At 38.6% G+C, this 144179-nt stretch overlaps 2 protein-coding genes across 9 annotated transcripts in view; both read left to right on the forward strand.

Annotated features, from left to right (window-relative positions):
* The window catches only part of pggt1b.S (protein geranylgeranyltransferase type I, beta subunit S homeolog), a 16000-nt gene extending 11916 nt beyond the window's left edge, over nt 1-4084 (forward strand). Inside the window, 4 exon segments of the mRNA NM_001096056.1 lie at nt 179-224; nt 1397-1581; nt 2792-2900; nt 3723-4084. Of these exon segments, the coding sequence (NP_001089525.1) occupies nt 179-224; nt 1397-1581; nt 2792-2900; nt 3723-3904 (522 nt within the window). The 3' untranslated portion in view covers nt 3905-4084.
* Nucleotides 4085-32173: 28089 nt separating this feature from the next.
* On the forward strand, nt 32174-83240 carry trim36.S (tripartite motif containing 36 S homeolog). 8 transcript variants are annotated; one of them, XM_041580434.1, is made up of 11 exons: nt 32177-32545; nt 61707-61941; nt 65285-65320; nt 70709-71034; nt 74222-74368; nt 75558-75653; nt 76678-76931; nt 78213-78334; nt 78433-78723; nt 80223-80520; nt 81918-83239. In XM_041580434.1, exons 1-11 carry the CDS (start codon nt 32276-32278, stop codon nt 82270-82272), a joined length of 2430 nt encoding a protein of 809 aa, XP_041436368.1. In that variant the 5' UTR covers nt 32177-32275; the 3' UTR covers nt 82273-83239. The 8 variants fall into 8 exon arrangements, with proteins under 8 accessions (XP_041436371.1, XP_041436368.1, XP_041436369.1 ...); XM_041580435.1 differs by having other exon boundaries at nt 65285-65314; XM_018244307.2 differs by lacking the exon at nt 32177-32545 and adding an exon at nt 54438-54739.
* Nucleotides 83241-144179: the final 60939 nt, after the last annotated feature.

The following is a 144179-nucleotide window of genomic DNA, read 5'->3' on the forward strand; positions in this document are numbered from 1 at the left end:
ACTTGCAATGCCAGTGGGGCATGAGGAGTATTTTCTTCTGCTTCTTCCCTTTTACCTACTATGCATTAAAGGGTTAAATGGAGACTGCTATTTTAAAACAAGAAATAAGTGTGGTAAAAACATGCCAAAACATTTTAATGAAATACAGGGCCTTGTTTTTTTTCTTTATTTCTTTCAGTCATATGAAAATGCTTTGGGACAGGGGGCTGGATTGGAAGCCCATGGTAAGCATGTGCCCCCCCTTCCCCCTTTATGCCTTGCTTCATTGCAGAAGAACAAAGTTCTAATAAAACGTAGTCTAAATTTTTAGCGATGGAGAGCTAAATATATAATTTTTAAATTACTGCAAGTGCACCCTTTCAATTGTACGTGCTGTGCTTTCCCCTTTAATTATACTTAATTATTATAATATCCACAAGTACTTTTGAAAAATGTATTTCTTCAATGCATCAGCAAAAGGAAGCCATGTAGAGATCACTGGTTATTTTGGTGGCTCTTTAGGGTTTTTTTCATTAATCCTATATGTCTCCTTTAATTTTGTAGGCAATTGAGTAATATATAGTGTTGCTTTTACATGGTACTAAAAATTAATATTGTCTTTAAAAATAGCCCCTTCATTAGAGCTCCCTATAGATGTTCACTGGTCCCTGTTTCAAATCAGGGGTGGGTGTGTCCTAACGGTCCCTGACAGAAGCACAGTAAGAGGGGGACAGCCAATCACAGCCCTGCAGTCAGACAAGCAAAGACAGACTTCAGTTCCCTTTCAGGTCCTGCTAACTGCTGATTGGTTAATATCCAACAGTGCAGTGAGCTGAGAGCCATCAGCTCCCCTGCACAGCCTGGTAGTTCAGGGAACAGGAAGGGAGGGATTATTAGGTTTTTTGCAGAAATATTCAAAAAATCAGCCTAAAACAATGCTTTTTAAAGCACAATTTATGTATATCTAAATGAGTAAAAATTCTTATTTTTTTACACAAAATGTCTCCTGTAAATCTCAGTTTGTTTTTTTTCTTCATCCCTTGCAGAACTTATTCAGTACTTTTTACTTCTTCTTATCCCTTCCTGACCTTTGGTTTGGTTGTTTTAGGCCATTTTATATTGCTAGGCAGTATCAGTGACTGTAACTACATATTCCCTTTTTACGCACACCCTGGATCCAGTTAACCTTTGGGTTGCTGACTCCCACTTGAGCCAAAAGCCTGGTATTAGCAGTCTAAAAATGGCAAAAAAATACGAAATTAATGTAGTTGTAAAAGTGCTCAGAGAACACCCTAATTAAGTTTACATCAAGTAATTTTTGGGGTTTCGATCTCCTTTGATGTATCGTAGAAATGTACAATGCACCTTATACAAGTGATGTTATGTAAATAATGATACACATATTCTTTCTTCACAGGCGGCTCTACCTTTTGTGGAATTGCTTCCCTTTGCTTGATGGGCAAACTGGAGGAGGTATTTTCAGAGAAGGAACTGAACAGAATGCGAAGGTGGTGCATATTGAGGCAACAAAATGGTTTTCACGGAAGGCCAAACAAACCTGTTGACACTTGTTACTCCTTTTGGGTCGGAGCAACTCTAATGGTAAAGCATATATGACAAAAAAAATTGTACTTATTGCTAATATAAATGAAAAATGGTTAAATACAGACAAACGATGCTATTGAAAATGGAAACCTCACGTAACAGAAAATATCTGCCTTCATTTATGCATACATACAAAAATTTGAGTAAACATTCCCAACTTCTTCACCATAAGTAGACTGAGGGAAAGAATAATGCGATATCGTAACTTTTACTTTAATTATTAAACAAGCAAGAGCTTGAAAAGTTATAGAAACAAAGTAATCGGGGCTCCGCACAACACAGTAAATTTTGTAAAAGTTTATAAGTTTGTGTAGTGTGGGGAGTAGAGCTGGCCATACACAATTCAGCCCCTTCCAACCTAGTAAATAACTTATCAGTCTGTGAATGGGCCCTGCCCAATTATCTATACTAGCGGGTATCTATTGGGACAGGTTTAAAAATCCATTTGAAATTAGGAGCGCATCAGTTAGTTAATGTGGCCCTCTCCCCATGGTTTGCACAGATGCCTGTTATGACTGATCTGATCAGCTCGTTTGGCAAGGTGTATAGCCCCCTTTACTGTAGGAAATATTAGGTCTGCAAATGGAACATAATCTAGTGCTGTGAAGATTCAGGTTCACAATATACTCTTCTATCTATCCCTACCTGTCTGTCAGTAAATACAGGGTGACATAACCACAATAAACTACCAATGAATGAATTCATAGAATATTAAATTAAACCTCAACCCACAACACAAAATTAGCTGAACCACCAATTCAGCCTTGAGAAAAAAAGAATATATTCTAGGAGCTTGTTCTATTATGATTAAAAATGCCTATTTTCAGGTGGAAAGAAATGACTGACCTGCATCAAACATTTCTGACATTATAGGTAAATTGCACAATACCTGTGTTAATTGCCATGTGGGATAATTATTTGTTTAAATTGGACTATGTGAAAAATTGCTTTGCCATATTGAGGAACTTTCTGGATAATAAATCCCATACCTGCACTGGAACATTTGGATAGAATCACTATTTACAATCGTATGTGTTTCTACAAAGTAGTGTTTACTTGCCGAGAATTATGTATTATTACTATAAGTGCTCAGGGAAATGCTTTTTTTGGCACCCCAGCTATTGCAGAACTTCACCTTGCACCCCAAAGAGGAGAATGCGGGAAGCTTCACTTCTAAAGCTCATGTGTGTGTTTGTTTCCTGTACAGCTCTTGGACATCTTCAAATATACAAATTTTGAAAAAAACAGAAATTTTATATTGTCCACCCAGGATCGCATTGTTGGAGGTTTTGCTAAATGGCCAGATAGCCACCCAGGTATGTTTGTGCCTATTTGTTTTTGCTTTATTTTTGCATACTGAGAGAGAGAGAGATATCACGATCAAGCATAACATAATTCTTCACAAAGTTGTATAGAGGCAGAAGTGATAGTGTTAAGGTGGCCATACACGAGCCAATAAAAGCTGCTGACTCCAGAAAGTTGGCAGCTTATTAGTCTGTATATTAAAGTTTGGTTCTGATGTACAGAGTAATATTCTGAGACCGTTTGCAATTGGTTTTAATTTTTTATTATTTGTGGTTTTTGAGTTATTTAGATTTTTATTCAGCAGCTCTCCAGTTTGCAGTTTCAGCAGTCTGGTTGCTAGGGTGCAAATTACCCCAGCAACCATACACACTTTCACAGATATCAATAAGAGACTGGACTATGAATAGGAAAGAGACTGATGAAAGACGAGTAATAAAAAGTTGGAATAACAATAAATTTGAAGCATTAAAGATCCTTTGTTTTTAGATGGGATCAGTGACTTCAATTCAAAAGCTGAAAAGAGTCAAAAGGAAAAAGGCAAATAATAAGAAAACTATAAATAATGAAGACCAATTGAAAAGTTGCTTAGAATTGGTCATTCTATAACATATTAAAAGTTAATTTAAAGGTGAAGCATCCCTTCAAGAAGTCTCTAGTCTATATAGTAGACAAGGCCACTTTGCTTTACATTACGTAATGGAAGCTCAATAAGTAAAACCCTTGGAGTCTATTTGACTTTGCTTGGATAGTAATGTAAACACCAGCGTAAACTACTGTAGGCATTTTATCTATCCAATCAGCACTTATTTCTGTCTTTTATTTGTAACTAACAGATGCATTGCATGCCTACTTTGGGATCTGTGGCCTGTCTCTTATAGGAGAGCCTGGCATCTGTGAAGTCCATCCAGCTCTGAATGTAAGTTTAACAACATATAAGCATCTCCAGCAGCTGCACGACTCTTGGAAATCAAAGGACTGTGAAAGGAACTCCGATAATATGCACATTGGAACTTGAACGACCACATCAGCGTTACATTTGGTGGCAACGCTCTAGGCCACTGTATAAAGCCATGTACTACCAAGTGTACTTTCATATTGGAGTCATTCGAACAAAGTGTTCTTGAGTAATCTCACAGCAATGTTCAGCAGCCAATTCACTTTTACCTGAATAAAAAGATTTTTTTTTTTAATTGTTCGAAAGTGAAGGGTTAATGAAAGAATCCTGAATCTAAAACTTTCAGTTATCCTACATATTTTTTATTAATTAGAGTGAAAAGATGCATAATATCAACAATGTATCCACTGAAAATGTGCTTGCTGCACAAATTCTAACTTCTAATATATTCAGTGACTTGTCGAAAAACAGTATTGAGATTCCTCAGAGTCTGAGTTTGTAGGTGCTGATACTGAGCCATACTGAACAGATGGTTTAAAGGAACCGCTCAGTGTAAAAGTATAAACTGGGTAAATAGATAGGCTGTGCAATATAAGAAAAATGTTTCTAATATAATTAGTTAGCTAAAAATGTAATGTATAAAGGCTGGAGTGACTGGATGTCTAACATAACACAACACTACTTCCTGCTTTTCAGCTATCTAACTTTCAGTTCTCTTTAAAGTCGTTGACTTTAAAGGAGAAAGAAAGTCAGTTTGCACTTGGGGGTGCCAAATGTTAGGATTGTTTTGACTTACCTGGAACCCCTGGTCGGTACTCCTATCGGTAGAAAGCTGCACCGGCCCAGGGTTATACCAGTGAGTACCACGGAGAGATCTTCTTCCTGTTTCTTCTTTCTTCACGCGGTTGTGCATGTGCAGTAGAATGAAAAGCCGAACTTTAACTAAAAAGTTGGCTATTTGAATAAAGAAGATACCGGAAGAAGATCTCTCTGTGGTGTTCGATAGAAAACCCGCGGACCGGTGCAGTTCTCTGCCGATAGGAGCACCGGCCGGGGGTTTCATGTAAGTCAATACAATCACTTGGGGTGCCTAACATTTGGCACCCCCAAGTGCAAACAGACTTTTCTTCTCATGGGGCCACATGGGACATAACTGTTCAGTGAGTTTGCAATTGATCCTTAGCATGCAGTTTAGATTCAAGCGCAAACCGTTATGATCCCTTCAAGTCACTGGTTACTGCCTGGTAACCAATCAGTGGAAACCAAGGGGCAGATTTCCTAAAGCGCGAAGTGGTCATCGCTAGCAACAATTTGCCGGAAATCTCATCCATATGGACATCACCAATTCACTAACAGGCATAGAGTACAGTTGGAATGAGACCTTCGCTAGCGTTCGTTTGCACCCTATCGCCAGCTGACTTTTCGCTCTGGCGAACAGACGTTACTCTGCAAAATCACTAAAGCAAATTTTACCGAACATTACCTCTTTCGCTAGAGATTCCTTCACCACCTCAGACCAGGCGAACTGATAAAACTGAGTTATATCTTCCCCAATCTTATGACATCATATCCTGTATGCCGGAAATGCATTAATGTTGTAAAAAACGCTGGCGACATTTACTTTTCCGAACTATTAAAGATTATTGAGTTGACTTTTTTTCACTGCCGAAGTAACGCTAGTGAAAACTTACCAGCATTTGGCTGCCGAGACACAACTTCGCATTTTAGTAAATTAGTGTAGTGGTAATGAATTTGCGCCTTTGCTAAGTGGCACGAAGTGTGGCGGAGCGGTTGCTGGCGAACATTCGCACTTTAGTGAATTTGCCCAAAAGAGAGCTGCAAAGCAGGAAGTAGTTTTCTGGCATTCAGTCACTCCAGCCTTTATACATTACGGACTATGGGGTCCGTTTACTAAAGCGTAAAAAATTTGATTATATGTTTCTGCCAAATTATTTGCAGCGACTACGTTTACTAAACAGCAATGCGCTCAGTGATCACTGGCTGTAAGTACGTTAACAAACCAGCTTACGTTAGCGGTAATTTCTGTGAGTTGCGAATTTTCTGGCGACAAATTAAGTTTGCATATATTTATGCTATAAAATAGTCTTGTTCTATGGCGTTTATTATGGCATGATTTATGGCCAGTTATATCTATTGAAAAATCGGGAGTCCATACAGCTATTCAGCATGGCCAAAAGGACCAGCCCCAGTTCCAAGGCAGTCAAATCCAAATAAGTTTATATCAAAAAAGATATATATCCCAAGGCCTTTTAGAGTAAAAATAAAAATAATTTATTGAATTTCACATTTAAAAAGTATTCAGTACATACCACCCCACATATCCCACCTTACGCGCTTCGCACCTTCCGGCGCTTAGTCATAGGCCTTGGGATATATATCTTTTTTGATATAAACTTATTATGATTTGTGGCCAGATATGTATCTTCAAAACTGCTAAACTTTATAGATATTATCAACAACACAGTAAACAGATTTCACCCAATCACACATGTATGCATCACATAAATCCCGATTTCAATACATCCAGTCACACGACTTACCCCCTGCCAATAGAATCATATAAATAAAATTTATAAACAAGTTGTACCAATCAATCTGTGTATATCGTATAAATGTAGTTTAATCTAGGCTGACAAAGCCATTGGTCCCTCCTAGCCATAATTCGCCTTTCATCTGAAAACCGTCAGCAAAGACAACCGTCAGCAAAGACAACAGTAATAATGATGGGTACAACAGTGTTATTTATGGGATATTTCCTGTCCCCTTGAGAATTTTCTGGCAAAAAATAATATACAGCCACTGTATAGATGGCAGTAAAATATTCTGGCATACATTTTGTCTTTTGCACATTTTGCTGTTTAGTAAACCGGGCATTGATGTGTATGTAGCGTTATATTCGGCGATAAATTTGTCTAAATTTGTGCACATATTTTTAACGCGCTTTAGTAAATGGACCCCTATATTAGAAACATATTTTATTTTGCACTGTCTATCTATTCACTCAGTTTTTATTTTTACACTGAACTGTTCCTTTAAAGGTGTGACCAAAGTTGGTCCATACAACTATAATATTGAGACATATCCACATATTTCACACTTTTCAAGCCCTTTCCCAGAGGAGGGGTTTTGCTGAACTGTATTGATCATGGAAACTGTATATCGGTGTCTACATATAGAGCTGCAGACTTATATTTCTAATGACATTGTGTGATATGGATGGCCAAGTTAGCTGCTAACAAGCACACAGAGCTACTAAGTGCACATCTGTACCCCATGTCTCATTATTATCTAATCTCACTATCCAACTCACACACCCCCTGAATAGAAGGGGGTTCATTGCACAGTTTCACCTTCTAGTCTTGTGCAGCAAAGTTACTCAGCCAAAAGTTTTAAAGACAATTTGCAATTGGTTTTCATTTGTGTGTTTTAATAGTTTTAGTTCTAGTGTGTGTACTATCAGCAATTATCTGGTTGATAGGGTAAAATGTAACCTAGCAACCACAGTGGTTTGAAAGAGATGGGACTATGAATACAGGAGGGCTACATAGAAAGAAGAGTAACCACAAAATTGTAGCCTCAGAGCAATAGTTTTTTTTTTGTTGTTTTGCTACTGGGGTTAGTGATCCATAATTGAAAGCTGGAAAGAGTCAGAAGAAATAGGCAAATAAAAACTATATTTAAAAAAATAATGACCTAATTGAAAATAGGGCCATTCTGTAACATACTAAAAGTTAACCTGAAGGTGGATCACCCTTTAATGGCGTAAGACCCTTATTGGGTGAACTATTGTACTGACCAACATATACATTTGCTCAGTAAAACATTAATGTAAGAGAGGGTCTTCATTCCAACATGACTGGTTAATAAATGTTAGCAATCATTCCAATCATGTGGGATTGTTTTCTCTAGTATTTTTGTTCGAGGTTTGCTTGCCACCGCAACAATGACTGATTCCACTTCTATGACTATTCAAATATATACGGTTTGCTGCCCAAAATACCTTCTGGCATTATGTTTAACTGTAAGTGCAGTAAATAGGAAGGTAAATGTGAAAAACCCCAGTTGTGCTGCTGCCGTGTGCTGATTTGGGAAGAGGATTGGGTTAGAACATGTACTTTGAGTGTGAATACATTATGTACACTATCACAAATAATGGCACAGCAAGACAAGCCCCTTCATTCCAAGACCCTAAGGTAGTTGCTGTCTAAACTAGGCCTTTCATTGATATGACACAATATTTGGCTACTCTGGCAACCATTCCATTGCAGCTCCCAGTAGCAATCCCGACCTGAATTAGCTGTGGGTAGTTATGAGCTCTAACAACAGGAATACAGTGGCAGCAATTAAGTATGTCAGGAATGCCCAGTGTGATGGATCCCTATGGCACATAAGGTGTTCTGATCATTAATCTCAGCGAGTAGAAATTCTGCTGTGCCAGGAATGCTCCTTGTGTTAGATATGCCAATAGCTGAATGATGCTTTACCAATTACTTGTGTTAAATTGCCAACTGACTACTGAATGTCTCCTAACAGCTGTAACTACAGAAATATTTAGCCAAATAATGTAAAATGGTTTATAATATTTTCTACAATAAAATGAAAAACGTGACATTGGCTCCTCTGTGTCTTTACAGTACAGTTATGTGATTTAACACACAGTTGGCATGGATCCCACTCTCCGATTGGTGTAAAGTTTGTTGGTTTCTAGAGGATGATTCAGGATGATACATGTATTCCTTTCATAAAAGAGGACATGCTAATAGCCCTCCAGTACCCACTGACAGCCAAAGGCAGATGCTGATCGATGGGGTTGCAGATTTTTTTTTCCCTCAAGCTGGGAATCCTGCAGTCCTGTGTGGCTTTAGTTCCCACTGTAACACTGGCCAGGTTACAATGTTAAAGCCCTGTTACAGTAGGAGGAACAGTGGGGCAGTGCAGTCCTACAGCTGTTGATCTGCTTTACTTTATCAACTGCAGCGCTTCAGAGTGGTCATCCCTGATGTATACTTGTGTCCAGAATAATAGCAGTGTATTTAAAAAAATAAAACAGTAAATAAAGCTCAAAATCCTTATAATAGATTTTATTACCATACATACAAATGCATTGGGAACACTGCACATTTTATTCCAAATCAAAACATGAAGAAAATTTATCAAATTTGTGTTATTCCTTTAAAGAAAGTGAAGAAAAGGGAAAATCAGGCTGTTAAAGAAATAATATCCGTATCTGCATTCTTCTTTACAAACTCAACATTCACTGTATAAACTGAATTTTTTTTTCACATTTCTTTAAATCACTGAATTAATATTTAGTTGTATAATCAGTGTTTCTGAGAACTGCTGCACATCTGTGTTACATGGAGTCCACCAACTTCTGGCACCTGTTACATTTCAAAATTCCTCTGCATTTCTTGGTTTTGCCTCAGAAACTGCATTTTTGATGTCACCCCAGTTTCTTATTGGATTAAGGTCCTGGGGTTGGGCTGGTCACTTCATAACATCAATCTTGTTGGTCTGGAACTAAGATGTTGCTCATTTACTGGTGTGTTTGTGGTCATTGTCTTGTTGAAACTCCCATTTCAAGGGCATTTCCTCTTCAGCATAAGCAACACGACTTCTTCATTATTTTGATGTATTGAAACTGATCCATGATCCCTGGTATGAGATAAATAGGCCCAACAACATAGTATGAGAAACATCCCCATATCATGATGCTTGTGCCACCATGTTTCACTGTCTTCACTCTGTACTGTGACTTGAATTCAGTGTTTGGGGGTCGTCTGGCAAACTGTCTGTGGCCCTTAAGCTGGCCATAGATGCAAAGATCCGATCGTACGAATCATTGTACGATCGGACTTTCCCATCTCCCGACCCGCCACTAACCATTCAGATCAAAGTCTTACCAGTCAGATTAGTTAAAGAACAGATCAGCAATGTTCTGCCCCTGACAGCAATCGTACGATAGTTATGTCCAACCAAAGCTAGTGACAGTCTCCCACTGAAAATCGGCAATACACGCAGAGATATTATCGGCAGCCGACAGAAATTTTCTAACCTGTCCGATCGACCAAACGACCGATCTCCGCCGGACGGAAAATGTCGGGACTCTCCACACACGGTCCAAAAATCGTGCGAATCCTCGATTCGTACGATGAGATCTTTGCGTCTATGGCCAGCTTTAGACCCAAAAAGAACAATCTTGCTTTCACAAAATGTTGCACCATTTCTGTTTAGGCCAGTCAATGTGTTCTTTGGCAAATTGTAATCTCTTCAGCACGTCTTTTTTTCAACAATGGGACTTTGTGGGAGCTTCTTGCTGATATCTTGGCTTCACACGTCTCCTTTACATTTCTCACAGGTAACTTTAGACCTTCTTTGATCTTCCTGGAGCTGATCATTGGCTGCCATTTTGGCTATTCTTCTATCCATTCGAATGGTACTTTTCCATTTACTTCCGTCTTTCAGGTTTTGGTTGTTATTTTAAAGCATTGAGATAATTTTAGCTGAGCAGCCTATCATTTTCTCCACTTCTTTATATGTCTTTCCTTTTTCAATCAACTTTTAATCAAACTACGCTGTTCTTCTGAACAATGTCTGGAACAACCCATTTTACTCCGAGTTTCAGAAAGAAATGCACTATAACCAGCATGCACAACATTTGCTCCTTCCTTCCTTAAATAAGGGCCGGAATTGACACCTGTTTTTCACAGAATGAATGACCAATTGAACTCCACAATGCTATTATATGGAACAAGCTATTATTATTTTGAATGCTACTATTATTTGTAACAAGCCTCAATTAATGATTCACAAAATCAGCAGCATGCATGTCATGACTGTTGGGTTTGTTAATTGCTCTACTACACCTACTAGTAAATTATTTCCCATGTTATAATATAATTTCTATCAAAAACAGTGATTGCTCAGGTTGGTGATATCAGACTGCTATTATTATGAATACAACTGTAAATGTCAAGACACAGGGCTGCCCATTCTCTATCATTTGGCTGTGGATGATAAGAAACTGGGGCTGCAGCTGAACAGCAGCAGAATATAAGATATATCATTTAACAAAAGTCATTATATGTGGGTATTTAATGCCTTCTGTGGCATGGACTGAGCAGACATTTAGTTCTGTCAGAGATATCCAAACCATTCTACTCCCAGTATCCTTTCACCAGTTTAAACAAGTCAGTCATTTTAAGGAGACAGTGGGCCATAAGACATGACTATTATTTAAAGCTATTCAATGAAAATAATGTCTTCTTTCCTTAACATTTCTGAGCATGGATGAACAGTCAGCTATGAGAGAACAGAAAGGTCCAGGATTGTACTGTACACTGTGTGGGTCTCCATGTTTTTACATATACAGTTAACCTGATAGCCAATGTAGTTGGGATGCATGTGAGTAGATAAGGGAAACTTCAGTATCAAGTCAAGCGGGGATGATGGTGCTATAAGCAAGTAAGCAGAATGACAGCTTGTACTAGAGCTAGACAAATAAGATACCTGTCTCAAGTACCCATACACCTCCTTTGTTTGGCTAAGAAAATGACTGGCTGCCTTGGTACAGTAAATATTCAATTGCTTCCATCACAACAGTTCATGTAACAAGTATCCATTGGCTCAGAGCAGATATGCCCTTAGCAATCCCAAGGACACCTCTTGCTTGTGTTTCCGCAGTATGTGAAAGTACTTTACAGACCATTATTGGTGATGTTTCATAAACAATTAGGCAAGCCATTATTCTTCCTCTTGGCTCTAAGTGGATAACTGTGAGCAGCAAGAGAAATGGATGAGTCATATGGCTGCACTTTCCTACACTCTGCTCTCTTTTCCAAGTCTTTCCCTTCATTAGATGCCATATTACATCACTTGCATTTGCCTTCAACGTTTTCTTGTCCAGCTGAAAATGATTTAGCTTATTTACTTTACTTTGGGAGGCTAAAATGTTAATGCATAATATTGATGTGGATCGGTGGAAGGGGTGCGTTGACATGGAATGGGACCGGAAATGAGGAATAATTGCTTTGTCACTGCTTTGCAAGAAGATACAGTAAGTGGCAGATTTATCAAGGGTCAAATTTCGAAGTAGAAAAAGCTTAGGTATTCGACCATCGAATTGGATTGGAATTGGAATACTTTGACTTCAAATATCGAAGTCGACGTTTTTTTAAATCGAATTTGGCCATTTGCGGTTGAACTAAAATCTTTCGATTGATTTATTAAATCCTTCGAATCAAACGTTTCAAAGTATTTCATCCATCGATCGAATGATTTTTCTTCTACTTCAAAAAACTTAGAAAAATGCTCTGGAAGGTCCCTATAGGCTAACATAACACTTCGGCAGGTTTAATTTGGCAAAGTATTGAAGTTTTTTTTAAAGAGACAGTACTTCGATTATCGAATGGTCAAATATTCAAGCAAAGTCGTAGTATCCTATTCGATGGTCGAAGTATCCAAAAAAATTACTTTGAATTTCGAATTTTTTTACTTGGAAAATTCCCTCGAATTCACTTCGACACCTGATAAATCTGCCCCTAAGTGTGGTGTTCTTTTGAGCCTATATGAATTTAATTTCGTTATACAGGGATGCAATATTTGCTAACATTTGATACCATCCAGTGTTTACTAGCTGTAGGGAAGTAAGTTTATATTTGCACTTGAATAGTTCATTGGTGCCTTTAATCTCAAATGACAGAGGGAAATGAAACTACTGGCACAGGCAGTGAACAAAACACTCTTCTCTCACTGCCTCCGTGTTCTGCTAATGTCATGTTGCTGTCTCCTCCAGCCTCACATTGTGCTGCCCCATCACAGCCTCAGCTGGCAGACTGGTTCCTCTTTCATTGTGATGGTGAGTGAGCAATCTGCCAGTGTCTCTAGGCTTACAGTCAGACATACAGGTAGATCTGTGAATTAAGCACAAGCTGCTTTGCCTTCAGCTCACTTAACCCTTTCTCTGACAGAGGATCTGGCAGCAAAAAGGGGAAAGGCCACTGTTGCTGAATATTTTCTTTCTTGTTTTACAGTGGGAGCAGAGTAATGGCTGATGGATTAGAATTGAAAACCAATGTTTTGTTAGTCTCCAGACAGGAGTAAAATTTATTTTCTGTTTTGCTTTTTTGGGCTTCAAAGGGCTGGTGAATTAATTGTCTGTTATGAGCCCAATAAAAGCCAAAGAGTAAAGATTGTTTAACTAGTCCTGCTGTCTGTTTCCTATACCAATCAGCAGTGTTGGACTGGGCTGGCAGGACACTGGGAAAAAATCTGGTGGGCCCCACTGTCCCAGACCTGTAACTGTTCCTTATCCCACCCCCCTGCCTGGTACTCACTGTGCAGTGCACACTAGGGGGGAGCTGAGGCTCGGTAAACATTTGAAGGGGGACCTCACAACTGGGGTGATGAAGGCCACTGACATGGCAACTCTGGTGAGCCCCAGACACCCCAGTCAGACACTGCCAATTAGAACTCTCAAGCCCTGAGCAATTTATGGTAAACATATCTTTTTTTATATACCCAGTACTTGCAAACTTAAAGGGATCCTGTCATCAGAAAACATGTTTTTTTTTTCAAAACACATCAGTTAATTGTGCTACTCCAGCAGAATTCTGCACTGAAATCCATTTCTCAAAAGAGCAAACAGATATTTTTATTTTCAATTTTGAAATCTAACATGGGGCTAGACATTTTGTCAATTTCCCAGCTGCCCCTGGTCATGTGACTTGTGCCTGCACTTTAGGAGAGAAATGCTTTCTGGCAGGCTGCTGTTTTTCCTTCTCAATGTAACTGAATGTGTCTCAGTGAGACATGGGTTTTTAGATCTACCAGGCAGCTGTTATCTTGTGTTAGGAACCTGTTATCTGGTTACCTTCCCATTGTTCTTTTGTTTGGCTGCTGGGGGGGGAAGGGAGGGGGTGATATCACTCCAACTTGCAGTACAGCAGTAAAGAGTGACTGAAGTTTATCAGAGCACATGACTTGGGGCAATATGTCTAGCCCCATGTCAGATTTCAAAATTGAATATAAAAAAATCTGTTTGCTCTTTTGAAAAATGGATTTCAGTGCAGAATTCTGCTGGAGCAGCACTATTAACTGATTTATTTTGAAAAAAAATGTTTTTCCCATGACAGTATCCCTTTCAGCCCATTTTAATTCCAGAAAGACAACAGTGCAGTATATAGACTTAGACTTCATTCATATGCACATTATTTCAAAATAGGTTTGTAATGGATCAATTGTTCTTCAATGATGTATTCACAGTAATCAGCAGTCTTGGTCAATGTGTATATAATATATAAGAATAGGTAACTGGCCATGATATTACATGTAGCGTATGGCCTGCTGCTGGCACCCTGACTTATCCCAGTGTCCAATATACAAAAGGAGAGGATAGATGAATAACACTTTCCCTGGCTCCATGTAATATTAGTCATTTACTCTGTGCAAGTGCATGCATTAGCAAAAGCAGAGGTAATACAGGCAGCAGCAATAAAGGAATAAGTCAGTTTTTAAAGTTACTAGGGACAGTTATGTGATTTAAGGGTCAACAAAAAGTCAGTGCATTACTAACCCTAACCAGCTCTCTCCCAACCCACACCTGACCCGACCAATCTCATTACTTACTGTGTATACATTTAATTAACAATGTCAACATGTGTTTAAATGCCCACAAAACTAGGAGGAGTCACAGTTCCCACCTCTATATTACCCATAATTCACAGTGAAACATTTTAGTGCATTAAAAGCTCCATGATAGAGCACTTTTTTAGCTTGTAATTGTGGTATGTGCTATATATAATACCGTATTCTGTGACTTCTGTTTATATAATGTTCCAAAACAGTGAAAACATCCATTTATACAATGTTACCTATCAATTCAATGTAACAAGCTATAAAAGTAACAAGTGATATATAAAATTCATTAAAAACATTGAAACAATGTCCTTAGCACATCTAAGCAACGGTACATATTGGACAGTAAGCCTTACTTTATTTTGTCTCTATATTAACCTCTTGAAAGTATTTATCTCTGGCTCCAATGTTGAATTCAGGGGACACGTACCCCAGAATTACTCTGGATCTGGAACTCCCATATCTTTAAATTTTACTGTCCTAGTTATGTGGGTATTTAAACACTTGTTGACATTGTTAATTAAAGGCTTGACAAAGGGCCTGAGTAGCCCAAAACGTTGCCTAAAGCACTTTGGGTAAAGTTTTTCACTTTTTCAATATTTCCGGAGTGCTGTTGTCATCTTCATTGATTTGTGGAATTCTACCCTGATGGGGGTACAGCTTGCACCTAGGGCTGCAAAGAGTTCCGCTTTGGAAGCACACATGAATTGAATTTATTACTGATATACATCTTCCCGACCCATTGTATCACTGGAGGGGAAGAAGCAGGCATGAGAATATAAATGAACAGCAGCATACAATGAGGCAACTTCGGTGACTATGGAAAACGCATCGCCGCATGTGCTTTAGCGCAGGCGACTTTTCATTATAGCCTATGGGAAAAAACACTGAGGCAGTTCAGGGAGATTGTCGCTCAGAAGACGAGGCGATTAGTCACCAGGCGACAAAATCTCCCCGAATCTCCTCGTGTGAACTAACCCTTAAAATAAATAAATGAATAAAAAGCTGGACCACAAAAAATAACACCACAATGTTAATCCAGCATAAAAATGAAACAGGATGGTTCATGAGGGGAGAATATAATGTGAATGCAATATCACTTCAATTTTCAGAGTCAGGTTTGATACGGAGAGCGCACACGCTGTAGTGACGTTGGGTGGGTGTCAGTTAATGTCTGTAACGCTGTTTCACAAAGAGAAAGAGAAGGATAGGATATATCTTTAGAAAGCACAGCGTGCATCAGAAAGTTGTGAGCGACGCTTACATCTGTTTGTGAACAACTTTAAATAACCATCTCAGCTGACATTAAGTTCAGATTTCTCATATACAAATGTATCTAACCGAATTGGACTGAGTTTCACCTGTTTCACCACTCATCCAAGGGACTTCTTCAGAACTGAACAACATGAACACAGTACTCTCTTTCTAACTCTGCACTAGAACAGAGCATGAAAGTGGAAAATGATACAGTACAATACAGGCTGCCAGATAGATTCAAATGAATATAACTGTTGGCCTGTCTGATATAGGCATTTGCTATGTAATCATGGATTTATGTGTGTTTGTCAGTTCTAACATAAATATCCCATTTACATTTGATTGCCCAATGGGTTCTACCTTGGCTATTATAAGTAAAGGTCAAAAGCAGGAGTCAGGAACTATAAACGCCAGCAACCCACCACTCCAATCTTGTCTGAAAGTAGTATGTGTGGCCAGTAAGCATTATCCAGGGGAGGGTGGGGGGGGTCACTTTTAGAGGAGCTGGAGCTAGAAACTAGAGAGGGGGGCCCCAGGTGGCAGCCCCATTGGGTTCTGAACACCCCAATCCAACACTGGCAGGCATCACACACACCTGAACAATGCAGTCAATAAATGTAATCTACCTTTCAGGCAAGGGCACACTAATATTCTTGGTGTTTTGCTGTTTTTCTAAAAATACAACCTGACACCATTGCTCAGTATGGGAATCTTGTTGTAACAGTAGCACATATGGTTTTCATACAGTTCTTTTCTAAACAAAGCATATGTGCTGACGTATTCACACATTCAGATTTTTAAAGTTATTTTTAATGTAAAAGAATACACACTGGACTCAAAATTGATCCATGTGCCACTGCACTTAAAGGCATCTTCTAGCTGAGCCTGGAGGTTTGGGCAGCTTTACTGTCACATAAAGCTCTACTGTGAGACAAAAGAGTGTTATCCTAAGGAAATCATATCCTGGAGTTGACATCTATATGATTCTATAAATCATGTTGGTAACACTTTAAACAGGAAATATACACTTTTTGATAGCAGGGATTTACCTAAAGTGGCCAATGAAGAATGAGAGAGTAGCTTTTTGTGGGAGTCTTCATGTTGTTTGGTACAGCTAAGCCATTTTACATCATCATCAGTGCTATCCAAATTGTGGTACCAAGGGCTGACATTTTTCTGGCCTACACGATGAATTAAGCCAGGGTTGACCACTCTACCTTTTTAAACAACACCAATTTTAAACTACACCTGTGTTATCACAAGAAATGTTAAGACCCTTAATTTTGGGTCTGGCCCTTAGGAGGGCTCAGGGTTCCTGTGTGCCTTATGAGGTTTGCCTATAGTGTCAATTCATTGTAGTTATTTAAAGGTGGATTGCAATGTGTTCCACTGTGGCTAATAGTTGTGATAGACCTGTTTACATTAATGTAGTGTTGGCACATACAATTTTATGTATATATAAAGAGCAGAAAACAAAATATATTGTAATGCTATTTTGGCCAACTCCAGCTTCATTCTTCAATGGGGTCGTCTCTGTATCTCAAGCTCTGAGAACCCACCCATCATTCTCCAAAAGAACAAACATGGCTACCCCTTCTCCTTCCAGGACATGTATCTCTTTGTGAGGCTGCACATCTCTCCCACTCATGCTTACACAGAACCAGCCATCTCAGGGCAAATAAAGGGAACTAACACTGTATGGTCTGCAATTAAAGAGGCAGTATACCCTCTTGTTCAACACGTGCAACCTTACTTACTATATAAAACCCTTGAATAATTACAGTTATGAAAGAGGTTTGAGTTGAAGCCTCTAATTCTACCGGAAATTAGCTTGTCACGGTTTTAATTGCTGACAAATGGAAAATTGGGATAATATATAATCCTATTAAATGAAAAAGTTAAATCCTTACAAAACCAACAAAGCCTGCATTTAATTAGCTGTAAAGCCCTACAACACATTTGTCTGTCATAATAACTTGTTTTTCCAATTAGAAAGTTAAGCTTTTGTGGTTTATTTATTTCATAAATGACCCTACATTCTTGTATCCACCCAGGGCTGGACCTGTGGAAATGGATTTCCTTGTCAGTCTACAAACATTAACTTCGAAGGCCTTGTAACTACAATCCTCAGTGGCGTAACTACAGAGAAAGCAGACCCTGTAGCTGCAGGGGGGCCCAGGAGATTTAGGGGCCCTATGAGTCCTAGATAATCAGCAATTTCAATATATATTGGTAAAACAGAACAGGATATGTTTAGGGTCCTAAAATTAATTTGCTATGGGGCCCAGATACACCACTGACAATCCTTATACAAATTGTACTTATTGATATTCCTCTGTAAGTACTACAGCACATATTGAACACTCAATAGCATTAATCTCCTGCCCCCCAAAGAACCTTCAATCTGTGCCGATGGGAAGACTTAAGGACCCAGGCTTACTGGGAATGGGAGGCTCCTTCCAAATAAAATTCCAGATCACAATGTTAGTTCACACAGGCATATTGACCCAATGGAAATTACAGTTAAGAAGAGGAGATTGCCATTACAAAATTAATTTACATTTTTTTTTTATTTAATTACACAGTGCTTTGTCTATCCATGCCCTCTGTGGGTAGCACTTTGCAGGTGGATCCAAGCAAAGTGTAGAGCTGTAGTAAGATGTAGCACTGGGCTGGTATAAGATTTGCTAGTTTTTATTGGCACATGGGGTGTTTTGTCTCCTGCAGGATATTGCGCTGCCCTTCAGGGAACACATCGCCCAAAAATACAGTTGCAACAGGATTATACAAATTGCTGCATGTAAAACAATTAACTCTCCTAACCACTTGAAAATGCCTCCCACCCCATTTTATTTTGCAATTATGAGTTTACCGTTTTACATGTGGTGATTTAAATTTATCCCAATGCAATAGTATTTTCAGGCACTTTCTCCCTCTCCCTCAGCTAGAGATTTTACCTCTGCTATTCTCATTGCTAGTTAGTCAAATACCACCCCAGTTTAATAAATGCAAATGAGAACCTCTTCCCAGCTCAGATCTATGACATATAGGGGCATATGTATTATGCTGTGCAAAACAAAATTCGCAGAAAAAACGGTGTAAAAAGCTGTGTAAAATAAATGGCGAATTTATCAAGGTGTGTGTAATTTTACGCCATGGGAATGCCAACTTTTTCACCGTTATTTTACATTGCATTCGGCAAAAGGAAAAACACGTAAAAATTTTATGCTGGTTTTAATATGGCAAAGCGTGGCGATGTGTGATGTATTATTATGCCCCTTAGTTTAAAAAACTGCACAAAATCTTATAAGGCAATTATATGGCAGTGTCACAAACTGTAACCTACAGCACATAATATCCCTCTGATTTGTGTCTGTATGTTACCCTCACATTTAGACTGTAAGCTCTATGGGTCAGGAAGTTCCATCCTTTTGTCTCCTTGACAATAACACTTAATAAGTATTGTAACTATACTTTATATTAATGTGTTTTATATTTGTATACTTATTTGTACTTATTTTTGGAATGGCCCTCTGTTCTGCTGTACAGTGCTCTGTCCTCAAGGAGTGCAAATAAAAATATACATAAATACATACATACATCTGTTCAAACAATGTAAGAAATGTCACAGATCACAGGCTTCAGATTTAACATTATTACGGTATGTGTTTCTAAAACAGACACTGCCTTCAAATAGCTCCGGAGACTTGTGCCTAGATATTATAATACAACCCTTTTTATTGCTTGGATAATGTTAATTTCTAATTGACACACAACACAGTGAGAACTTTTCAAGCTATTTCAGTAGAAAAGAACGTTTTGTGTGGGACACTAGACATAGGGGGTTATCCATCAAGATCCAAACAGTTCTCACTATTTTCTGAAAACTACTCCGACCAAATCCACACAGACTTTTCCCCCCTATTTATAAATATATTTTTACGAAATTTTCTTGTGCAGGAAAAAAAAGTAGTGAAAAAATCTGAATTGTACACATTTTTTGGAATTGTCTCAGAAAACTGGGACTTTTTCGGATTTCACATGCGAAAACCAAAAAAAAATCTGAATTGTATACATTTTTCGGAATTGTCGTGGAAAACTGGGACTTTTTCGGATTTCACATGCGAAAACCACAAAATGTTCAGATTATTAAACAAAACCTAGGGCAGATCAGGATATCAATCTGCCATTGACTTCTACATGAACTCGGCTGGTCTGAGTTGGAGTACTTTTTTTATTAATACCATCGGGGTAAATCAAATTAAAAAAAAAATTTCTATGAAAAAATTGTGTGTTTGCCGTTTAAACTTCCGACCAGAAAAAAATCGCACTTTAATAAACAACCCCATTAATGTTTAGAGAGTCTAAAAGATGGACAGCAGAGGGCCTGACTTGAAAGATAAGTACAGTAATACAAAGTAACAACAACAACCACATTTTATCCTTAAAGGGATACTGTAATGGGAAAAAAAAAATTTTCAAAAGGAATCAGTTAATAGTGCTTCTCCAGTAGAATTCTGCACTGAAATCCATTTCTCAAAAGAGCAAACAGTTTTTTTTATATTCAGTTTTGAAATCTGACATGGGGCTAGACATATTGTCCACTTCCCAGCTGCCCCAAGTCATGTGACTTGTGCTCTGATAAACTTCAATCACTCTTTACTGCTGTACTGCAAGTTAGAGTGATATAACCCCCCTCCCCCCCCCAGGAGCCAAACAAAAGAACAATGGGAAGGTAACCAGATAGCAGCTCCCTAACACAAGATAACAGATGCCTGGTAGATCTAAGAACAACACTCAATAGTAAAAACCCATGTCTCACTGAGACACATTCAGTTACATTGAGAAGGAAAAACATCAGCCTGCCAAAAAGCATTTCTCTCCTAAAGTGCAGGCACAAGTCACATGACCAGGGGCAGCTGGGAAATTGAAAAAATGTCTAGCCCCATGTCAGATTTCAAAATTGAATATTAAAAAATCTGTTTGCTCTTTTGAGAAATGGATTTCAGTGCAGAATTCTGCTGGAGTAGCACTATTAACTGATTCATTTTGAAAAAAACATGTTTTCCAATGACAGGATCCCTTTAAAGAGCAATAGTGTTTTGGCTACTGGGGTCAATGGCCCCTATCCTACAGCTGGAAATAGGCAGAAGAAGAAGACAAATATTTTACATTTTTTTAAAAAAAAAGTAGAAAAAAAAGACCAATTGAAAAGTTTCTAAGAAACTATAACTATATAGAATATTCTAGAATTTGACATTTGGTAGAATATTAAAAAATGTATTTTAGAATATGACATACTAAAAGTTAACTAAAAAGTTAATTAGCCCTTTAACAATGAGTTTAGAGAGTGTATTTAGGCTAATGGCACACAGGATTTAGCACCAAAATATGCTGTGAAAAAATATTTAGGGCCAATCATGTTCAAAATTTGAATCCGCAATATCACACATTTATTATATTAGCATATTTACACATTGATATCTAATGTGTTTGCTTAACATTGCATTGGGTTCAGTTTTATCTCTTGGGGAAGAAAAACATGAGAGGTATTTTTTATAAATAGAGTTGAGTGAAAATAAATGTAGCTCTTTGACCTTTGCTCATGGTGTGTGATATTAGTCCATTACTCAAAATAAAATCTTCCTTTATTAACAGTGAGCTCAGACTAAGCAGTAAACATGCAAATACATTAGGTCAGAAAATCTCAGGAAGTTTAAAATGGAAATGTGATGTATTCAGTAAACAATGTGGCACAGTGTTGGCACCATCTGCAAATGTGGCTGTACTGTACTGACTGTACACAGAGAAATATGTAACAGTTGAAGACATGTAGACACGTTTTCATTTTGCTTGTGTAACCCATATTTCAGCTGTAATCTAAATGCATCTAAATGCTCATGTCATTTAAATATATATAAAACATTTTTCAGAAGTTCCTGGCTGGGATTCCTATTGCTTTTCTCGGCCCTGCAGTGTAATTCAGTCCCTGACCGTGGCGGAATTCCAAGTATTTAATCTGATAAGAATGTGTGTAATAAATGTGCTCCCCATAGTAACATTGGTTGAAAAAAGATACACGTCCATCAAGTTCAACCTTTTATTTCTATTTTAACTGCTAGTTGATCCAGAGGAAGGCAAAAAAAAAAAACCCATTTGAAGCCTCTCCAATTTGCCTCAGAGGGACTCCAAAATGCACTAGTCCCTGGATCAACTTGTACTATAAGCTACAGAGTATCATTTTTAATTTTTGGCTTTCATCACAGGGGCCCTCAACACATACAGGTTGTTTAGTCTACCCTTACTAGACAGCATTTCCCTACTGGCACTTGCTTGTTTCTAGGAAAATATGAAACTGCCAAGTGCCAGATAAACAGATAGACTGCTCTGTGCTAGTCAGATGCTGCACATTGGGTTAGGTGGGCTACCAGATGAGGGTCCTAGGTCAGGGGCTCCCCTAGCTCACCCCACTTCTCTGGATGCAAATTTCTATCTGTTTGTAGATTTTCCAATTTTCGTGCACAACTCAGGCCAAATAACTGCATACAGACTGAACACAACATTTATTTTGGCACAGGGGCAAGTCTGGTCATGCTGATTTTGAGTTATATTTTGATTGTTCTCAATGATCCTTTGTAGCTCTATACCCAGGCCAACTGTCAGTTTGATCTAACATGTGCAAAGTTGTCAGCCCAGCCTGAGCTTTTCTGCCAAGGGTTGGTCAACCGTGTTCCCTGGCCATGGGAAATGAGGAACAGCAAGTGATATTCAGGGGAACTCCCTGAGTAGCTGAGCCCTTGGGGGATGAATATGCATATTTTTGATACACTATTCATGTTGACAAAGTGAAAGTAGGTCACAATCTAGTATCAGGGTTGATCATTTTTCTGATAGTAACATAGTTATGTTGCTAAGCCTTTTGGTGTAAGTCTACCTCTTTGTACCTGAGGCTGCCCTCCTCCAGAAAGTGCTTTTCTTACAGCAATAAACATGGCTGTTTAAATAAATGTGTAACAAAAGAGCTGGTCACTCGATCACAATGTACAGTATCTTGTAACCAACAGAAATAGGAGACCACATGGCATGTCCCACTTCCTGAACAAAAACAGATCCAGTTTCCCATTATGACTCTTATGAAGGATGCTCAGATGATGTTACCTCCATATAATACAGTAACATTATCGGCCAAGCACTGGAAAAAGAATCCTGTATGAAAAAGGACAATTCATGCTACTGACCTAGCTGTTGCTTTTTATTTTTGTTAAACCCTACAGTGCTTAGGACTGTAACCTACAATTACAGCCTCACTTGCTTCTCTGATCCTAAACACTAGGAAATAGTATGCTTAACTGCAGAAATAGCACATGCATTTGATTAGTAATGTTATACATTTAACAACATAGAGTTAAACTCTGCTCACAATTGTGCTGCAGTTCTTCTTATTTATGCATTTATGAGACAATGGAAATCTATGTGGAGTAACAACACTGACATTATTACAGGGATTAAACTACAGTATGGTTTGACCTACTGGAATAAAATATGCTCAATGGCAAAGTCAAAATGAGAAGATAGGGTGGCAGCACTTTGATGTAATCACCATAAAATCTCTTAAATGTTTTTTAAATAAAAGTAAAAAAATAAAAAGAGACGATTTGCACTGATTTGACAAGAAATTACATTATACTAAGGTCCTTGTTGTATTGTATAGTGATATATTGGTAAATGTTTATACAAACAACAGGGCTTAGTAAGGAGCGTAAAAAGCAACGTGTGTGCGATTCTGTGCATGCTAAAATGCTATAAATATTAGGTACTTGCACCTACAGATACCACCATAAACCATTGTGCATATAACTGCAGTATTTTGAGAACTTAACAGGATTAGTTAGCAGAGTAACTAAGATAAGAAAGCTATCAAGGGGTTGTTCACTTTCCAACAATTTTTTTCAGTTCTGTTGTTTTCCGAAATTAACTTTTATAAAAAATTACTCTCTGTTTACTATTTGTGATTATTTTTCTAATATTGAAGAGTACAGTTTCATTATTCACCTTCTCATGTCTTGCTAGAGGAGCTTGGGTGGGGAGGAGGGGTCACAGACCCTGTGAGCTGCTCTAAATAGATACATTAGTTGATATGTCTTATCTGTAGCCCTGCTGAGCAGAATCCCCGAGTTTCATTAAAGACATGCAGTAGTTGCTAATATTCCCACAGTTGCTGCTCAGATGTATCAATTAAAGGAAACTATACCCCCAAAACAATGTAGGTCTCTATAAAAATATATAAAATATATAAGACTGTTCATATGTAAAACTTCATGTAAATAAACCATTGTCATAACAACATACTTTTTAGTAGTAAGTGCCATTTGGTAATCCTAAATAGAAAATTGTCATTTTATTATTAACATGTACAGTATTTTTAGAGAGCCAACATATTGTGCAGCGCTGATTTTAAGAAATAAGGGCCGCCTCCTGGGATCCTAGGATTCAAGGTGCACACAAACAAACCAAACATGTTAGGTCACTTGAGCCAATTAACTGGCCAAGCTTTATCTTTTGCTTCAACACTTCTTCCAGTTAGAAGAGCAATACTTCTGGTCAGATGATCTCTGAGGCAGCACAGAGAATAAAATAAAATGGGGGCCCAATATAAAGATGTAAAAGGGCAATAATTACTTAAATATATATTCCAGTTTGGTAAGATTCTTTAATATACCACTTAATATGTTGTAAACTATATGTTGGTGGGTGAACAACCCCTTAAACAAACTGGTGCTAATTCAAGAAAGCTTTATATGAAAACTTTTGGGAACCCCTCTTAATTCTTTGTATTTTTATATTTGTCTGATCTTTCAAAGTAGAAACTTCCTTTTAATATATAACATGCCTTATGGAAACAGTAATATTTCGGCAGTGACATAAAGTTTATTGGATTAACAGAAAAAATGCAATATGCATCATAACAAAATTAGACAGGTGCATAAATTTGGGCACCTCAACGGAGATATTACATCAATACTTAGTTGAGCCTCCTTTTGCAAAAAGGCCTGTAGATGCCTCCTATAGCCTTTGTTGAGTGTCTGGATTCTGAGCTTTTGCATTCAGCAAGCGACTCTGTTTGTGGCGAAGAGTGCAGAAAGGGCTTCTTTATCATCACCCTGCCATACAGATGTTCTTTGTGCAAATTGAATTGTAGAACGATGTACAGATACACGATCCGCAGCAAGATGTTCTTGCAGGTCTTTGGAGGTGATCTTTGGGTTGTCTGTAACCATTCTCACAATCCTCTGCATATGCCGCTCCTGTATTTTGGCCTGCCAGACCTGGGTTTTACAGCAACTGTGCCTGCAGACCTCCTCCTCTAACCCAAAGTGAGTGATTCCACAAGTGTTTATAATCGCCTGTGGCAGGAGGCAAGAAACATTGAAGAATAAAAAATGGGCAGATACTGTAATAAGAGTGAAAAGCAGTAATAGTACTGTGTAGGCTGTCACCAAGCTTAGTTGCTTAGTTCCACGGAGAAATCGTCTTCTGGCCTCTTCCTTTTTCTTGCAGCTGCGTTTGCACAGTACAGCGAAAAAATGAACAAAAAAGTTGCCTATTTTGTTCTACTGCGCATGCATCTGACCCGGGAAATTTGAAGATAGAAAGAGCCAGAAGACAATCGTGGTGGCTCTGTGGTGCTTGCTGGAAGAATCCCAGGCCGGCGCAGTTTTCTTCTGATAAGAGCACCTGCACGGGGTTTCAGGTAAGTACATGCAATCACTAGCTTTTGGCACCCCAAGTTAAAAGACCTTTCCTTCTCCTTTAAAATTGCTTTCTAGAGGAAACACTTATCAAGATTTCCAATGCAGCAACAAACACTTGATCCACTTCCCATTCTGCTTGTCTCCTGTCCCCAACAGATTGTAAGCTCTTTGGGACAGAGACCTACTACACCCCTGTCTGTGCCTTGTAAAGCACTGTGTACATTTGTACTGATATAAATAAATAAATGCAATACATTACAACTACAGATGCCAACAGCAACCTGTCAGGTTTTTCCTTTTTGTTATTTGATCAAAACTAATTGCTGATTGGTTGGCATTGCACTGCACTTGTGCAATTTAGCACCAAAGTCATGAATCAGCCCATCTGCCTCTCTTGATTTTTCATGTTGGGACATACAGTATTTGATTTGTCAATCACTTCAACTCAAAATAACATCAGGCAACATCTGTTGGTCACTAGTCCACACCCCGTTATGGCTAGGCATTCTCATACTACAGGAGAGCTATGTAGCCACAGAACCAGAAAACAATGGGATATCTTTCAATACAGAACCCGCACAGTAAATAATTAAATAGACATTGTCGTAAAATTATTAAACTTGTTATAATGCCTATTTATCACATATATAGTGTATATATAGAATTTCTTATGCAAACATAAAAAGTAAACAGAAAACAGTTGCTTCAAAAACTTTATACAATATAATAAATCATACAAAAACAAAGACATTTTATTCTGATGACAGTGTACCATTAATGGCAATGGCCCTGCAGTTTCCACTGTAACGTACAGCGCTTTAATACCTCTCCGAATTGTGTCAGTGAGTTACCCTCCCATTTAGACTGCAAACCCCACAGGTTAGGGTCCTCCATCTCTTTGTCTCCTTGACACTGAGCACTTAATCTGTATTATAATTATATTTTATCTTTATATGAATTGTATTTCTAAAAATGCACTTATTGTTACTTATTATTATTTGTTACTACTAATTTATTGTTTTGCTGTACAGTGCTTTGCCCTCAAGGAGTGCTATACAAATAAAAATGTACATACATACAAGGATGATCACTGGCCCTACCCGTTTCAGGGACACTTCTTTTCCCACCCCCCAAATCTCACAACTTTATATATAATTACACATTCAGGTGCATTCTTACTTTCACCAATAAGATCTCCTCTATACTTGTATCAAAAAACTATTTCCTTGTGCTTGAACAAATAAGGTGCAAGTACCTTACATTGTATCTTTATCTGTTGCATCTCCCGACACTCAGGCAATAATATTTTGCTTTGGATGACTCCTCTGCTACTAATCACTGCTAATGGGAAGTAACAGAAAGCCCCATGTGGCTTAGCCTCTAATATTTTATATTTATATTCTTGTTAATGTGCATATGTTCACATGTAGTACTGTGTTGTTCAAAGAAAATTATATCACTGATTTGTTAATGGTGATGTTGTTATGCTAAAGCTAGTGTATTGCTGGGCATCTTAATACAGCTTTCCAATGAAAAAATACTTAAAATACTCCCATTAACTGTTACCTCCTACATATACTGAACTCCTTTTATCACATAGCTAATTTCCTTCCCCCTCCTACAAAGCACTCGCCCTGCAGGCACTGGCAATACCCCTTTTATCCAGGGCTTTAAAGAGAGTTGCGTTGCAAGGAATTACAGGTCGCTTGACCCTTGGTACATTAGCAAAGTTCTGCAGTTCTTAATCACAGTAGGCAAATGACAGCTTAGAGCCTATTAGCCTGGATCAGTAGGCAGACTCCCTGCCTGTTCCTCATATAGAAGGAAGAAAAGGTGCGGAAAACTTAAAAGCATTTTTTTTTTGCATTATCTTAAGCTAGTTACACAATTCCTGCAAACAAAGTCAGCTTCATTGGATTTCCCTGCCCAAAGACCTGACAGTCTATTGTCTATATAGTCTATTGATGGCAAATGATGTTGAATTGAACACACACTTACCTGCATCCACTCTCTTTAGGCCCGGTATATACATGCAGATTTGCATGGCAGGTGGGTAAGCCATAAATCCAGACAGTGAATGGATTAATTCTTAAAGAAGCAGTAACACCAAAAAAGGAAAGTATTTTAAAGGAATGACAATATAAATGCCCTGCACTAGTAAAACTGACGTGTTTGCTTTAGAATCACATCTATAGTTTATATAAACAAGCTGCTGTGTAGCCATGGGGCAGCCATTCAAGCACAGGATACACAGTAGATAACAGATAACGCTGTAGAATCCAATTGTATACTACAGAGCTTATCTGTTATCTGCTGTATATCCTGTGCCTTTTCTCATTTTTCAGCTTTGAATGATTGCCCCATGGCTACAGAGCAGTTTTTTTTATATATACCAGGGAGGGGTCCCCAAACTTTTTTACCCGTGAGCCAAAAGCAGTTGTAAAAAGAGTTTGGGAGCAACACAAGCATGAAATATGTTCCTTGGGGCAAACAAGGGCTGTTATTAGTTATTTGTTAGTCCCTATGTGACTGGCAGTCTCAATGAGGCTCTGCTTGGCAGTACATCTATTTTTTATTAAACCAAAACTTGCCTCTAACTCAAGAATTCAAAAATAAGCACCTGCTTTTAGGCCACAGGGAGCAACATGTTGCTCCCGAACCACTGGTTAGGGATCACTGATATAAACTATAGTAGAGCTTCTGAAGCAAACACTCCCATTTTACTAATGCAGCATAAAAGTACATTCTATTTTCATTCTATTTTAATTTTTTGGTGTTGCTGTTACTTCAACAGGTTGTCTGACCTTATCTGCCCAGCTTTACTTAGTAGGCTACTAATTCCCTCAGTAATCTCAATGGATTATGATGGTGCAGAAATATGTATGTGCACTGTCGGACTGGCCTACCGGATACTAGGGAAACTCCCGGTGGACCCAGGTGTCAGTGGGCTCTCTTGCTTCTAAACATTTTGCATATTTTATGCTATTTCTTTATGGGAACAAGTGTAATAATGGAATAATATAGTAAGTAGACATAAAAGACTAGGAGAATAAGGAGGTTGAGTGAGGAGAGGAGGAATAATGTTTCGGAAAGTGGGCCTACAGTCTAAGGTTTTCTGGAGGGCCCTTGGCATCCCAGTCCGACACTGTGTATGTAATGCTATTATTTTCTTTATATAAATACCCAGCATCATAGTAGCCACCACTAGTAGTTTAGAGAGAGTGGAAATGTTGGAATAAAATGCCTTTCTGTTGTCTGTGTATAAGCAGTTGTCATGACAGAAACTGAGGGCATCCCCATAGTGCAGAAATCAGTATTATGATATATTTTCTGATGAGCACAATTACATGTATTCTTTATGGTATGCAGACATCCTTACATTGTTTCATAGAATATGGAAATGCACTTTCATTATTCACATTAATAAAGGTTAAAGTCAGTGTAGGACTGGTCAGAGCAAGGAAGATGTACAGTATGTGCTGGAGGGGGGCTGTGCTATCCACGGGTGAAGTGGAGGCTTATGGATTTAAGGGTATATCTTAATATACATAAACATTTTTTTTACATATGAGTGATGGGTGATATCCCTGCAGTGAGCACCATCCATTTGTATTTCTGGTGTGTTATCACCATTAATGTGGGTATCGTCTTAACACTTCTTGTTATAACATGGGTGTGCTTTAGAGTGGATGTGTTTTTAAAGAGATAGTGGTCAACACTAACTTCCATTAGCGGCCCTCCACCATGTAGGCCAGAAAAATTCCAGCCCTCGGTACCACAGAAGTTGGACATCACTGCTATAGGGTAATGCACTGAATCAGATGATGATAGGTGTTAATGCTTGAGGAATAAATTACTAACTGCCAGGGTGCCGTATAATAGTCCAAGTCTGTGCTATGATATAGGGCCCATACTCAGGATAGGGCCAAACCAGCCGGCCGCTTCACCCCCTTGCCTGCACGACTTTGAGTGAGCATGCACGCGCGTCCGGAACTGCACATGCATGCTGGAGAGTGCTGGTGGGAGAGAAAGGGTCCGGATCAGGGGTAAGCTGAAAGAAGAGGTACGTGCTTGGCGCCCCCACTTTGTTGCTCCCTAGGCACATGCCTCTTCTGCCTACCCCTAGTTCTGGCCCTGCCCCTACTGGATTCTTCCAGATTGCCATGGGTGAAGTAGACAAGACAGCTGAAACAGACACATCAGGAGCATCTCAGTCTCCTCAGCCCACATAAAAACAACTCAGATGCAGAAGCACTATGTATACAGGTGCAAAGCTAATGTGTTCATTTTGCTTGACATGCCTTACATTGGTAAGATCAGAGGAGTTTTTTCTATGTGGCGGGTTTAAAACATTGCCTCAGGCAGCACTTCAACACAGGTGACAAACAGCGGCACCCAGTAACCCGTTTTTAAGAACCCTTATATCCTTTTTTGAAATTCTGCTCTTTTAGTGCAGGAGGGGCAATTGTGATCTCTGCACAAACAGCCTCAACCTCAGGGGTGAGCAGCACTGTAAAAAAAACACACACATCAAACTTCTTGCCTCCTAATACACAGATCTGTACACAATTTCCTGGCTTTATGCCTGAGAATACACACACATAGGCAACTTTGTCTATCTTATATGCATATCCAAGCTTGTCTACGTCTGATCTACAGGTAAGTGTATGCCAATATTTGTATATCACAGATGTGTTTAAGGGAACTGTAAAGTTTAGACACAAGCTTGCTTTATACAGAAATTTTTATTTACAATAGGAAGTAAAACAAGCACCATTTTCACAGTGAAAGTTGCCCAGAAGTTATCTTCTAACTTAGGCAACATGGTACACAATGATCTCTTAAAGGGATGGTTCACTTTTAAGTTAACTTTTAGTATGTTATAGAATGCTAATTCTTAGCAACTTTTCAATTGGTCTTCATTATTTATTTTTTATAGTTTATTGATTATTTGCCTTTTTCGCCTGACTCTTTGCAAGCTTTCAAATGGGGGTCACTGACCCCTTCTAAAAACAAATGCTCTGTAAAGCTACAACTTTTGTGTTATTGGTACTTTTTATTACTCCTCTTTCTAGTCAGGCCTCTCCTATTTATGCATCCGGTCTCTTATTCAAATCAGTGCATGGTTGCTAGAGTAATTTGGACCCCAGCAACCATATTGCTGAAATTTCAAGCTGGAGAGCTGCTGAATAAAAAGCTAAATAACACAAAAACTGCAAATAATAAAAACCAATTGCAAATTATCTCAGAATATCACTCTTTACATCATACTAAAGGTTAACTCAAAGGTAAACAACCCCTTTAACCTACAATAGAGACTGACACATATGTCAATGTGAATGGCTACTTTTACATTGGTATAGGATTTATTATCCAGAATGCTTATAAATGATCTGGTATCAGAATGCTTATAAATATTACTTAGTGATGTCATCAGTTATAATCAGTGCTTAATGATGTAATTCCTGTTACATGACTCATGTAAACTTGTGTATTTTAATAAATAATGTACCCCATGAGGATATCATAAATCACTACAGAGTTCTATCACCTTTATAAAAGCACTTGGCCTTTACCTTATGCTTTTTTATGGTCATGGAACTCCTCTGAGACTTATAATAATCTTATATTTTGCACTAGGGGTACTATATTCACTATATAATGGAGATGGCCTCCTTGTAATTCTGAGCTTTCTGGATAATAGTTTTCCAGCATTTGTGCCCACCATTATCATTTAAATGATGTTTTCTTTTGCTGACAGGGGTTGGCTCCTTCCTGGAACACATTTCTTGATTAAGACAATGCTGGGCTACTTTGGTTGCCCCAAAAATGCTTGTTAAGTTGTTAAGCAAATAAGAGAACAAATGCACCATTTAATTAAAACAGTATACATAAGAATTAATTCAGCACGCACAAAAAAAAGCTAAGGAGAGACTGTGAAATAACAGTGCTGTTATGGGATGATGATATTCCTTTAATTTATGGGAGTGCTTGTAATGTAAAGCAAACAGAAGCTTTCAGCCATAGACATACCGGTATTCTGCCATTGTTCCCCATGTGTACGGATGTTTGACAAACAACAAACGGCTTTGGAATGATTCAGTCCTTTTGAGAGATATTTATTTGCCTGTGAACTCACAGATACTTAATCTGAAAGCTGCTCGAGACAAAATACTACTCCTTACCTGCACATGACACGTACAACATGGATTCCCGCTATTACTGAATGATGTTGGGGACTCTTAATCCCTTTCAGACCTGCTGGGCCGGACTGGCAATCTGTGGGTTCTGGCAAATGCCAGGGGGGCTGCTATAAGGTCCCATAGAAAGTCAGTATTTAGTGGGCTGATTGGGCCTCTGTGTACCTGAAATGCCAGGGCCTATTTTAATTCTCAGTCCGGACCTGCCTGCAGCAAAAGAAAAAAGTTTCTGTTCCAATACTTCATAACTGCATTTCAAGTTGTCATTTTCAAATACTATTGTAGACAGAAATAAAACACCTCAGTCTCTCAGTACTAATCACTTATTTGTTAATAGGCATTCAGGAACCCTTCAGGGCATGTTCTAAACAAGATGGGGGCCTCTGCTTTCACTTATTGGCACCTGTGGAAATACATATTCATTTGTGGGTGCCAGAGCCCTGCTATGTGACATGGGATGTGGGCCTTGAAGTTTGTCCCTTTATGGTATAAGTCTCCAGCACTGGCTGTGTGAGGTGGCAGTGACAGCCCTGGAAAAAAACTGATGTGGGGAACGTTGTTGCTAACATGGAGGAGGGGAGAGCAATGGGCGGGGCTACAGTAAACTCTGCTGCTTGGGTTCTCTCATGAAATTTTCACATCATTGCAACCCACAAGGCTTACTTATTTCCATTTGCCTCTTCTCAGTTACCTCGTGCAGTGAAAAACAATCATCGGGGCCGTTCTGTCTCGCCTTACCGGCCTGTCAGTTCCTCTGTCAAACTTGGGAGAGTGGCTCCTTCTGCGTCCGGTCACTACTGGGAGACACTTCATGGTTGTTGTACGCCTTCAAAATGAACGGCTCGGATGAAATTCATCAGTTTGGCTTCATTGTGGACACGATCCAGAAGAGTCAGGTGAGAATGGGGAATAAAGGAGTGAATGAGACTGCGATTTGTTGTTGTGTGGCTGGGAAAAGTGATCTGGGGAGAGGATTGTGCAAGAAGAGTGTGTGCCAGTGCTCATTGCTATATGAAACAACAGTGGCAGGGCTAGTGTCAGTAAGAATAGGAGCTTTGTAACGTAACGGCGGGGATTTCTGTGCCAAGTGTCAGCTGTCTCGTGCGCTCTGTGGCATTTGTGCAAGTCACTCACTGCCCATATGGAGACTCCTCCGCGCATGCTCTGCTTTACTGGATCCTTATTAGAAGTTTCTTGTTTAACGGTGACAACTCTCAGCTGTTCGTCCCTGTTGCGCCTCCAGCTTTACTTAAAGGGATACTGTCATGGGAAAACATGTTATTTTCAAAACACATCAGTTAATAGTGCTGCTCCAGCAGAATTCTGCACTGAAATCCATTTCTCAAAAGAACAAACAGATTTTTTTTGTATTCAATTTTGAAATCTGACATGGGGCAAGACATATTGTCAGGTTCCCAGCTGCCCCAGTCATGTGACTTGTGCCAGCACTTTAGGATGGAACCACTTTCTGACAGGCTGTTATTTCTCCTACTTAATGTAACTGAATCAGTCTCAGTAGGACTTGGCTTTTACTATAAAGTGCTGTTCTTAGATCTACCAGGGAGCTGTTATCTTGTGCAGGGGTGATCCTGGGCTTTTTGCTGCCTGAGGCAGCTTTCCTTTTGCTGCCCCCCACCCCTCACCACAGCGCTCACCTTTGCAGCACCGGAGGGGGTCGGGGGCAGCCCACGTCCCTCCGGAGGGGGTTGGGGGTGGTCCACGTCGTTAGTACAATTGCGCTCTCTGCAGTAGAACAGCCAAATTTCCGGGTTGAAAAACTGAGATTTGGCTCTTGGTTACCAGGAGCGGCATTTTTGCGGTTATTCTCTTTATGTGAAAACAGATCTCCCTCTACTTATAATGTCCTCTAAAGAGTAATCATGTCTCTGAGACGATTGTCTCAACTCGACTCATTGGTGGAGCACCCCTGATCTTGTGTTAAGCTGGCCATAGACGCAAAGATCTGATCGTACGAATTGAGGATTTGTTCGATTTTTGGACCATGTGTGGAGAGTCCTGACATTTTTCGTCCGGCGGAGTTCGGTCTTTTGGTCGATCGGACAGGTTAAAAGATTTCTGTCGCCTGCCGATAATATCTCTGCGTGTATTGCCGATCGTACGATTTTCAGAGGGAGACTGTCACCAGCTTTGGTAGGACATAACTTTCATACGATTGCTGTCAGGGGCAGAACATCGGCTGATCTGTTCTTTTGTACTTTATTTGACCGGAAAGGTTAGTGGCAGGTTGGGAGATGGGGAAGTCCGATCGTACGTTGATTCATACGATCGGATCTGTTATCTTGTTACCTTCCCATTGTTCTGTTGTGAGACTGCTGGGGGAGGGAGGGGATGATATCACTCCAACTTGCAGTACAGCAGTAAAGAGTGCCTGAAGTTTATCAGAGCACAAGTGACTTGACTGGGGGCAGCTGGGAAACTGACAATATGTCTAGCCCCATGTCAGATTTCAAAATTAAAAACAAAATCTGTTTGCTCTTTTGAAAAATGGATTTCAGTGCAGAATTCTGCTGGAGCAGCGCTATTAACTGACGCGTGTTGAAAAAAAATGTTTTCCCATGACAGTATCCCTTTAAGTTGAGTGCGGACAGGAGGCCTTGTCTTTTATTCATACATAGTTAAGGTCATTCACATACATAAGTAGAACTACACCCAGACACACTGCCACAGACACACAGCCCAGATACATATAAAAAATTGAAGCCACAGAGTTATCATATATACACTGCCTTGCAAAAGTATTCACCCCCCTAGTTTTTTTTTTTTTTTTACCCATTCAGTTACATTCCAACTTGTAATTTAAATGTTTCTTAATCTTAATTTACTTGATGGATCTGCACAAAAATAATCTAAATTGGCATGTTGCATATGTATTCACCCCCATTGCCATAAAGCCCCTAAAAATCCTGGCGCAACCTGCAACATGAAAAAAGCTAGGCTGGTGGGGGGGGCGGATGCAGGCGGGTCTATGTAGGGTAGGGGGTATATTTTTTTTACTTTACAGTTGAATTCTCCTTTAAAGGCGTTAACAGAATCAGCCGTCACAACCTCACTGCGAAGAACCACCTACACTGCTTCAAATGAAAGTTCTTTTCATCTAGTCTGAAGGGGTGGCTCTGGTGCGGTGATTCTCTTTATGGGAAAACAGATCTCCCTCTATTTATAATGTCCTCTAAAGAGTAATCATGTCTCCTCACAAGCATCAGCCCCAACCTTGACAGTTTACCCTCATAATTTAAGTCTTCCATCCCTCTAACCAGTTTAGTTGCACATCTCTGCATTCTCTCCAGCTCATTTATATCCCTCTTAATAGTTGGTTCACCTTTAAGTTAACTCTTAGTATGTTATAGAATTCTAAGCAACTTTTCAATTGGTCTTCATTATTTATTTTTGTATAGTTTTTTAATTATTTGCGTTTTTGTTTCCAGCTTCCAAAAGGGGGGGTCACAGACCCCATCCAAAAACAAATGTTCTGTATGGCTACAAATGTATTGTTATTGCTACTTTTTATTACTTATCTTGCTATTCAGACCATCTCCTATTCATAGTTTAGCCTCTTATTAAGATCAATGCATGGTTGCTAGGGTAATTTGGATCCTAGCAACCAGATTAATTTGCAAACTGGAAAACTGCTGAATAAAAAGTGAAATAACTGAAAAACTCAAAATAATTAAAAAATAAAAACGAATGCAAAATTTTTCAGAAATATCACTCTCTGCATCATACTAAAAGTTAACAACCCCTTTAAGGACTGGAGTCCAAAACTGCACTGCATACTCCAAGTGAGGCCTTACCAGGGACCTATAAAGAGGAATAATTATGTTTTCATCCCTTGAGTTAATGCCCTTTTTATGCAAGATAAAACGTTATTTGCTTTAGTAGCCACAGAATGACACTGCCCAGAATTAGACAACTTGTTATCTACAAATATCCCAAAATACTTCTTAATTAAGAAAAATCCCAACACCCTGCCATTTAGAGTATAATTCTCATTTATATTATTTCTACGACAGTGTATAACCTTGCATTTATTAACATTGAACCTCATTTTCCAGTTTGCTGCCCAGTTTTCCAAATTAGTCAAATCTCTCAGCAAAGTGGCAGCATCTAACATGGATTCACAATTTTGTATCATCAGCAAAAATAAAAACTATACTTTCAACTGATACACATTGCACAGAACTGTACAATAGAAGGGTTTGTATATATTGAACATACAGATGACACAAAAATACAAAAGATCACCAATACAAGAGGTAAAATGGTCCCTGTTCAAAAGAGCGTACATTCTAAATGACATCACCAGAAATATGTATACCCAGATACATAGCCAGAAATATATATGCAGAAGCGGCTCATACTTTTATATCCACCAATATGGCTAGTAAACTTTTTGGACTGGAAGGAGGAGATGGCCATCCATGTGTTTGCCACAAATAATCATGAATGTTTTGCGTATTCAGGCAGATTGGGCAGTGGTTTTAGATTTTTTGGGTTTAAAGTCCCACTGTATTGCCAGAACAAAACAGTGTCATATCATTTATCCTGCTATAATTGAAAGAACTTCTAACCCAGATCTCACCCTGGCTGCCTTCTTAACTTGGCTTCTTTGAAGTATTCACCCCAAATATTACACTCCTGTCCCATACATGGCTTTGTGCCTCATTAGAAAAGGCAGTCCCACAGTTTTTGCACTGATAACGGGTAACATTTTAGGGCAGTAAGTGTTGAGGGGTGTCTGCTGTTAAAATACAGTTAAGAGGGTCCCATACAGGCTGACTTAGTTGTATATGTTTTTCATCATCTTACAGGTATTTTAATGTCATCATTAACATCTGGGCACCCAGATTGTTCACAAAAGTGATTGGAAAGTTGGAAACTTTTGATGGCCCAGGGTCAGACTGGTGTATTTATTAAGTTTTGTAAAAGGAGTAAATGGTTGTGTTTAAACAGTCATAGCTGTGCCAATGTGGCAATGCATAAGCAAATGATCAAATTATTTTTAAACAAAAAGCATGGCACATAACACATGGCAAAGAGCTGTTGAGCTGAGTCCTGATCTCTGCAGCTGAGTACTGATCTCTGAATATCAAACCCTCATGATCTCTGCACTTAGATACTATGTCCGAACTCCTTAAAACCCTTATGTAATCACACATACTTATCCCTTACAGCCAACTACTACACGTGTATATGTATGTTGTGAAAGAGGTCTCCTAAGGATAGGTGCTTGCAATCCCATTTATTCTAGTCCCTGACTGATGTGTGTGGTTATTATAATTTTTTGAAAAAGTGATTACATTCATTAAGACCGTATTCATTGTCTGGTAGGAAGGGTGTAATGTGCATCTCTCACTAGGTCACAGGAGCAATGACTCTCTACTTATTACCCCTCCAATGCAGCTCCTTTCATATGCAGTCCCAGGTGCTCAGCCTACAGTGTCCTATAACATCCATACAAGAATAGGCGGCACTCCGGATAAAATATGCTTTTAGCAAGCTTCTAGCCAAACACACCTAATGTGTTTTTCGGGAATAGCTACCTTAATTGTTTCGAACCTTTTAGGTCCACCCGTCAGCCAGGGGCTATTAAATACCATTACCACCAGTGACAGGGGGACAGGGACATTTTCATTGCCATGGTTTTTCTATTGGCAGTCAGAAAGACTGGTGTGCCAAAGGCCTAAAGCTGGCCATACATTTAAAGATACTCTGCTTGGCAAGGTCAACAAACAAGCTAAATTGTCCCTGATATGCCCACCTTGAGGTCTTTTGGCCCTGGGGAATACAGGCAGGTGGGGTGCAAATCACATCAATGTGTTCATCGATATAGGCAGGCCTGTCAGAGAGCCCATGTATATTCTCCTTAAAGGAGAACTAAACCCCCTAATAATAAAAACCCATACCCCCTACCCTACATAGCCCCCCCCCAGTCTAGGTGTTAACTCCTGTAATTGTCCCTAATTCTTTCCTCAACTCTCGTGGCAGCTTCAGCCCAGCGGAGCTCACGGGCGCCATCTTCAGCCCTTCAGTTTTCTTCGTGAAGTGAGCACCGTATTGGCGCATGCGCAGTTGGAGCAGTCTTCTGGTTTTGTGCATGCGCCAAAAGTGACGGAGATTGCCAAAGGGAAGAATACCCAAAAATCTGGAAGATGGCGCTTGTGAGCTCCGAAGCACTGAATCTGCAACGAGAGGTAAGTAAAGAATCAGGGGCAATTACAGGAGTTAACACCTAGGCTGGGGGGAGCAGGGACGATGTAGGGTAGGGTTTTTTATTAGTAGTGGGGTTTGGTCACCCTTTAAAGGAGACATATAGGATAAGTGAAAACTCCTGATATTGTAGGCAATAATGAATAATATATGGTGCTTGATTTACTTTGGTCAAAACATTTATATTATCTTCAAAAATGGCCCCTTTATTGGAGCTCAAATGGGGGATGGTATTGGCCCCTGCAAGAAGCACATATAGGTTTTCATATATTCAGTTTCTAAGTTCTGCTGTATGTGAGCTGATTGCAGGCCAATTTGGCTACTATACAGATCCATTTCATTTGTGTTAGTGGTGTGCAGTATCAGCAATATGAAAAGTGCTTATCTTTTATTCAGACTATCCCAATTACCTTCCAATCTATCATTCAGAGTGCTGCCAGTTAGAATCAAAGCTACAGCCAAATTGGAGTGTTACAGAACAAAACTGTGAAATATTCAGCAATTTGTCTCAGAACACCACTGTCTTTATCATACCATTTTAGTGTGGCATTTCATAACAAGAAGATGAAACAAGGAGGCATTATCCTTTCCACAGTATCATAAAACCATGAATAACACCTTTCAAATGCTGTCATGTTAAAGCGGCAGAATAACCTCTTGTTCAATAGGACTTGAGTTGAACATACTTTTGGTATGTTTTTGTAAGTAATGGTACAGTAGACGTAAGAGGAAAATAGAAAGTAATGGAAAGAAAGGGTAAACCTCAAAGATAAAGCAAAACTTTAATTATCAAAATATAAATTAAAACTGAACTTGCATTTTAATATTGCTTTATGTGCCTTCAAATTAGTTAAAACAAGAAACACGTCATTTTTAAAAAGGTTACCATCAATAGTGACTATAACATATATAGGGTTGCCACCTGTTCGGTTTTGAACCAGACAGGCCGTTTTTTTGAAGGGCTGTCCGGGTCAAAACTGCCTGCCTGGTTTTCCTTATTTGGGAAACCGGGCAGGATTCCCCTTCTCTCCCTACATCACAACCCGGAGTTAGTCGGGAGAAAAGGTGGCAACCCTATATAACATAAATATCCAAGCACATATCCCCAGCATATATTGTCTTTATAACATAGAGATATCCCTGCTGTAAATGGCTGAAGTTATTAATATTTCAGTGTGAATATCCACATGACAACTAAAATAAATAGAAATGCCAACCCACATTGGAAGTGGTCCAGGTACATATTGTTCTCTGCTTCATTGCGTCTGTTGGTTACCAGGTCATAGGGGTGATTAAGTCAGGGTCATTCCCAAAAAAATGCATTAAGTAGATGTGTGTGCAAATGTGCTACATACAGAAACTTAGGTGTAATATCTGATCAGTGTTAGCTGCTTGCTATGGTAAACTTATAAATGCAACATACCAGCTATATTTTTTTGCTTTGTTGATTCACACGCTATTCCAGTGATTCCCAACCAGTAGCTCATGAGCAACATGTTGCTCTCCAACCCCTTGCATTTTGCTCCCAGTGGCCTCAAAGCAGGAGCTTATTTTTGAATTCCAAACTTGGAGACAAGTTTTGTTTGTGTAAAAACCAGGTGTACTGCCAAACAGAGCCTCGGTGTAGATTGACAATCCTCATAGGGGCTACCAAATGGCCAATCACAGCACTTATTTGGCACACCAAGAATATTTTTCATGCTTGTGTTGCTCTCCAACTCCTTTTACTTCTGAATGTTGCTCACGGGTTCAAAAGGTTGGAGATCCCTGCTCTATTCTATGTATGTGGTAAATGGTATACAAAGGGGGAAATTTACTAAAGGGCGAATTTTCACCTCCGAAGGCTCTGTCACACTTCGTGCAACTTTGTCAGACGTTAATTCATGGAGCATATGCTTATTTATCAAAACGCTAAGTAATGTCTCGTCCACTGAACGCTGGTGAAGTTACGCCAGTGAAAATTTGCCAGCGCAAGTTTTTCAAAGCGAACTTTTGCTAGCATTACTTTCTTTTTAATGAGACTCCATTAACACACTTACACTTAGGTCAATTTGAAGAGGGTGGGTACATATAGGTCATATATATGTCTTTATTAGAGATGATGATAAAATTCATTGAAGGAAGCAAAATAAAGACAAAATAGTTCATCTAATGCCCTTGACATGGGCCCACCCTAAAACAAATGTGGCATGCCCCTCAAATGGTTAAAAACATTTTTTTTAAAAAATATATATTTAACAGTTACAATTTTTAAACATAATCCCACTTTAAAATATGAAAAAACGACAGCGTTTTGTTTTTTTATGACTTTTCGGCATACGGGATATGATGTCACTAACATAAGCTTGAGGAGGATGTAGCTACATCATATCAGTTCACCAGGTATAACCTGGCAAAGACTCTGGCGAAAGGTCTAACGTATTGTAAAGTTCCCACTTAAATTTGTCGCATCGTAATAGTAATTGCAACACCTGCTTTATGCTGCTTTTTCCAGCTGTCTGCTACTTGTACATGTACATTTTGTGCATAAAGAAATGGCCAAATGGTGCTACTTCTGAAAACAAAGTTCCTGCTGAAATGACAACTGCTGCTCTTGTCCTTGAAGTGGAATTTATAAAAACCAAATTGAGAAAGGTAAAGCCCTCATACAAAGGCATTTAGATGTGCATGTATTGAAATACAGGCTGATAGCAGTAAAATGCATATATTGTGTTTACATTCATTATTTCTATAGCATGTGTGTGTTTGTGAGTTCAGCAGCATTTGTTTATTAGATTTTATTTCAAACACTTGTCTTAAGTGTTACATAAGACAAAATGCAATGGGTAGGCTATTGGTTACAACCAAGCAAAGTACAATGTAACTATTAGCTCCTGCTCATAGGTGCTCTCAAACATGCATTTTTAAATTTCTTCTCTATTTACATGCATGTTTGTCTGTTACTGAATACAAAATACTTGTACACACGTAGGGGCAGATTTATTAAGGTTCAAATGATAAATTCGAATTTTCGAGTTTATTTTGTGTGAAAACTCACAAATTTGAATTTAAAAGCACCAACTAGGATGTAAATTCAAATTTGAGATTTAGCACACCTCGAACAAGGAATCAGTTCTAATTCGAATATTCGCCACCTAAAACCTGCCAAATAAATTTACAAGTCAATGGCAGAGGTCCGATTGAGCCATTTGAAGATGTTATAAGCTTTCCTGACATTCAAGTTTTTTTGGAGGAAATAAAATTCACATCAATTTGAAATTCAACCTTTGATAAATTTGCCCAGTAGAGATATTGGAGGCTATGACACTGTTTTTCAGTTAAATTGAACTACAGCTTCCAGCATCTACTAGCACCCAAAGTAGAGATACATGTTAGATTATAAGCAGTGGCATAACTAGATATTACTGGGCCCACATCAGATTCATTTTAGGACCCCCAACATATCCAGAGGTTGTCCTGTTTTACCAATATATTTTGAAATTGCTCAATATTTAGGGTTTTGTGGGGCCCCTATACCTCCTGGGCCCCCGAGCAGCCGCAGGGTCTGCTTTTCTCTGTAGTTACCCCCCTTTGGCTTTTGCCCTTGGCTGTTCCACCACTTGTGGCAGCCCTGGTAACTGATGGGCCAAATCAAGTTTGGAAAGAGTCACTAATGTACTAGTATTAGTGTACTTGTTCCTCACAAAATTACACAGTGATTTGGAGGTGGAAAGACTTTGTTGGGGTATAGTCCTAGGCACTTTTGTCATGGTCATTACTCTTGTAGGGAACTTATGTTATAAGTTGGAAGTGTTATTACATAGTAAAACAGGCAGATGGACAAGAGTTTGCCTCATTGCACTTTACATCGCAGCAGCCATACCTAGAGTGTATGAGGCTGCTTGGAATGTCAATGGTGGCATCCCTGTGTTCCCCTTTCCATGTATGCTCCTGCCCTTTAGGCCAAGGGTTCATGGAACGTTGGGTCCAGCACTGCATGTGCCCTTGGCCTTAGTTTCCGAGCCACTTCTTTTTCCAAAATAAACCCAATTATGTATTGGGCTAACTTGATCTTAAGATAACTTTTGTTTGCACCTTGTCTTATAAACTGTCTCAAACCCTATAAACTAAAACTTCCTAAACTTCATGAAATCTAATAATTATATGCCTATGAAGATATTGATATTTAAGATCAGCTGAACAGGTCCCTCTCTGACTCTTCAACCAATATTGCATGTAATCTACATGTTCATGTATTGTACTAATATCTGATATAAAATAACCGGGCAGTTGCACTCTGCACTAGAGATCACAGGTCGGCTTAGGGGCCCGAATAGACAGTTTTGTTATGTAATGCAGCACTCTGTCTGCTTTTCCTGCTCAAGGATCAGTATGTTCACCAGTCTGTTATTTTATTTAACTGGATGGCTCTTTTTTGATTGCATTAATTGGATGGCTTTTTAGCAAGTGAGGGAATACAGGATTATGGAAGATAGCTCAAAGTACAAGTTGATCCAGGGACAGGAATTTTTCCCCCTTTAAGGCAAATTGGGGAGGCTTCAGATGGGATTTTTTGCCTTCCTCTGGATCAACTGGCAGTAAGGCAAGTTAAAAAAGTTATAAGGTGGAACTCAATGGGCTTTTTTGTCTAACTTACTATGTTATTACAGACTTCTACTAGTGTTCTAGTGAGGTCTTTGCCAAAAGATGAAGCCGTGTGTTATTTGAAAAAATACAATTTAGAAGGCGCACACCCTATTTTAATTGTGGGGTGCTCATCCCATGGAGACTGCCCAAATGTTGCCTCCTTAAACATAGATCAAATATAGAATATAAGGATTGCACACCCAATTTTAAAAAGGCAAAAATGTATTTGATCAAAAAAAAACACACTTACATATTAGCTTTGGCCCAATAATGGCCCTACACGTTTCGACCACATACAGTAAGTGGTCTTCATCAGGGGAAAAGTCCATAAGTTACAGAAAAAGAATAAAAAATGCCTTTTTTATTCTTTTTCTGTAACTTATGGACTTTGCCCCCGATGAAGACCACTTATGTGGTCGAAACGCTTAGGGCCATTATTGGGCCAAAGCTAATAAGTGTGTTTTTTTGAGTGCACAGTCGGCTATCACTTAATAAATACTCCCTGCAGCTATCAATACTCTTGGCTACATGATGTTACTGGATATACACCTGCCACCATAGACAGAATAACAAAGACTGCGGCCTCAGCTGCTTCTTGGGGGCTAAAGAGTATTGAGGGACCAGCGGAGTTCTAAATGATCTATAGTCACAATATAAGTATGTGAAACAGTTCATCTTCCCTAAAGAATGCATTGCCAGCCCCATCCAATCACTTGCTTGAATGTAAATAACCCATGGGCTAGTTATAGAAGATACACTTGAAAGACAAGTTTGAATGTAAAGCAGGTTGAGATATAGGCAGAACATGTTTTTGGCCCAAGCTCGGGACAGTGACTGAATGCCTGATCCACCAGTATTTTCCCCTATATCTGTTCTAACCCTGTATTGCGAAAACAGAGCCCTTACCAAAGGTTAGACCTCCAAAGGAGACCTGAGTCAAAAAAATTGGACAGGTGCTGCGCTAGAGCAAGATTGCTTTCCTGAACCTTTAAAGGGGAACTATTGCGAAAATGAAAATGTAATATAAGCTTCAGCATACTGAAATATGAAGTTTTTTAAATAAAATCAATTAAAAACTATGTACTGTTTCAGAAATATTCAAGTGTATCTTCACTATCCCTCTCAGCATCCTTTTCTCTTCATTCTCTCTTCATGCAGTAGTTGGGATAGTTGTTCAGATATTCATTGACAGTTAGATCCAATATATCTTATAGAGGGCTCATTTTGCCTAGAAGATGTATTAGAGCTCACGCTATTAAAATCACCAGACATCATGTCTCTCTACATGCAGGGTTTGTGCAAAAGGCAGTTTCAGTATTTTGTTAGATTTTGTTTGTACTGGAATCAGTTATTTGAGTGAGCTTTAATTCATCTGCTAGGAAAGGAAGCTCCCCCTATAAGGTATATTGGATCTGTCAATGAAAATCTGATACCCAACTGCTGCGTGAAGAGACAATGAAGCGAAAACAGATGCTGAGAGAGGAATAGTGAAGATAAACTTGATTATTTCAGAAACTATGCTGAATATTTAATTGATTGTATTTAGAAAGTTTCTTATTTAAGTATGATGAAACTTATATAAAATTTTCATTTTCGCAATAATTCCCCTTTAATTAAATTCCAAATGTAATTGCTGTGCAGACACTACTGGAATGCTTAGCTTGAGGAACAGTGAGGCTGAAGGCAACAGGACTTCACAGTTAATTACTCAACTAATTGAAGCAGGTATCCCACTGTGCATAGGTTTTTTTTTTGTGCAACTTATTAAAAAGTGTTGTGCTTATTTAGCAATGTCGGGAATGTGTCTTTAATGATATAATATATATAATAAACATATCCTTTTGCAGATATTTATTTTCCAAGTATCCACTCATGCTGCTTGTTTTCATCAATATTTTAAAGCATTTGGTAACAAGGGAGCAGCATCATGTGCATGCATAACTTTTCAGCCCATATGGTCTGTCTGGATGACTGACTGACTGGCTTAGTATTGCTTGCACAGCTTTTCATGTGCTTGGGAAGTGCCCAATTATTTTAACTGGTTTGCCAAAGTAGAGAGGGCAAAAATCAATAAACAGAAGCATATGTTCTGTTCAGGGTCAGTTATTTTAACTGCTAATTCGGAAGCTTATTTTGTAAGCGGTTTTATCTGCTGCATCAGATATTGCCCTCTCTCTGTCAGCCTCTGCATACTACACACAGAAAAACAAGGCTACTAATCTGCAACACATTCTCCAACTGTGAAATATATTACCTCCCTGCCTAGTATCAGTTTATTGCTAATGAAGAAAACTGTAAAATATATTCCCTAAATTAGCCTTACAATGAATTAATGAACATTGTATGCTTGCAGGTAGGGGATCTGTTATCCAGACCAGAATGCTTGAGACCTGGGGCTTTCCGGAAAATGGATCATTCCATAATTTCGATCGTCATAACTTAAGTCTACTACAAAATCATGTAAACATTAAATAAACCCAATAGGCTGGTTCTGCTTCCAATAAGGATTAATCATATCTTAGTTTGAATCAAGTACAAGGTACTGCTTTATTATTACAGAGAAAAAGGATATCATTTAAAAAAAATGGGATTACTTGGATAAAATAGAGCCTATGGGAGACGGCCTTTCCATAATTCAAACTATTTGGATAACGGGTTTCCGGCTTATGGATCCCATACAGTTTTTCGATTGCAATTTTCACACTTGAATTAGATTAAACTATTAGATTACCCATGCAATTATTTTTTCCAAGTTACGAAAATTTCATTGGGGTCAAAATATATTTTATGGGTCTTTTTGTATGTACCTTATTGTGAGTGTGAAATTGCATTCAAGCATTTTTCTAAATTAAATAAATATTCTACACTATTTTACTAACTATACATGGTGTGACTCCAAATGCCCTGATCTGTATAGATGATATAAACAGTAATATATAAATGAAATTGCCATGGAATGTTTAGATCTTGATACAGGTACCTTATTTTGGTATGCTGTTTATGTAAGGTTTAATGCATACAAAGCTTGGAAATCTTGGCAAATAAACAGTAGGAACAATGCCGATCATTTCCCATTAACGAGGATGTAGCAGCAACTGTTGCAAGATAATGCAGACTTCTGGGGTTTGAATCAATATGTCACTGACTGCAATAGTTTACCCTTATTGGATCATTGCAATTTTCACTGGGAAAAGTTGTTGTGATCCACAGCCCAATGGGCGATTGGGCCTATATAATAACAGATCTGTGATGCTATTGATTTAATCGGTATTAAGCATTTTCGGTATAAGCATTTTCTGGTTGTTTTCTGCTAGTGTGTATACTGTGTCCTGCTAATAGTGGCAGAACATTATTAATATTTTTCTATTATTACATTAAGGGGCAGATTTATTAAGGGTCGAATAGTAAGTTAGAATTTTCGATTTTTTTCGCCACCTAAAAGCTGGCGAGTTAATGTACAAGTCAATGGCAGCGGTCCGTTGAACCATTTTAAGATGTTTATTGCTTTCCTGACATTCGAGTCTTTTTCGGAGGGAAAACTTGATTCGAATTCAATTAGAATATTTTGGGTCGGGACTATTCGATCGAATATTAGACATTCAAAATTTTTTTAAATAACCTCCAATTTGAGTTGTGAGAATATCCGAATTTATAGAAAAAAAAACACAAATTCGAAATTCGACCTTTGATAAGTGACAAATTATATTTAACCCTTCATACAACACTGCCTTGAACCTATGGCCTTTTTCGACCATCACCATTCAAGTGTTAGAACAGGGATCAATAACAGAGGTTTACTGCTCACATGGCTTCACAACACAATAGAGGGGCCTTTTTCAAGATAACCTGCAGCCTTGTACACTGATATGGTCACTGAACTCCTCTGACATTGTAATAACCTTGAGTCAAAATATCCCTTATATTTTTTATAACTTTTTTTGCATTTGTATCTTCCATTGTTTAACTTATTTATTGTGAATACCAATATACTTTTGATCCATAAATAACCTGGTCTCAAATCTCAATGAGCATATTCTCACATTGATCAGCAAGAAAGCTCTTCTGTAAATAGGTTTGTAAAATTATTTGCATTCCCTCCCATCCCTATCCTGCCAGTCACAATTGTCTATTTTGCAGAAAGCCATCGACCTTTGTGAAATTCCTTAACCCAAGCAAATAGAGACTTTGTTGAACAGTATCCTGCAAACGAGGAGATAACATAACCAGGTTACAAAAGATAAGGTGTGATATAGCACATATTGTTCAGTCTAAATACACAGCCTATTTACTTGTAAATCCCTCTGGGTGGAATCTCATAATGGACCTAAAAGTGTATGTTGTTGCATTGACTTTAGGGATCACATATACATATAAGATAAAACAATTTGACATTGAATATTGAATGTTGGATTCTGATAGACTATATATTATGGGGTAAATTTACTTACTTACCTACGAAAATCCACCAGTGCTGGCTTCGCGCACATCTCAACACTTCGCCTGGACAACGCTTATTAACGAAGATCCAAAGTTGTGGACAGGGTGCCGAACGCTTGCGAAGTTGCACTAGCGATAATACGATCAGCAGTTCGAAGTTACGCTACCGTTAGCTAATTTGCATACAGCGTGCAGTCAAAGTACAATGGACGTATATGTTGCAGCAAATACATTACACTACACAAGGCCAGGGAACCTTAATAAAATAAAATAGAGGTGTTATATTTCCCTACACATGTGCCCACTGTATAGTTTATGTGCCATATATAAGAAAATGTAGGGGGGAAGCCAGGTACCCTAAAAAAAAATGTACGCACCTTTGCCCTGAAAAAAGGAAAAATCACCAGCGTTTTTGGGACAAAATTTCAAAGTAAGTCCTATCTACTCCATTGCACTTCTCCTGGTCTGAGGTGGCGAAGGCAAGTCTGGCGATAGAGGTAACGGCCAGTAAAATCAAAAACTTCATGAATTTGCGTAGTAACGCTCTTTCGCCAGAGCAAAAATTCACCTGGCGTTAAGAGTCGCAAAGTTGCGCCAGAGTCTCTCATTCGCTAGCGAAATTATGCCAGCGACCGTTAGTAAATCGGCGAAGTGCTGAAATGACGTCACGGTGGCGAATTTTCGCCAGCATCAGCCACTTCGCCCTTTAGTAAATTTACCACTATGAGTGCAATCAGATGACCTACATGGGTGGCCAAAATCCACTAATTTGCTGGATCACTTGGCAGAAGTGCTGCGGTTGTTTCGGGTGACTCGATACATGCACTCATTCCTATTGAGCAATGTCAGCTTATATCAGCCTAGGTCATTTTTTGGTTATGCCTCCAGAGACATCAGCCTTCTCCTATATAAACCAGGGTGAATTGGGTGGATTTTTAATCATGCTCCCACTCTAAGCCAACCATGCATTATGTTGCCCTGGCCATGAGGTTCCATTCACATTATGATTGTACTGACCTTTGTTTTTAATTGTACGAAAAGAAAGTTTCAGAATATGTAATCTAGTTACAGAAAAGCTGAGAAAGTTATATCTTTACTTGAATGAATGATGCCCATCTCTCAGTTTTCAGAACTAAATTAGCGGAGGCTAATTTGGGCAATTCCAGGTCCAGCGTTTTGTAAACCTATAACTGATGGGAGAGCTGTCGTGCATTTACTGTTCCCCACTGTTTATATAGCTGAAAAAGCAGCAAATGTAAGGGCCCTCCATACACCGGGTGTTTAGCCCTGCGTTCCTTTTTAATGCTTTGAGCTGCAGGGGAGCACAGAACAAAACACAGCAGATAATTCCTTATGGGTTCATACCCACACAGGCGCATGCAAGTGCCAAACACGGGAGGCTCATTTATCAAGGGTCGAATTTCGAATTCATTTGAGTTTTTTTTAAATTCCCTTAAATTTGAATACATAACACGATATCTTAAACTCATACAAATTTTACCAACTCAATAACTAGATTAGAAAAAAACTTGAATGTCAGGAAGGCTACAAACAACAAATTGGTCACTGCACCTCTCCCATTGACTTATACAGTAATTCGACAAGTTTTAAGTAGCGAATAGACAAATTTGAATTCTTAGGGTTAGAGTATGCTAAATCCCGAAAATCGAATTAAATTTTTTTTTTAAAAACTGGAATCGAGTTTGGATAGTTCCCTACTCAAATTTGACAGGTTTGACCATTAAAAATAATAAATGTGCCCCAACATGTTGCATTCCACCACTCTTCGCCGCTTAAGGGTAAGGTCACACTGGGCGTTTCTGGGAGATTTGGTCGCCCTTGGCGACTAATCGCCTCATCTTTGCGTGACCAATCTCCCCGAACGCCTTCCCTCACTTTTGTGCTGGCTAAAATGAAAAATCGCCGGCGCTAAGCACTCGCGGCGATTCATTTTCCAAAGTCACCCGAAGTTTCATTGTGAGGCAACTTCGGAAAACGAATCGCCGCAATTTGTCATTTTAGCCAGCGCAAGAGTGAGGGAAGGCGTTCGGGAGATTGGTCGCCGCAGAGACGAGTCGATTAATCGCCAGGTGACTAAATCCCAGTGTGACCTTACCCTAAAAGTGTTCCTGTGAGTACAGCCCAGTTTCGAAGTTTCGAAAGAAAGTTTTATCCTGCGCTACCCTTTTGTTGAAGCATTAAAACTGAATGCAGGGTAGCGCAGGGCAAACTGTCTGTGTGTAAGAGCTTGTACAGGAGGTAAAAGGGGAGACTTTGGAGTCGGCTGTGGGTGGGTTGGGAAGAGGTTTTGTACTGTGTATGTTCTGTTTGGCACGTGTTGACATTTAGTAAATATCTGTATCTAAATAGGTATGTACCAAAGTCTTATTCATATACACTGTCAATATTTGTTCAAATCCAGTACAGGTATGGGACCTATAATCCAGAATGCTTAGAACCTGGGGTTTTCTGGATTCTTCATACCTTAAATCTAATAGAAAATCATTAGGCTGGTTCTGCTTCCAAAAATTATTAATTATATCTTAGTTGAGATAAGGTACAAGGTATTGTTTTATTATTACAGAGAAAAAGGAAATCATTTTTAAATATTTGGATTATTTGGATAAAATGGAGTCTAATGATGGCCTTTCTGTAATTCTGAGCTTTCTGGATAATGGGTTTTCCGGATAATAATCCCATACCTGTACTCGGTAAAATTTCTGCTTCCATTATTCTATTACTGATGGTAGCTATGAGCGAACAGTTGCAGGTCCCTAGTAACCTTTGCCTAATTCAGCATGGCCTCCTTAGTCTTGATCCAACTCTCTATCAAGATCAAATGAATAATTAAAATCATTATAAAGCAACTGAATAATGTTTGCTGTAGTTAGAGATAAATGTAATAAACATTGCGCTATATGTGTCCATTCTACATCACTGTATGGACACAAAGCTTGGTGGTACTGACTGGACAGCTCCCCTGGTTGGAAGCTTGAGCACCTGCTAACACTTAAAAGCACCAGCAAATGGGTTTTGTGCATAATTTCCAATAAAGCCACTCCCATCTGTTTTTAGTATTTCCCCACTCCCTGGGACAAGATCCAATTTCAAAGCACTTTCATTTCTTCTTCTGTGAAGGGAGATGGTGTAAATGAAAATCTAACAAAGGCTTGTTTTGTTTGCGTAAAGTCAAGCCCAGTGCTTATTGCAGCAATACAAACATAGACATGAGCTGCACAGAGCAAATAAATTTAGACTCTGTAAACCCTCGTGCCTTTTTCATTTGCGGTTCTCCTAGTAGCATTACATTTTATAGAACCAGCCACAAGTTTGACAAGGGAATACAACACGCAAGTAAAAAACAGAAGTTACTCCAGGGCACACTCATAAATCATATCATAAGAGAGAAACAGCACAAACCAATCCTTCCATAGCAAAAGGAGAAAAAGTCATTTCTACAAAGCATTATTTTTAACTATGGATGCATGTTAAAATATGTTATATATTAAATGACCTAAAATTTAAACACATATAGATGTATTGTATAATATACACACTTGAAATTAATGTTGCTTTTGTATTTATAGCTATATGTTTGTAACTGCACTTGAATTGGTTGCAAAGGCAGTTTTTACTGTTAATATTTTTTTTAATGAAAACTTTTGCTTTCATTTTCTATATGATCAGTAGTGCTTGTCTGATTTGCCCCTTTGCTTGGTTTTCTTTGTGTGGGTAGCAATTTTTTACATGGGCTTTGGTTCTGCCAGGCTCTTGGATTCTGCCGAATCAAAATCCTGCTAAAAAAGGCTTGGATTCAGCCAAATCTCAAACTGAATCAGAGATTCGGTGCATCTCTAATTCACCATGACTATTCATTGTAGTTGATTTCATACAATAAAAGGTGCAGAACTGAAATCAAAAGGGTGAATATGCACTAATCTACACTTGGATGTAAAGCACATGAAACAGAGATTTACGAAATCAGCCTTGTGTTGGCTCTGGCGTGAGCACTCTCTGTGAATTTTCAGAGAAGAAAGGTGAGACTTTGCATTTGAGCCGAAATCCACTACGTGTGTTTACGCCGGAGCAGTCACAAGGCTTTCAGAGGTGAACACAGAAGAGGATTCAGCTAGTGGTCAGGGCTGAATTCGGCCTGTGGATTTTAGCAGGCGGATTTCAGCCCCATCTGGCCTTAGCCTTAATAAGTTGGAGAATTCTGCTTTATTCTGCCCCCTGCTCTTACTGTACATGGGCCCTCTAGGGCCCAAAAGACAATACAGTATTTGTAGCCAATCCAATTGACACAACTGGTTTGTCTAAGGTGCTAAATTGCATAGATGTTACATGGCTTTCTTGAGGGCAATATAAATGTTTATGGGGATTATCCTGTAAAACAGTGCTGTCCAACCTCTGTGGTGGTGAGGGTCATAATTTTTCTGGCTTACGTGGTGGAGGACTGATAATGGAAACCAGTGTTGACCGCTTTTCATTTTTTTATCCACACCCAATTTAAAGCATGCCCATGTTATCAAAAGAACTTTTAAAGGAACAGAAAAGAAAAGGCTTTATAGGTATTAAAATATATCTACTCAAAAAAATAAACTTTCCTTTAGACGGGCAGTCCTTTTTATAAAAATGTGTGGGCGTTTTTGTTTATCCTTTAGGTACAGAACACCTTGAAAGACATCTTAAAGGAACAGTTCAGTGTAAAAATAAAAACTGGGTAAATAGACTGTGCAAAATAAAAAGTGTTTCTAATATAGTTAGCCAAAAATGTAATGTATAAAGTCTGGAGTGACTGGATGTCTAACATAACACTACTTCCTGCTTTGCAGCTCTTTAACTTTGTTAAAATGTGTCTAAATTTATATTATGCCTTACATTTATTTTATGCTTATCATGGAAGATACCACAATCTACCACATACTTAAAACTCTGCTAGGTGTTTTGCCTGACGAATGGGCCTTGGTGCTCCGAAAGCTTGCAATGTATTTTTATTGTTAGTCAATATAGGTATCACCTCTACAATACTTTTTGTATTTGTTTGTTTGTTTTACGTTTTTTTAACTCTGAGTTAGTCAGTTACTTTAAGGGGGGCCACATGGGACATAACTGTTTGCAATTGGTCCTCAGCATTCAGCTCAGATTCAAAAGCAACAGTTATGACCCATGTGCCCTCCCCTCAAGCCGTAACCAATCAGTGGAATTCAAGAGAGCTGCAAAGCAGGAAGTAATGTTCTGGCTATTATGTTAGACATCCAGTCACTTCAGCCTTTATACATTAAATTTTTGGCAAACTAACTATATTGAATTTTTTTATTTTGCACAGCCTATTTACCCAGTTTTGATTTTTATACTGAACAATTCCTTTAAGACCATATCCACATTGATGGTGGTAGTGTACCAAATACAAAATAGTTGCCGTTCACTGCAGGGGTATCAATCATGGTTAAAAAACCATTTGTCATATTACTACATACCCTTAAATCCATATGCCTCCTCTCTTCCCCTGTGCAGGCCCGGATTTGTGAAAAGGCCACCTAGGTCCGGGCCTAGGGCGGCAGGATTTTAGGGTGACGGCATGCTGCCCAACCACACCAACATTGGTTCAAAAACACTGGGGGTGTGCTGGAGATATAATAATTTTTTTAATTTCCTGTGCGTCAATCCCCTTAGCTCCAGTCCAGATAATAAAAATTTGCACAAATAAAGGAGAGGGGACAGGGGCGACGAATGGCAGTGGGCCTAGGGGTGCCCACAATATAAATCCGGCCCTGCCCCTGTGGATAGCTCAGCAATTCTCATTACATAAAATTAAACATATTTAAAAAAATATTTCCAATTGCTAACAAACCCCCAGAACAAATGCCCCCTAGGTTTACCTCCAACAGACAATGTAGGGCAGGCAGAGTGTATGGCGCGCACACACAGGCAGCATAGGGCAAAGGGAGTAAGGTATACACAGGTAGAGTAGGGCATGCACATATGGTGTAGGGCAGGCAGGGTATGGCACTTACAGGTGGCTTGGGATAGTGGTAAGCAGAAGAGGCATGTGCCTAGGGGTTGTGTGTGACATGGTCATTCGGGTTGCCACCTTTTATGGAAAAAAATACTGGCATTCCTATATATTTATCTTTTTTCCCCTATTAATAACATTAGGATCAACCATAATTTTTACAGGCCAGGCCGCAACCATAGTCTCACAGTCGGCTCTGGCAGGCAGTTTTGACCTGGGACCCCTTCCGAAAACCAGGCTGTCCAGGTCAAAACCAGACAGGTTGTAAGCCCAACCCTAGGCGTAGGGCAGGCAAAGTATGTTATGCACAGCCAGCATAGAGCAATGCAGGCAGAATAGGGCAGGCACATAAAAACCAATCTGGGCCATAAAAGTAACTGTCATGCCCAATAATCACATCCCAAGATCAGGAATACAGACAGTCTGAGTCAGGCCCAGACTGGCAATCTGTGGGTTCTGGCAAAGGCCAGAGGGGCTGCTATAAGGTGCCATAGACAGTCACTATATATCATACCTCCCAACATTTTGGAAGTAAAAAGAGGGACAAAAATTTTTTTTCAGCATGTAGCACAGCAATTTTTTGACCACACCCCCTAATTACCATGTTTGTTTTACGAAATTTGGCAGGTTATGAAAGTTTGAAAATATTTCTCCTTATCTAAACTGTGTTTTTGTGTCTCAAAATTGTTAAAAGTATTATTTGCACCTGTTAGCTGTTCTGGGCTCTCTGCTAAAAGCCAATTAAGTGAGAAACTTTGTTTCTTTTTCTGGCTGTTCAGTGCAGAGAAAAGAGGGACTTTCCAGTACAAATGAGGGACTGCGGGTTGAGCTGTCAAAAGAGGGACTGTCCCTCCGAAAAAGGGACAGTTGGGAGGTATGATATATTGGGCTGGTGGGAGGCTGTTTGGGCTGCTGTGTGGCCTGTTTAGGGCTCCGTGTACCTGAAATGCCAGGGCCTATTTTGAATCTCAGTCAAGGCCTGGTTTGAGTTAGAGAAAGGACCACATCGATAAACCAATGCAGTCGTCACTCCAAAGAGGTTTATACACATGTCCCACTAAGAGCTAACTGTTATTGGGCAGCTATAAGTGGAGGGCCCCATACAAGGGCCAATAAGCCACAAGCTCGGTCCGTGTATAGCCATCTTGCAGTTCTCTTGCCCCGCCCTGTGCAGAACCAGACACGCACCCAGCCACTGTTTCCGAGAGATGTGCCTGAAGCATTTTAACCAGCGTCTTGTAGGTCCAGCCAGGTCTCTTACCTCCCCCTTTTACCTCTGTCGCGAACAAACACGCCACAACTGCAGACCTGCCTGTCATTAATTCTCCACATGTAACAAACGTGTGTGTCTAGCGGGCACTGCGCTCCGCAATTCCCCAGCACAGCCGCTTACACGTAATCTTTTCTAATAAATTCGCAGAACCCCCCAACACGCGGTAATCGGCCACGCCCCCCGCTTCTATCAGAACTTCTAACCCCGCCCCCTACATGTTAGACGCTCCCCTCTAACCCCGCCCAGAAGCCGAGCGGCAGATGCTGAAGTTGGAGCGGAGGAGGTGGGCAGGCGGGTGTGTAGATGAGATGCAGTCTGAGAGTTGAGGTGGATAATCTCTGTACGACTAGGGACCGCAGAATAAGCGGCCGTTATCGTGTGATCTACTTGTGTGACCGTGCAGCCCGGGATAGGCGTGTGGCATTTCGTGGCTGACCCAGCGTCGGTTTCTCGTACAAACAAGCGCAGATGGAGCAGACGGGTCGCCGCGCCTCGGTGGGTGGACAACAGGTAGGTGGCACGTGGAGCTGATCGTCGCTAAGGGAGAGGGTGTAAGTAACCAGGAGAAACAGCTCGATGTGTTGGAGATCTGACCCATATCCTCATCCTGTAACCACAGACTGTGCTTTTGAATCGGGGACTTCCAGCCGACACCCTGCAGCTGCTCTTGTACTACAACTCCCATCATCCCCTAACAGCATCTGACCCCTAGCCACCCCCAGTACAGCAGCACCAGCCTGCACTCAATTCTAATAAACCCCACGGGCTATTCTACTGAAGCTGCTCCCACTAATAAATACGTGGACTCTGGTGCCTCTAACCCACTCCTAATAACCTGATAAATCTGCTTAGTAATGGCACATTTCTCTTTAACTCTTTCACCCCTGACTTTCAACCCCATACTGCAGTGAGAAATGGGTGGTTCCTCTCACATGCAGCATCAGGGTGCTGGTTTTTCCCAGAGATGACACCCAAATTGCTTATCTAATTAGACCTCTTTTTAAATTCTACCCAGTGTCTCTCTCTCTCTCTCTCTCTCTCTCTCTCTATCTCTCTCTATCTCTCTCTCTCTCTCTCTCTCTCTCTCTCTCTCTCTCTCTATATCTCTCTCTCTCTCTCTATATATACTGGTACTAAATGGACTCCCTGTCCATGATATCTCCAAGCACCCATGCCCTCAGTTTTGGTCCCACAGTACCATGGGTCTCAATGCAGTGGTGTCCCTTGCGAGCTCTGTGTTGTGTTCCTGCTGATTGCCTTATGTGTAAGCGTTAAATTAGCCTTCTTGAAGGTGCATGTATGGGACCTCTTATGCAGAATTTTTTAGGGATGCACCGAATCCACTCGAAAGATTCAGCCGAATACCGAACCGAATTTGCATATGCAAATTAGGGGTGGGAAGGGGAAACATTTTTTACTTCCTTGTTTTGTGACAAAAAGTCACGTGATTTCCCTCCCCGCAACTAATTTGCATATGCAAATTCGGATCGGCTGGGCTGAAGGATTTGGTCGAATCCTGCTGAAAAAGGCCGAATCCCGAACCGAATCCTGGATTCGGTGCATTCCTAGAATTTTTGGGACCTGGGGTTTTCCGGATAAACCATTTTAAGCAATTCAGATCACCATACTGTAAGTTTACAAAAAAAGTTTAAACAGAAAATAAACCCAAATGGATTTGCCACCAACTTGAATTAATGCAGCTTAGTTACCATCAAGTACAAGGTACTGTTATATTATCCTTAGGGAGGAAAAAGGAAGTAATTGAAACAAAATTGAATTTTTTGCTAAAAATGTACGCTGTTGGGGATAGCCTTCCCGTAAGTCAGAGCTTCCTGTGTATTGAGTTTCTAGATAAGAGATCCTATACTTGTAAAATATCACTAAGCACTGGTCAATAGCTAGCTGCCATTTTAGAGAATGAACTTTAATTCCAGTTTGCTGTAGGTCAGAAATAGCAAAGACAGCAGTTTTGCTTCCCTTTAAGTGAAGGGTTGAACTTGATGGACATATCTGTGTTTTGAATCTCTAAATAGCATTTGTGTTAGGAATGAACTGTTATCCCTCTGGGTTTATGTGCAAGGAGCACATTGGGGGCCCTTTTGTGACATACTGATCAGTATCTGTTATTGCTCTCTGGGGTCTCAGGAATGGCCACACTTAGTACTGCTGAATGACACCAGATAATCTCTTTACAGAGAGGAAACCTTTAATTACTTGCATTAAGTGCCCCTGCCAATGTGAAGCCTTGTACATATGTGATAGGGAATTAAACGCAAGTGCTAAAATATAACATTTCCTTTTGTTAGAAGGAAAAAACGTCAAATAAACTGAAACTGTCAGCTCCTAATTCTTTCAGTTGTTAGGAGCTCCAGGCTTCTCCACAATGAGCTGGTATAATATAGTCTTATATTATCTGATCACAAACCTGATTGTGTGCATAGGACGTGTGCATACACCCCAGTATGCTCATTTGGCCAGAAAAGGGGCCTTAATAAGCAGCAGTGTTTAAAAAGAGAACTATCTCATTATCAGCTCTGGTTTTCTGATGTTAGCATGTTGTGTAGCTGTAACTGCAACGGATGGGTTTGTGGTTAGTTGATTCACAATTGGCTGGCGTGCCTCCTCCCCTGACCTCACCCAGGCTGCAGTAAAGTCCCTGCTTCCCATGACAGGAACTTGAGTGATGTCCCGACTGCCTGTTCAGCTGTTCAGTGAATATAGGCAGTTGTCCTCTTCTAGCTTCTCTCATTGTTATTGAATTCTTCAGATGCATTCCAATACCAACTATATAACTGCTGAAACAGAATATAGCACTTAATACAGTTCACACCATACCAGATTTACTACAAAATGAGGGTCTTGGCAGCAATTTGCCACCTCACTGGGGCAAATCCACCAATTGCTCTAGTGTTGGGCTGGGCAGCTGGAGGCCTGTGGGCTAGATTTGTCCCTCCAAGGGGATTTTTATAACCTCTAGTCAGAAGGGCTTTGTTGTGTTGACATTTTAATGTGTGTGTGGCATGTAAAAAGTTGCACAACACTGCTTTAGTTCAGACGTTTTCAGAATGCACAGCAGTGTAATAGATCTATATAAAAAACATTGTTTTAACAGTTCCATAGTGCTGCAGGTTGTCCCTTAGTGTTGCAAAACCATAAACCCACATTTTATAGCATGCAGCAAAATCACTAATGTTAAATTAAAGTTTCTCATGTTTAAGTGGAATTTCATTGCAAAAGTTCTAATGTAAATTGAAGTAATTTGGGTTCTGCCTTTTCAGATCAAGTCAGCAGTTTATTGGTTTAGATATGGGATTAACAAACTGTTACTTTTCTGAAAATCTCATTGGGCAACAAAGCATGTCTGCTTTAAGGTGGCTATACACAGGCAAAGTTAAGTTGCCGATTTGGGGCCTTCCGTTAGGCAGCTTATCTGCCCATATATGGAGCCCCCTAATGGAAACACCCATCCAATAAGTGGTTGAAAATCAGGTTTGGTCTTCATGTCTGATCGAGGACCACATCAGCTTATTGATGCAGTCCTCATTTCGACTGCCTATATTCCCATCTTTGTTATTCCAATCATTTGTCACTAGTGCCAAAAAAATTTGATCAGGGAAAAGATCTGCTCATTTGGGCGGTTGCCATTGGCTCCTTGATCCAGCCCTCACTCACATAGCTCATATTCTCATAGGCTGTGTCAATAAGTGCAGCAGACTTACATCTAAAGACTCATGAACAGACCTCATTTTAATGCCAATTTTTGGGAATGATGGGAAAAATGCTTCATTCTGTGTAGTAAAACAAAAACAAAATGGCGGTGCACATGGCATTTTCATAAATTAGCACTCTTATTCTACTACCTGAAACCAAACCCAAAAAATTACTTTTTGTGAACTCATTCAGCTTGGTCTCTCTGAGCACTTCTACAATTTACATGAAATATTAGCAGTATTGGAAGAGCTGTAACCCTGATCCAGGGATTAATTATATTTATCTAAATAGTACTAAAAAAAACAATTGAACCATTGTTCAAACCATCTGGTCATAAAGGTCGAACCACCTCCCTAACTATTCTGCTTTCTGTAGTAATCTGGTAACTGGTTTCAGATAGGAGATCTACCAAGCATGATGTGACGACGTTACTCTGTAGTATAATTTTGTTTGGATAAAAGTGTAGGAAATTTGCTTTGAATGGCTTTGGTCCAGTCATACTTTACAAAACTATTGAGCGTAGACAGAAAGTTGGCGAAACATTACATTGGATAAGAAGTGCTGGCTATAAAAAACCCTGACACTGTGAAATCCCACATTCACAATAAAGTGAATTGTTTTGGTTTTATTTCCTTGATATTGACAATAAAGATACAGTAATGATCATGTACTTTGTACTCGTGGTGAGTTTGCACTTACAAGATATGCATTGTATGTGTAACTGGACTTCCTGGTTCAAAATTCACTCGCTCCTTGGAATTTCTGCATGTGGCTTTCTCGGAGATACCCATTTCTTTAGTGCTTTCTGTTGAGCATCTCTTCCTTTTGCTTTTCCCACAGGGGCCTAAAATGTGCAGACAAAACCTCTTTCCGAATGATTAACTGGTGTCCTGTGCTTTCTGCTAATTCATTCAGGCAGAATGTAATGCGGGTTCTTTAGTGTATCTGGGTAATTGAAGGCGGCACTCGGTTCCTCCCCCATGTTCTGCACTCTTTCATGTGTAGATCATGCCTAGTGTTTTGGAAGCGATACATGCATTATTGCAATAGTTTTATTATTAACCTTTACATACATATGTTGCAGTGATTTATATAGGTTGTCCTTTATATCTGTTTGTGCCTCATTAGAGCTTGCAGTATAATGTCCCTATCATATGCACACACACACTATGGTCCATGTTATCAGGAGCCAGTTAAAATTCCTGTATTTTTTTGGAGTGTGGGAGGAAATCAAAACAGGTATGGTAAACACATACAAACTGCTTGCCCTGGCTGGAATTGATCCTGACACCCCAGTACTACAATGCAGTTAAGCTAAGCAGTGCACTGCCACTAATAATAAATAAAGATGCTCCAAACAGTTTGCATTTTGCCAATATCTAGGTTTTCTTCAAAGCATGATGTATGTTTTAAAAGAGAAGTAATACCTGTTAGTAGAGGACCTAACCCTAACCCCTCCATCAGATCCCTTGTACCTTTGCCTGTAATGCAAAGTTGCACTCCATGTTTAGTAGCCACAATATTTGGTTAAACCTTCCACTGCTGTGATAGGCAACGTAGTCCTGGCTTTCATTGGGCATGATTCTGGTTAGTGATCACGGCATTGAACTGGATGTGGCACAGCCAAAACTCATGGTTGGCAACCTCCCTGTGCACCTTGGACATAGATTCTGGCAAAGCAGGTGTTTGTTACAGAATAGCTTTTACTTTCATTTTGTATGACATTCTGACTGCATTTTTATTATCGAAAGCCTATTTGAAAACACCGGTACCTGTTTGGATTTCTGTTTTATAATGGGAAGAAATATATATGGAGATCAATGTGCCTTTCTCCGCTAGAGCATCAGGACAACTAAAATTCCTTGTGCCTTAACAACCTCAAGATATTGTTCTAAAAAGCCATGATCTATTTAAATTGAGTTGCTGTAACCTGTTATAATACACAAAAGCCATGAATATCCTGTAAATTATATCCTTATAAACGGTGAGTTCTGATGTCATCAGTTATAAACGGTGAGTTCTGATGTCATTTCTGTCACATGACTCACTAAAACTTGTGTATTATAATAAATAAAGTACCCCCAGTTGTAAAATATGAGGATATTAGAAGTTACCTTGGAGTTCCATGACCTGTATAAAAACACTCGGCCTTCGGCCTCGTGTTTTTATATGGTCATGAAACTCCTCGGTAACTTATAATATCCTTATAATTTACAAGAGGGGGTACTTTATTCACTATATAATTGGTGCTAAGTGATACATTTGTGTCACATGAGTAGAACTTGTGTATTATAACAAAATGTGTACCCTGTTAATTATTAATATATTATATGTCACAATCTGCATAGAAGCATCCTGCCTTTGGCATTGTGCTTTTATTCATAAAATACTTCAGTGACTTATAATATCTTATTTTATAATAGTTGGTACATAATTCACTATACTGGCCTGTTGTAAAACCTTACTATGTTGCTATTTGCCATGCTTTACCAGCATTAAAGTTCTCTAAGGATAAAACCTCCACAAGAATTAACACTAAGGGGAAAAAAATAGGAATTGCTGGTTTGTCCAATAAAATTCATTTTTTTATTTTAAGTTGTCCTTTTAAAGGGCAAGCAGAGCTTAAGCACAACACTTAATTCACTTATTTATTATCTTCTCTTTCTTTATTTCATGAAGGGCTAAATCTGGAAGATGATATACATTTGTCTTTTGCCAGCCCGGCAGTTTGAAAACCTATTGTGATTAACAGATAAATAAATAGATGGGCGATTCATAATCTGTCTCTGTCAGATATGTTGCCCATTTTTAAATGATGCCACATTTCGTATTTTAGCAGCTGATGGAAAATATGATCTCATTTCAGTGGAAGGCTAACAAATGTGACACTCACTGTGCCCCTCTCCAAGCAGTGGAGAGAGAATAATCTGAAACTATTTGCACATCCCCAGGAGAAATGCTATTTATGATTGAAGTCATAGCTATACAGTGATGCCCATAAGGTGCCCGCTGTATATGAACTCCTATGCCAGGGAACCCATCAGGAGGCCTTTGCCTGCAGCCTTCATCCATTTATTAAACTGTATGGAAAATGTTTTTGCTGCAAACACATTACACCAACAATAGAAAAATATATTTTTTCTTTATTAAAGGAGAAATCAACCTGTGGGGAAAAAACCCTGTACCCCCCACCCCAGGTAGACCTCCCTCCCTCCTCCCACCAGGCTAACTACCCCCTGGGGAAGTACCCCATACTTACCCCTCGGCACAGATTCTTCCAGCAAATGTTACACACATCCATCTTCCGTCTCCTCGGTAAACTGACAGAGGCACTGGAAGATGGGACACGTGGAACTTCGCTGGTAGAATCTGCGCCGAGGGGTAAGTATGGGGTACTTCCCCAGGGGGGTAGTTAGCCTGGGGGGAGGAGGGAGGTCTGGCTGAAGTTTATCAGAGCACAAGTCACATGACTTGGGGCTCCTGGGAAACTGACAAAATGTCTAGCCCCATGTCAGATTTCAAAATTAAATTAAAAAAAAAATCTGTTTGCTCTTTTGAGAAATGAATTTCGGTGCAGAATTCTGCTGGAGCTGCATTATTAACGGATACATTTTGAAAAAAAACATGTTTTCCCATGACAGTATCCCTTTCAGCTTTATTTCTTCCTTTTGTTTATTTTAAGGTAGAATATTTTTTTCCATTTAAAAGTTAAGCAATATATACTAGCTGTGGATTTTAAGTTGTTTTTTTCTCTCCCTTTTTTAAGGGTGCAATTAAGAATATTGAGAGGGAACTGGTATGCCCTTCCTGCAAGGAACTATATACCCATCCACTGATCTTGCCCTGCCAGCATAACATATGCCACAAGTGTCTCAAGGAGCTTCTTTATTTGACTCTTGAAGACTACACTGATGTCAGCTCAGAGGCTTCGACACCTGGAAGCCCACGAATTCGGTTGACCTCCACAAGCGTGGAAAGAATCGATAGGCTTGTCAGATCAGGTTGGTATTTATGATTCATTATACATATGTTGCATTTAAAATGATGGTATCCTAATAGGAAGGGGTATAAAGCTATTTTACTTACACAATAGTAACAAAGTGTGTTTCATTAGAGGGATCCACATTGTTTAATGGAACCCCAGCATCAGGGGGACATAAATGGCCCTTGTTTGAGCTATTTCCTGAGATAGAATTTTAGATTCCATTTTGGTACACTACTGATGTAACTATGTTCTCTTCACTGACAAAAGTTTGTTTATTGGGATCTTAGAGAAGGAACGGCTAAAATTAAGTAAGCTTTATTAGAAAGATCTTTATAAATACACCGGTAAACCCTCAAAGTTATGCTGCTCTGAGTCCTCTGTCAAAAGAAACACCACATTTCTTTCCTTCTATTGTGTACACATGGACTTGTTTATCAGACTTCCTGTTTTCAGCTTAAACCTCCAGGGCACGGCCTTGAGCATGCTCAGTTTGCGCCTCTCCCCCTCCATCCCTGCTGTAATCTGAGCCCAGAGCAGTGTCGGACTGGCCCACCGGGATACCAGGAAAACTCCCGGTGGGCCAAGGTGTCAGTGGGCCCCTTTGCTTCTAACTATGTGGCCAATTTCATGTTTGGAAAAAAAAAAAAATAAATAAAGCTTAATAATGGAAGAATAGACTAAGTAAATATAAAAGACTAGGAGAAAAAAAGAGGTTGAGTGAGAAGAGGAGAAATTATAGTTTGGAAAGTTGGCCCAAGGTCTAATGTTTTCTGGTGGGCCCCTGGCATTCCAGTCCGACACTGGCCCAGAGCTATAAGCGAGCAGGAAGTGATGTCTAATGTTTTCTGGTGGGCCCCTGGCATCCCAGTCCGACACTGGCCCAGAGCTATAAGCGAGCAGGAAGAGACTCGGGCAGGAAGTGATGTCACACCAAGCCAATATGGCAGCTGCTATCCTAAACAAACAGAGAACACTTCAAGAGCTGTTTACTCATGTATGGTAAAGCATTCTACAGAATAAATAGCTTGCACTATTGTGGCTAATCTATTGACAATAAACTGCTTCAGTAGCTTTCCTTCTTAAACAAAACCAAAATCTGTCCGTTTTGTCTCATGCTGAATGAATTGCCAGTGTTTGACACTGGCACCCTCTTCACTTAGCTTAGGCCCTCCCTTCCCGCATCATTGGTACTCCTTCCACTGGGAATGCAACACATTGGATCCCAAAACCATGTTACCTAGGGTTGCATGCTTCTTGTTCCAGCAGGACAAGCACACCCACCCTGGAAGAATATATGAAAAATAATCAATTTACAACTTCCTGGTAACACTGAATCAAATCGCAATACACTGCATTCTATTTTGTCTGTTTTGGGCCAAAAATGCACCTAACGTGGTAGCACATAAGGCCTTATGCAGCTGCTAACAGTAAGAGCATTTGCCATAGTATGTTGTTTCATTAAAGAAGAAGGAAAGCTACCAAGGCAGTTTATTGCCAATAGATTAACCACAATAATGCAAGCTAGAACTCCCCTAGAGTTCTAGGGGAGTAAGCCCTAGAAGCTCTCTTGAGGATAGCAACTGCCATATTTGCTTGGTGTGACATCTCTCCCTGCTCACTCATAGCTCTGGGCTCAGATTACAGGAGGGAGAGTGGTGCGAACTGAGCATGCTCAAGCCCAAGCCCTGGAGGCTTAAAAGAGAATTCAACCCCCTAGGCGCAAAATCCCTAATGCCCCTAACTTGTTACTTACCCCTACTTATAGGTCCTCTCCAGCGGAGTTTACGGCAGCCATCTTTTCCCAAGCGCTCTTCTTCCTCTATTCAGCGGCTTTTGGTGGCGCATGCGCAGTAGGCGACATTTACCGGTAAGGATCTACTGCGAAGGTTCCGAAAGTCACAAAGTTTCCGAAAAAAGAAATTGGAAACTTCGTGACTCTCGGACGCATACGCAGTAGCTCCATACCGGCAAATGCCTCCAACTGTGCATGTGCCCGAAAGTCACGAAGTTTCTGGTTTCTTTTTTCTTAGTGAGTTTCGGCGCATGCGCAGTAGATCCTTAAATGTCTCCTACTGCGCATGCGCCAACAAACGCTGCTGAATAAAGGAAGAAGAGCGCTTGGGAGAAGATGGCTGCCGTGAAGTCCGCTACAGTGGACCTAGAAAGAGGGGTAAGTAACAAATTAGGGGCATTTGCCTGGGGGGGGACTACACGGGAGGGGGAGGGATTTTTGCACTTAGGGGTTGAATTCTCCTTTAAGCTGAAATTCTCCTTTAAGATGAAAACCGGAAGACTGATAAAGATATTGTGTACACAATAGGACAGAAATGCACTATTTCTTTTGACAGAGGACTCTGAGCAGCACTATGAGGATTTACTGGTGTATTTATATAGACTTTTCTGATAAAGCTTACTTCGTTTTAACCTTTCCTTCTCCTTTAAAGGGATTGTGTTCCCTCATGTTGTAGAGCTCTTACAGTTGATAAACAAAGAATCTGCCATTTCTGGGAATTGCTTTCTGCAACAGTGATTAAAAATGAGTAAAATGCAGTACCACTTTAAGAGAAAAGTACCAGGTTTGTTCTACGGATAAGACCCTGAGATTTTGAATGGAATAGCTTATACAGCATCTCACAAAAATAGCAGCTATCGATGAAATCGTATTGAAATCCTATTTTTGTAATTCAGATTGTTGCTGGTGCCCTTTCTTCAACTTTACGGGGCACATTTACTAATGGTCGAATATCGAGGGTTAATTAACCCTCGATATTCGACCCTCAAAGTTAAATCCTTCGATATTCGAAGTCGAAGGATTTAGCGATATTCGTTCGATCGAATGATTGAACGAATAATCGTTCGATCAAACAATTAAATCCTTCGAATCGAACGATTAGAAGGATTTTAATCCATCGATCGAACGATTTTCCTTAGATCAGAAATTGGCTAGAAAGCCTATGGGGACCTTCCCCGTAGGCTAACATTGATGCTCGGTAGGTTTTAGGTGGCGAAGTATGAGGTTGAAGTTTTTTAAAGAGACAGTACTTCGACTATCGAATGGTCGAATAGTCAAACAATTTTTAGTTTGAATCGTTCGATTTGAAGTCGTAGTCGAAGGTCGAAGTAGCCAATTCGATGGTCGAAATTCGAAGTATTTTTTATTCTATTCCTTCACTCGAGCTAAGTAAATGTGCCCCTACTTGTCCACCAGCTACTGCCACTTTTGAAAATGAAACAATCAACACTAGGTTTCTGCACACAGCTTATAAGAAGATAGCTCTCTGACAGTGTGCTTTAATTCTGCCTAATTTTGTATATAATTATTTTGAAATGTCTGAATTCTAAATGTCAATTGCTTTCAGCCTCCCAGCGGAATTCTCTTGGGCGAAAAGGTAGAGGTGATTTCATTTATGTCTGTTTATATATGATTCTCTTGAGTTTCCTTTGTGTGGTGGGTCTTTCTTTGGTTGTAATTTTTCATTCTGTTGGAGAAAAATAAAAATGACTGCCAGTGTCATTGAATAAAGTACAGGTATGGAATCCATTATCTATTAGAATGCTTGGAACTTGCATATTGTTTAGGAGTTTTCCATATTTGGGATCAGTTAAAAAATGTTTAAACTTAAAAAAAAAAACAAAAGGATTGTTTTGCCACCAATGTGGATTCATGCAGTTTACAACTTGGGTATGATCGAAGTAGAAGGTACTGTTTATTATTACAGAAAAAAATTATTTGGCAAAATGAAATGTGTGAGATAGCCTTCCCATAATTCTGAGCTTTCTGGATATTTGATGTATGGATAAGAGATTCCGTACCTGTCATCTTTTAATAAGCAATGATTATTTGGGAAGATGGGCTAGTTCTTTTTTTTGGGGATTTGTTCTCTTCAGTGATTTTTTTTTTACATCTTTGTGAACACCTAGGGGGTTATTTATTAAAACTTTTTCTCACTTTAATTAAAAATCGCTGTGCAAAAATGTTGCTAAAAAATAAAGCATCAATCCGAAAAATCCACTTTTTAGAGTTGTCACCCGAAAAATTTGAATAATTCAGATTATCAAACAAAAACCAGTACAAACAGCCCGGAACTTTTGAGAACCTTGAAGGCATAAAGCATGTTTCAAAGGTAAAAGGGACAATCTGCCATTCATTTTGCATGATTTTGAAAGGTTTTAGCTGGAGTATTATTGGATTAAAATTGTTAGCAGCTTCGGGGTATAATAAATCTTGAAAAATTTGGGTTTTAGCAAATAACCCCTTAGTCTTGCATTTGGGTGTTTTCCTTTGGTTCTTGCTCACTTTGGCCTCGTTACAGTGAAATATTGGCCTCTACCTGGGTAAGGCTTTCACTGCTGCACTTTATTTACTGCTTGGATTTTTTTAAGCAATGACTGCCAACAGTCGGCGAAATGCATTTACCGGTATAGACTCGGTCTACCCATTTGACGTCAGAGTTAATGGCCATCCAATTCCTTTTGTGTACATAGTCATTCGTTTTAATGCACACATTATTTTTAGCTGAACAGCTCACTGTCCTCGATAAGTGTTCAGTAGCAATAACTTGCTCCTTAGTAAACCAAGAGATCACTCTGCGTATAACATGCAGTTTTGGTCAGTGCTATACTTTTAGATCAAGAGAGCTGCTGTAAATGCTCTCTTGATTGCTTGTAACCACATGAAAAAAGCATAAGAAAATCTCTGCCTATAACAGGCACTTGCTGTGACAGGTGGTTTTTTTTTGAGAAGCTTGCTTTGGGATTCCTGATCAGGACTTACCTGCTGCTGCTAGTTGCCGTAGGAGTTTTTCATTGGAAAGCAGAAGCAGAAACAGGTGATTAAGTAACCCTACAAATGAGAGTATGGCAATGTTGTATTGTCTTGTGTGCCATAATCTGTAAGAAGCTGTGACTCTCTCCATAAAGGAGGCAATAGCCGTTAGTTAGTGGGCTCAGGCTGAAGGACAATTTGGAGAGATTTTTGGTGAATGCTTATTGTCTGTCAATAACGATGTTAAACGGACAGTTAAAACTTTGTTATGAAAACCTCTGCTTTAATGCCATATGGAAAACAACATGACTTCCGGATGGACAGACTCCCTGTGACAGGGCGAGGGTTGCCATGTCGGTTAAATTATGCTAGATGTGGGTTGGAGAAGAAGAGTTGATGGTAACTATGGTACTTTCCCTTTAGTTAATCTTCCCATACATTCTCAGATTTGGTTGGGTTGTTTAGAAGATTTCAGCTTTACTGTTTGGGGAACTTCTTTTCCTAGAAAAAGTAGTTAAGCACAGGGATTATTGCCAGAAGGACAAGACAAGCAGCTAGTAATGTGAACAATACTACAAATGGGAAAGCCATGTAAGACTTCTCCTAATGTTATAGATTTAAAGGGAATGTAAAGCCAAAAAAATATTTTTGCTTTCTTTAATGAAAAAGAAACCTATCTTCAATATACTTTAATTAAAAAATGTGTACCATTTTTATAAGAAACCTGACTGTATGCATTGAAATTCTCCCTTCATTTACTGCTGTGGATAGGAATGGTCAGACGGTCCCTAACTGCTGAGCAGGGAAACAATCATACTTATGAACAGCAGGGGGAGCCCCCGCCTTACTTACCAGCCATGCAGAACTCAAGCAGCTTTGTTTATGACTATCCCTAAGCAGCCCAGACCACACTGAGCATGTTCACAGTCTTAGTCTTGCAAAGATGTTTAACAAAGTTACAAGATGGTGACCCCCTGTAGCCAACTTTGAAAGCATAAATTATTTGTTTGATTAGATTTGTGGTGCAGTAAGTTCATGTTTATATTTAGTCTACAAAATACAGCATTTCTAGCCTTATTCTATTTTAGACTTTACATGCCCTTTAATGTTTGTTTTTAGCAAAATTTCATGTATTGTATGTGTTGCACATAATCAGGTACTCGTCCAATATCTATATACATTTATTGTACTTTTTACTATATGATGCACTGCAAATTTTGCAAACTAAAGGGATGCCAGACATGCTCAATCACACCAATAGTGCTGCATTGCCTCACAATGTTCATAGAGTTGTCAGAATCAAAAGTTTGCAAAGTTTATTTAACATAATTGGTGCCTTGGCTTTGCTCTCTGTTTGGGCTGTGCTTGCAGTATTCTTTGCTAAAGGCAAAAGTGGCACAGTGCATACTGATTCCAAGTTACAGGTACCTACTATCCAGAATGCTTGGGACCAGGGATAAAAATAGCATTTTATTTTAGATGCTATGCATCTCAAATAAACTGAAATACTCATTTCACTATTTTGCTCTCCAGTGGATTGTTTGCGCTTTCCAGAGAAGGGGTCTTTTTGCATCTCCATACTTTGAAAAAATGAGTTAAACATTACATAAATCCAATAGAATTGTCTCCAATAAGGATTAATTATATCTTCGTTTTGGATCAAGTACAAGGTATTGTTATTACAGAGAAAGAGAAATGATTCTCAAAATTTGAATTATTTCTTTAAAACAGAGTCTACAGAAGATGACATTTCTGTAATTCAAAGCTTTCTGGATAACTGGTTTCCAGATAACTGATCCTATACCTGTAGTTAAAAACAAGTTTCTTCTTAACAGAATGTACATTTTGTCTCTGAACTGTCCCACTATGTCCTGGCTCTGTCATGATACATTTTAAAGGGACCCTGTCATGATTTTTATGGTGTTGTTTTTATTTCTAAATTACACAGTTTACACTGCAAATAATTCACTCTACTGTATAAAATTTCATTCCTGAACCAGCAAGTGTATTTTTTTATTTTTTTTTTAAGTACCATAATAATATTGGTGCAGGCAGCCATCTTAGGTTATTTTACCTGGTCATGTGCTTTCAGAAAGAGCCAGCACTTTAGGATGCAATTGCTTTCTGGCTGTTGTTTCTCCTACTCAATGTGACTGTGTCGCAGCGGGATCTGGATTTCACTATTGAGTGCTGTTATATCTACCAGGGAGCTGTTACCTTGTGTTAGGGAGCTACTATCTGGTTACCTTCAGATCACAAGTCACTGGGGTCAGCTGGGAAACTGAGATGTCTAGCCACCTGTCAGATTTAAAAATTAAATATAAAAAAAAATATTTTTGCTCTTTTGAGGAACGAATTTCAGTGCAGAATTCTGCTGTAGCAGCACTATTAAGTGATGCATTTTGAAAAAAAAAAATGTTTTTCTGTGACAGTATCCCTTAAGGATAGAAGGTATTGAGGGGCTGAGACATGTCTCAGTTCTCTTGGAAGCTGAGAACTCAGACAGTTCTCTTGGAAGCTGACGTGTTGCTGAATGTTCAGCAATTCAGTGGTCCCATGCCTACGGGTCAGATTAAATTTATAAGTAAGTCTTATAGTGGATGAATTCTGTTCTGCAAGCTAAAATATTGTATTATGCCTTCTTAGACCACACACCTGGGTTTTCAGCACATTCCAAAATAGAGAGGCCCTGACAGGCTGGATATGCAGTGCTGCACTTTTTTTGTAAATATTTTGGCACAGTGTATGATTTGATTTTTCTGCATTGTGTATTTAGTTCTAACTGGTTTTCTGGTAGACCCTTTGCGTAGTTGTGAGGTTACAATGTATCCATAGACTAAAAAGCATATGCCATGCAAGTCTATGGCCGTCATTTCTGCGGCGAAACAAGGCCAAGGACATCCCTAGTGTAGACTCTATCAACCAGCAACAGAACAGTAACTTTTCTCAGAGGAGATGTTGCCCGTGGTAAAGTCTATCCTACCTTGCAACAAAAAAAGGCTCCAAATATGCCTTTCCTTTTACTTAAATGTAGATTAGTGCATGTAAAACAATTTACAGCTTAATCGCTGAAAAAACATGGAATACTGTAATTTGCTTTTTTAAGCGTTATTGGATTTTCAGTCCTGGGGAACTTCTGTCAAATCAGCTATCTCTCACTGAGTCTGCAAATGTATTTTAAAATATCTATATTGCCCAACCATCTCACTTTTTGTTTCCACCGTTATACTCCATTACCAGTATTTCAGATTCATTGCCATCTCTTCATGATCTAACCTATAGTTTGACATGATGGTCTTGTCTGTACCAAAGAGACCAGTACAAGAGCTGTTTGTTTTGGCAGTGGCAAACCGAGTATTGGGTGTCTGCGTGCTGAGATGTTAGAGATGGAAATCTTTAAACCAAAACTTAAGTCATCTTTACACCTTTTGCAACTTGTTTTTAAGCTTTCAAACCTATGTATTTTATCTTCTCTTTCTTTTAAGGACATGCATGCTACAGACCTTTGGTTTGCATATTTGTGGCCTTTCGATCCCATTTATGTGGCCTTTCGATTTTGTGGTATTTTTAAGGCTTTTTGAGAAACCTACAATAGATGTAGACCCCAAAATAGGTTGAGTATCACTATTTTACCTGATCTGTAATATGAATTCCTATGAATTGGTTTAGCATATAGGAGTAAAGACTTTTTAGCAGTTATTTAGAAAGTTGTCACAAATAAATCTTTTATAGCAGTTAAACCTTCCTGGGTTCCACACAAGTCTGTTTAGGTTATCCCTTAGTGTTCTGAACAAAGCTCCCAGCAGGTTGTCATGAGTTGTCTTCTACAGCAAAGGCAATGGATTTGAGCTTCCTACTGGCTAAAGTTGGGTGAGCTCAGTTTTTTTGCTGATGTCAGTGTCTTACATTTATTTGGATAACAGATGATTTCATTTTTGCTATTTAATCTCATTGTGCTTATTGTTTCTTTTATTATAATACTGGGCATAAACTTACATTTTATTTGAACATTTTCTAGGCTCCAAGCGTAATTCATTGACTCCTAAGATCACAACCATAGCATGCCCAGGATGTTTGCACGATGTAGATCTTGGAGAACGTGGGATCAATGGCCTTTTTCGTAACGTTACTTTGGAAACTATTGTGGAACGTTACAGACAAGCAGCCCGAGCAGCTACTGCCATCATGTGTGACTATTGCAAACCTCCAGCTCAGGAATCTACCAAAACATGCATGGATTGCAGTGCTAGCTTCTGCAATGAGTGCTTTAAAATCAACCATCCATGGGGCACCATCAAAGCTCAGCATGAATATGTTGGACCATCAAATCAATTTAGGCCAAAGGTAGGTTATTTTGAATTAAACTTCAACTTTATGGGTTGGTAAGTCTATTTCAGTCTGCTCTAACAGTAATTTCTTTAATAAACTCCTCTCTGATTTGTTTCATTTCAATAACAACAATAGATGTCTGAAGTGACCAGACTGGTTCATGCATTCAGATTAAAAAATAGACATTGCTTCATTTGCTTGTAGTCAAGACTTGCAGGCTATGTGGACAGCAATATGAGTAATTGTAATGTTCAGCATTTTATTTTTACCTTGGTTGGACTTTCTATAGATGGTCATTTCCCCAATAATTCATATTTGCATATTTAAATAGAATTTAATTCAGATCCAGTACCCGGCCTTAGGGACATCTGCTAGTATACCGTATGAGTAAAATCTATTGCTTGATCTCGCCTGCTTCTGCCTGTAGTCACCTTCTCCCTGCCTGCTCTCCGCCTACCACTTTACTTTTTTTTTTTTTTTTGGTGGGGCCGTGATGAGAGAGAATTTTTTTCTTTGGGTTGATAATATAGGAGGCCCATTCATCAAAGGTTGAATTTCGAATTCATGTGATTTTTTTTTTTTTTAAATTCAAATATACTCAAAATTCGACTGGGAGGTTGTTTAAGAAAAAATTTGATCGCATTCGATTTGTACAAACCGATTTTTTTTCTCAGAATAAAAACTCGAATGTCAGGAAGGCTATTAACATCTCCAAATGGCTCAACGCACACCTCTTGCCATTTACTTCTACATGAACTCGGCAGGTTTTCGGTGGCAAATATTCGAATTGGGACTGTTTTCATGGTCGAGGTGTGATACATCTGACAGTCGAACTTACATTCAAAGGGGGGATTAAATTGTGTGACATTTGACACCAAAAAAAAAATTTTAATTTGATTTTGAATTTACTATTCGACCCTTAATAAATCTGCCCTTAGGTGTATATGTACAGTAGGACCTCCCTAGTAAATACCATAAATCAATATATCCAAGAATGCAGGTATTACATAACAATTAATGTCTAATTTATGTTAAATGCTAATTTTCCTTCATACCTACATGAAAAAGGGCGGCGTGAAAAACTGAAAGTGTTTCAAAGTATTTAAAATATAATGTGCTGCTGCCCTGCACTGGTAAAACATTTTGTGTTTGCTTTAGATACACTGCTATAGTTTAAACAAATCTGTTGTATAGCCATGGGGGCTGCCATTCAAGCTGACAAAAAGAAGAAAAGGCACAGGATACACAGCAGATTACCGATAAAACACTAACACAACTATACAGCAACTTGTTAATATAAACTATAGTAGTCTTTCTGAAGCAAATTTACAGCTTATACCAGTGCATTGTAACAGTATATTAAATCTTTATTACTTTAAAAAAGCACATTCATTTTTTGGTGTTACTGTTTCTTTAATCACGCGGCCGGAAATCACCTCTGCAGCGAGAGGTTATTAGACTACAGCAGATCATAATTTATAGATTGTCCGGCTACCAGTCACAATTCACTTTCAGTTGAAGTTGGTGCAAAGAAAATGCAGTAACCTCATTTTAATTATTACCCATGCAGTTTTAGTAAATCCTGCCTGTAGAAAGGCTTTTGTGTTTAAATGACAGATACGTGACAAGCTTGTATATGTGCAAGATTACTATCCAAAACCACTTGCTCTTTTTTAGCCCAGATATAACTGGAATTCAGTGTTCCTCTGGAATTTTCCAAGCAATATACAAAACTACTTGCATGGGGCTAGTCCAGTGGTAACTTTAGCAATGCAGTGTGCAACCTCTGTATGTGGGGGGAGTGTATGCAGAGAATTACTATTGCTACTATTAGCTGTTTTCACTAATTGTTTCTACTTATACTCTCTTTATATGTGCCAGCATTAATTCCTTATGGGGAAGACGCTGTGCTACAGTAAATTCCTGTTTCAGAATGTTGCTGGCAAAAACTTCTAATTTTAGAATCTTCTCCGTAATGGCTGCAGAAATGAGTGATAGAATAATGTCCTGCACCATATATGGCTTTCCAGCAGTACGTGTATGTAGTGATCCGAGCTGGAAGCTACCAGAGCCTCACTGAAATGTTAATATTCATTGTTTATCAGATAAAAAATCATTGCAGCTGAGTAGTAAATTGAGATGGCTGTTATTTCTGTAAAACACTCTTGAGAGGAAACGGGCAAAAAAGTTTTTCAGCAACAGGCATAGAGGGCCCTCTAGAGCACAAACTATGAAAAAAATACTGTTGTTGCATAATTTTATTTTTGTTCCCTTTCAGTATTATGCAGCTGTGGTGCTTTTCACAGTTACAACAGCGGTTTTATTTATAAATATATTTATTGTCCATTTCTGGTGCTAACAAGAATGTCTATTTCCTAGCATACTGTGTGGAGAGCACAACAATATGGCAGCAGGCTGCACTGTCTAGACATAGTTCTCACTACACCACTGGGCAGCTCCCAGTGTCAGCCCCATCCCAAATTAGACCTCTGGTATTTAAAGAAGGATTAATATTAGGGCTTTCTGTAGTTCTGTTCATCATTAGTATGTTGTTGTGTTTTGGGTATAAAGGTGGCCATACACGGGCCGATAAAAGCTGCCGACAGACCGTGTCGGCAGCTTATTGACCCGTGTATGGGGCCCCCGATGGGCTTCACCAATCCGATCTTGATCGGATGGGACGAAAAATCCCGTCGGATCGCGGGCGCATCTGTTCGTTGATGCGATCCGACCCCCATTTCCCATTCGTTATGATCCGATCGTTGGTCCCTAGGGCCCGCAATCGGATCAGCTCGATTGCTGGATCATATATATTATTTATATATATATATATATATATGTATACAAAGGCTTAGGCACACACTGCTTAAACAATTACCTAGGTGCTGTACAGAAGAATTGTATATTCGATCCCTCTGGGGATCGAAACGTCGATCTAATAAACAAGCATTTTTGAAGAAAAATCCTGGTGTGCGTCAGCATTTTGGAGCGTATATATATATATATATATATATATATATATATATATATATATATATATATATATATATATATATATATATATATATATATATATATATATATATATATATATATATATATATATATATATATATATATATATATAGTCTACCCCCACGGCCTGATTTATTCTGTTCAGAATCTCATGGGGTAATTCTAACCAAATTGCTTCCATTTCTAGGTCCTAATGTGCCCAGAACACGAAATGGAGAAAGTAAACATGTACTGTGAAATCTGTCGGAGGCCTGTTTGCCACTTGTGTAAACTGGGAGGAGCACACGCAAACCACAAAGTCACTACAATGAGCACTGCTTATAAAACACTGAAGGTAAGCTACTTTTCCCTCTTTGCAAATGCTCTAGTGCCACATGGGAGCTGAAATCTGGCTGCTGAAATACTCTGTCCGAAAATCAGCCCCTACACGGGCAGTAGCCAACTCTTCTGTTTGCATCCAGATCCATTGTGTCAGCTCTGGTGTGAACACTGTTGAACACTGAACAAAAATGCAAAGTCTTGTGTTTTTTCTCCGAAATCAGCAGTGTCTGTTGAGCTAATTTTTTTGTCAGGTTTCACCGTGAAAAAGACACCCAAAGACTCCAATGGGTGAAAACAATTTGTCGCCCACAATTTGTCAATGCATTTTTTCACGTTTCGCTAATTTTCATTGAATGGGTCAGATTTGCCCATCACTACATAACAGTTCTGGATATGAATGGTGGTTTAGCCTAAATGTATAGTTCAGGTTTGGTGCATCTATAATGCTAATTATGATAAAGCTTTGATAATACTTTTGTTTACTCTGTTCAGTAGAAGATAATGAGAAGCAGGAGCCTTCCCAACTAGTGTGTTCATGGGCAATTTATTGGAGGTAGTTAGATTTATTGGTGAATTTTTGAATGTACCAGAAACAAGAAGGCAATATACACTGCACAGTAGATATTAAGATTACTTTTGCATAGATTATCCCCCTGCATATAGGATGACTTCTTATCTGTGCACTGGTAATATTATTTCAAGAACCAAAAATGGAGCAGTTTAGCTCAAGATGTAACAAAAAAACACGAGTTTTTATGCCTTTTTCATCTGCCTTGTGTTAAACAACGGGGCATACTTCCCGTTTAATTGAAACATTTCTGTAGTTTGTCATTTTTTAACATAATTGCAATTTAAAGCACTATTTGTGTATGCCTTTATGTTCTCTGGTAGAATTCATTTCTCCAGATCTGACCAGAAGCCTTCTGCTACATTGTTTCAGGAGTCAGAACTAGATGTGCAGAGACTAAAAACAGCCAGCCAGTTACTTCTTTCAATAGTAATTGCTTTTACAAACAAACTGCAAAACCACTGAACGTTTCTAGTATATTGCAAACTTGCTTAATAATACCTTAGACTTCATTAAAACACAACAGTTTTTGGTGGGGAGATCCCCTTTCATTTACTCAGTTCAATAATTTTTATATTAAAGAGTAATGACTGTTAAAAGTTTGTGCTTCATGTTTAACATTTACTACTTACAGGAGAAACTTACAAAAGGCATCAGTTATCTTATTAGCAAGGAAAGCCAAGTAAAGGATCAAATATCTGAACTGGAGACACTGATAGAACAAACAGAGGTAATACTTGTGCAAGTCTTGATGTCTGCTTGGTGGCGGGACTGCAACTTTATGTCATTGGCAGTGTTTCTAGAAACAAAGTTTTTTTTTTGTTTTTTTTATTGCAGAAAAATTAGGATTGCTTGCCTAAAATGGACTCTATGGGAAATTTCCTGTAATTCAGCACTTTCTATATACAGGTATTGGACCTGTTATACGGAAATCTGATATCCAGAAAGCTCTGAATTGTGGAAAGGCCGTTTCCCATAGACTCCGTTTAAATCCAAATAATCCAAAGATTTTTTGATTTCCCTTTTCTCTGTAAGAATAAAACCGTGCCTTATATGGTATCTCATTAAGATACATTTAGGGGCATATTTATCAAGGGTGGAATTTGAAAAATTTCAAAATTCAAATTCAAAAAGACCAACTGAAATTGAGTCCGTTTTTTTTGGGCCGAGTAGGTAAATTTTCGATCGAATAGGTCAATATTCAGCCGAATTTGAATCTTATGAATCTAAGTAATATCGCATTCGATCGAGTTCAAATTGAAGTTTTTCCCAAAGTCCACCAATTGACTCCAAATAGGTTCTAGGAAGGCTAAAACAGCAACTCGGCAGGTTTTAAATGGCGAATGTGGTCCAATTTTTAAAGAGACAGCACATGATAAATTTCGATATTCAAATTTTTTTGAAATTCAAATCGAATTTGGACTATTCCCTAGTCAAAGTACACAAAAATAGCTCAAAATTCAAAGTTTTTGAATTTGAAAATTCACCTTGACTTTTGATAAATCTGCCCCATAATATTTATTGTATGCAGAACAATCATATTGGGTTTAATTAATGCTTGAATGATTTATGGAAAGCTCCTGGATAACAGATCATGTACTTGTTTTGGGTTTTTGGATAAGAGATTCCATACCTGTACTATGTTTGGCAAATTCTTCCCCATCAGATAAGCATTCTAAATAGCATGGAACATAGAGTAAGGGCTATGAAAATAATAAATGTTATAACTTTTTGTGTGTTGTTTTGACTTGTAGAGTAATGGAGAAAGAGCAAAAGAGGATGCAACCTGCAACTTTGAGAAGCTGTATAATGTCCTAGAAGAACGGAAAACTTTTGTTGTGAGGTCTATAGAAAACTCAAAGGCATTGCGCTTAGAAAAACTCAAAAACCAGGTGGAGGAGTACCAGGGACTCCTAGAAAATAATGGGCTTGTTGGTTATGCTCAGGAAGTGTTAAAGGAAACGGATCATTCTTGCTTTGTTCAGATTGCTAAACAATTGCAAACAAGGTAAAAATTGTGGGCTAAAGGATGAGCGAATAATAGTACTGGCTTAGTAAAATGGTCTTATTGAAATGTAATGCTCTTTCTAAAGGACTGCTCTGCAGACATTGTTGTATAAATATCTGTATTTTAAATTAATTATAACCTTGTCCCGAATGTCAAACATGAACATTTTTACATGTTCATGTGTTTATCTCGAATACCATCAATATTCATAGACATGGGTGAGCTTCTGTGGGTTTATTGGCAAATGGTCTTTATTTTTCCTATTACTTGTGGGATTTGAGTTATTAGATTTTTGTTCAGTAGGCCTCCAGCTTGCAATTTTAGCAATCTGGTTGCTAGGGTCCAATTTCCCAAGTAACCATGCATTGATTTGAATAAGAGACGGGAACATGAATAGACGAGGGCCTGAATAGAGAAATAAGTAATAACAAGTAGCAATAACAATACATAGTAGCCTTACTGAGAATTTGTTTTTTTAGATGGGGTCAGTGACCCCCATTTAAAAGCTGGAGAGAGTCAGAAAAAGAAGGCAAATAATTAAACTATAAAAAAATAATGATGGCTATTTGAAAAGTTGCTTAAAATTGGCCATTCTATAACATACTATCAGTTAAATGTAAACCACCCCTTTAATATTCAGGCTAAATACTGTTTCATTGTAATTTGATTTTAATTTTATAGCCAGTTGACTGCCATGATGACTATTGTTTCCTGTACCATCTAATAAACACAATAAACACATTTTATATATATATATATATATATATATATATATATATATATATATATTTTTTCGCAAAACTGGAGCACTCATGTACGTCAAAACAGCTGCCTAGGTGCGGTATTCAAAAATTATGTAAACCAATTATTGTACAAAAAACCGCACACTCAGGTCTTCTCAAAGGTGAAAAAAAACATTTATTACGACGTTTCGTACTGAAGCCTCCACTTTGAGAAGACCTGAGTGTGCGGTTTTTTGTACAATAATTGGTTTATATATATATATATATATATATATATATATATATATATATATATATATATATATATATATATATATATATATATATATATATATATATATATATATATATATATATATATATATATATATATATATATATATTTATATATATTTATATATATATATATATATATATATATATATATATATATATATATATATATATATATAGTAATGTTACAACCTTTATACAACACATACAAATGTACAAAGTTAATATAAATTAAAATGTTTTTTTTACATATCGCCTGTTTCAGAATTCAGAAAGCATCAGAGTCTCTGAAATCTTTCCAACCTGCAGCACAGCCAGGGTTTGAAGAGTATTTTATTGATATGGCTAAGGAAGAAGATCTATTAGGTGAAATAGCCTTTTCCAAAGGTATGTTTTGCTGCACCCATTAATTGCTGCCTATCTATATTGCACTTTGTATTGTCTGTGTGATTGGAATTGAAACTATCAAACCACATTCTTTCAAGCTCTAGCTATGCCAGAAATCAACATGGAACAGAGCAAGATCTATAACAAAGCCAGGATTTGTTGGAATGAGCCCAGCGATTCCCTTTCCGCAGATAGCTATGTGCTTGAGTACCGCAGACTTGATAATAATGAGGATCTCTTATGGAATGAAATTGAAACAACCAATACCAGCAAGATCCTCACAGATCTTGACTTAAACAGTCAGTACTGCTTCAGAGTGAAAGGTTTCAGAGGTTCTACCAGCACTCCGCTCAGTAAGGAAATCCTCCTGCACACGCCGCCAGCCCCAGGTATAGATTTAGTTCTGAGATTTTAAGTAAAAATTTTAATTTAAAAATGTGTCTAGAATTCTTTTCACCTTCTGAGGCGAATGACCGCTTCATGTGGGTTAATTTGCCTTCCTTTGGATCAGCTAGTAGCTAGGAAAGAAACTACTGAATAACATTTTTTTGTCATTTTATTTTAACCTCTGCTACCATTTTACGTTACTAAGTTTACCCTGCAGTAGAGGTGCAGTTGCTGGAAATTGTGTGGGCCATGTGTGCCGTTGCTCTGAAGGTATCCATATACTGGCTAAACTTCCTTTGTTATTATATTATCGACCATACACAATAATGGAAAAATGCTATTTACTGTTCAGACTGCAAATAAAGAGATGCTGTGGCGTCTCATCTCAAGCACCGGACAAAGTGGTCATCCCCAGATTACATTTTCAGTTTGGACAGATCATCTGCAATTTGAAAGGATGGTCTTTTAAACCTGGCCCACTAGCCAACATAAGTTCATAGCCCATAAGTTCAGGGAGAATGGTCATAAATCTGCCTGTACAGAGCTGGGCATGCTTGGCCAGCTTAAAGAAATACCGACACGTTCCTATATAAATCATAGGAACATGTTCAAATCAAGGAGTGGCTGCACGCCGAATATTTTCCTCTAAAAGCCGTCCCCACAAACCTTTGTTAAGCTGACCCTCCGACACAGCTAATGGCTGGGGGCAGCGTGATCCTTCCATAGGCTAACTACAAGTGTATACAGGATTGCAGCCTATGGAAGGATCACTCCTCCCCCAGCCCAGCATTACTGAAACAAACACAGAAGATCTGTTAGTGTCGGAGGCAGAATAAAGAGAGAAGGCGCACACCCTTAAATCAAGCTGAGGGGTGCTAATCCATAGGGGACTCCCCATAAGGGTCTCCATGTAAAGCTACAAATATTGAGAGTAATGGATAGCACACCCAATTTAAAAAAAAGTACATTTATTACAAAAAAGAAAAGGAAAAAATATGAAATAATATATTGGTGAGCCCAACGCGTTTCGACCTTAAGGGTCTTACTCAGGGGCCTTTTTAATTTTTTGTTTATTTGTGCCCCTGAGGAAGACCCTTAAGATTGAAATGTGTTGGGCTCACCAATATATCATTTAATATTTTTTGTATAATTTTTGTATTTTTTCTTTTTTGTAATAAATTTACTATTTTTTGTAAATTGGATGTGCTATCCATTACTCAATATTAGCAGTGTCGGAGGGTCGGCTTCACAAAGGTTTGCGGAGCTGGAGGCGGCTTTTATAGGAAAATATTCAGCGTGCAGCACCTCTATGATATGGACACTTTCCTATGATTTTCATAGGAATGTGACGGTATCTCTGGAGCTTGCATTTGCATTATGACAAAATAATCATGTCCTTTCATTGTCACAGAACTACAATTTTACATGTAAAAAGTAATTGTATGTTTCCGTTTTTGCAGTTTCATTTTGTTAACCTGTTTTTTTTGTTTTTTGTCCAAAGTTTTTAACTTTCTGTTTGATGACAAATGTGGATACAACAAAGAGCACCTAATGCTGAATGACCAGCTGGATACTGTGGAGAGCATGGCAGGGATTTCTCTATTGCTTGGAGCAGAACGTGTCCAAGTAGGCTGTTACACGTGCCTTGATTATATCATTGGTGACACTGGAATCACAAAGGGAAGACATTTCTGGTCCTTTTCCGTTGAGTCTCATTCATACCTGGTGAAAGTGGGCGTTGCATCTGATATTAAATTACAGGAATGGCTTCATAACCCACGGGACATAAGCAGTCCAAGGTAATTCTTTCTTGCATGGACTGTGAAAGACTGAAAAATAGTCTTCAGTCATTGTTACGTTTCCTAGGAAACACATTTCCATTAAAGGTCTTTCATTTCTTAGAGAAATGCTTTACAGGGAAAAAAAAAAATAACCCATATTGATTTTCAAAGGTTTCTGACTGTTTCTGCATTGTGCTGTTGGAGGGTTCCAGTTTGTTTTCTCGCCTATTAATGCAGGACAGTGTGCCTCCTTTAGTAAAAAAAAACATGCTGTCCCTGGTTACTTTCTTACAAAGCACCATGCAACCATAGTTCTCCTGCTGCCAGATATAACTTATACAGCTTCTTGGGAAAGTGGGAAAACATGGTGGCAACATGCTTTGTAAGAAACGACTCTAGTGGTGCACAAGTCTTGGCTAAAAGGTGAGCTATTTTAGCACTGTGGGGGTGGATGACGGAGACACAGAGTAAAGACACACACAGAGCTACTAGTAGCACCTATTTGTCACGGCTACAAAACACCAGAAAATATTGCCTTAGCTAAAACACGCAAAAAACAGGATTTGTTTCAGGGTTTGGCCAATTCCTAGCACATTTTGCAGGATTCAGATTCATCCAATTCCTAAATGTTTGGCAAAATTGAATTCAACGGATGCAATCAGAGTTCATTATGCAAAGGGTTGTTCAGTATTTGGCAATTTAGATTCAATGTACATCCAAAATCAGCATTGAAGGACAAGGAAAGTTAAACTAAAGTAAGTAAGCTAGAAATGTTGTGCATTATGTTTTGGGCTTCTGTACCAACCCCAGGCAACCACAGTTGCAGTAAAGATCTGTGTCTCCAAAGATGCCCCAGTAGCTCCCCATCTTCTTTCCTGCTGATTCACTGCACATGCTCTGTGCTGCTGTCACTTACTGAGCTTAGGACCCACTCAAAACATACTTTACACATAGAAAATAAATCACAGTCACAGTATAAGGCTGATTAGTAATTAATACAAATAAATTACTACATGACTGCACAGAAACCAATGCAACTAGCATCAGAATTTAATAATCAGCCCTCTAGCATTGGCTTTTATGACAGGCCAACCTCATTTTTATGCTGGATAATTTGTGATGACCCCTAAGCTTAGCTTCTCAACAGCTGCTCAGAGCCCACTGAGAATGTGAGAGACATTTTCCAAGATGGTGTCCCCCTGTGACAAGTCCTGGATTATTGCTGCTATTGACAAGCTGAAACTTTAGGCTGGTGCAATAAGTTCAGTATATAAAACATGGCATTTTTAGTCCTATTCATTCTTAGGGTTTCCTTCTCCTTAAAGCACAAGTATGAAGTTCCGTAAGCAAACTGTACTTATGGCCAGCTCAATACTATTAAATGACATCCTTGTGCTGATAATGTTATCTTTCAGGTATGACCAGGACAGTGGCCATGACAGCGGCAGTGAAGACACTTCCTACGACTCCTCACAACCATTTACTTTGGCAACTATTGGAATGAAGAAATTCTTTATCCCAAAGTCCTCTCATGTTGCAGGTGCCACAACAGACAGAGTTCTCCCACTACCAACTCGCATTGGCATTTGTCTGGATTATGACGAAGGAAAGGTTGGATACTATGATGCAAATAATATGAAGTGCCTTTATGAGAGAGATGTAGACTGTATTGGAACAATGTACCCAGCTTTTGCTCTGCTAGGGGGTGGAACCATACATCTGGAGGAGGTTATCACTGCAAATCATCTGGACTATTCTAATGAAATATAAAAGGAGATATCACCAGTAAAAAAGTTGAGTGATTTTGATTCAATACACTACAACTGATCTTAGTGCATCATTTGCAGTTAAATTTTAATTCCATGGTTGTCTTAATGCAAGACTATGTAACAAGCCTTGTTCAGATCTTAACCACAATGTTTGTTGAAGTTTTACTTCACAAAGAATATGTTTTTTCAACATTACTCTTATGAGGCATTAAAGAAAAAAATCTGGTCTGTTTCACAGTGAGCCAGTCCCAGTGATTAGCTTTAGGCTGTATTAGCCCAGTGTTGTGGCCTAAATGGCTGCTGTCTTGGTTCTAAAGTGACATCAACTGTGTGATGCACTGGGCAAAAGCCCAAGGCCTAAGAGCTACTCTTAACAAATACTGTATAAAATAATATTTACTGGCTCCTCACAGATATTCATATGAAACTGTGAGTAATTTTGAATATCCCAGAGGAGCCGGTGGATATTATTTTATACAGTGTTTGTTAGAGTAACTCTTACTGGAGGAACTGAGTGATAGCTACTCTATAGAAGTGTGGATGCATTAGTGCTTTGGCTTATTCTTTCCCTTTAAACACACACAAAGGGCAGCTTTGGGCTAATTGTTGGGGCTGTTCCCAAGACAGTATCCTTTAAAATCACATTGATATTTTAATATCTCCGAATTTCAAGTTTCAGTTTGACGTTCTTTTAATGAAGTCTTTTAATATGCAATATGGGGGCTGTAGTTTACTCCTTATATAATCCATAAAGCAAAAGGGATTTGCATGTTTAAAGAAAGGGAAGACAAAAAGATGAATGACTGGGCCTTTTACGTCTTTATTTAGCTATGAACTCCAGAAAGAGTTAAAGGAACAGTAACACCAAAAACTGAAAGTGTCTTAAAGGAATGACAATACAATGTTATGTTGCCCTGCGCTGGTAAAACTGGTGTATTTGCTTCAGAAACGCTACTATAGTTTATATAACAAGCCACGGGGGCAGCCGTTCAAGCACAGGATATATAGTAGATAACAGGTTCTAAAGAATCCCATTGTATACTACAGAGCTGATCTGTTATCTGCTGTGTATCCTGTGCCTTTTCTACTTGATCAGCTTTGAATGGCTGCCCCCATGGCTAGCGTAATAGAAGAAAAACTGGCACTCAGAGCTCGATGCATGCGGGCAAAGCCCTGCGTGTTTATTACAATGTAACGTTTCGGGGGCGGGCCCCTTCTGTCTGACGAAGGCGCCCGCCCCCGAAACGTTAGATTGTAATAAACACGCAGGGCTTTGCCCGCATGCATCGAGCTCTGAGTGCCAGTTTTTCTTCTATTACGCTGACTACAATTGGGGTTGCCGATCCCTTCTGACTGTGCACCGGGCCAACTTATGCTGGAGAGGCCAGGGTGTGCTGGTGGGTTCTGGATATTGCCCCCATGGCTACACAGCAGCTTGTTTATATAAACTATAGTAGAGTTTCTGAAGCAAACACACCAGTTTTAACAGTTCAGCACAACAGTACATTATATTTTCATTACTTTAAAATACTTAAAAATTTTTGGTATTACTGTTCCTGATACTTTTAAACCTGTAACCTACTGACATGTTTAAAATTCATGTATTTATGTGTATTTATTTGCAGTTGAGCTGTGGCTTTTGTCACTGTGTTTTTTTAAACTAATCTCTATGGAATGTTTCCTCAAGTGCAGTTTCATTTTGTTTTTTATGTGTTTGTTTATATATATATATATATACTGAATATATCTGTTGTCGGCAAAATAATAATATAAGTTAAAGTTTTATTGGCAGCGGACGTCTATGGAAAAGCAGCTCACCAGACGAAACACGTTAAATTCACTTTCTCTGAAGGTGTTTGGATATATGGAACCTATGAAATTTTAAAATATCTCATTTATATTTTATAATAGAACCACATTAAATAGTGGTTACACAATTGATTTTTGTTTGTACTGAATGTCATTTGTTATCACTGGATCCTACTTCCAACTATACACTAAGCTCGTTGTTTGTTTTTTCACATTAAGGGAATTATTTATGTTTTAGGCAAAATAGGATGTTTATCAAACTTTTCCAACACTGGGACTAGGAAATAATTCACTGAGCAAACATATCATGCATATTTGTGTAATGCATCGCTGATACTCTGTTTCCCCCCCCCCCCCATCTCTTTCTTTGTAAACTATGTTGGGATGGTGTTTCCCCCCTCAGTTAATAAGCACTTTATAGCATAGCGTTCACAAGGTACTATGCAATGTTTTGTTTTTTTTAATTGTGTTTGATGAAGCTGCTAAACTAGAATATTGGATAATACATCAAATAAATATGTTCTTTGTTTCTTCAGGAAACATACTACTAAGGACTTTGTAAGTAAAAATGATTTTTTTTAAATAAAATATTAAAATTTATTTTAATATGTGGTTTGTGATAATTATATTACACTTTATTAGACTTGGGGATGCAGGGGATTACATTGTGGGCACCTCTAGGCCCACTGCCATTCGTTGCCCCTGTCCCCTCTCCTTTACTTGTGCAAATTTTCATCATCTGGACTGGAGCAATGGAGATTGGTGCACAGGAAATTAAAAAAATGATTATCTCCAGCACATCCCCAGTGTTTTTGAACCATGTGGGTGTGGTTGAGCAGCATGCCGCCCCCCTAAAATCCTGCCGCCCTAGGCCTAGGTGGCCTTTCCACAAATCGAGGCCTGTGGGGATGGCCTATTTACTAATTTTTTTAGGTCAATTGGGAAAAAAAGCGACAACTTCCCCCCCATTCAATCTATTTTTTCCTTGAACGCTAGCTTTTATAACAGGGATCCCCAACCTTTTGAACCCATGAGCAACATTCAGAAGTAAAAGGAATTGGAGAGCAACACAAGCATGAAAAATGTTCTTTGGGTGCCAAATAAGTGCTGTGATTGGCCATTTGGTAGCCCCTATGTGGATTGTCAACATACATTGAGGCTCTGTTTAGCAGTACAGCTGGTTTTTATACAACCAAAACTTGCCTCCAAGCCATGAATTAAAAAAAATCAGCAGCTGCTTTGAGGCCACTGGGAGGAACATCCAAGGGTTTGAAGAGCAACATGTTACTCACGAGCTACTGGTTGGGAATCACTGTTATATTAGGTAAAAATGCAACAAAATATGCCCACGTGAGTTTTTTTTCTTTTGCCGAAAAAAGGCTGAAAGTCTCTGTTTTAATAAACTGGGAGAAAAGTGGGAGACTATTCCCATGGACATCTATACAGTTGTACTTTTTTTCTGGCAACCATTTGTGGGGGTTCTTTCTTTATTAATTTAGACTATTTGTGGTTTCAGAAAATACTTTCACCTTTTTTCCCCATGCCATTTTCATTGCACTTTTCTCAAATTGAGGAGGGAAAAAGCCAACTTGATTTTTAATAAATCGGCCCCTTCATTTAATAGTGCTGCTCCAGCTGAATTCTGCACTGAAACTAATTTTTTCACAAAAGCAGTTTTTTTTTTTAATCTTGAAATTTGACATAGGGCTAGACATATCATCAGTTTCCCAGGAGCACCCAGTGAGTTGTGCTCTGATAAACCTCAGTCAATGTTTACTGCTGTACTGCAAGTTGGAGTGATATCACCCCCTCCCTTCCCACCCAGCAGCCTGACAACAGAACAATGGGACATTAACCAGATATTGGCTCCCTAACACAAGATAACTTGCTAGCCAGTAGTTCTTTGGTTTCTTCCCAAAAGCACCATCTTCATGTAGCTTTAAAATTGCTGAGTTTTGGCAGTGATGAAATGCCTTGTATGTTGTGTTCTTTCAATCGACATGGAAAATACATTAGTATATTAAGAACAGAGAAGTCAGAGCAAACCGTTTGAGTCAAAGGATGTAGCAACCCCACAGCCCTCTACAAATCACATGGAGCACAACTTGAATACATAGAGGGGCACATTTACTTAGGGTCGAATATCGAGGGTTAATTAACCCCTCGATATTCTACAGTCGAAGTAAAATCCTTCGACTTCGAATATTGAAGTTGAAGGATTTACCGCAATTACTTACCACGATCAAAGCAAAAATAGATTTTAATCCATCGATGGAATGATTATCCTTCGATCAGAAAATTGTTAGGAAGCCTATGGGGACCTTCCTCATAGGCTAACATTGATGTTCGGGAGGTTTTAGGTGGCGAAGTAGGTGGTCGAAGTTTTTTCTAAAGAGACAGTACTTCGACTATCAAATAGTCGAACGATTTTTAGTTCGGATCGTTCAATTCTAAGTCGTAGTCGAAGTAGCCAAAAAAATCATTTGAAATTCAAAGTTTTTTTTATTCTATTCCTTCACTCGAGCTAAGTAAATGGGCCCCTTAGTATCATATTCCTTCTTCAAGGATTAAAAGCCACAAAGTGCATACAAAAGAAAATCTCTGCTCTCCAAATTTATGACCCAGGTCCATCATCACCATGCCCTTCCTGTAGATGTGAGCTGCAGCCATCAAGCTGAAGAACTTCAGCAACCCAATTTTTCCAACATAAACACAGCTAATATGGATGAGATTTAACTCGCCACACTGCACTGGGTGTTGCACCCCAAACTTGCAATTTATTTAAAAAAAATCTGTTGATCTCCACTTGGAAGAAGTAAAAAAGGCAATTTTTTATGGCTCGAGCCTGCTTGTTTGTGCACTTGTTGGAATGATTTGGAATAAATGTTGCTCACTGTTGGGCCAGGATGGGGTGCAAAAAACGTGGCAGGGACACAGTAGGTAGAGGTAGTACACCCCCTTGTTCAACGTGAGTTCAATAAATAGTTCATGTATTTATAAAACAACAACATATTCCACAGCGCTGTACAATACATGGGTTTATTCAATAGGAGAGGTGATGGGGACCCTGCCCAAAAGAGCTTACAGTATAAAACCCTTTTTGATTTTGTTTTAATCACAAAAAAGTCCTGTTACATTCAAGCTTACTGTTGTCACAAAAATGCATACTTTTGCAGTTTTTTTGTTAACAAAAGGGAATAAAGATGTTTACTATGTTTTGTGGTGGTTATTTTATTTTTACAATATTTTATTTTCATATTAAACAAATGAAATCAGAATGACAGCAAATATTATGCAGATGAAGAAAATATGTTGCATACGAGACAATGGCATGATATCATCAAAACTAACAAAAACTAACTAAAATTAACTAAGCCAGTGGATGTACATGTAATAAAAGAAAGAAAAAAAAAAAAAAGCCCATTCATCATCTGGAATGCCGGATAGATCTTCTTACAATTGAAGTAACCGCATTATTTGATCGCCAGTATTGGAGTTACAGATTTCAAAATAAGGAGACCAATCAGCCTTAAAGAACCTTTGGAAATACTTCCTTTAGTTTGAGTTATTAAGGCTTCTTGCCAACTAAGCTGGTTCTTTATAAGATATGATGTCCGATAATGAGGGGGGTTCCTTTTGTAGCCAGAAATTAAATCAAGCTTTCCTAGAAGCAGCTAGAAAAAAATAAGTCAATAATTTACTCTCATGGGAGATAAGATTTGACTTAGGAATTGCAGAAAGCATATTATTATCTAGATGCAGTAAAGCAAAACACAGAGATATTTTGTGGTATTACTCAGATGAAAAACAAGTACAGGTATGGGGCCTGTTACCAAAAACAGATAAGGGGGGGGTCTTTCCATAATCTTAATCTCCCTAATTTGTCTATTGAATTTAATGATAATTAAATCTAATAGGGTTGTAGCAACAGATAGTTGATATGTTTAGTGATATTAAATGTTTTAAAGAAACCTATATATATACCTTACCTTGAGCCCCAATTTCATGATGGTCTGTGTGCTGCCTCAGAGATCACCTGACCAGAAATACTACAACTCTAACTGTAACAGGAAGAAGTGTGGAAGCAAAAGACAGAACTGGGGTCGTAGGATCCCAGGGAGATCTTTGGTTCTTAACATGGCAATTTTCTATTCAGGATTACCCAATGACACATACTACTGAAAAGTATATTATTAGGAAAATGGTTTATTTACAGAGTTTTGCATATGTTTTATGCAATAGATTTATTAAGACCTACATTATCTGGGTGGTATAGTTTTCTTTCAACACATTTTAACTATTTTATTATAAGGTGTCTATGGGAGATGACCTTCACATAATTTGGAAGTTTCTGGAAGACGGATCCTATACCTGTAGTACTTAGGTTGTATGATTGGATACAGCATTGCTATAGACAACTGCAGTCTGGTTTTTGGCATGCTGATTGCTCCCTTAGGCTATCTCTTTGGCTTTCAGAATGGAGCACAAATAAGTCAGTGCCATATTCATATAGCGGCACCCAAGGGCATGTGCCTACAGCGGCAGCTTTAAAGGGGTGGCCCTCGAGTGCCTTTATAATTTTTTTTTTTTTTTTTTTAAAGAAATAAGAAAAGATCTCCCCTGTCACCTCCAGACCTTGCTGTCTAAATCCAGTGGTGGAGCTGGGGGCTTGTGCCTGTGGAGCTAGTAAAGAAGCTGAGTATCAATTGTGAAGAAAATGTTTTGAAAATGGATATGACCCCTATTGCCTTATAATTATCCCAGGCCGAATTGCAGGAGCTTTCCCCTTGCTGCACTGGGTCTGGGTATGCACCATTATTATGTGTTAAAAAAATGTTTCATTGACTGCTAGGTCTGCCCAAGGTGGTACACACTAAAGAAAACCACAGCACACACCTATATAACTCCATAAGAGCCAACAGAACCGAAAAGAGGAATTAGCTCTGAGATACCGGATCACACATACCATGGGATCTAGCCTTGCAGTGAATAGCTGTTCATGCTATCTCAGCTAATCATAGTGATAGGGAATAACATCCCCTAGAGCAGGGGTCCCCAACCTTTTTTTACCCGGGAGCCACATTCAAATGTAAAAAGAGTTGGAGAGCAACACAAGCATAAAAAAGTCCCTTGGGGTGCCAAATAAGGGCTGTGATTGGCTATTTGGTTGCCCCTATGTGGACTGGCAGCCTACAGGAGGCTCTACTTGGTACTATACTTAGTTTTTATGCAATTAAAACTTGCTTCCAAGCCTGGAATTCAAAAATAAGCATCTGCTCTGAGGACACAGAAAGCAACATCAAAGGGGTTGGAGAGCAACATGTTGCTCGCGAGCTACTGGTTGGGGATCACTACCCTAGAGTATTTAAAGGGGAATTATCACTCTAAGAAAGTATTCCAAATTATTTTCCACCAGTTTAGTTGAGTAAAATACATTTTTCTTACACTATATTTATTATTTATATGATGTTTCCTTTAATATTGGGATTACACAATCGCAGCAAGCAGGCAGGAGCCATTTTGTGGACTCTGTTGTTAACACAAGTTGTGTATCACCACAAAATCTTGTGTATGAATGGGCCAGAATAGGCAACCTAATGCCCATGCACAGTGCCCTACACAATTATAGAGTGTGAGGAAGCAAGTGACATGTAGGAATTGCTGAAGGGAAAGAGAAAGTAACTGATTGCTCCACTTCTATGCCTGAGGCATAGAGGAGGGGCAGGTTATATTTAATTAATAGCTCAGATGTTTGTAGGAACAGTAACACCAAAAAAAAAAAGTCTTTTAAAGTAATGCAAATATAATGTACTGTTGTGCTGCACTGTTAAAACGGACGTGTTAAAACTTACACTTACTTTCTACAATATTTTATGTAAACATGCTGTGTAGCCATGGGGGCAGCCATTCAAAGCTGTTCCATTCAGGTTACACAGCAGCTAACAGATAAGCTCTGTAGTATACAATGGGATTGTTCAGATTTGGTCTGTTATCCATAATGTATACTGTACATGAATGGCTGCCCCCAAGACTACATAGATGCTTGTTTATATAAACTAACGTATTTCTGAAACAAACACACCAGTGCAGGGCAACACTACATTATATTGTCATTTGTTTAAGACACTTGAAAGGGCATGTAAAGTCTAAAATAGAATAAGGCTAGAAATGCTGTATTTTGTATACTAAATATAATGAACTTACTGCACCACAAGCCTAATCAAACAAATAATTTATGCTTATAAAGTTGGCTACAGGGGGTCACCATCTTATAACTTTGTTAAACATCTTTGCAAGACTAAGACTAAGTGCACATGCTCAGTGTGGTCTGGGCTGCTTAGGGATCGTCATAAACAAAACTGTTTGAGTTCTGCATGGCTGGTAAGTAAGGCGGGGGCTCCCCCTGCTGTTCATAAGTATGATTGTTTCCCTGCTCAGCAGTTAGGGACCGTCTGACAATTCCTATCCATAGCAGTAAATGAAGGGAGAATTTCACTGCATACAGTCAGGTTTCGTATAAAACCATTTTTTAATTAAAGTATATTGGAGATATGTTTCTTTTTCATTAAAGAAAGTAAAAATGGGATTTTATTTTTTTGGCTTTACATGCCCTTTAAGTTTTTGGTATTACTGTCCCTTTAAACACCTTTATAACAGGTATGGATGTTTTACTGAAAAAAATAATTTGGGTTCCAATTTGCAAAGGGCTTTCATTATGCAGCTTTTATGTGTTGGTGACAGGTTCGCCTTAAATGGAGTAAATGAAAATTATTGGTACTGTACTTTATGATAAATATGACTGGTGGTGTTGGGTTCATTGATAGTTCATTCAAAAAGCCAAGCAGTGTCCTTACAAATGAAAAGCAGTGAACCATATGTTTTTGCATTTATAAAGCACTGTACAAAAACCCTGTAATCAAAGTAATGTGTATTAACAACCAGCCAACCTGCAGAATGGCCCCTCTCAATCAGACTGTCAGGATTTTGTTTAGTCAGTAATCTGCCGGACAAGTGTCAGAGACATTTAGCTGCCCTAATAATTCACTTCTATAGCACTGTCTGTCTGGAAATAGGTTCCCTTATCAGCTTGTCTGAATATAACAATATCATCTGGCTTTAGTGGCATATTTTAAAGTAGCCTACTATAGCACTTTAGAGTAGCCCCCCCATAGTACTATAGAACCCAAAATAGCCCCACATATATCAACAGTAAAACAGGCTGACAAGTGACTTGTACAGGTATGGGACCAGTTATACAGAATGCTCGAGGCCTGGGGCTTTCCAGATAATGGATCTATACACAATTTGGATCTTCATACCTTAAGTCTACTAGAAAATCATGTAAACATTAAATAAACCCAATAGGCTGGTTTTGCCTCCAATAAGGATTAATTATTTCTTAGTTTAGAATAAGTACAAGCTACTGTTTTATTATTACAGAGAAAAAGGAAATGCTTTTTTTAAAATCTGAATTATTGGATAAAAGGGAGTCTATGGGAGACAGTCATCCCGTAATTCGGAGCTTTCTGGATAATGGGTTTCCGGGTAACGGATCCGATACCTGTACCTAGAAACCAGCCCTAGTGTTATAGAAAATGTCAAAATATTTTTCAAAAGACCCACAATAATGAGCAGGAAGAAAATAGAATCCCTTACTCAGCAATAAAGTCAGCATTAGGTGAGGCGTTTATAAACTATGTATTGCTGTATTGCTAATTCTTTTACCCTACCTTGGTGGTTTGCCCTTTGGAGCTGCAGCATCAGTATCAGTAAAATATAGAAACCATTGGTGAAACAGATTTATGAAATATCTATTACAGTTACTCCTGTATAAACGGTATATATATATATATATATATATATATATATATATATATATATATATATATATATATATATATATATATTTATTATTATGCTACTGCTTTTAGGGCAATCCCCCATATTCCTTTGTCACCCACAGGAGATCAAACCATACATCTGTTAATTATTACATCAAATTATTTTGCCCTCTCTCAATTTTTCTCCCTAAAAGACAGTAATACAATGCAGACTGCTGGGCCCTGCTTGAGTTCAGTTGTTTTTAGATAGGTCACCTGAATTAAAGACTTTTTTTCAATTACTGTTTTCTGTTTGTGAACTTTTTTTAATATTGAACTTTAAAGTTTGGTTTTTTACCTTCTTTTGTCTTTCTGAAGCAGCTCTGGGAGGAGGGGAGGGGTCGCTGACTCTGTAAACCAGGGGTCCCCAACCTTAAGAACCCGTGAGCAACATTCAGAAGTAAAAGGAGTTGGGGAGCAACACTAGCATGAAAAATGTTCCTGGGGTGCCAAATAAGGGCTGTGATTGACCATTAAGTAGTGGAATTCAAAAATAATCTCCTGCTTTGAGGCCACTGGGAACAACATCCAAGGGGTTGGAGAGCAACATGTTGCTCACGAGCTACCGGTTGGGGATCACTGCTGTAAACTCTTCTAAATTGATACATTTAGTTGCTACATTTCTTATATTTGTCCCTGCTGAGCAGAATCCCTGAGTTTAATTTAAGGCAGCTGTTATGATTCATAAAATAGTTGCTAAAAGCCCACAGATACAGCTGAGAAAATGTAGCAAAAAAGGTCTATATTTCTAGTTAAAAATCTTAAAACAACTGAACTGGAAATAAATTATTGAAGGTAAACAACCCCTTGCAGATGAAAAGTGTCAATGACTCACAACATCAGTATGTTAGTTGCAGCCAGAAAGTATATTTTGGGTTGAGCAGCTCAACAAATAAATACAACTATACAAACAAACTAGGAAAAATATTATTATACTATGTGAAACAGATTCATTAAATGTCTACTACAATAGTAGACAGTTACCCATTAAAAGACTGTAACATTCCTATATGTTGCTCAGTTTACCAGCACCATTTTTTTTATTCTCCTGTGCTTTTATAATGATGCCATAGACAATACCGAGTTCCTTGAATAAAGAAAATCAATAATCAAGCTTCTACAATTTCTTAAAAGCCCAATATATTGTCCCTATGGTTTTAATCAATACTGAACTGAAGGGGTAAGCACAACTGATTTTATATTAATGTATTATTTCCAGCCATTGATCCAATGTCTCCACTTAATTATCATCTAGAAGAGCCCTTCAAAATGAATCCTGAGCAAACACAGGGACTAATGGTGAATGATCTGAATTTAATTTTACTTAAATCAGTATTATACTTATGGAAATGAGAAGATGAATCAAAATCCTTTAGAAAAAGGAACATAAATAGCAAAAGGGATGCTGATTGCCAACTGCAGTACAAGAGGCTTTTTAAGGATGCAAATGTAACAAAAACGGTATGCATTGTATTTGCCTGGCAGGCATCAAATCTGGCAGGAGGTTGCAGGGTTCTTGAACTCTACAAATAAAGGATAATTATGTTCAATATAAAAAGTCAAGTTATGTATAGTTTAATCCATACTGTAAATATGCACTTAGGCATTCTCGGATTTTTCATTGGGTAAAAGCTAGTTTTGTATAGCACGAAGATGAGGAAAAGTCATTATTTTTTACTTCCTCCGAGCATTCATTTCAATATCTGAATATGATAAAATCGCCTAATTTCAGTCTATGCTCCTGGTCCACATTGACCAAGCCCAGTTGCAGCCCTAATGTGTCAGAAAACCTTTTCACTTTCCAATAATCCCCAACTCAATGGTGATTTGGAATAGCCCCTCTTAAAGTAGGGCCAATAGGGAGTATGCGGCCACCTCCCCTCACTTTTTAGCCACTGTATTGGCACTTATGTATCTGAGAGGGAGGGTGTTTTGTTAAGAAATTATTCTGGAGTCCTGTGGGTGTGATGGTAGGATAATATATATTGTAAATATATGATGAAAATAGAGTTAGTGCTGATGTCAGTTAAAGGAAAACTATACCCCCAAAATGAACACTTAAGCAACAGATAGTTCATATCATATTAAGTGGCATATTAAAGAATCTTACCAAACTGGAATATATATTTAAGTAGTAAATCTTGCCCTTTTACATCTCTTGCCTTGAGCCACCATTTCGTGATGGTCTCTGTGCTGCCTCAGAGATCACCTGACCAGAAATACTTCAACTCTAACTGTAACAGGAAGAAGTGTGGAAGCAATATACACAACTCTGTCTGTTAATTGGCTCATGTGACCTAACATGTATGGTTTGTTGGTATGTTTGTGAGTAAAGTGAATCCTACGATCCCAGGGGGTGGCCCTTATTTTTTAAAATGGCAATTTTCTATTTATGATTACCCAATGGCACATACTACTAGAAAAGTATATTATTATGAAAATGGTTTATTTACATGAAGCAGGATTTTACATATGAGCTGTTTTATGCAATATCTTTTTACAGAGACCTACATTGTTTGGGGGGTATAGTTTTCCTTTAAGTTGAAATTGCTCACTCAATAAATTAATACAGGAGGTATGCTGACTATATTTCTGGCAGGATTCAACCCAAATAAAAATATAACAAATACAATATTTGTATTGCATATTTTTTGTGGCTTAAGAGTACTCAATAAATATAATATAAATATAATAAATATAATATAAGACTTTAATTGTAGTTTCCCCATTGTGATCTTATGGATGTAGGGAATTTCTGTCACTGCTTCCTAGTATAGAATATCTGAATGGGTGGTTATCTGCTCTTAGAAACTGGAAAATCTCTTGGTTTCTGTGGCTACATGACTTATTTATACCATAGCAGTATAGGCAGTGTTTTCTTCATTCTGAGGACAATAATTTGGCGAGGCTTTGCTTTTAATTCCAGAGAGTAAGAAACTGAATCCTATCATGCATTAGCAAATATGACAACATTTTCATCTGTTAGAATGTAATGAATGCTTTAGAGACTAATTTATTTTTCAAGGAGTTGTTAATTAAACATCAATCACAGGAGAACTTCCTATCTATCCCCTTTGTCTATAACCTGGGGATTAGATCACCACCTTTGAAAAATCAGCTATTGTAAAGGTCCCCTTAATGGGCTGATATAAGCTGCTGAAAAGCTGCCTGTATTCTCCTTTGTATGATCTGATCGTTGAGCCCTATGGTCCACAATCAGATCAACCTAATATCGGTGGGCATATTGGGGAGAGATCCGCTTGTTTGGTGAGTTCGCTGTAAGATATTGCCTTTCCTTAGTTAGAAAAGCCATACAGGTATTGGATCTGTTATCTGGAAACCCATTATCCAAAAAGCTCCCAATTACGGACAGACCATCTCCCATGGACTCAATTTCATCCAAATAATCCAATTTTTGACAACTGATTTCCTTTTTCTCTGTAATAATAAAACAGTAGCTTGTACTTGATCCAAACTAAGATATAATTAATCATGATTGGAAGCTGAACATGCCTATTGGGTTTATATAATATTTACATGATTTTCTAGTAGACTTAAGGTATGAAGATCCAAATTACAGAAAGATCCATTATCTGGAAAATCCTAGGCATGCTGGATAACATGTCCCATACCTGTACTGTGTTTATAAACCATTGAAAGAACTCATAAGCCTAAATTTGTTTTACATTTATTCTAATTGGGCTTTTTCAAGACATCTTAGATTAGCTCTTTTAGGCAGTACCCTCTTTACCTCTTGTATCAATTATTGGTTGTTATGTATGTAATCTTGCAAATTAATTGTTTACACCCATTTATTGTACAGTGCTGTGGAATTCATTGGGTTATTAATAAATAGTAATAACCAGAGGAAATATGGCCATCTTTTATTATAAATTTTATCTACACGGTATGACTGATTCAACAATATTTATTAATCTTAGAAATGTGTTACTGCTTCAAATTCTTATGGTGAAATTAAATGCAAGGACATGTGCACGACTTTAAGCAGAAGTAAATGTTTCAGCTGTTGGTAGGTATTTTGTTAAGACATCATTATCCAAAGTCGCCCGACGTTTCAGGCAACTCCGGGCGACTTCGGAAAATGAATCGCTGCGCGTGCTTTAGCGCAGGTGATTTTTCAATTTAGCCAGCTCAAGAGAGTGGGAAGGCGTTCGGGGAGATTGTTCTCCGCAAAGACGAGGCGATTAGTCGCCAGTCGACTAAATCTCCCCGAATCGCCCAGTGTGACCTTACCCTTATTCTGTAGGGATGCACCGAATCCAGGATTCAGTTCAGAATTCGTTCAGAATTCTGCCTTTTTCAGCAAGATTCGGCCAAATTCTTCTTGACTGAAAAGAATCTGAATTCTAAAAATCATGTGACTTTTCGTCACACAGACAAGGTAGTAAAAAAATTTTTTAACAGCTAGCTGCAGTTTAACCCTTTCTTGCCCTAATTGGCACATGCAGATTAATTTGCATACTTGCATATCCAAATTAGGGTTCAGATTTGGTTTCAGAATTCACCCAAATCTTTCATAAAGTATTCAGGATTCAGCCAAATGCCAAAATAGTGGATTTAGTGTATCCTTATTAGTCAGTGACTTGAATGGAGGCCACATGGGACATAACTGTTAAATTAATTTGCATTTGATCCTTAGCATAGAGGTCAGAGTCAGCTGAACAGTTATGTCCCATATGGCCCCCCTTCAAGTCACTGATTGGTAGGTGCAAATTGGGTTCTGGCTATTATGTTTGACATCCAGCCACTCCATACTTTATACATTACATTTTTCCCCAACTACTGTATATTAAAGGGCATGTAAAGTCTAAAATAGAATAAGGTTAGAAATGCTGTATTTTGTATACTAAATAAAAACATGAACTTACTGCACCACAAGCCTAATCAAACAAATAATTTATGCTTATAAAGTTGGCTACAGGGGGTCACCATCTTATAACTTTGTTAAACATCTTTGCAAGACTAAGACTAAGTGCACATGCTCAGTGTGGTCTGGGCTGCTTAGGGATTGTCATAAACAAAGCTCTTTGAGTTCTGCATGGCTGGTAAGTAAGTTGGGGGCTCCCCCTGCTGTTCATAAGTATGATTGTTTCCCTGCTCAGCAGTTAGGGACCATCTGACAATTCCTATCCACAGCAGTAAATGAAGGGAGAATTTCACTGCATACAGTCAGGTTTCTTATAAAAACGGTAAACATTTTTTAACTAAAGTATATTGGAGATGGGTTTCTTTTTTATTAAAGAAAGTAAAAATGGGATTTTATTTTTTTGCCTTTACATGCCCTTTAAGAACATTTCTTATTTTGCATAGCCTATCTGTTTACCCAGTTTCATTTTTACATTGAGCAATTCCTTTAAAAACATTGGAATCATTGTACAGTTCAGTTAAACACAATGTGGCATATTTATCAAAAAGTGAACTTTTACTATCACCCATTGATAAATACTCTTTTAATAATGCCATAGTAATTAATGGAGAGTTGCGGAATTTCACTCTAGTGGACTGTGGCAATCGCTACTTTACTTCTAGACAAGACGCAAACATAGGACCATTTTTTATTATTAATATTATTATTATTACTATTAATAAGCCTTTGGTTTGACTGAAGCTTAGTAAGCATGCATATTGCTCATATTTAGAACCACATCAGAGCCAAGTGACACATTCCTTTCAGCTACATCTTACATAGACTGTATATTGCACACTACAGAACAACATTCAGTTGGCTGCACCTTTAAAAAGCTTTCATCTTTCCAGTTCTTAATATTATTACAGACCACTGTGTGACAGTTTCACTACTGTTTATTAAGCATGTATACCACCAGGACCCAGTTAGATGCAGGTAATATTTGTTTCTTCCCACTGAGGAAATTATTCTCTTCTGAGGAATCCCAACTGAAACTAGAATGAAACATTGCAAAAGAGAAAGCGTTAGCTCAAAATTTATGTTCATTGTCCTGTGCTATTGTTTGTACTAACAGTTTACTACATCCCCCAATAAAAAGCACATCATTTGCAAGAACAGTGGCATAACTATATACAGCAAACTCTGAGGTGGGGGAGGGCTGGGGCAACAGACAGACACTGGCTAATAATGGGATTATACATTATAGTTTAAAGGCCTTAATAAAGGGGGTACTTTATTGCCCACAAGAAATCTTCTCCTTCCACTGGCGATTAATCACCTGAAAATGCCTTATTTTGCACGATTTACCTGGGACCAGCACATGTATAGTGTTTTACATGCAGTGATTCAAATGATCTCAGATTTGTAGGTAGTTTTGGGAACTTTCTCAACCACATGAAAGGAGACTTCCCATGGCCAAAAAAGTGTCCTGTCTGTCATAGCCCTTGATATTTGCTCTCAGTGGAACCAGGGGCCTAGCCCAAACCAAGAAAAAACAACCTAGGGGTGCCCCAAAGATAGATCGGGATCTACCAGTAGACCTTTAGCTGGGGATCAGTAGATCTCAAGACACTGTCAACAAACATTTTGTATAATACTTTAATTTATCAGAATGCTAACAATGCTTTTATGGATGTAGATCATCATGGGACAGCATCACTAAAAGTAGACCTTGCAATAGTAAAGTATGGGCACTCCTTCTCTGTCATTTGCATTCAGACTTTTCACGTTTTCTTCTTCATATTCTGCTGCCTTTACACCATTCCACTACACCATTTGGCTTTATTTGAATTGTGCAGTTTTCCTGTAAAGAAACCTCATTTTACTGTCATTTCTTCCAGACTTAGGGGGTTATTTATCAAGGTCTGAATTTATCTCAGTATTTCTAATATCAAACTTCGAGCAACTCCGAATTCCTGAATGGACCTTATTTCTGAAGAAAAAAGACAGAAAAAATAGGGTTAGGCAAACTTTGGAGCTTTCCCCGAAAACTCTGAATTGCTCGGAGTTTTCAACAAAAACTATGATTTTTGGAGTTTTTAGAGTTTTTTTGCACCGAAACCCCAAAATCATTGGATATTGGTACGGACATCAGTGCAGACACTGGGACCTTCCCCATGAACTTATATAGGACCTCGAGAGCTTTTAGATGCCGGGGTTTCGGATTCAGAGTTTTTAGACAATCGTAGTTTAATGAATCTTGAAAAATTCATAGTTGTTTTTTTTTCTTCAAAAACTACGAATTATTCGGGGTTCAGATATTCGGAGTTTGATAAATAACCCCCATAGTGTCCCAGCTGAGCCTATATAATGAGCTTGACACACAAGAAGAATAATTATAATAATCTTCCACTAGATGGCAGTTTCTGCATAACATTAACCTAATACATTAGTGGAGTGACAGTAATTACAAGTTGTTTTTTTTTCCATGAAACCATGTGTTCAGGAAATCCATCCCCAGAGAGAACATTTACAGGCTCTTACAGGCTAGAGAGAACATTTAAGTAGACCCGGGTTTTTATCTGAATGAAAATCCCTTTTGCATACAATATGAAGCCATAATAAGAGAAAATGTTATGAAATGTTAATTATAGTTATTGATGTTCAGATTGCTTTGTTTTTTCAAACATGGGCTTGTTCTGGCCATTTCTTGTTCTGTTTCTTTGTCAGTTTTTAAGTGAAATATTGTCAAAGAGGGCAAAATTACTCATAACCTGTATAATATACCAGAACAGCTATACCCTGCCTCTTCTGCACTTTCATTATTTAGTGGATAATAGGGACAAATGTGTCTGTTTTGCACCTGTCAGATGAGCCTCAGCCTCATGCAGAAATGATAAATGAATTAAAGGAAGTCAAATATTTTTACCATAATACACTTGAAGAAGCCGACCCAGTGGCTGTGTGTGTGTGTGTGAGGGGGTCACGAGTGTAGAAGGCCTAGTGAAGTCCTAATTAATAAGCAATTTCAATATATATTAGCAGAAAACTCAACATACCAATGTTTTGAGGCTCTAAACTGCATTTGCTGTAGGACCCAATAACTCATACATATATAAGAGATAAGGGTACAGTTAATTGGAGGTGCCTACTTTTTAGGACCCAATGCACCAATGAATTTTAATTCATTCTTATATACACTATCAATTAATTAAATAATAATAAATAATAAAATCTCCACTAATGAATTAAGGAATTGATTGCCTCTGATTCTGTTTTATAGTCAATTAAATCTAATTGACTGATGGCAGCACTGCACTTCCAAGGTGGGATAATCTGTGGTATTGCACACATGCAATTTATTTATTCACTTAGATTTGTGTGGCTATTTGGTAAAGCTATTAGAACCTTGGGTTGGGGTTGACCAATTGTGAGTGAGGGTCCTGCACAGGAGCTCCTTATTTCAGAATCTGGACTTGGAATGCTCACTCTATATTCAGTGCTGGGAGCAACAGTTCATAAAGTGCAGCACGCTACAATGTGCTTGGATAAAGGATATCATCGCTGTGGGTGCCTGTTCCAGCTCTTTGTGAGCCTGTCAGCTCTGTGTGAGCTCCTGGGTGAGTCTGCCTGGGGAGGGTAAAGAGAGAGGATCCAGGATGTCTCTTGTTTGTGACCAAGGCTTTTTTTGTGCCTGCCACGTGGGAGCAGCATTTTGTGTAGTTGGGAAAAGTACTTGGGGCAGGTAACGCTACCTGGGAACAATGTACTCTTTGGGGAAAGGGAATTAAGACTCTTGTCTACCAAAGGAGTTACAGGACTTTGCCTGGCTCAGAGGGCCAGGAGCTTGGACTGCATATATTCCCACGGGAATGGGTAATGAAAATGTAAATGTGTTTGACTTTGCCTTTAATGTTACATAAAGTTATTTGTTTTGCAGTACTTTGTGTATTTGAATGTTTTCCTAATGGGGCCATCCGCAGGTGTATTCCCGGATCCCATTAGGTGGAGGCACTGCCAGAGAGTTCCCAGTACCTTTCACTTAGCAAAGGGGACTCAGGACCTGCTTCGGTAAGAAATATGTGATATACAACCTTGGCACCAGGGGGGTGGCCAAAAAAGGGTTTCACATAATTGCACTTTTTTGCACTACAAGAGAAGAATTTTTGGTTTATAAAGTCTGTGCTAGATATCTTTGTAATTATGGCTGAATGGCTGATACACCAATGATTGTCTAAAGCTGGCCATATTTGGGCCAGTAAAAGCTGCGACAGATCGAGTTGGCAGCTTATTGGCCTGCATGTGGGGCCCTCCAATGGGCTCCCCCGGTCGATATCTGGCCGAGAGTCGGCCAGATGTCGATAGGGCAGGGGTAAAAATCCCGTCTGATTGCGGACCCGCCCATATTTCCCTAGAGCCCAACGATCAAATCAGCCCAATATCGCCCATCTTTTTTTTTTTTATAACTCTTTATTTAAGTAGTTTTATGAATTTTACACAAATAATAAGTAGGACAAAATAGGAAACTTAAGAAAACAGAAAAAAAACACACAGGAAAAACAAAAAAAATTATACAGTTGAGAAACTGAAGTATGCAAGGTTGTGGATATGATTGACTAAATACAATAAAATATCACAGTTTCATAAGGTTTCACAAGGTGCAGCCCCACTCTACATCAAAGTTTGGAGTATGGTATCCGGGTGAACCAGTCAAAGAGTGATATGGAATTAGGAGGTGTGGGTCTAAAGTATCGCAGAAAAATTGAAAAATTGAAAGGAGGACTTAGTGCAAAGAGGCCCTAATCAAAGAACGTAGTCGTGTCCATTCTCTGCAGTTATAAACTGCGCATGCTGTGTAGGCGCTCTGGGCCCCTATATTCTGGAAGGTCATAGTGATTATGTTGTTGTATGAATGTTGGGAAAATGGTATATCCAATTCGTCCATACCTTATCGTAAGCGGATTTGCTGTGATTATGTATGGCTGACATATATTCCATTCTAAGAATGTCTTCCACTTTATCTTGCACTTCAGTCATAGGGGCAAATTCACTAAGCGCCGAAGCGCGGAACGCTAGCGTTTGGCATTTTCGTTACTGCGCAAATTCACTAACGAACGCTGGCGTAGTTTCGCTAGTGTTACTTCGCACCCTTACGCCAGGCGAATTTTCGCTAGCGATGTAACTACGCAAATTCACTAACTTGCGCAGTGTACTGAACGCTACCTTTTACGCTAGACTTCCTTCGCCACCTCAGACCTGGCGAAGCGCAATAGAGTAGATAGGGATTGTTTCAAAAAAAGTCCCAAAAAACGCTGGCGTGTTTTCTACATTATGGATGATAGGCTGAAAAAGATCGAAAAAATTTTTGGGGCTCCCCTCCTTCCCCCCTACATTTCCTGACTCATGGCAACTTACCTAGACAGTGGGCACATGTGTAGGGCAAAATAAAAATTTTATTTGATGATTTGAAGGTTTTTTTGGCATTTGTAGTGCTGATACGTATTTCTCCATTGAAATTTGAATTTGGCGCCGTATGCAAATTAGCCTTCGCTAGCGTAACTTCGCTTTACATAGCGAATCAACGCTAGCGCAACTTCGCAACCTTACGCTACCCCTGAGCGCAACTTCGGATTTTAGTGAATTTGCGGAGCGCTGGCGAAACTACGCCTGGCGAAGTGCGGCGAAGTTGCGCCTGGCGCAACTTCGCATCTTAGTGAATTTGCCCCATAGTAGGGGCTAATCTTTGTTTCCACTTTGAACATATAAGTCTCCGAGCCGCAGTTAGTATGTGGTTCATTAACCTTTGATCTGCCTTGGGATTCCCCTCGAGGGGTTTACCCAGTATATATATCCAAGGATCAAGTGGTACGTTCCGAAAAAGCACCTTGCTTAAAAGTGTTGACATCTTTTCCCAGTACGGGCAGATTACGGGACAATACCACATTAGATGTGCTAGTGTGCCTCGTTGTTTGCAGCCTCTCCAACATCTGTCCGTTGTGGTAGGGTATATGGCATGGAGTTTATCCGGGGTGTAGTACCAATTAAGTAGGATTTTGTATATATTCTCTTTATATCGAACGCATGTGGAGGAAGTTTTGGCATTCTCCCAGATTTCTTCCCAGTCTTCATAGGATAAATTAGTTGATAGGTTCTCTTCCCAATAGCGCATATATGAGTGTTTCGAAAAGGGGTCTGTAGGCAATGTAACCAGCATGTTATATATATGTTAGTGATCAGTTTTCTCTGAGAGGGCCCATCTTTGGCGAGTTTTTCAAAAGGATGGAGAGATAGGTTAGGTTGTCCTTTAGTCATGGTTCTGACATAGTTTGAGATTTGTACGTATTGGTAGTATGGTATCGTTTTAGTCTCCATCTGCTCCTGCATCTGCGACAGTGGTTTAATCTTGCCCGTTGCAGGAGTTATAATGTCCCATATATTAAAGCTAACAGGGTCATGCCAGACCCGCCGGAGGGACATGGACTGTCCCGGTGGGAATTGTGGGTTGCCAGTGATGGACTGTAAAAGACTGGGTCCAGATATGAGGTGGTGTTGTTTGGCAGTTCTTTTCCAAAGTGAAATGGTAAACTTTATTGAATGTAGGGGGCAACTACTAGGCAATGAATGATGACCCTGTCCCCATATCGTGTTACCCAGGTGTGGTGGGTGCGCCACTAGAGTTTCGAGTAGTGCCCATTTGCTGTATGGGTTACAGGTAGTCCAATAAGTGATATGCCGTAAGTGGGCCGCTAGATAGTATGCTTTAATGTCCGGCACGGATAGTCCTCCTTGTGATAGTCTTTTCACCAGTACTCCTTTTGCTATGCGTGGTTTTTTGCCTGCCCAGATGAATTGTGTAAGCATAGATTGGAGAGAGATAAGAGTTTTGTTTCGGCACCGGAATGGGGAGTGTTTCAAACAGATATAGTAGGCGTGGAAGGACGTTCATCTTAACTGCGCTTATCCTACCAAACCATGCTAATGTGCCTTGGTTCCACAGTGCCATCTCATTTTTCATTTTCTTAATTATGGCAGGGTAATTGTGTTCGTAGAGTAGGTTGTATTCTTTCGTTAAGGAGATTCCCAAGTAGCGAATGGAATGGGTTCGCCAGCTGTAGTTAAAGTTAAGTGTTAGAGTTTTAAGCAAGTGTGTGGCAAAATGTAGCGGAAGAGCCTCCGTTTTACGTTCGTTGATCTTGTAGCCTGAGAGAAGTCCATATTCCTGTATCACTCTATGAAGGTTGGGTAGGGAAATTGCAGGTCTGGCCAGCGTCAGGAGCACATCGTCGGCAAAAAGTGAAATTTTGAATTCGGTATGGCCGTATTTGGTTCAATACACAATATATACAGTAAAGGAGAGAGGGGGCACCCCTGTCGCGTTCCATTATAGATACGGAAGTATGGAGATCGGGTGCCATTGAGATTGACAGCTGCTGAGGGGGTGGTGTATAGGGCCTGTACCGCCTGTAGGAACTGGTCTCGGAATCCCATCAATTCTAAGAGTGCTAACATATAATTCCAGTCTAGGCGGTCAAAGGCCTTTTCCGCATCTAGGCTCAGTATCAGCGCAGGTTCCTTCTTGGCGTTTATAAGGTCTATGAGGTCAATCGCTTTCCTTGTGTTGTCGCCTGCTTGTCTTGCCTTCACAAAGCCAACTTGATTGTCATTCACCAAGGAAGGGATGATAACTGATAACCTATCAGCTAGTATTTTGCTGAAAATTTTTAGGTCAGAATTGATCAGTGATATCGGCCTATAATTGCCACATTCCAGAGGGTCCTTTCCCGGTTTTGGTATAACTGTGATGTGAGAAGTATTCATACCGGTCGGTACAGGTTCCCCTTGTAGAAATTCATTGCAATATCGCCCATCTTGAAGGTGAGCATATCGGATAGAGATCCGCTCGTTTGGTGAAATCGACAAACAAGCAGATCTCTATGTGTATGGCCACCTTTACTATAACCTAAGTGAGACCCTGTCCAAATATTGAACCTTAAAAAAGTGTTTGGTCAAAAAATCCAGAAAACCGCTGGTATAGATAGAAATACTACAGGAAAGGCTATTTTGTAGAAAAATATAAGGTATATAAGCTGTGCTCCATGCTATTGACAGACTGAAAGAATACAGTATCCTTTCATAAGAATAGAATATATTTTCACTTTATTACTCCCTGGGGCTTATTTACCAATATGTTTTAACTACATGGAACACCGATATTTATTGCTGTCTTTAAATTACCTGGGGCTTACAACCAATATACGTATACATGGATTGATGGCAAAATAAATGTATTTCAGAATTGCAGTGAAACAATGAGGAATATGGAAAAGCAGTTGTAAAAATGTGTCTGTAATATATATAAATATATTTTGCAACCCAAACATTAGATCAGCTAATTAACTAAGATATAAACATTCATATTTGCAAGTGACCCTTGTAATCCATCAAACAGAGAGATAAGAAGCTAATTGAATGTGTTTTAGGTTATTAATCACAAAAGGGTTTTATGAGTAATTTTTTAATAACATACTTCAGAGATCAGGTTATTGATGTGCTCATCTGCAACAGCTTGTTGCTTACAATACTTTGTTTTTAAGTTAAATCAATAGAGACTCACTTGCTTTCAGATAATGTTATTAAAGACACATAATGGGGCCCATTTACTTAGCTCGAGTGAAGGAATAGAAGAAAAAATACTTCAAATTTTGAATGGTCGAATATGGCTACTTCGACCATCGAATGGGCTACTTATACCTTCGACTACGACTTTGACTTTGAATCGAACGATTCAAACTTAAAATCGTTCGACTATTCGACCATTCGATAGTCGAAGTAGTGTCTCTTTAAAAAATACTTCGACCCCCTACTTCGGCAAATAAAACCTACTGAGGAAGGTCCCCATAGGCTTCCTAACAATTTTCTGATCAAAGGAAAATCGTTCGATTGATTAAAATCCAACAATTTTTCCTTCGATTGTAGGAATTGCGGTAAATCCTTCGACTTCGATATTCAAAGTCGAAGGATTTACATTCGGCAGTCAAATATCGAGGGTTAATTAACCCGCGATATTCGACCCTATGTAAATCTGCCCCATAGTCCAGTCCCTGAAGCTTCGGCCCAGAGTAAATTGTTTTCCTTTTATATTAAATTTATTTTTATCTTTTAGTTTTGTACTTGAACATATAAAATAGCTGTGCATGAAAGAACTTTCTTTTTTATCCTTAGCTTATGAAGTGCACTACTATGAAAATGAAATTAATATTTCCCTTAAGCTAAATTTGAATGTGCTTCACTTAATCTTATTTCATGGATTTATTGTTTTGTTTTTTTTCGGAGAGGAAACATGGATTTAGCAAAGTATAATGCCACTGCCCTGCAACAAATTAGTGCAGAGAGGGAGCAGAAGAACAGTGAAGGCAGAAAGGGGAATGGAATGTATGAAGGGCTTGATTGTGACTTTTTTTTCAGGTCAGTTAACATAAAAACTAGAAACATACTGAAAGGAAACATGTTTTTCAATGGATGTTTTGCAGAAAGATTGCTTTCTCTTGGGCATACTTTGAAATCAATTTGATGCTACGTGCTATATATATATATGTTGTGTAATCAAAAACAAATACTGTGTTTTGCACTGGAAATGATAGTCTGTCCTCATGTTTATCTAGGACTGTCTGTTCATGCACGAGAAACTTCTAGCAGGTGTGGCGACATGCATAAAGGGTTTTTTTACCTTTGAGATAACTTTTAGTATGATGTTGAGAGTGATATTATGAGACAATTTGCAATTTGTTTTCATTTTTTTATTATTGAAGGTTTTTGAGTTATTTCGCTTTTTATTCAGCAGCTCTTCAATTTGCATCTTAATGGAAAACTATACCCCCCAAACAATGGAGGTCTCTATAAAAAGATATTGCATAAAACAGCTCATATGTAAAACAATGCTTCATGTAAATAAACCATTTTCATAATAATATACTTTTCTAGTAGTATGTGCTATTGGGTAATCATAAATAGAAAATTGCCATTTTAAAAAATAAGGGCCGCCCCCTGGGATCGTAGGATTCACTGTACTCACAGACATACCAACAAACCATACACGTTAGGTCACATGAGCCAATTAACAGACAGAGTTCTACCTTTTGCTTCCTCACTTCTTCCTGTTACAGTTAGAGTTGTAGTATTCTGGTCAGGTGATCTCTGAGGCAGCACAGAGACTATCACGAAATGGTGGCTCAAGGCAAGAGATGTAAAAGGGCAATATTTACTTAAATATATAGACGAGTTTGGTAAGATTCTTTAATATGCCACTTAATATGATATGAACTATCTGTTGCTTAAAGGAGAAGGAAAGCTCGTCGGCGCTAACCCCCCTCCCCCCTCCCGTGTATTGCCCCCCCTCCCTCCTCCCCCCTGGCCTACCCCTCCCGCTGGGCAAATGCCCCTAACTTGTTACTTACCCTTCTGCGCAGGTCCAGTCCAGGGAGTTCACAGGCGACATCTTCTTCCACACGATCTTCTTCCTGCTTTGACCGGCGCATGCGCAGTAGGATCATTTCGCCGGTACGATCTACTGCGCATGCGCGTGACTTTTGGCGCATGCGCAGTAGATCCGTACCGGCAAAATGATCCTACTGCGCATGCGCCAAAACGCCGGTCAAAGGAGGAAGAAGATCGCGTGGAAGAAGATGTCGCCTGTGAACTCCCTGGACTGGACCTGCGCAGAAGGGTAAGTAACAAGTTAGGGGCATTTGCCCAGCGGGAGGGGTAGGCCAGGGGGGAGGAGGGAGGGGGGGCAATACACGGGAGGGGGGAGGGGGGTTAGCGCCGACGAGCTTTCCTTCTCCTTTAAGTGTTCATTTTGGGAGTATAGTTTTCCTTTAACCAATCTTAATTTTTGCATCATACTTTGGAGTGAAGTCCAGATTTTGAGCCAGCCTACCATTGAATTGAGGGTCCAAATCACCCTAGCAACCATGCATTGATTTGAATATGAGACTGGACTATGAATAGGAGAGGGTCTGAACAGAAGGATCAGTAATAAAAAGTAACAATAACAATACAGTAGCCTTACAGAGCATTTGTATCTTAGAAGGGAGTCAGCGATGCCCATTTAAAAGCTGCAAAGAGTCAGAAGAAAAATGCAAATAACTATAAAACTATAAAAAAAACAAATAATGAAAACCAATTTAAAAGTTGCTTAGAATTAGCTGTTCTATAACATAATTAAAGTTACCTTAAAGGTGAACCAGCCCGTTAAGCTGGTATTGGTAGAGTGAAGACAGACGGGAGACAGGGACACCAAATTGCAGTTTAAAGCATTTGTCTCACTGCACTTTATTAGCAGCAGTTCAGCTTTCATACACACAGTAACATAATACAGTTACTGTTCCCAAAGTCTTATGGTAAATGAAGGACCCACACTCCTCAGGGTCTATATAGCTTTTTGCCACCCAAACAATGTGTACAATACCTTTCCATTTGTTACAATCTGCTACAAATCTCCAGAGAGTTATAATGCCCATTAAGTGCAAATTTTTAAGGCAGACAGGTGTGTTGGAAATTATACTGTCATGCTGGTTATTTTACCTGCCCCATTCTGATGTCAGAAGAACAATAACTTGACATTTCAGGTATTTTGTACCAAGGCGTTTCATGATCACACTATATATAATTATTAATATTAATTATTATTAAACCCATGTAGACAAAGACAAGAGGTCCTCTGCACTTACTCATTATCTATGAATAAGACGTTAAAGCATTTTGTGCATTCAGCTATTGAAAATGTCCTCCACTTAAACAAAACAGGGATTGTTTGTCCATATATTGCAATATATTTAAGCTGGCCAACTACATCAAAGTCACCCCTTATCTGGCCAGTCCTTTGCTCAATTTTCATCTGATTCCTTAAGAATTCTATTGCTTCATTAAACATTTTACACAGGGACTAAGATTTACCTGCAATTTACTTTCTTTCAAGGTGAAAACTCCCAAATGCCCATGACTGGGATCACCTGACTGTAGCTGGAAATGATGGGAGCTACAACATGGTTTTGGACACTGTGCTATAGCTCTGCTGCTAACATCAATTAATATCTTTTTAATTACTGGCATTATATTCAAGCCATTATTTAATCTTATATAGTGAATATTTTCTTCATTTTTGGCAGTCTGCTGAGTAACTTTCTTCTACCAAGTGACAGCTGGGTCTTTTGAAACTGTAAACAGTTCTTTCAAGAAATATTCCATCTTTGTTCAAGCAAAGCTTTTATGTTGTAGCCTTATTTTAAAAACACCTCAACCCAAGAACATGAATTATATAAACACATACTGACTGCAAACAGAAGCATTATATAGTAAAATGAATGTAGGAGCATAGACTGTTAAGGGTCTAGTGAAATATGGCAGCCACTTAGCAGGTAGCATTGACTGGTCACCTGTTTAAAAGCAACCATCTGATTGATTGCTATGGGTTTCTATGCTTGGCCAAACTTTGCACCTCTTATTACATATGAATGTTTACATATCCGTTTTAAGTCCCTTAGATGTGAGATGCCAGATGCACTAAGCGTAGCAGATTCCTGGTTTACTTTCACTGTTAATCCATGGTGATGCTATTATTTAAAGTAATTTGGACTATTTTATGGCCTGGGCTAAATTCTGAAGATGTTGAAGCATTTGTGCAAATTTGGCATTTTATGTTTGCTGTACCCTGTCTATAATGATTAACTGGTTGGGTATAGCTCAACTGGAGCCCAAATGCTGGATAACATTGTAGCAAAGGAAACTAAAGTAACCATTCAATGACAAGACAAAGGCAAAATCCAAATAACAGGGTATTGTGTGGGAAGGTAGCTGGCAAGGAGGAGTTCAATGAACGGCCAAGGTCTGGTAACAGGCAAGACAGAGTTCACTAAATGTGCTAAAGTCAGGACCAAAATTAGCACTGGTGACAAAAGAACCAGGTTGTGAAGCAGGAACCAGGCACAGACTCAAGAACATGACAGTAACCAGGCATGGGTTCAAGATTCAAGCAGGAGCTCAGAGGCTACTGGATAAATATACGGTAGCTAATGAGCTTAAATTTCCTATGGTATCCAGAGGGTGGTTTATTTAGGCCATTGAAAACAAGATTATATAAACAAACTGTTGTGTAGCTATGGGAGCAGCCATTTAAGCACAAGATCCTCAATAGATAACAGATACGTTCAGAAGCATCCCATTGTTTGCTGCAGAGAAGGTAACAATTGCATTTCTGGATTATTAGTAACAATGAATTTCAAAAAGCCTTCAGCAGTTAAACAGATTAGATAGTGATTTCACTTGCAAGTATTCTAAAAAACAAGTGGTAGTCGAAAAAGCTACCTAGACATGCTAAATTTTAGATATATAATCTTTTTTTTAGACATGTAATCTTATCTAATTTAACACTATCATCTTTGTCTCACCTTAATTATCAGGGTGCCTAGGTAGTTACCTGGGCAGATGAACCAGGGTATATCTGAACTGGTCCCTGCAATGCCCTGAGAACTCAAAACTGTAACAAGGGCACTTGGAACTTACTGAAGCTGGATAGATAGATAGATAGATAGATAGATTCCATTTTTTTGTGAAAATGGGGATGAGAAAATTATAATTGAGCTTTAAGGTCTCTATTTCCATTTATTTGCAGGGACACAGCTGAGAAAAAGAATTGCATGTAACAGTGCTCTTCCATAGCAGCTAAAAAATGATCTACCTTAGCAGTTGATAAGCGGAGTGTGGCGCATCATGTATAGTGATAGGTAAATTTATTTGCCAGTCGCGAATTTGCGGCGTCAAAAAAAAATGTCGCCAGTGTAAAAAAAAGTGGACGCCGGCGTCAAAAACGAGACGACGGTGTCATTTCGCAGATTTTTCGCCGTTCCTCGAATTTCGTGGGAAATTTGCAAATTTTTCACCGAAGCAAAATTACGCAAATTCGCCAATCACTAATCACGTACATTACAATTAACAAGGTCGTGGTGTAACTACCTCATGCCAGCCACTCCCTCCTGATGCTTTTGCACCTGTTTTTATATTGATTTATATACTAAACTATTTGCATAAATAAATGTATTAAGTGAGTCACTGTGCATGTTTTTTGATTGCCATTTTGGACTCTTGCATAGTGCTCACATATAGATGGTATATACCCACATTAAATATTAATTTATGTCCCAGTATCTTTCACTTGTATGCAAAGAGAATTCAGGCTACTGAAGAGTTAAATACATGTAACTACGCCTAGTTGTGTTAAGTCCATTCTACCAAAGGTGTCAGCAAAGCGTTAAATATACTGTATATTTTGAAAAAGGTGTTGCAGCACATAGATTATCGTGAATATATTTTACATGTAATCCAATATATTGTTTTAGAGATTGCCTTGGTTTTAAATTAATATACACTCACACTAAATAGAACAAAACTGCAGGGAGGAGGAGGAGGAGGAGACATTAAGGCCATGGGACATTTAGGTATAGAAATAGTTGCTATTGCATTTTGTTTACAATGCATGTTTATATGTGTGTTTGTATATTTTTATTTATATAATGCTAGATATATATACACAGCACTGTACAGTGTGTAGATAGACTAATATCTGTATGCATATGAGTCTAGGTCTGTGTGCATTCAAGGGTGATTGCATGTTAAACAATAACAATGGGAAATAAAATACAAAACCTTATTTACTGTTTTTCAAACCATGTCATAATGCAGAATTCATACATAAGCACCCAGGTAAAAGGTCAAGCAAGGTCTGTAGGCAAACCTGAATAAAAGAAATTCCTACACCATCACATACGTTCTCATGTCATCCTCCTGGGGCTACTCTGTCTCCTTGGTGGATACCAGTAGGCAGTATTGGTAATCCATCCCTTCTTTGGCTACTTAGTCATTAGTTACTGGAGGCTTTTAGTTATTCTGTGAGCTCCCTGAGCAATCATAAACAGGGATTCTGCACTGGAAATAAAAGACAAGAATGAGTCTAAGTGAACTTGTTGTGTTTTGGTCAAGCAGAATGTTTCAAGAATCATTTGCTAGGGGGAAATCAACAGAAAAGCTTGAAGTTTTTCAATATCCATGACAAGATGTTGTTTATTTTGAATAAAGATTTGGTTACACTAGGGGCAGAAATCTAAAGGAATTTATAGGCCCGACAGATCCAGTGGACAAATATAGAAAAGCAACGGCAATGCATTTTTTATCATTAAAACCGGGAATGTTTAAATGTACGGGCTGCGTAATGTGTAATAGTTTGATACTGGGAACTGAGTTTGTCCATCCATATACGGGCAAAAAGTACTCAAGACCATAAGGCAGCTTAAAGAACGTATTGGCTGGCACAGGTCGAGTATAAGGGCAGCATTGGATCCAGAGATGGCCTCGAAAAAGCATGACAAAAACAAGATATAGCCCAACAGGCTGTAGCCAGACATTGGGCACAAGCTAGACATGATCCGGCAGCGTTTCGATGCATGCCAATAGAGCAGTTATCTAAACCATTGCGAGGTGGGGATCAGAACAAAAGGTTATTGCAAAGAGAGGCATACTGGATCCATGAGCTCGACTGTGTAACCCCACGGTGCCTAAATGAGCAGCTAGTTTTGAATTGCTTCCTGGGTTAGGAAACTATGTAGCTAAACAGTATCAAGGCAATTTTCTACAAGGCATCAAAGTATGTATGAAGAAACATGCTGAATTGTTTTATTTTTTTATTTTTACTTTGTAGATATCCTGCACAATAATCACAAAATGTATATACACACACAGAGATTAAGAAGATTATGACATGCCTTTTTTCAACCCGTCCTAATAAACTAATATTTTCTTGTCAAAAGAATATATTTTCCCTTTATAAAGATCTCATCTACAAACACATGAGATGATAAATAGCTAATAACATTGATTTCCTATTAAACATTTGGTGCTCCATATGCTGCAGGCCTCCAGCAGTCGTCATTCCTACCTCAGCTGGGCACCTGGAGGAAAAAAATAGAAATAACTTATAATATGTTATATAGACCCTGATATTCCCAGACAATATGTAGTGGCCTATTGTTTATTTTGTGTGTTTTCATCAATTATATGGTGTTCTCTTCTGCCTCTCTTTACTCCTTTAATTTAAAATTCTGTCCAATTACCTATGCTTTTTAGTATATTTTATCTCTTACCATTCAGACCTTATTCATCTATCAAAGTGGTATTCAGCTCTCTTGGTTGAGAAAATAGTTAATAAAAAAGCAAAGTGGACATTTGTCAGGTCATACATCAAACCTTTCTTCTACTTTAACTTCTGACCCCTGAGAGCCCTCAATGTAATCAGCTGGAAGAGATCTACAACATTTTAACCTGCTCTCATGGTTGTTGGCTCATGTCTACTTTATGTCTATTTTATACCTCATTATATTCAAGTTCACCTGCTCGAGGGTAGTACTGCCATTTCTTAGGGTCGCTGCAATGGCCCACCAATAATATATCTGCCCTGGGTCCACCAGCATCTTCATTTGACCCTGGTCTGATCACCAGGGTGATAAAGAAGCAGTTCAAATTTCAGGCCAGAGACGTGTGAAGGAAAGTTTGACAACTCATAACCCTTAAGTACATATGCAACACTGGAAATCTTTTCCTCCCTTATGAGTAAAGACTTTACTGAAGAAGCTTTTGGCTAGAATGCTGATCATTTTCACTATTCATGCTCATTTGATAAGGGCCATCAAACATATCAGGATAATGAAGGTATAATTACTAATCAATTTAGTCTCTGGCACCAAACACCAAACAATTCATTATTGCTGATAGGATTATGTATAGATTTTTCAATAGTACAACTCTAATAACACAAAAAATAACTATTAACTGAAATGTACAGGGTGTTGAAGCCCATGCTATTAACCAATTTGCAAGACACAATTGGAAAAAGTCATTTATTTTGATTAATGTAAATTTAGAATTACAGGGTTCATTTACTGTTACCCGATGTAAGAGCCATGCACTCTGATTGGCCCAACATTTCTGTAATAAGTACACAATACACATAACACTTACACCTGATTCTACTGGTCAACTGCTCAGCTCTCTCCTCTTGTGCTGGTTGAGCTTTTGATTCAGCACCAAAGTATACTAGTGTATGTTGCATTACAACTAGGCCTTATAGAAAAACAAACATTTGGAGAAGGCTCATTCCTAAACACATACAGCTAAAATTACGAAGGCGGGAACAGGGTCCAGATTTCAATAACCCATTGGGTTGCACCAAAAGGCACAGCTCTTTGCACTTGCTCAAAGAGCTGCGTCTCCCTTTAAATACAGCAATAAGCCCCCTAGACTAATGACACACAGGGCTTATTCTTGGTCTGTGGATAAATACAGGCTAAGAATCAGCCTCTCTGCTGGTATCAGCCTTCTCCTGTTTGCACCCCCTGAAACAAATGTGTTACAAGTTACGAGCAGATTTCAGCCCCATATCAGCAGACAAGGGGTTTATTCTTGGCCTGTGTTTATCTACAGGCAGAGAATTAGCCCCACATAGCAGTAGCCTTAGTGTTCTTGCCCTTGCATCCAGGGCATCAGTAAATAAAGAGCTAATGTTGGAAATGGTATTCTGCCTTTCAAATGCTGCATTCCAGTAATAAGTTGCCAGATGAGGCTTATCTGGAATGCTTGGAACTTTGAGTTTTCTGGATAAGGGATCTTTGCATTGGATCACTACACCCTAAGTTTGCTAGAAACATTTAAACATTAAATAAACCCGATAGAATTGTTTTGCCACCTATATGGATTTATTTAGCTTCGTTACCATCAAGTATAAGGTGCTGTTTTGTTATTACACAGAAAAAGGAAATGATTGAAAAACTTGAATTATTTGCTTAAAATGTTCTTTGCTGTAACTACTATTAGCTGACAGGCCAATCTGCCAACAATTTAATTGTGGTTTGCAGCAGTACTGACAATTTGCTATGAATTGATACAGAATTTTTGCACAGCAAAATATCATAAATCATTTTACTGCCATTTAGTGCTGCAGGAATTCTTAGTGCTGAAGCCAAAGCTAGAAACTGACACACATAATTCAACAGAAAATGTAAAAAAAATCAGGGAAAAATCATGAGCCTGAGTTCAAGGAACACAACAAGTCAGGGCTAGCAGCTATAAACAAACACAAATAATCATAGAAACATGCCATTAATATTAACAGCATATACAATTCTAAATGTGACTACAACGTTTTTAGAATTAGCTGACCAGCAGTAATTACCCAAAGGGAAGTAGCACATCTATGTAAAGCTCCAATTAAGGGGCGATTTTTAAAGATAATGTTAATTTTTAGCCCAAACGTAAAAGCAGCACAATATATTATTCATTGTTGCCTACAAGATTGGGGGTATTTTAGTTATGTTAGATGTCTCATTTAAAGCTTATTTATTAGATATAAACTAGAATTGACTTTTGGGGGCCAATTTTTTTTTCATCAAGGTTTTAGGAGGAAAACTTGTATTTTTAGAGGAAAAATATCTATTATGATCCAAATCTGCTAAAAATCCAGTTCCAAAAATATTCAGAAATACAGCTAAAACCTGTCAAAATCATGTAAAAGTCAATAGCAGATGTCACTTTAACAATCTGTAGATGTTTCTTGCCTTCATGATCTTCAACGGTTTCTGGCTGGTTTTTGTTCAATAATCCGAAAAGATTGCGCTTTTCCACCATGAAAACGTCTCATGATTCAATTAATTTTGGATTTATTGGTAAATTAAGGGAATTCGGGTTTTGAAGTTTGGTCGAATTTTTTTTATATGTAGTGAGAAAAAGTCTAGTTTTAGTAAGTACCTCCCTTAATCTTGATGCCATAGTTAGAAATGTTGATTGACAATTATGAATCGTTGTATATATGTGTATATATCATTTAATTGTTACCATGGTGGAACAGGGTGTGAGATGTCAAATGCAAGTGCCAATATTATTGTCTCCACGTATAAACACAAAGCAGGGTTTCCTTCCCGAATTCTGTGACAGATGTTTCTGTTCATGTTTTAATGAATTCCAATGACCCCCTAAGCTTAGCTTTCCAACAGCAACCAAGAGGCACACTGAGCATGTGCAGTGCCACTGACACTCAGAAGATGGCCTAACAAGACAAACTGATAAGTTGCCGCTGTGAATAACTCTGAATGCATGGAGCTTTACTTTTCAGTCTTCTGAGCCTCTGGGCTGGTACAGTAAGTGCAGGATATACAATATATATTTTGTAGCATCATTTTTTTCAGATTTTAGTCTTCTTTTAAAAGTGTTAATGGTGGTAAAGCATCATATAACTTCTTATCACTGCATACATTAATGAAGTTTAGGATAAGACATTTTAAAATCTAAATATTTTAAGCACTGTATGTATATGAATGTGCAGTGAATAATTATCCACAAATATAATATCAGTACATATAAAGGCTTGACCCACACACACAGAAGGATTTGGTTGTGGAGTTTTATTTAACAAGAATTAAAGCTGCCAGCTCTACTCTACATAGCTGTCTCAACCGTTGTGCTTAGGATACTATTTGGCCTGTGTTGTTATATTTGTACCTCTATGACCTCGTACTGGGGAAACAGTCGTGTGTCACCTGGGTGGTACCCGAATGCTTTCCAAGGATACTCCCATATAACATAAGTTTATATACCCATTTTGATGTCATAGATGGGGGTGATAACAAATGGGAGTATGCCAATACCATACATAGTCTGATTCCTCCTTGTACAATTAATGTCTAAATGATTAACTTAGTCTTACATGTTATCAAAGGAATGTTGTAACATACTGTGCCTAGCTCCAACGGTCCACAACCTCGCAATCAGCTATTGGCTAACCAAGGCCATTGTGGTATTTCCAGTAATTTAAGCAGCACTTCTGCAAGAAGGGGCCCCACCAGACAGGCTGGCGTTATGCTGACACTCTGGAATTTAAGTAACAGAGTGATGATCTTTTGTTTGTATGGCCTAGTATAAGCTATATGAGTGACCATTGTCCACAGTAGACCATTAGCCCTTATAGTCCATCCTGCCTTGGGCCCTATAGCGTTATGGCGTCATAGAGGGCGGGGGTGACAACTATCAACCCTCTGACACTAGCCATTCGTCCGTCATAGGAATTGGACCGTTCCAGATATATTTTTTAATTACACCTGCTATAAAGAGTGCCCTCTAATGTCAGCAGTGCTGCATAGCAATAGTCATGAATAAAGAATAATAACCATTTTCTAAAAGAGCTTGATCTGAGGTTATTTTACATACTGTAAGATATCCCAAGCCCAGAACAAACCCCAAGGTCCCGGTCTCTGCTCACTCTTCTGCCTATAATTGCAAGCTTTCGCTTCAGGAGGAGCCCTCTGCTATTTGGATGCCCAAGGTCTTAATATGAGAGCACTAAGGAGAGAGTTCTGGGCAGGTAAGGGAACCTTAAAGGGATACTGTCATGGGAAAAACATTTTTTTTTCAAAATGAATTAGTTAATAGTGTTGCTCCAGCAGAATTCTGCACTGAAATCCATTTCTCAAAAGAGCAAACAGATTTTTTTATATTCAATTTTGAAATCTGACATGGGGCTAGACATTTTGTCAATTTCCCAGCTGCCCCTGGTTATGTGACTTGTGCCTGCACTTTAGGAGAGAAATGCTTTCTGGCAAGCTGCTGTTTTTCCTTCTCAATGTAACTGAATGTGTCTCAGTGGGACATGGGTTTTTACTATTGAGTGATGTTCTTAGATCTACCAGGCAGCTGTTATCTTGTGTTAGGGAGCTGTTATCTGGTTACCTTCCCATTGTTCTTTTGTTTGGCTGCTGGGGGGGGGGAAGGGAGGGGGTGATATCACTCCAACTTGCAGTACAGCAGTAAAGAGTGATTGAAGTTTATCAGAGCACAAGTCACATGACTTGGGGCAGCTGGGAAACTGACAATATTTCTAGCCCCATGTCAGATTTCAAAATTGAATATAAAAAAATCTGTTTGCTCTTTTGAGAAATGGATTTCAGTGCAGAATTCTGCTGGAGCAGCAATATTAACTGATTCATTTTGAAATTTTTTTTTTCCCATGACAGTATCCCTTTAATGTAAATTGAAGGAAGAACTGGGAACAAGGAGCATAGTAGTTAAATTATCAGGCAGAGCAATACAGAATCAGGATACAAGAGGATAATCGAGGTCACAGGCTGGATCAAACACAGCAGTAGCGAAGTACAGAATCAGGATCCAATAGAATAGTCAGAAACAGGCAATGTGGGATGACGTCAGACGCATCGTCGCGTCAAACCCTTGTGTCATTTAGGTATCGGCGCACAAGAAGGACAGACGCGGTTGGCGTCCCTGCCGTGCGTGCCGCAGGAAGGACCACACGGGTTATTAGTAAATTTTATCCATTTATTCAACAGTTATAAATTGTGAAATAACATGGTGAAACAAAACACTCTTTATTCAATACATTTCTGGTGCAAGAAAAAAACCCCCAGATACTATCATGTTTACCTGGAATATTATACAGAACTAATTCCCCTTGAGTGAACCAGTGAGGAATTCATTTCTACATACAGCTCCTAAGTTTGCCCTAGCTTTTCAACCTTCTTTTTTTTATGCACATATATCTATATATTTTAATTTCTAACGAACTGTTTTAATTGAATACGCTAGCTAGCCACTATGTATTACTGTTTAATTCAAGAATATGATTTGCTAATACCCATGAGTTCAAGTGTGCATGAATATTATATTTGTGAGTGACAATTATTCTGGTCTTGAGAGGAAGCCCTGGTATTCTACAGCTCAATTTATAAGCGACTTAAGGTGTTCTTAAAAGCAATTGTATTTTCCATTGGTTGTATTTACTTCGCATTGAATTATTAATAATAATATTTTTCACCTACCCTTTTTATTTATTTTAAATAAATACATACCGTATGTATCTATTTGTGTTTATATTTATTTATATTTTCCAAGAAAGGAGAAGTATAGTTAAAGATAAAAGATCGATAAAAATGGTCAAAATGTAAAATACCTAAAGGCATAAGACAGAGAGAGAGAGCAGTCATTTACGTGTCTATTTCTATTATCTGGTACAATTCACACAAGGAGTCCAATCAATTGATGGCAATTCAAAAACAACACAATTATTCAACAGAGAGGAGAAGTTAAAAGGAAAGAGCAGGGAAATTGATTGGAAAGATGCTTCACTCAAGATCTATTGTTAAGCATGATATAACCCATGAGGTGTTGGTGCTATCCAGTGGATATTTAGTTCTTGGTTATAAGGTAGGAACATAGAAATTAATGTTCTGTCCTCCTGATGTATTTATATGTGGAGATAAAGGAAAAATCACTCCTAAAATCAAAATGATTTGAGTTATATTTCATGCAAGCATTGTTGAGACTAACTGACACTATTCCGTATAAATCTCTTTATTTTTATTCATTTAGATTTTACGCTGTTACGAAAAGGACTCTCTTTACTAATTATATTGGCCGGCCTTTGGGCACGATCAGTATGTTCTGAAATCAAAGTCACACTAATCCTGTACACTTTTATTTAAGATGCTGGCACCTAGAAGGGTTTATTTATTAAAACAACTGCAGTGCGCAAAGTGCAATTTTGGATGCTCATTGCCATGTATTTTACTTTTAATGAAGAATTTTTCCCATAATGGCAGTCTAATTGTGTCTGTACTCAAAGTTGTGTCTTCCACATTAGTTCTTGTGTTTTGGAGCAAATTAAGTGCAAGCTGCATCTACACAATGGGGGTTGTGTCACTTCTAAAGCACACACTCAAAAACAGTGCAAGTCTGGCGTGCATATTGATGAAACCTGTTGTGGGAGCCTTGGAGCAATTGCCAGGTGCAGGTTGGTAGAAGCTCAGCATCAATAGGCACAATTGTGCACCATTCATCAGGAGAGGCAGGATGAACATATTGTGACCCATTTGGAAGTGCAGAAGTAGGCTTGGACACAAGTACCTTAAAGGGATTCTATCATGATTTTTATGATGCTGTTTTTATTTATTTTCCATTGAATTCCTGAACCAGCAAGTGTATTTTTTTTAGTTGTAATATTGGTGTGTAGGCGCCATCTCAGGTCATTTTGCCTAGTCATGTGCTTTCAGAAAGAGCCAGCACTTTTGGATGGAACTGCAGGTTGTCGTTTCTCCTACTCAATGTAACTGAATGTGGTGCAGTGGGACCTGGTTTTTACTTGAGTGTTGTTCTTAGATCTACCAGGCAGCTGTTATCTTGTGTTAGGGAGCTGTTATCTGGTTACCTTCCCACTGTTCTGTTGTTAGGCTGCTGGGGGGAAATGGATGGGGTGATATCACTCCAACTTGCAGTACAGCAGTAAAGAGTGACTGAAGTTTATCAGTACAAAAGTCACATGACTTGGGGCAACTGGGAAACTGACAATATGTCTATCCACATCAGATTTCCAAATTAAATATAAAAAAATCAGATTGCTCCTTTGAGAAGCAGATTTCAGTGCAGAATTCTGCTGGAGCAGCACTATTAACTGATGCATTTTGAAAAAAACAGTTTCCCATGACAATATCCCTTTAATGAACTGCATCAATGTGTTATGTTGTGTCCATTGCAAAATTCTTCAAAAAGGTGGGGTTAATACATACATTACAAACACATAAATACATACTTATATAACTGAGACATTATCAATTGTATATGAGCAATTACTACTGCAGTTCTATAAAGCAGTACAGCATGGCTTATCACTTAAAAACTACTTATATAAAAACAAAATAAATGGACTTTAAATACATTTTGCTCCTAAGCCTATAATATAGAAACAGTCCCATATTTGTCATCCACATAGTTCCATCTTTGTTATAGATATAAATGTGTAGATATGTGAAACCCTTATAGGAATATTTGACATTAAATCTGACACACTGTAGACTAATTTTATGGTTAACAATAAAGCATTTACACCAGCTAGGAACGTACAATCATTTTATTTTGTACAAATCTGGTCTACAAAGGCTAATAGGCCATCAACTGGGCTGGATTTGTGAGTTCATGGTTGCAGCTTGTAGTAATATTTAGTGAAGCAGTAAAACCTCAGGTTTGAGTTATTGTCTCGGTCACAGTTAAGGCTATGGAGAATGTTTATGTTTGTCCCTATACTGAAAATATTTTCTGAGGGCTTTAAAGCTGCTGAATTGTCTTTTTGTTTCCTGCTATATGTACTTTACTTTTTGTTTTTGTCAAGACTCTTGGGGGCAAATTCACTAAGCGCCGAAGCGCCGAACGCTAGCGTTAATTCACTAGCGATTGGCATTTTCGTTACTGCGCAAATTCACTAACGAACGCTGGCGTAGTTTCGCTAGTGTTACTTCGCACCCTTACGCCTGGCGAATTTTCGCTAGCGACGTAACTATGCAAATTCACTAACTTGCACAGTGTACTGAACGCTACCTTTTACGCTAGACTTCCTTCACCACCTCAGACCTGGCGAAGCGCAATAGAGTAGATAGGGATTGTTTCAAAAAAAGTCAAAATTTTTTCTAAGTCCCAAAAAACGCTGGCGTGTTTTCTACATTATGGGTGATAGGCTGAAAAAGATCGAAATTTTTTTTGGGGCTCCCCTCCTTCCCCCCTACATTTCCTGACTCATGGCAACTTACCTAGACAGTGGGCAGGTTTTCTAGGCATTTGTAGTGCAGATACGTGTTCCTCCATTGAAATTAGAATTTGGCGCCGTATGCAAATTAGCCTTCGCTAGCGTAACTTCGCTTTACATAGCGAATCAACGCTAGCGCAACTTCGCAACCTTACGCTACCCCTGAGCGCAACTTCGGATTTTAGTGAATTTGCGGAGCGCTGGCGAAACTACGCCTGCGAAGTGCGGCGAAGTGCGGCGAAGCGCGGCGAAGTTGCGAACTACGAATGTTAGTGAATTTGCCCCTCGGAATGTAAACAGGGGGCCATGTCCATAGGCAAGATAAAAGAAAAACTCACATTCCTGGAGTCAACAATATCTATACCCCTAGGTAGGGAAGAGTATGGGCCTTGGTTTGGGTGGGACAGGATGGAACAGAGCATTGTCTGGGTGTAAAGGGCTGTGGTTGGATTGGAATGCAGTGTGGATAAAAAGCACTTGTGTTCATATAGGGTGTTTGTTGTTTCTTGAAAATTACTCAGTTAAATTAATAATTATAGGGTCACATGGTTAGGGTTTTACATGTAAATACATAGGGTCAGAGGCAAGCATGATCTGTCACATTTAGTGATGGTGAATCTGTGCCTTTTTTTTGTGAAACGGCAAAAAATTAGCAAAATGCATTGAAGTCAATGGGCGTCAAAATAATTTTGACACGTGTCAATTTTTTATACGTGCGACTATTTTGTCCAAATGCATAAAGTAAATGAGCGTCCGAATAATTTTGACACATGACAATTTTATGCACGTGACTATTCTGACGCTCTACTTTTTTTTTTTGTCACCACAAATTTTTCGCAGCTGAATTTTCGCCGCAGTTTCATGAATTTATTCACTGGCGGCAAAACGAGGAAATTCCCCCCAAATTCATGCCTGGCAAATTTATTCGCCCATCACTAGTCACATTGCTTGAATCTAAGGATTTCCTCATATACAAAAGCAACTGGCCACAAGAGGTGTTATTCTTAAGGCAAACCTGACAACTCTTTTAACTCTAGAAATGGGATGGACAAATCAGAGCTGGATTAGGGTAGATGGTGGATCATGGCATGAACAAAGGGCATAACTGCTGGCATACAGTATGTCTAATTCACTGCAATTTTTAGCTGCCCACTGATGTTGCTCTATGATCGGAATGGTTATGTGAGGTTCCTGATCTCTTTCCTGAGCACAGCAACATCAGAACCATTCTCTGTTGTCCGTCTGAAAGTATCTCTCTTCAAACTCTCAGACTGTACAGTTGCAGAAACTGACCAGCAAATTAAATTGTTGCAAAATTCATTGTTTTGGCAGTTTAAAAAAACACTGCTTTCAATTGCAGTTCGATTATTTATTTATTTTTGTACATTTTAGTCACAAACTGTTTCTAAACAAAAGGCTCATCATACAACAAACACTCACAGACAGCATTTCCATATCGTTCAGAGTGGAACAATGTTATCAATCATTATAAAGAGAGAGCTTACATCATTAATGTGCATTAAATCTAGCCGGAATAAAGCTGATAAACATCTGCGTGGTACGAAATCTGTTCAATACAGATGCCTTAGGAATATAATATAAACTCACCAGGCTTTTTGATTCTGTTCATTAGTCCCAATGCTGACTTATGAGATGATACACACCTATAGGCATTGCCAGCTTGAGTATCATAAACATTTTGCATACTTTCTTAATATCCTCTCTAGTATAACCTCATTTTCTCATGAACACGTGTATACAGCAATATCATGTTCAATATGTTTACTTTGTCTGCTTAATGTCATGGAGCGCATTTTCATTAACAGTATACGAAAAAGAAATGAAATGTGGTGATGATTAACTTATTAAATTTTTTATGCTGCATTAATGTGCTAACTTTATTTCATGGAAACGTCAACTTTTTAAGGAAGATAAGTATTTAAATGGAAGGCACAATGCTGAGCAATTTTTTTATGCCTATCAGTAACTGATAGAATTATAGGCATTGAAAAATGGATGTCACTCCATCAACACCGAAAAAGGTAATTTCATGATCCAAATCTTGACTCCCTCCCTATAAAAACTATGGGGCAGATTCACTAATCAGCGAAAAGTCGCCAGCGACCGCTTCGCACCCATCGCTACACTTTACAAGGCAAAAATTTGCTCAGACATCGCTAATTCACTAAAATGCAGAGTTTCGTCGTGGGCGCCGAGCACTGGCGACTTTTCGCTAGTGTTACTTTGGCAATGCGAGCAATTCAAAGTGAAGATGCGTTAGCGTTCATTTCTGCCTAGCACAACTTTGCTAGAGGTCTTGCGCTCAGGTTAATTTGCATACGGCAGGAAATGTAAAGTTGAATGGACGTCTTTATGTTATATGTTGCAGCAAATACATTACATTTACACTGATAACTACACATGTCCAGGAAACCTTAAAGGGCACCAATCATAACTAAAATCATTTCCTAAGTAAATACACTGTGTGAAAGTTCAAGAAATCTGATTTTTAAAACAGAATTGTTTGTATAATGTAAATCATCAGCTCACTATTCCTTCTGCAAGATCTCCCCTATCTCCACTGCAGTTCTAGCTGAGGCAGGCATCTTGGATTTCACTGGCTTCTCCTACCTATATCTTCCCAGCCAACTGTAGCTCTGAAATCTCGCACATGCTCAGTTCAAATTCCTTGTTTGCTTATCAACCATTCTAAGCTATTTTCAAATCAGGCAAACCTCTGTGTTAGCTGCTGTTCAGTAGTGCTGCCACCTGCTGGAAGTTAGTGTGTGCCCTTCATTTGCATAATGATTTTACCAGCAGGGGACAAGATAGGGAAATATCCTGATACTTCTAGTGGAGGAGTTTACTAAAACAAGGCATTCTGGGTAGAATACTCAAAGCAGTGTTACAATCTGAGCATGCTCCTAAAATTTGCATATTAGAGTCTCTGTTATAGTCTCAGTATGGCCTCCCTCAGTGAAAGAACCCATTTGACAAAGTAAGGGATTTTTAAAACCTGCAGTTTTTTTCAAAAAACTCTATATGTAGTGTAGCGCTATAGTAAACTGACTTTATATAAGTCTGTTCTAGCTACTATCAGTGTGTGGTTATACCACATATGAGGCCCTCTCTCTCAGGGGTAAGCCCTCGCAGCGGGTAGAGGCAGGGTGTAGTGCAACTGTAACCAGGTGCAATAGCACAATGATGGGCGCCAGTAGTTCTTTAATGATTAAACAATGAACTGTCTTTATTTAACATAGCACATAGCACATATCAGTTATCCACAATGGAGTATAGAACAATCAGACAGCATAAAGGTAGCATATACTCACAGAACCAGTATAGACTGAATCCCTGCAGGCCAGGGAATATACAGCAGAGAGTGTGGCAGCTTGTGAGGGGTATTGCCCAGTTTTCAGGGGAATTCCTATCATCCCTAGTCTCAACACTTTAGTCCCTACTCTGGGTAAGTAATACCCTGGGATCTTAATCCCTCTAATATCCTCGGAGGAGCATTGAGCTGCTCAACTAAATAACCTCTCTATCACTAGAGTGATCTATAAAAGAGTATGCTATCTAATTACTAGGGCCAATGCACCTAGGGTCGACATATACCCATTCCCTTCCAGCCTGCTTGGTTGGGCTAAAGTAATGGACCCAGACCTCATGGTTCCCAAGACCTTTATACTACGGCACAGTGCCATCTGGTGTACACTGTGAGAACTACAGGGGTTACATATGCACAAGGTCCCCATAAGGACCCACTTAGGTGTCCATATTACTAGGGATGTGCCTGTCTGTAATGCGTAAGGGTATCTAAATTTTCACATCCCTACAGTAGTTTGATTAAACGTGTTTATGTTGTACTGGTCAGATTGTTAATATGTGTTTGATTTTGGGTGTGATAGATGCCCTTTAATAAAGACAACATAATTGTTATAATGCCCTACCCATGAGCCCACTGTATAATTAATGTTATAAAATGTATGGGGGAAACCAGGTACCCAAAAAAATTTCAAGGACTTTTGCAGGCTATCACTCTGAAAAAAGGAAATGACGCCAGCATTTTTTGAACTTGGATGCTTTTTCCACTCACAGAATATGATGTAAGTAACAGAAGATTGAGGAAGATCTCTGCACTCCATTGTACTTCACCTTGTCTGAGGTGGTGAAGGCAACGCTGGCGTTCAGTAAAATCCCCATTTTAATGAATTTAAGGAGTAACATCCATTTGCCAGAGCAAATTGTCGCCTGGCATTAGAGTGCGAATGAGCGATATCGCATATCTCTTTTGCTAATGAATTGGTGCCTGAACCCGTTAGTAAATTGCGGATGTCCTTGCGGGAGGTAATGCTGGTGAATTGTGCTGTGTTATCCACAGCGGAGGATTGGATTTAAAGGACCAGTAACATCAAAAAATATTTTTTAAAAATTCGTTAGAAAACAACGAAAAAAAACACCAAGACAAATTAAAATTTCAAAATTGCAAAGCCTTTATTAAGAAATAACTTACTGAAACTCCACTTCCTGTCCTCTTCTGAAACGGCGATATGGCGACCATCCATAGTGCGGTGCTGGATTTGTCCTCCCTGGCTAGCTCCCATAGGCTTCTGACAGCAGGAAGACAGTGCTGGAAAGCAGACGGCTGGATGAAGAGCTGAAGTGCCCGGTGTGCTCCCGGAACATCCTTGTGCAGAGCAGCGTGCCTCTGGGGAGATCTTGCACGGACTCAGCCTCCTACTAATCCAGCCCTGCAGCAGCAGGCGATTCTTAGCGAGTGCCCCAGGCGGGTGGCAGGGCACACAAACATCGCAGACATCCCCTCTGGGCGCATCTATCAGCACAGGAGCGTTACATCGCAGGAGCGTTACAAGCGGTGTGCGGCTGGTGCCGGCCGGTGTCTGTGTGAGGCGCAAGAGTGAGCGCACACTGACAGCCGCACACTTTTTTCACAGGCAGCAGCAGCACTCGGCCATTCTCATGCACGGACTGCATCGCGCCGCTGCTCGGAAGCCTCCTTAGTCCCGCTCTGGAGAGATGCTGCTGGGATTGTACCGGTTCCAAGTCGGAGCGATAGAGGCTGTCAGTGTGCGCTTACTCTTGCGCCTCACACAGACACCGGCCGGCACCAGCCGCACACCGCTTGTAACGCTCCTGCGATGTAACGCTCCTGTGCTGATAGATGCGCCCAGAGGGGATGTCTGCGATGTCTGTGTGCCCTGCCACCCGCCTGGGGCACTCGCTAAGAATCGCCTGCTGCTGCAGGGCTGGATTAGTAGGAGTCCGTGCAAGATCTCCCCAGAGGCGCGCTGCTCTGCACAAGGATGTTCCGGGAGCACACCGGGCACTTCAGCTCTTCATCCAGCCGTCTGCTTTCCAGCACCGTCTTCCTGCTGTCAGAAGCCTATGGGAGCTAGCCAGGGAGGACAAATCCAGCACCGCACTATGGATGGTCGCCATATCGCCGTTTCAGAAGAGGACAGGAAGTGGAGTTTCAGTAAGTTATTTCTTAATAAAGGCTTTGCAATTTTGAAATTTTAATTTGTCTTGGTGTTTTTTTCGTTGTTTTCTAACGAATTTTTTAAAAAATTTTTTTGATGTTACTGGTCCTTTAAGGGTATGTTTATGGTATATTTAAGGGTATGACATATATGTAATATATATTACATATATGAGTGATCAGTAATATTTCTGCAGGGAGCAATAACCCTTTGATTTTTGGTGTGTTTCCACCTTAATGTGGACACGGTCTTAAAAGATTTCTTGAGATAAAATGGGTGTGGCTTGAATGGGTGTGGTTTAAAAGGGGAAGTGGTCAACACTGGCTTCCATTATCAGCTCGCCACCACGTAGGCTAGAAAAATGGCAGCCCCCGGTATCAAAGAAGTTGATTGGCACTGTCTTAAGGAAATATATTGAAGCACAAATATACTATGGCTACTTAGGTATTTGTGACCATAACAACCAGATAACATTTTACATTTCAAAATGCAGAACAAAAACTTAACAGTTCAGAACCACAGACCAACTGCTCTTAACTCTTAGGTAAACTTTCCTTGCAGTCAGGAACATGTTTAATAACTGGGCTAAAATGTTAACCAAATTAATCAAATTATTAGGCAAATAACATTAAGGTGCAGCTATAGTAAAATTCCTACAGTAATCCTGTAGGAATTTTACTATAGCTGCACCTTAATGTTATTTGCCTAATAATTTGATTAATTCTGGCAATACAAAGAATACAGAAACTGTATGTAATTATGGAGTTTGAAGCCTCAATATATTATGGGGACCTATAGGATTAACATGCCCCTATAGCTTTAAAGGGCATGTAAAGTCTAAAATAGAATAAGGCTAGAAATGCTGTATTTTGTATACTAAATATAAACATGAACTTACTGCACCACAAGCCTAATCAAACAAATAATTTATGCTTTCAAAGTTGGCTACATGGGGTCACCATTTTATAACTTTGTTATACATCTTTGCAAGACTAAGACTAAGTGCACATGCTCAGTGTGGTCTGGGCTGCTTAGGAATCGTCATAAACAAAGCTGCTTGAGTTCTGCATGGCTGGTAAGTAAGGCGGGGGCTCCCCCTGCTGTTCATAAGTATGATTGTTTCCCTGCTCAGCAGTTAGGGACCGTCTGACAATTCCTATCCACAGCAGTAAATGAAGGGAGAATTTCACTGCATACAGTCAGGTTTCTTATAAAAATGGTACACATATTTTAATTAAAGTATATTGGAGATAGGTTTCTTTTTCATTTAAGAAAGTAAAAATGGGATTTTATTTTTTTGGTTTTACATGCCCTTTAAATATCTACCCTTCCTTCTTATTCCCTGGTTGCTAGGCAAAAGCCCATGTATCTATTTATATAACCAGTCTTATTGGCCAAGAGGTGTAAAGACCACTTCCTACCACACTTCAATACAGTGCTGGGAAAGAGGTGGATCTTCCTCTTTGGCTGCTGGTGTCCTTACTTATTGGTTGTGCTCATTAAGCCTGGGTACACCAAGGCCCAGTAAAGCCATTTCCCTAAAGGGACCTAAACCTTTAGTGCCTAAGTCGGGGACCAGGGAACCCCGTGAACTAAGTTAGCTAGAATAGGTTATATCTGTTATAGACTCTCTAGGAGAGTAAGATAGAGAGCTCAGATAGCAAGAGCAGCTTTGTGCTCCATCAAGGATCTGTAGCAGGGAGTAGCTTCCCAAGGCTCCTAAATTGCCTTTAGTGAAGGGGCCACAGTGGATAGGGCGTCAGGCTAGACTTCTTCTCCATGACCACTCCACTGGGTGGGATCTGGACCACTTTGAGGTATATCTGCCTGACGGAATTGATGTACTGCTTGACTATAATGCCTCATGGGAGCCACATTCCTCAGCTGTGTCATCCAATCTGTTCTAGCATTTGATGTTACATCTGCCTATACCTCATCATATGTAAGTAAACCTGTGGTCATTTGTCTTGAACAAATAAACTACCCATCTTCTGTTTCACCATAAGAACCTCCTGGCGTCCATCATTATTCCTATTTTTATGGACAGTAGCACAGAGAGTTGTAGTTCTACTACCTCCTTCCTGAAATCTTCCACTTAGCGAAGGCCCTGACCTTGAAGTGTTGAGTCACATGTAACCCAGGCTCCTATCACTAGCTGAACATTAACCCCTTTTTGGTCTGCCTAGCCAAATTAGCGTTACAATATCTTCCTGCAGAGCACATGTATCAAACAGTATACATTGAAGTGTCTGTATTTTTAGCTTCAAATTTACATCTTTTACTTACTTTGATTGGAAGTGCATATCAGAAGTCTAAGAAATAAAACAAACTTGCTCAAAATGTTTATATTGTGTCATAGTTTGTGCTCCTGCTAAGCTATAATACCCTATAGTAAAGCACTGCTTGAGGCAGTTGGATCAACTCTGATAAACTGGCACATCTGTCACACAGGAAATGTCACCATTCATTCAACAGATGAGAATTTATAAGGATTCATATCTTCCCCAAAATGTGCAAGTGCACATAGGTTATGATGTCTAAAATGAATTAGGAAAAAAGGGGTAGTTCATTTTAAGATTAACTTTTAGTATGTTATAGAAGGGCTAATTCTAAGCACATTTTCAATTGGCCTTCATTTGTTTTGTTTTTTATAGTTTTTGAATTTTTTGCCTTCTTCTTCAGGACTCTTTCCAGCTTTTAAATAGGCATCACTGACCCCACCTAAAAAACAATTGCTCTGCAAGATTATCAATGTATTATTATTGCTATTTTGTAATTACTCTTCATTCTCTTCAGGCCTTCTCCTATTCATATTCCAGTCTCTAATTCAAATCAATGCATGGTTGCTAGGGTGATCTGAACCCTAGCAACCAGACTGCTGAAATTGCAAGAAGAGCTGCTGAATAAATAACTCAAAAAGCACAAATAAAAAATATGTTTGCGGAATATCACTTTCTACTTTATGCTAAATACTAGTGAACAACATCTTTAAACACCAACATGCAAGCTGTACTTTCAATGTAGGCTGCACTGTACCCTAATTTGCATATATAAATTAGGGAAACAAGGGGGGGGGGGAAAGAACAAGGTGCACAGCACACAGCAAAACAAAATTTACTTCCTTGTATACAGTATGTAATGTATTTTCTTTGGATTCAGATTTGGTTCACCAGGCACTTGGATTTGGTCAAATCCATATCCTTCTGAAAAAGGCCAAATCTTGGCCCAAGCCTGGATTTGGTGCATTCCTATTTCATTGTATCCAGTTGGCTAACTATTTATACTGATTTCAGTAGAAAAAGATCTTGAGCAATCCAGACTTCCCCCCAGGGACCAGGGTGGTCCCAAAAGGTCCTCTTTCCCTATAAACTTCTCACCCCACAGTGACTTAAATACCTCCAACCTCTACAGGACAAAGTCCACCTTCCTCAATAGAGATATTTTGATTTCATCAAATATCATACTTCTACCATTCCCAAGCACCACATCAAGACTATGGGGGGCTCACTTTTTGAAAGGAGCTTTCTACAACCACTGCTCACCTCTGTTAATACTTTTATTATACACAAGCAACTAATGGATCTACTCCAGGAATCAGAATGCACTTATTTGACCCTTTGGAAATCTGACCTTCAACTTCAAGATATAGATGACAAATGTCCCAAAATATGGTCTTCGATAAAAAAACTATCCTTCAGTCGCCATTAAGAAAAGGTTTATAAAATACTCTCAAGTGGAACATTACCTCCCTTAAAAACATGTAATAATTCCATCAGAATCACCCTAGAGCTTTCATGATGGCCAACTTGTAAGAGATTATATCCACGATTTGGAGAATTGCAAAAAAAGTTCAAACTTTCTGGACATAAATGTTTCAGATTGCCTCATATATACTCCTCACAAATATTACCCCCTCTCCAGAAGTTGTACTTGCGCAGGACTTCCATGTATAATTAAGACTCTGCTGTCTCAAATGTTAGCTGCATAATGCTGGGCCATCACTCTCATATGATCAGCTTCCAATTTGTCCTTATTACAACTATTCAAAAAACCATCATTAAAATCTATCTCATACCCTGGCTAGATGATACATTGTACAACTACAATGAGGTGTGGTCTCCCTGGGACACTTTTAGGAACCACAGCACAATACCAAGGGACTAGTAGCATGCCTTTCCCTCTTACAACACTACATTTCTTTATTTTTGACTTATTATTGTTATATGATGTATTGCAAAATCAATAATGGGGTCTATGGGGGGTCTATGGGAGGCCGCCTTTCCATAATTCGGAGCTTTCTGGATAATGGGTTCTACACTGAGCGCCATTGCATGCAAATGTTTCAATTGCTCTACTGATTTGTGGTTACAAAGACATTCTTTAATATTCTTAAATCTTATGTAATATTTTCTAATTATTCATATTCTTAAAAAAAATCTCCTTTAGCAAAAAAAGCACATCAAAATGACATCTCAGTCATATTGCTTAGGTAACAATTAAAATGTCATTTTGACAAATGTGTGGGCTGAGAATTAACCATGGTTTTTAAAAATGTCCAGCAGAATAGAATTCATCATCCCGACTATGAAAGGCTGAACTCAAAATGAAACAATTGTTCTTCATTCTGCTGAAACTTTAATGAATAGTTTATACTACAAATTAGCCAAAATCCATGGTATGAACTCGTGGCAGTTAAAATATTTCTTTTTGGGGCTGATTTATCTATGTTCAGATTTTAAAAATTCTATTTGTTGTTGTTTATTATGTGCAAAAAGTACAAAACACTTGAATGTAAAACTTAATTATGTAGAAGTCAGCGGGAGCTCCCAGGCAAAATTGATGTGGTTTATTTATTTCAAGTTGATTTTTTATCTTGAGTTTTTATCTGTATACCCATTGAAAAATGATGAATAGACTATTTTTGAGTATTTATTTTCATGGCTGTATTCAATCACATTTTTTCTGGAATAGTGGGAAAGCAGGACTGTGCAATGACTTGGTGGTGATGGAAATGTGAGAATGGGATTTAAATTGCCCCTTTAACTTCCAGACATACTGAATACTCTGTGTCCAGTAGGAAAAAGGCAAGATGTATTAAAATCTGCGTTATCTGGTTAAAGGGCATGTAAAGTCTAAAATAGAATAAGGTTAGAAATGCTGTATTTTGTATACTAAATATAAACATGAACTTACTGCACCACAAGCCTAATCAAACAAATAATTTATGCTTTCAAAGTTGGCTACAGGGGGTCACCATCTTATAACTTTGTTAAACATCTTTGCAAGACTAAGACTAAGTGCACATGCTCAGTGTGGTCTGGGCTGCTTAGGGATCGTCATAAACAAAGCTGCTTGAGTTCTGCATGGCTGGTAAGTAAGGTGGGGGCTCCCCCTGCTGTTCATAAGTATGATTGTTTCCCTGCTCAGCAGTTAGGGACCGTCTGACAATTCCTATCCACAGCAGTAAATGAAGGGAGAATTTCACTGCATACAGTCAGGTTTCTTATAAAAATGGTACACATTTTTTAATTAAAGTATATTGGAGATAGGTTTCGTTTTCATTAAAGAAAGTAAAGATGGGAATTAATTTTTTTGGCTTTACATGCCCTTTGAACAAGGATGGGACTATGTTTAAGACATGAATGTCAATTTTACAGATGTCTGTCCTCTATACCACATGCTCAGGGGTCAAATAATAATAAACAACGGATGTTATACAAAGAAGTCAGAAGAACACTTGCTCAGGATAGGGGCCTTGAGCTTTCAGTTGGACAGCCCTGTTCTAATATATGAGTACCATGCATGATTGCTGACTAAGGTATGCATTGCTGGCAGAGGCATAGATGAAATTATAGCATGGTACATCATGAGTCATGCTAGGGATGCTGCAAATAAAACACACACCGTCAGCTATGACAAGTGCAAGACTTTGTAACAAATAGCTACATGTACAGCAACTTCCTGGGTCCATATTTAGAAATGTAAGGCTATAGCAAAATGGAGCATCCCTCTTTCTCCTGTCAATTTTACCGTATACTTTCCCAGATGAGACTCTTTGTCCCAGGCACGGGCTCTAGCTTATACTGGAGGCAGGGTGCTAGTAAACTGCAATCTTCTAATATTTCACAGAAATAGGCGCCATTGGTTCTTATAATTTAACCAGAGCTTGCTTATTCAGAACAATCTACAAAGGAGATCAAAGAAATATATAGGCCACAAATATTATATGTTATCATATGCTCACAATACAGTACTATGATGATAACATACACCTCAATGTGCTTAGACTCTTACATTCTCTTGGAACTCTTCTTTGAATGAGACCAGGTAGAACTATCTAGCCCCTAAGGCCTAAATGCTGAATCCCTCTCTGAGCAACAATGCCACTGGGAACCTAATCCCTCAAATACTCCATGGTGGAGCCCAAAGCTGTTCAGCAAAAAAGCCCTGATCCTGACTTCCTCTTATACTCAGTGGTGAAGCCCAAAACGGCTCAGCTAAATAGCCCAGAGCCTAACTGTCCTAGAGAAACCTATAATAAACACACTCACTAAGTCCTACAGTGGAGTGAGGGTTTCGCTCTGGACTTCATTCCTTCAGTAGGGAGTCCTTAGCAAAAGCACCTAGAACCACATGGCTTCCAAATATATATCTTTAGACATTGCTCAGGGAACTCTAAAGGAGCCTTTGTCTTGCACAAAGTAAGGGCCCCATAATGGCCACATTTAAGGGGACTTAACAAGGGGAAACTATTTATAAGTCCCCTGCAACAACATCCATAAGTAAAGATATTTCCAAGAACAGATTGATTTTACTCCATATTTAGAAGAACTTACAGAAACAGACTCTTCTGCAGTTGCATCCAGTCTTTTTGTTATTGCAACCGTCTATGTAATGTTTGCAGGACACCGTCTCTTCACCATAATAAATACAATGTAAATGTATTGGTTTTCCTTGTGTTTCCATGCAGTATCTAAAAAGAACTGTAAATGCATGGCTTCTATAGAAAAGGAAACAATAATACAATGGATTCCATAGGTAGAAAAATATACTCTATTATTGTGATAAAAATGAATTTTGCAGACCAGAAGTGTCTATTTCTTAGCTCCAGGCTGCTTAGCAACTGGGCTTTGCAATGAATTTTCACATGTAGCAAGTCAATACTCTTTGAAGCCTGATAAAGAATTCTTCATTATTGGCTGTAGGACTTAGTCAATTATGGTTCGGCTTTGATGGAAACGCAAAAATATTGCTAGTGTGCAGTTTCTTTATGCGGCCTTCTGTAATTCATATGAACCCTTTGACTCTTGTATTTACCCCCTGTAATAGCTGATGGTGGTATTCTTTCCAAAGGGATCTTTCAGCTATAACTGTACATTCTTTCCAATGTCACCGTGATGAACATTACTTCTTAATCACACTTGAGTATAATTTTGTGACCTTACATTATAAAACAGTGAATATGTAACTTTTTCCCAAAATCAATAATAACTTAAGTTAACATGATGCATGTAAAGCCAAAAAAATAAAATCCCATTTTTACTTTCTTTAATGAAAAAGAAACCTATCTCCAATATACTTTAATTAAAAAATGTGTACCGTTTTTATAAGAAACCTGACTGTATGCAGTGAAATTCTCCCTTCATTTACTGCTGTGGATAGGAATTGTCAGACAGTCCCTAACTGCTGAGCAGGGAAATAATCATACTTATGAACAGCAGGGGGAGCCCCCGCCTTACTTACCAGCCATGCAGAACTCAAGCAGCTTTGTTTATGACGATCCCTAAGCAGCTCAGACCACACTGAGCATGTGCACTTAGTCTTAGTCTTGCAAAGATGTTTACCCATAAAGTGGATCACCGTACCAGAGGCCACCCCTTTAGACTAGAAGAAAAGAACTTTCATTTGAAGCAACGTAGGGGGTTCTTCACAGTCAGGACAGTGAGGTTGTGGAATGCACTGCCGGGTGATGTTGTGATGGCTGATTCAGTTAATGCCTTTAAGAATGGCTTGGATGATTTTTTGGACAGACATAATATAAAGGCTATAGTGATACTAAGGTCTATAGTTAGTATAGATATGGGTATATAGAATTTAATTAAAAGTAGCGAGGGGTGTGTGTATGGATGCTGGGTTTTCATTTGGAGGGGTTGAACTTGATGGACTTTGTCTTTTTTCAACCCAATTTAACTATGTAACTATAACTAACTATGTAACAAAGTTACAAGATGGTGACCCCCTGTAGCCAACTTTGAAAGCATAAATTATTTGTTTGATTAGGCTTGTGTTGCAGTAAGTTCATGTTTATATTTAGTATACAAAATACAGCATTTCTAGCCTTATTCTATTAAAGACTTTACATGCCCTTTAATGATCAATCTGGAAGGTGACAGTTGACAGGATTAATCACACCCATATAAATTGAAATAACAGGGTCCAAATATTCTGCAGTTTGATAGTTTGGTTGATCCGTCTTTATTTGCCGAATATTTGCCCCATGTGACCAGGGTTACCCTTTTGTCCTTTATTCCCGATATTAATTAATAAAAGTGATCTTCTTAATAAACCTTTCCATATCTGAAAAACTTCATGAATGAAGAAACTCAAGACTATTCCTCATTCCACATATTTTAAATTCAGACTGAGAAATGTATTGAGCTGGTTAGAAACTGAAATAAATACATAATGTAATATTATATTAACATTATTTCACGTGTGGCAGAAACTAAGCATTAATCAAACACCTTTTTATGCATACGTCTTGTAGTACATTGTATTACATTTTCATTAACATATTTTGTTCAAGCTAATTGTAATTAATACAGTTATAGTACACATGTTTTGATAAACACTGCTAAAATGAGTGCAGTGTTTTTTTGCAATGCTTTTGCAATGTTCCCCCAAATAGACATAATCATTTATTTTCCCCCAGCCATTTTACCCCTATATATCTGATTTCCAGCTAATTGGTAGAAAATTTCTGTTCCAGGTCCCTTGAAACCTGAGCAACATTATTGCTATTTAAAATACATTTCTTTTGTAATGGAATTAATTACATTTTTAGTAGGGCATTTTTGTGCTTGTTCTGGAAATGTTACTTGGAAGGTTTGCAAATATTTTGCATTATATTTTGACAAAACACTGAAGTGTTACTGTGATTTAATTTCCCTTTCTCTTTTATATGTTATATTGAATACTGCTGACTGTTAGCTAAGAACTTATTGGGTGAAAAGTTTATATAATTAGATTTTTGCCTGAATATATTACTGGATATATTAAATAACAGGTTCTGTATAATGAGCTTAACCCTAATAGAGGAATAGTGCAAAGTGAAAATTATATGTATACAGCTTTTATAAATAGATAATATTTTTACGTTTAATTAAGAAATGTACTACATTATGTAAAATTCAGAAAAAGGAGTCATTTTAAATTGTTCTACTAGTCCAAACAATGCATTGCTGCTTCTCTGCGCAATTTATAGTCAATATCAATTGTTAGTAGACAGTTAATAACAGGCTTTTGACTCAACTGTGTCAGCAACCTGAGGGCTAACTGAATGAATAGAAAAGTACATAGACAGGGTCATGGGCACTGTTGCCATTCATAGGCTGAAACTGTGCACAGAAGTCTACTTGCGCCTGGCGCAACTTCGCATCTTAGTGAATTTGCCCCATCGTATCTTGCCTGGAGATTGTCCTAAGAAGTGTTCCTCTGCATGTTGGTCTCTGTCACCGGCACCATCACGACAATGAACTACAATTTAAAGAAGGCAACAATAGGCCCTGTGTCTCTAAAAGTAAGTTGAATAAAATTGTTAGTTTTTTATCTACTGGAGTACTGTATTGGATTGTGCTTTACTGTACATTTATCTGGACTTGCAAAAAGTTCCCTAACATTTGCTATTATTGACTTCTCCAAATGCAAAAACCACTTTCCGCCGAAGCCGATACATATTCCATAAGGGAAATAAGGATTTGAGAAATTATTTGCATCAGCAATGCTCCTAATGAGTTAACTATAGTTAATAAATTAGTTCTATGGCTTTAAGAGAGCTGTTAACAAAACAATACAGAAGGTTGGCTGGTTCCAGCAAGTTTCTATGACAGTTGCTTATTTCCCACGAGACTAAGACAATTTTTTCCTTAGACTAATAATCCCATGTGATTCCATACTATGCTGGTGCTATATGTGACTTCTGATAACTAGTGACTATTAATTGGCCCCTGGAGAGAAATACATGACACAGGGATAACAAAAACAACACAAACTAATGCATATCGCAGGAAAAGGTCACACTCAGCAATACAGTATAGGGTGTCGACATTCATGTTGTTTGGGGCTGAGGCATGTTTGTCACAAAATCTGTCATATATATCAGTTCTGTATTGCCATACTTTATCCACTGCATTTATAAATGTATTTAACATACTGAAATGTAAACAATGACACATTTAATTTTATAATGGGGTGATACAAAAAGGCTAGGGATATTGTACACTAGAGAGGCATGGTTATTTGGCCTAAAGAGATTGTCTGAAAAAATGAAAATGATTGTACATTATGTTAGTTAGTGATTTTACTACTTAGGGGTTTGAGTCCCCCGGCTTCAGCATTCGGGTACTAAAATTGAGCATGACTTCTTAAACTCACGTCAGGTATAAATAAATAAATAAAATAAATAAAAAGCTCTTCATCTAAAACCTGACGAACTTATTATTTTATTTTTTTGGTGTAACAAGAAAACGATCAGCAGCAAGACAAGGTATTCAGATGTGGAAACCATGTGTGAGTTTGGGAAGTCATGTGTGATTTTAGTATCTAAATGCTTGAGCCCAGAGGCTTGAGCATTCCTAATTGCCCAGGCCTGCACTAGCCATTTGTGAGTTCAGGCAAATGCCCAATTGGACGCTCTCATTATAATGTAAGTGTGCTACTGGGACCTTTCTGTTATGTAAATGAGCTTCCGGAGGTGCATGGCAGCACAGAAATCATTACAGGAGGGATCGGAAGGCATAAGGCGCATGTTTGTCTTGCAGGGCATGGAGCGGGCAGCTGTAGTAGAGCAACACATAAGGTGGAAGCAGCATTCAGGGCTGGCAGGCGGGGTCCCATTAATGTGTATATTCAGCATTGGAGTGGGTTAGTGGGACACTGGGAAAAAAACTGATGGGCCCATACAACCTAGGTGTGCCCCCGGTCAGTACTAGTTGACGCAACTTTTTAGGAGGAGTAAGGGTTGGGTAGCAGCCTTCTTATATATTTATCTTTTTTCCCTATTAATACCATTGGGATCAACCATCATTTTTACCTGCCAGGCTGGTAAAATACTGGCCAGGTGGCAACCCTAAGTGGTGGGAGGCAAAAGGTATGGATGGGTTGTTGATGCATTGGGGGTCGGTGGACAGGCATGGACAGGCATGCATTGGGGCAGGTGGGCTGGCAGCACATTTGGTTCAGTGTATTGGGTAGGCGGGCGGGCGGACGTGCGTGGGAGAGTTTGTCATGAGGGTAGGAGGAATGGGACCTGGTGGGCCCTGTACCTCCAGTCCGATCCTGTGTATAATTAATTGCATTTGGGATCACAAGTATTACATACAACAACACAGTCACTAGTCAGGAAAGGCTAAACTTGGGGGGGGTCATACTGTATATCTTGCCAGATCAGTCAGGTTTGCAATATTGGAGCAGGAGAATTGAGTGCACTCTACTCTTGCCAGGACCCGGCACTCCCTCATTTCAATGACTGGCAAATTTGGAGGGGGCAGAATTAGGGACCAAATGCAGGCAGTGGTGTATTCATTGCAGAAGCACAGGTATTTGAGTTCTACTTTGGAGCTCAAAAGCATGCACCTATGAGTGTTATGCACGGGGCTTTATAATTGTTTCATGTACTTTGCACCCTGCCCCACACATTGTAAATGAGCCCTTTGTCTTTTTTCAACCTCACATTACAGTATAAATATGTAATAACGCTGAACTAAAACTCTCAAAAGATACATGGTGGATTCAGACAACAAATGGTATAAACTGCATTTAAAAAATAATTGAATGACTGCATTAATATCAATAGGCATGTCATAAAAAGAGAGGTTCACTTCAACTATGCAAGGGAAATAAAATAAGAAAAGGCAAATCTCATACATGGAACACTTTGTTGACGTTGCAAAGTGTTCTCCGGCATGAAAACACAATTATGCAGAGAGTAAGATTTTAATTCCTTAACTGAATGTCAAATCCCTGCTTCTTGATGCAGCTCATGCCACAGTTGTGCACAGTAAGCTAATCTATACATAGATATATTGCCTATGGCTGGACACCAGTTGTTTTGTGACTTGATATATAGATTTAATTAAGGAGAAATATTCTGTCCAAAGAAATACATATAATTAATTAAACTATGTAATAATAATGATATTTATTATTTATAATTGGATATTGGTTTGCAGATAGATTTTCTAGAGACTGACCACAATTCAACGCTGCAACTGCAAGACTCAAAGTCAGAATTTGTGGGATACAATGATAAGAGAAATATTAAAAATTACTAGAAGCTGTGGTGGATGATCTGCAGTATTTATGTGCTCCAGTAAATGGGCCAAATTAATATATATTCAATATTTATTGATATTATAGTTATTTAAAAAAACAACATGGCTTTTTATGTTAACTGTAGAAAGTGGACAAAGTTAATGAAAGTTACGTTTGGTCATGCCATGTGTCAGGATAGGAATGTAACACTTCCATTGTGATTTGAAGATGGCACCGAATCAACTTTATTCTAAGAATTTCCGTAACCCTGTGTTTTTCCCACTTTCTTAAAAGGCATACAACCCTTTCTTGAAACCATTTAAAGGGATTCTGTCATGATTTTTTGGAGTAGTTTTTAATTCTAAATTACACTGTTTACACTGCAAATAATTCACTCTGCCATTTAAAATGTCATCCCTGAACAAATAATTGTATTTTTTTAAGTTGTAATATTGGTGTGTAGGCAGCCATCTCAGGTCATCTGGCCTGGTCATGTGCTTTCAGAAAGAGCCAGTGCTGCACTATGGAACTGCTTTCCAGCAGGCTGTTGTTTCTCCTACTCAATGTAACTGAAGGTGTCGCAGTGGGACCTGGAATTTTACTATTGAGTGCTGTTCTTAGATCTACCAGGCAGCTGTTATCTTGTGTCAGGGAGCTGTTATCTGGTTACCTTCCCATTGTTCTGTTGTTAGGTTGCAGGGGGGGGAAAGGAGGGGGTGATATTGCTCAAATTTGCAGTACAGCAGTAAAGAGTGACTGGAGTTTATCAGAGCACAAGTCACATGACTGGGGGCACCTGGGAAACTGACAATATGTCTAGCTCCTTGTCAGATTTCAAAATTAAATATAAAAAAATCAGTTAGCTCTTTTGAAAAATGGATTTCAGTGCAGAAGTCTGCTGAAGCAGCACTATTAACTGATGCATTTTGCAAAAAACATGTTTTCCCATGATGGCATCCCTTTAATGTATCAGCTAGTACAACCATTTTAGTGAAGGGTTTCCACAACTTTACAGCTTTGTAAAAAATTCTAATATAAATAGATGCCTTTGTGTCTGCTGAAAGGATCAGCTCTTGAATAAAGCATCAGGTAATTTATTGTATGGTCCCTTGTTTATCTAGACATACTTTAATTAACTTATCCCACCTTAATATCCTTATTACTGAGACATTTCATACACCTTCAGCTTAGGTGCTCGCCTTTAAACTTTATCTATTTTTTTTTGAGTACTAGAGACCAAAACTGGACAACATTTTCTAGATGAGGCCTTACCCATGGGAATCTATACTTCTGTTAATGTAGAATAATACCCTATTGGCCCTTCTTGCTGCTGACTGTCATTGCTTAACAGTATAAGTGGCCTGCATATTTTTACATCCCAAGGGCATAACCTTACATTTAAACATATATTTATCACCGGGAAAAAATGGTGGGTTCCACCGACCCGGACCTGCTCCATGCCTGAAACTTTGTGCACTGCCAACTGACCTTCAGTCCAGTCCTTAAAGCCCTGCAGAAAAAAGGTTCTGGGGGCAGAGGGGGGTTGCAGCTGGGATGTGGGTCCAGAGAAAGTGTTGTGGCTGTGATGTTGCAACTGGGGTAGGTGGTCCGGGAGGGGCATGGGGGGGCTAAGTCCAACGTTGATTAAATCTACTTAATCGCTCCAATTGCCTAAATTGTCTAAATCCTGCTGCAAGGATGCCACATCCTGGATCAAATGAATTGCCTGGCATAATTCACTTTATTTATATAGCACAGCTTATTCTGTTGTGTTTTACAGGGATGATATACTGTATTATTCACATCTTTCCAAACCCAGTAGAGCTTGAACTATTTTATCAAGCCAATTAACTTAACATTAATGTCTCTTTAACATCCAGAGTATATTTAGGTGTTTATTGACCCTGATTGTATCACACAGTTTTAGCTTTGTTTTAGTATTTTCTTCTTGTTATATATATTTGATTATGATTTTGCAAAATCATAATTCACTGTAGCTATTTTTTGACATTGTTATAATACATATTTATAACTTCAGCAGTGTGCAGTTGATTTGATTTGTGGCTTAATCAAGCTGCAGTGTAAAGCTGTCAGTTATTGAAATACATTTTTCTTTATTTCATTGTACAGTATATGTGAATAACAAGAAAAGATAAACATATGCGGTCAATCATAAACCATTAATAACCACTATTGGAAACTTATTGCACACTTGGCACAATAAATATTTTACCTGGTAAGGCAAAATAAATATTATAAAAATGTTGATTTTCCCCAAAGTGTTATATTTTTTTCAGACTCTTCCTATACCATTGCCAGGGTCCTTTTTTGCAGCATTAGACAGAATAATAAATAATTTTGTTTGGTCTGGAAACAGACCGCGACTTTCAAAAAGTACTTTATCCAAATCTAAAATAGCAGGTGGGATGGGTCTCCCGGACTTTTTTACTTACTATCGAGCATGTATTCTAACTAAGTTAGTGGATTGTACTCATCCCAACTCTACAATTCAATGGAAACAGCTTGAGGAAGCTTGGGTACAGTTCCATACTTTCAATATTGTATGTAGTAAGTCACCCCTACAACACCCAGAGTTGAAATCCAATTTGCAGATCCAGTACATGCTATATCAAAAAACTGGAACTCTTTAAATAAAAAATATGGTCTTACGCCATACCCATCTCCACTCATGCCACTTGGACATAACCTGAGCTTTCCTCCTAGTATACTGGATACCGGAATATCCTCATCTTTTGGAATCCCACAACTTCAACTACGTCATGTCTTACTGGTTGGAAAAAAAAGCCCAGCATTTCTACAAAATAAACAACACTGGAACACAATGGAAAAATTAAGATATATGCAAATAAACCACTACCTTACTACTATGAATGCGAACAGATTACTTACTGAATTTGAACGGATATGTGAAAGGGAACATACGCCTCCACACGGTATATCACTTTTGTATAAACTATTGTTGAATAAAAAATATTCAACACTGCCAAGCTATACTAAGTCATGGGAATCTGAACTTTCAATACATCTGAATGACGAGGAATGGGAAAAATTGCTAAATGTTGCATAAGCAATATATACCAGGAAAAGTTCCTATTCATTGTTGGCCAGATGGTATAGGAGAAACTATATAAAATGAGACTCATACCTAATAATCTATGTTGGTTTGAATGCCCTCTGTTACATACATTCTGGGAGACAATAGGTAAACTATGCACTGAGATTCCAGGCAACCAGTTAGTCTTAACACCACAATTAATATTATTACTACATGATCCATATGAAGAAATGAGCCTTAAACAAACCTTTCTCCACTCCCTATTAATAGCAGCACGCTATTTAATACCAAAACATTGGAGAGACCGGAACCCTCCAACTATAATAGAATGGCGAGTGGAGGTAAATGAAATATATCTTATGAGGAATTAACTGTTTTTTTTACATCATACACATACAGTACATCTTTTATAGCTACCTGGGTCTCATATTCTACAACTTATTGCTATCATTGGTAATTTTGTGTAATTGAAACATAGCTGACCACCTAATCTGAGTAAATATCACCACCTCTAGTATTACTGTTATAGCTATAGATATTTTTCTTTTTCATATAATCTACAAACTTGAGGTCAATGATTTGTTTTGAATATTGTTACATACAGTATATCAGAAGTTCTGATTGTGAACATAGAAAGTGCTGATGTAAGACTTTTATTATAATGTTCTGATCAATATTGTCAAAAAGAGACTGTTAAATATATGACAAATGCATCAATAAAAAATGGAAATACTAAAAAAAAACAAGAAATGATGACGTTGCTGACTGTACAGGCTGAGATGAAAACATGATTCCACTTTTTATAATTGGATGTAGACTGGCTACATTGTAGAAAGGCCTTTAGCAGTTAACATCTATACTAGTGTTCTTTTTTCTGTGGGGCGGGGGGCAGATTCAGTGTGGATATTAGTTTTGCAATCCAAGAACAGGGTTTGAATTAATTGTGCAATTTATTTCAATAAATGGTGTGTATTGTAAAATAAAGCTGTTATTAATGTAAGTAATATATGCGTAATAAGTTTGCTCATCCTTATTTAATTATTATTGGTAATTACATTTTGTTTTTTTTGTGGAGCTAGCAGGTCAATTGTGCACACTATTAACTTCAATGTTATATGTTCATAATTAACCAATATAATACAATTATGTAGAAAAAAATATTGAAAGCTTTGAACTTTTTCCAAATTATGTACCAGTTCTGCTAGGAATTTGTTTAAAATAACACTATAGCATATGTTTCTACAACCTTGAGCAAAACAATACGTTTAATGTATGTTACACTACTTGGAGTTGTACTGTTGTGAACTAATTACAATGTTCTGTACTGGAAAAGATATTTACGTTATTCTCTGTCAATGTATCTATTTTTGACAAATAAAAGAGATTACAAAAAAAAAAAAATAACACTATAGCATTCCAATATGTATGGTATTCCATTCCTGTTAAGCATGAAGAAATCCTAAAATGGACTGTACTTTATATTCTGTATACCATGCTTAACATGGAGAGAAAGAAAAACAAAGAACTGCCTGAGGAGGCAAGACAGAAATTTCCAAAAAGCATGTCAA

This window comes from Xenopus laevis, chromosome 1S (genome assembly GCF_017654675.1).
Source record: "Xenopus laevis strain J_2021 chromosome 1S, Xenopus_laevis_v10.1, whole genome shotgun sequence".
Taxonomy (NCBI): domain Eukaryota; kingdom Metazoa; phylum Chordata; class Amphibia; order Anura; family Pipidae; genus Xenopus; species Xenopus laevis.

Bases quoted from the DNA above. Each gene is read 5' to 3' on its own strand.
- trim36.S (XM_041580434.1), top strand. From the start codon at position 32,276: ATGAAATTTTCACATCATTGCAACCCACAAGGCTTACTTATTTCCATT. The intron at 65,321-70,708 runs GTGATTTCATTT...AACATTTTCTAG, and splicing joins TCTTGGGCGAAAAGGTAGAG to GCTCCAAGCGTAATTCATTG. The intron at 78,724-80,222 runs GTATAGATTTAG...TTTTGTCCAAAG, and splicing joins GCACACGCCGCCAGCCCCAG to TTTTTAACTTTCTGTTTGAT.